This window comes from Schistocerca cancellata, chromosome 2 (assembly GCF_023864275.1).
Source record: "Schistocerca cancellata isolate TAMUIC-IGC-003103 chromosome 2, iqSchCanc2.1, whole genome shotgun sequence".
Classification (NCBI taxonomy): Eukaryota; Metazoa; Arthropoda; class Insecta; order Orthoptera; family Acrididae; genus Schistocerca; species Schistocerca cancellata.
This window is the reverse complement of record NC_064627.1, coordinates 890,581,094-890,725,272: the sequence shown is the minus strand read 5'-3', so window position 1 is coordinate 890,725,272 and position 144,179 is coordinate 890,581,094.

The window sequence follows — 144,179 nt, the reverse complement described above, 5'->3', positions numbered from 1 at the left end:
TTATAAATTATAGAGTGCAGCAATCAGTCGTCCTTTTTTAGGACTTTCCGAATGGAAGGTAACCTGATGATACAATGGCTTTCCATCGTTTAGGACACAACGGAGATGATGGCTCGTTGGCGGAGTTCAGCCCACATATAGAATACTGTTCTGAACTTTCTACCTGTGCTTCTCCTTGCCCTGGCAGTATTTGTCCTCTGAAAAGGCTTACAGTCGCTCTTAATGTCAGGATACTGGCCACCTCCCCCGCTCAGCTGGTCTCTGCTCAACTTACACAGAATAAATTAGCAACTACATTTAGATCTCCAGAAGAAGAATTTAATATAGAAAGGTCGTAATTAGCTATGGCAATTATTGACATCAAATGTAATCATACTCCAGTATGTAGTCTTATTCTAGGTTGGGGTTAATTTAGATTGCTTTGATTTCTTAATTTACTGATATTTAATTATGGTATGTAGCACTTTTGACAAAAAAAATGTTGTATAACACAAGTTCATGGTCTACACTGAGGTCACAAAAGTAATGGGATAGCGATTTGCAGATATGCAGATTGATAAGGGGATACATACGCGCCTCATAAAACGCCCATAAAGGACTACACGCAAAGACTGGACCTTGGGGGAAGGAGAACTTCATTCATCTTTTATTGCACACAAAGTTTTATTCATGTAAACAATTAATTTAAATAACAATTATAATGAAAATTTTGCCAACTGAGTGGTGACCAGACATCTAAACAGGCACAAGTTCGCCCTTGAGATAATAATTCTGATACAGGTACAATCAGCAAAAGCAACAAACTAGGATTAAATAGCAACTCTCTGAAAAGTTTGTCGTTACAGTGACTACTATTTACACATCAAACGGCAGCAGGCGATTTAAGCGGATGCAACTTTCACGGGATTATTGTATCACGAGTAGCGGTATAATTAATCGTTGCAGATCAAACGCCAGAAACCGATTCACGTTAATGCAAATTTTGTGGGCTTATAATACTGCGATTAAAATAAAATGCTTTCAATTTTAAGTACCCCGAAGACTAGACTGCAGAGGAAGTGAACAATGACAAAAATGACTAGCAAACAATAACTGACATGCTTGGGAAATGCATTTGTAACTGAATAAGTACAATAAGCAAATTTAGAGACGCAAGTCTTTCGTCCGAAACACAACTTACCTGCCGCCCGAAAAGGACAGGCAATAATTACAAGTTCAGAAATTCTTTTTAAGTTTGTGAACCTTCGACCAGTCAACGACACTTATCATATAAACATATCTGAGCTCCAGGCACCAACCAGGCACAGACACGAACGCCATACACAACAGGCAACGTAGACAACTGCCGCTCGACCACCATTTGTCGGTCGCAGGTTCGAATCCTGCCTTGGGCATGGATGTGTGCGATGTCCTTGGGTTAGTTAGGTTTACGTAGTTCTAAGTTCTAGGGGACTGATGACCTTCGATGTTAAGTCCCGTAGTGCTCAGAGCCATTTGCACCATTTTGAACCATTTGTCGGCCTGACCAAGTCTCAGGCCGACTTTGTCTCCCATTTAGTCCCTCAAACAGTACTAACTTCAAAACAGGCAGCTACTACAGAGTGTACCTGTAGTATAAACGTAACTTTAGAATCTACTAAATAAGGAAGACACGCACAATAAATCGGGCGTTCCAATACGATAACGAACACATTAGAGCCTAAGCTCCTTGAATGAATAATCCTATCCTCATAAACCCAAGGCAGTGCACTTAGACCAATATTAAATAAAACGACGTCAAATTAACACCAAAACACGTTAAACAAATTACCATTGCCTTCTAGCAGTAAACAAATCATACTCAAACCTCAGATATTTTAAAAAAGGAATTCAAATCACAGTAACGAAAGATTCCGTCAAGGAAAGGCATAAAATGATAAATTACCCATACAATAATTACACGTCCTAGATGGACTCCACAAAAAGATCTGTCAGAATAACTACACATTGATGCATTGGTCTGTTTAGTGATACACAGTGCTTTCTGAAACAGACTAAACACTAAGATTAAGAAATAATACGCAGGAAGCCCCAAGGTTTAAATGGTAAACCAAAATATCGATGCAATCAGGCACCAGCACGAATTACTGCAGTCAGAATAGCACAACAAATTTCGTTGTTTAGAGTTTCGTAATTGAGATCAACCAGTAATCTGTCTCAGGTTCATCACACTTGCAACACGGAGGGCAGAAAGTGTGTCCCTAACGAATGACGTAAATACAATGATATACCTTATTATGTCAGTTGAAGTTCGTATTCAACAGCACTGGAAAGGTAGGTCATGAGTCAGGAGCGCCAGCAACCTATAATAATGTAATGACCACCAAACTTGTTCGCTCCGCAGTTCATCCCAAAGCATGCCCAATACAGCCGGCGCCGATACGAATGGACAATTTCATAACGACAGTATTCGCCGCCCAGGTTGTCTCTCCTGTCTACTACTAAAAAACACTCTGCCCCTCACTCCGCACGTTCGCCCGGTCCATCGTCTCTCCCCATGCGAGACACCTCGTGATCGCATAATGAACGCCGAAAGTGTACGATCTCTGGAGGATAATCGGTAGCTCGAAGGCCGGCACGGCTTACAGATGGCAGTAGTATCGCGTACAAAAGGTTTAAAAGGACAGTGCATTGGCGCAGCTGTCAATTTTACTCAGGTGATTCACGTGAAAAGATTTACGACGATGGCAGCACGACGGGAATTAATAGACTTTTAACGCGGAATGATAGTTGCAGATAGACGCACTGGACATTCCGTTACGGAAATGGTTAGGAAACTCAATATTCCACGGTTCTCAGTGCCAAGATATGTCGAGAATACCAAATTTCAGGCATTAGCTTTCACCACGGACAACGGTATGGCCGACGGCCTTGTCTTAACGACCGAGAGCAAAGGCGTTTTCAGTGCTAACAAAAAATGGCTCTATGGGACTCAACTGCTGTGGTCAAAAGTCCCGTAGAACTTAGAACTACTTAAAGCTAACTAACCTAAGGACATCACACACATCCATGCCCGAGGCAGGATTCGAACCTGCGACCGTAGCGGTCGTGCGGTGCCTTTAACCGCTCGGCCACTCCGGCCGGCTCAGTGCTAACAGACAAGCCACACTGTGTGAAATAACCGCACTACGACGAACTTATCTGTTAGGGCATTGCTGCGAAATTTAGCATTAATGGGCTATGGCAGCAGACGATCGACGTGAGTGTCTTTACTAAGAGCACAACGCCCCCTGCAGCGGATTGTTTTGGGGAAGAGACCAAACAGCGAGGTCATCGGTCGCATCGGATTAGGGAAGGACGGGGAAGGAAGTCGGCCGTGCCCTTTCAAAGGAACCATCCCGGCATTTGCCTGGAGCGATTTAGGGAAATCACGGAAAACCTAAATCAGGATGGCCGGACGCGGGATTGAACCGTCGTCCTCCCGAATTCGAGTCCAGTGTGCTAACCACTGCGCTACCTCGCTCGGTACGTCCCCTGCAGCGCTTCTCCTAGGCTTCTGACCATATTGGCTGGACCCTAGACTACGGGAAACCTTGTCCTGGTCATACGAGTCCCGATTAGAATTGATAAGAGCTGCTGGCAGGGTTCGAGAGTGGCACAGACCCCACGAAGTAATTCCTGTGAAAAGATTTCCGAAGTGACTATGACTTCTGGACGGGAATTAACACAATTTGAACGCTGTATTGTAGTTGGAATCAGGCACACGGTACATTTCATTTCGGAAATCGTTAAGTAATTCCGTCTCCGAGATCCAAAGTGTCAAGACTGTTCTCAGAATACCAATTTCCGGCAACACTTCACGCCACGTACAAAGCTGTTCCCAACAGCCTCCACTTAACGACTGAGAGCAGCAGCGTTTGTGTAGAGTTGTCGGTGCTAACAGACAAGCAACAGTGCATGAAATAATCTCTGGAATCAATATGGGACGTACGACGAACTTATCCGTTAGGACGCTGCGGTGAAATCTGGTGTTAATGGGGTTCCAGAGCTAAAGACCTACTCGAGTGCCTTTGCTAGCAGCACGACATCGCCTGCAGCACTTTTGTTACGCTCGTGACCTACACCACTGGAAAACAGTGGTCTTGTCAGATGGGCCCCGATTTCAGTTGGCGATAGGGTTCGAGTGTGGCACAGACCCCAACAATGCACTCTGCAAGCTCGTGGTGGGTCCATAGTTTTGTGGACCGTGTTTACATGAACTGGACTGGGTCCTTTGGTTCAACTGAACCGATCATTAACTGAAAATGGTTATGTTCCGCTACCTGGAGACGATTTGCTGCCGTTCATGGACTTCATTTTCTCAAGCAACAATGGAATTCTTATGGTTGACAATGCATCATGTCACTGGGTCACAAGTGCTCTATATTGGTTTGAAGAAAATTCTGGACAAATTCGGGATTGCCGTTTGTGCACAAAATACTGCACTAGCAACAGTTTCACAATTATGGACGTCTATAGAAGCAGCATCTCTCTTTATATTTCTGCATGGGATTTGCAACGACTAGTTGTGTCCATGCGACGTCGAGCTGCTGCCCTACGCCGTGCAAAAGTGGGTCCGACACGATATTAGCAGGTATCTCATAACATTTGTCACCTCAGTGTCTATGTGTTTACTTCAAGGCTCAGTACAGAATCTGCTTGCTATCATTTCATCTTAACTATAGTGATGTCCAGATAGCCTGTCTCAATGTCGGTGAATCATTGCAAACTCCTTATGAACTATTCTAAACTTGATACTTCTGATTTATTCATGTATTAGCAATCAGCATGCCACGTGCTTCTTGTGCACTAACAGCATTTGTATTAACGTGTTTTATTTGATTTTGTGATGTCACAGATATAACTTTACATACAAACTCTTCTGCTCTTCAGTTTTCCTCCCCACTCATTTTTCTATTGAAACAAATTAGCGTGACTCTGCAGACAGTGCACGATTTCACACTGCGAAACGAACCATTTGCCTTCAGCATTTGGTAACATGAGTGCTACTTTCGTACTATGACTGTAGCGCCGACTAGTGGCAGACGCATGAACTGTGTTCCAGGTACCACATATACGTACTACTGGTGCGTGAGCATGAGTCAGGTGGAGCTATTACAAAGTTGCTTAGTTAGTTTGAATAAATAATTGTTCAGGTACTGACATACAGTGAGAGTAGTCTAAAAGCACGAGAAGAGGCGGGGAATGCTTCAAACGACCTAATAGAGAGCAATGTAGCAATGGTAGTTGCAGCTACAATTGGAAGTGTATAGTGTTTTGAAATGGACTTTCTGTGTTTTCTAGTTACAAGAGAAGATGGTTTAAATAACGCCCCCCCCCCCTTTGCTTTTTCCTCTCGTCCTTCCTTTCTTTCCTCTCATCTGTCTGGGTCCTCCCCCATCCCACATCTGCCTTAGGCTGTGGTGTGTTACCCGCGTGTCTACTCTACAGTGCAGTGTTTGAGTGTTCAGTGTTGTGCGTCCCATTTTTTAAGTGTTGCAAACAGAAACCTTACTGTCGCTAGGTGTGTTTTTTTCTCTTGCGAACAGAAACCAGACTGTCGCCGTGTTTTTTAAATTATGCCTGTTTACTTACTGTGTCTTCATTATCATCGTCAACCCAGTGTTTTTCAATTTTCACTTCCACAACTTTCCGCCATTTTACAGTTTTAAAAAAGTCACCGTATTATCGCCTGTTTTTTTATTGTTTGTTATCTTTTCCCCCCCACGCCCCGCCCTCTGGGGGGGGGGGGAGGAATCGAAATTCAATAAAGGAAAAAAAAATTAAAAAACGGTAGTTTTCCTATTAATTTTGATAACTTTGTTTGTGTTTAATAGAGTAATGGAAGAGGAGAGACAGAAATTTTAATCGGTATACTACCGATGTATTAGTGAGATTGTATAATGCGTGTTGTATAAGTTGTAAATATGGAATAAATGTTAACCGAGAATATAAGATATATGTTGCAAATGCCTTGTATTGTATTGTATTGTATGTTAACCGGGGACCTAGAAACGACGGAGAGCCTCCGTCCCCGCCGCAGTGGTCCACAACCCCACGACGACTACCGCAGTCCACTTCTCCCCTCCGCCGCCCCACACTGAATTCAGGGTTATTGTGCGGTTCGGCCCCCGGAGGACCCCCCCCCCCCCTCTCAGGGAACGTCTCACACCAGACGAATGTAACCCCTATGTTTGCGTGGTAGAGTAATGGTGGTGTACGCGTACGTGGAGAACTTGTTTGCGCAGCAATCGCCGACATAGTGTAAGTGAGGCAGAATAAGGGGAACCAGCCCGCATTCGCCGAGGCAGATGGAAAACCGCCTAAAAACCATCCACAGACTGGCTGCTTCACCGGACCTCGACCCAAAACCGCGGAGTCGTGTCGGGGACCGGCGCTCCTTCCCTCCCGGAAAGCCGTGCGTTAGATCGCACAGCCAACCGGGCAGGCCTTGCAAATGCCTTACTAAACTGTATATCCTGGATGTACTGGGTGGTTGTAATAAAAGTGCAGCTAGTCAGAGAGATCCAGTGTGGGCTATAATTATCGTATGGCAGTGAAACTTGGTACATATTCTAATGTGTTAATGCGGAAGGGATTTACGCTGGAAAAAAGTAGTTCCACTTCTCTCCGTCAGGTGCAAATCTGGCGCTGTACAGCATCTCATCAACGTCTCTGGTGCTCATACCGAATAGATTGTGTACGCCTTGGTTAATAATAAAATCAACATTACGCTTTTCTCATTCGTTTGACCTTTCCTGTCCACGTCCTGGTCCTAGTCCATTGCCGATATTTCTATACGTCTTTCTTGCATTCGCAGGGTGGCAAAACTGGAACTAATTGTTTCCTGCGTAAATCAGTTCCGCATTAACACTTTGTAATATCGACTAACTTTCGCTGCAGTTCACACTGTATCTCTGTGAGTAGCTACATTTTAACTATAACCACCCAATATATAAATATATATATAATGACAATATAATGACAATGTAATGTTCCATAACACATTGGGCTAAGTATCTTACTGTTTTCCTAGTGGTCTACAACTATCACATTCTGTATGAACTTACATAACAGACACAACATTTCATCCCCTTTATCTATAACCTGTGTTATATCACGTTATAGATTACATACTAAGGACTGGGCTGAATGCACTCAGTCACATGCAGATGCGGTGTACACGATGTTGTTGTGTGTCATACCCTCGTCGGCGTTCATTTGTTCCCGAGTGAGTTTAGAGCGGAATTTGAATTTTATTTGCTTTTCTCTCTCTTTTTCTGTCTTTCTGTGCGTGTGCGTGTGCGCGCACGCACTTGTGTGTGTGTGTGTGTGTTATTGTATGTATGTAAGATCCTTAAGCTGTCTTTGTTGCCTTTTCTGTAAAAATCCTTTAATGTTTTAAATAATGTGCTTTACAGAGTTTAATGTATTCATTTAAAATTTGTTAGCCTTCTGTATGTGGAAGTTTGTGGTATACGAGAAAATTTACAAAAAGAATCGGAATAACATTGCCATGGAAGGACCTTGTGTAGTACGTATTTCTGCCGCTAGGCGTGTTCAGTGGAACACATTCCCAGTTCAATGCCACCTATGTTGTCGACCTGGCTTGTTCTGTTCATCTGCAGTGATTGTTTCTGCTACCGCTGCTTCGCTCTTGTTTCGTATTTTATGATGGAAAGTTTAAGTGAAAAACGTGCAGCTGTGAAATTTTGTTTCCTACCCGGAAAAAATGCCGCTAAACTGTTCTAATGCTGAAAGCAGCTTACCAAAGTGACTCAATGTGAAAAACTCAAGTGCACGAGTGGTTTGCTCCGTTCTGGGTGTCCATCAATTGCCTGAATCGAGGAAAATATTGAAAAAATTCGAGAGCATGTGCTTACAAACCGTCGACAGACAACTGATCAACTGTCAGATTAGTGCATTGTCTTGGAGAAATGTTCGTCAAAGAAGATCAGATTTGTGGCAGACAGCAGACTGGTTCTTGCAGCACAGTAACGCACCTGCGCACACAGCCATCTCTGTTAGACAGATTTTGACTAATAATGTCATGGTTCCTCTGCCCCAAGTACCTTATTCGCCTGACCTGGCTCCGTGCGACTTTTTTTTATTTCCACGCTTGAAAAGGGGCGTGAAAGGACACCGATTTGACAACATTGAGAAAGTCAAGAAAAAAACGAGGGAGGAGCTGTCAGTCATTTCTGAAGATGACTACAAAAAGTGTTTCGAGCAGTGGGAACATGGTGGGACACATGTATTAGCTGTAATGGAAAGTATTTTGAAGATTATTTTGCAAACAGTTTCAAAATATATAGCTTTTAAGAAATAGTTCCTGTTTTTTTGGATACCCACGCATAGGCTGAGACTGGATTTAAGTCCGTTGCTATTGTAGTTGGGTGGTGTTTATGGGGTATTAAGTGGTCAGCAAATGTGCTATGGGTCCTGTAACCTTTTAAGATTCTGAGGTGTTCTGAGTATCTCGTTTTAAAGTTCCTGCGTGTTTGTCCTATGTATACTGATTGGCAAGTGTTGCATATGAGTTCATATATTCCTGATCTGTTGAATTTATCTGTGGGTGTCTTCTGTTTTCTGAGGTTTTCCTGTGTTGGCCGGCCGGGGTGGCCCAGCGGTTCTAGGCGCTACAATCTGGAACCACGCGACCGCTACGGTCGCAGGTTCGAATCCTGCCTCGGGCATGGATGTGTGTGATGTCCTTAGGTTATTTAGGTTTAACTAATTCTAAGTTCTAGGGGACTAATGACCTCAGAAGTTGAGTCCCATAGTGCTCATAGCCATTTGAACCATTTTTTTTTTTCCTGTGTTGTGCTGTCTGTCATGTGCTGTCTGCTCATATGGACGGATACTATCCAAAGTCAACATATAATAGTGATTACCTCTAACAAGTAAAATTTTTAAAATAAAAACGTAAAATGCCACATCTTGGCTCATCATGGTATAAAGCCATGTTGGTTGCGACAGGTTAACTGACGACTGGATTTGGGATATAACGAAAACTAGTGCTGAGAGCTACCGCCAGATAGCGTCTTGTTCTGCCTGACGTCGATTACATCTAATGTAATAGAGTCAGACTTTTGTTACCATTGGAATTAACAGAATAAATGTAACAACAAAGTAGTACACATCACGTAATCATAACGGCAAAGTTTGCACAAATTGTAAAAAAACGAAATAGCATGCTCAGAATTGTCATGGATGGCTAACTACTCCATCAGGTAAGAAATGGAGAATTGTTGAAGTATCGATGACATATTAAATACGTTAACACGTTCATACCATACAACATATGTACTAGAATTAGTTTTAGGGGAAAGCTTCACAGTCGACATTTGCGGACGTAAGAGGAAACTCTAAAACAAGCCCCCACTGAATGTAGGATAGCGATATTGATTACAATTCATCTGTACAATTTACTTACTACAAACACGTACCAATTTAAAACTACATATAAAATGCGTCTTTTATTTTTTTCATTTTTACATCAACGTGCCACGGCTGTATGAATACAATTTCGGGGAGCTCTGGCTGAGTGGACCCTTAGATCACTAGCTGCTCTTGGGATCGAAATGGAACTTTCGTACTGAAACATATTAACTCCCAGCGCAATTGGTGTACCGTCTGGGAGTACCCACTCCAACTCGTCCAACCGTAGGAAGGATGCTAGTCCGCCAGGTAATGGAATTGTGTTTAATATCTGCGCTCAAGGAATCATAAATCATAATGTGTTTTAAATGATCAAGAGGAAGGAGGGGACGTTTGAAAATGTATCCCCGTTCCGTATTCACGAAAGTTAGAAGGAACTGCTGATATCTTAATGTCGGTCCAGTGGTTGCGAAATTGTTTCTTATTGATCGAGGATAACAGGGAAACGCAACTGGAACTTCTTAGGAAGTCACGAAAATTGGGTGAGTATGACGTAATTGTCGAGTTGCATAACTCCCTTAAATCCAGCAAGGATGTGGTCAATGCCGTGCTAAAATGGACATCGACATCGCAGAACTTAACAAGAATATGCATCATAAGGGATAGTGGATATGAAACAAAGGAAGCGAAGGAACGATGTTTAAATTTGAGAGTACCGGTCCCTTCAATGCGACTTCCAATTCTCCAACGATGCCTGAACACATCATGGTACAGTTCCACCGATTTAGGATTGGGCCTTACTTATCCAACCACACGTGGTGCCACAAATACTAGCGTTTTGGTCATATAACGCTGAGCTGCGGAGGTGAAGTGTGGAAAGGCAGTCCATGAAGCTGGGACTGACTGTCCATCTCCAGCAGTCTGCATGAAATACTCCGGGAGCCACCCATTCTGAAGTCGAGACTGCACTGTTTTTGCTGAGGAATGCAAAATTCAGGAAATAAAACCGAGCAATCCGATCGCATACGCAGAAGCCAAAAAGGAATACAACCGACGACAGATCCTGTGGGAGAATGCAACTTGGTTTCCCAATTAATTGTTATTTTATTAATAGATTCTCAGCACGCTCGTCTGTACGCCATTCATGTAAGGACGCTGACGACCTTGTTGTTTGGCGCCCTTACCCACAAATCATCATTATCTTTAACAAAGATTGAATTGAGCTAATATCCATTATCTCACTTTAACTATAAGAAGTCGATGCTGTGGATCAGGATAATGTGTCGTCATGCAGTGTGCTCACCACTTGCTACATTACACGTTACGCCACACGTAATGGTCTTCCTTCTAGTTTCTCTAAAACGGAGGCAACTGTACTCATTTCTAAGGTAATAATTATTCTTAACTGCAGCAACTCTCCATGAAATACATGTGAAGCTACCTGAAAGGATAGACACAATATTTGCAAAACACGATGTTAAGTAAGAGAGTTGAGTAAATCGTCTGCTTTTTACCCGCTTCGTTAACAAACTGTATGTGTACTTTTTGCAGTATTTGGCCATGTTGGAAATCAATTATGTGGAATAACGGAGCGGTGAATGCTTAATGAATGTTTTACGGTGGTTGAGTCGGTGCCGCTGGCTTTCATTAATAGCACGTAATTCATTCACATAGCCTCATTTACCGCGCGCATCCCGCAAAGCCGAGCTTTTGTTTGTATGCGGAGCGATAACGTTCGTTCTTTCTTTATTTCATACAACAGAGAGAAGCTTTACCCCTGTGTGATAATACAAGATCACATTCACAGTCGCACGTACAAAACATCCAGCTTGAGATATTGTTCACATACTCAGCGCTAATAAACAATAACAAATACGACCACATATAGGTTGCTGATTGGTTGGAGTGACAATATATACAATATGTTTTTATATCCAAATGGACTCAGTGCTTTCCAAAATCACATGGCGTCAATGCCTGTGACCTTGTTGGAATTATATAATTTGTTATAGTTGTATGCGTGTGTGTTTTTGGAGCTTATGGGCGCTAAACCCCGGCGCCTTTACACACATTAAAAGAGGTAGGTTCGTTAGTAGTGGATTGCGGTGTGAGACTTGTTCGAAGTATTTTCGCTGGGGGGAATGCACTGGGGAAGCCAGTGGGCATTCTGGTGAGATTCTCTCCTGGAACTGCAGGTTATGTAGCAAGAGTAAGTTGATAGAGGAGCAGGAGCGTAAGATCTGTGCCCTTCAGGTGCAGTTGAAAAACGCGCAGGAGGAACTGGATAGGATGAGGAGGGAGAAGGGGGTTGGGGAATGGGAGCTGGTTGTTGGCAAGAGATCTGTTAGGAGAAGGAGATTTTCAGATAGTTTTACTATTGGCGTTTGCAGTAGATATGACCAACTGTCAGAGTTTAGTGGAGAGGAATCTCTGGTAGCTTAGATGTAGCAAGTATGCAGCAGACCTCAGCAGTTACGGTGGCTAGGACAGTTGCAAAGTCTAAGAGAAAGAAGAAGATTCTGCTGTTAGGTAGTTCTCATGGCAGAGGTGTAGGCCAGCAGTTGCAGGAAGTGTTGGGGAGTGAGTACCAGGTCACCAGCATTGTGAAGCTTAATGCAGGATTGGCTCAGGTGACTGTTAACATAGGGGGGTTATGTAGGGATTTTACTAAAGAGGATCAGGTAGTGATTGTGGGTGGGGCTGGTAATAGTATTGATAGGGATGGGGAGTATGACATAGATGGTGACCTGGAAAAGATAGCCACTCAGACTGGCAACACGAATGTGCATTTCGTGGAAATGTTTCAGCGTCACGATCGGCCTCATCTTAATACAGCCGTCAAGCGTAATAACATGAGACTTGGGGGTGCGCTGATGACAGAAGGCATGAGTCACATTTCAGCGGTGTCGGTGGAGTCTATCAGCAGGACGGATTTCACTAGACATGGCCTGCACCTCAGTAGGTATGGAAAGCGGAGGTTGCCAAAGCTTATAGGTGACAGCATAGGTGGGGGTGGTGGGATCACTCGTGGGAAAATTCCTGTACTAGTGGGTGTTAGAGCTGCACCTTTTTTAGATTGAAGTCCGCTGATAGGTAATTCTGCTTAAGGGAAGTCTCTCTAACAAAGAAACCACTTTCGACAAAGCTTAGGTATCCGAGTAATGAGGGAATTAGTATATTTCATCAAAATATACAAGGTATTAGAGATAAAGTTAGTGAACTGCTTATAGATGTTGACTCTGAAATTATTGGTATATCTGAACACTTCTTAAATAAGGAGATAATCCAGAGGCTTCCTTTACCAGGATACAGGTTGGCTGCCAGCTTTTCTAGGAGCTCTTTGCGGTGTGGGGGAGTAGTCATGTATGTGAAGAACGGTATCCCATTTGAGTCAATTGATGTTTCAAAGTACTGCACTGAAAAGGTGTTTGAATGTTGTGCAGGTGTGGTTAAATTTAGTGGAGTTAAACTTCTAACTGTTGTTATTTATAGATCCCCAGACTCCGATTTCACAACATTTTTGCTAAAGCTAGAGGAGGTTCTTGGTTCACTTTATAGAAAATACAAAAAGTTAGTTATATGTGGTGACTTCAATATTAATTGTATAAGTGATTGTCCAAGGAAAAGGATGCTTGCAGACCTCCTTCATTCATATAATCTTATGCAAACCGTATTCTTTCCAACGAGAGTGCAAGGGAACAGTAGAACAACCATAGACAACATTTTTGTTCATTCCTCATTACTAGAGGGGCATTCTGTTAGCAAAAAAGTGAATGGCCATTCAAATCATGATGCACAAGTTTTTTAACTCTAAAACATTTTTGTGCTGCAACACATGTTAAATATAGTTATCAACTTTTTAGGAAAGCTGATCCAGTTGCTGTAGAGACCTTTGTAAACCTTATCAAGGAACAAGTGTGGCAACATGTTTACAGTGCTCATACAGTAGACGATAAATATAATGCTTTGCTCAAGACTTTTCTCGTGCTCTTTGAAAGATGCTTTCCGTTAGAACGTTCAAAACAGGGTACTAGCACAAACAGGCAGCCTGGGTGGCTTACTGGAGGGATAAGAATATCCTGTAGAACAAAGTGGAAATTATATCAAAACGTTAGAAACGGTCAAAATCTAAATACAGCAGCCTATTACAAACAGTATTGTAAGGTGCTTAAAAAAGTTATTAGGAAGGCAAAAAGTATGTGGTATGCAGATAGAATAGTCAAGTCTCAGGATAAAATTAAAACCATATGGTCAGTCGTAAAGGAAGTGGCTGGTCTGCAGAGACAGGTCGAGGATATAAAATCAGTGCGTAGTGGGAATGTCAGTGTTACTGATAAGTCGCATGTATGTACAGTATTAAATAATCACTTTCTGAATATAGCAGGTGAACTAAATAGAAACCTAGTCCCAACAGGGAATCATATAGCGCTCTTAGAAAAAGTTTTCCGAGACTGTTACCTGAAATGCTCCTCCATGATACTGACAAGAGGGAGATTGAGTTAATAATTAAATCACTAAAGACCAAGAACTCTCATGGATATGACGGGGTATCTAGCAGAATACTGAAGTATTGTTCTATGTATGTTAGCCCAGTACTTAGCCATATATGTAACATTTCCTTTAGGAGTGGTCGGTTTCCTGGCCGATTAAAGTACTCGGTAGTGAAGCCACTTTATAAAAAGGGAGACAGGGATAATGTTGACAATTATAGCCCTATTTCTATGCCATCGGTGTTTGCTAAAGTTATCGAGAAGGTTGTATATGCAAGGTTACTGGAGCATTTAAATTCACATAATTTGCTGTCAAATGTACAGTTTGGTTTTAGAAATGGTTTGACAACTGAAAATGCTATATCCTCTTTTCTCTGTGAGGTTTTGGACAGATTAAATAAAAGGTTGCGAACGCTAGGTGCTTTCTTTGATTTAATGAAGGCTTTTGATTGTGTTGACCACAAAATATTACTGCAGAAGTTGGACCGTTATGGAGTAAGGGGAGTATCTTAAAATTTGTTCGCCTCTTACTTTAAGAACAGAAAGCAGAAGGTAATTCTCTGCAGTATTGAGAGTGGTAGTGATGTTCAGTCCCATTGGGGCACTGTTAAGTGGGGCGTTCGCCAAGGGTCAGTGCTGGGGCCACTGCTGTTTCTTATTTATATAAATGATATGCCTTCTAGTATTACAGGTGATTCAAAAATATTTCTGTTTGCTGATGACACCAGCTTGGTAGTGAAGTATCTTGTGTGTAATATTGAAACATTATCAAATAATGTAGTTCATGAAATAAGTTCGTGGCTTGTGGAAAATTATTTGATGCTGAATCACAGTAAGACTCAGTTTTTACAGTTTTTAACTCACAATTCAACAAGAACTGATATTTTGATCAGACAGAATGGGCATATTATAAGCGAGACGGAACAGTTCAAGTTCCTAGGTGCTCGGATAGATAGTAAGCTGTTGTGGAAAGCCCAAGTTCAGGATCTTTTTCAGAAACTAAATGCTGCTTTATTTACCATTAGAACAGTATCTGAAATAAGTGACAGTTCAACACGAAAAGTAGTCTACTTCCCATATTTTCTTACGCTTATGTCATATGGTATTATTTTTTGGGGTAATTCTTCTGATTCAAAAAGGGTATTTTTGGCTCAAAAACGGGCTGTTCGAGCTATATGTGGTGTAAGTTCGAGAACCTCTTGTCGACCCCTATTCAATAGTCTGGGAATTTTGACATTGCCCTCACAGTATGTATTTTCTTTAATGTCGTTTGTTGTTAGCAATATTAGCTTATTCCCAAGAGTTAGCAGCTTTCACTCAGTTAATACTAGGCAGAAATCAAATCTGCATGTGGAATGCATTTGCTTGACTCTTGTGCAGAAAGGAGTGCACTATTCTGCTGCATCCATTTTCAATAAGCTACCACAAGAACTCAAAAATCTTAGCAGCAGCCCAAACGCTTTTAAGTATAAACTGAAGAGTTTCCTCATGGCTCACTCCTTCTATTCTGTCGAGGAGCTCCTGAAGACCTGAAAAATTAAGCAAATTCCAGTATGACATTGTTGATTTTCTTTATTTAAATTTACGAATTGTCGCCTGAATACGTTTCTTGTATTTCAATTTATCTGTTTCTACAATCGTGTTATAATTTCATGTATTGACTCGTTCCATGACCATGGAGACTTCTCCTTAATTTGGTCCCATGGAACAATAAATAAATAAATAAAAAATAAGAATGGAGAAAATGACTAAAACAGTTGTTACGCATTAAAGAGGAGACGTATAAAATGACAAGCATTTATTAACTCCCACATCACTTGCGTTCACTCAGACAATCATTCAACTCGCATGCCTTAAGACAACAGACAAAGGATGAAATGTCCTATACATGGGATCAAAACAGAAGTAAAACCACAGAAGAGCTAAAAGAAAGTCACAGATAAATGTGACTGGTTGACAAGTTACAAAAACCGTGGGTGAGACAGTCAACTTGTTGACATATTAAGACCATCTCCGTAACATCTGCGGAAACAAGTTGGATAGATCCAAAAACCTTAAAACTCTGACCACATTCGTTTCTATGTCACTTAAAATATAAGGCCAATCTGACGCTGCCTCTGGAACGATAATAAAACAGTTTCTAGTAGAACGTGGCGCACAGTGACCTATACGCCACAAGTACCACACATTGGAGGGTCGTCGCGCTGGAGTGCCATGCGTCTTAAGGCTGTGGCCTATGCGAAGACGAGTACGGAGGACCTCGTCCGGTCGAAGTGGCTGGAGGAAGGCACGCCACGACCGTGTTGTGGACTTTACGAGATGGAGCTAATTGTCTGTCACTTCCAGCCACTCATCTTCCCATCGACGCATGACTGTATACCTCAACATCAGGTGATAGCATGAAAGGGGATGGCACATTGAACTAGCTGAGGATCGTTACACCTCTCCTTGGCTGCTACATCCGCCCTTTCGTTCCCCGCAATGTCTCCTTCCCCAGCCATAGTAGCCGGAGGAGGGCGTCCTGGATATCCTGAACTACTTTATCAGCTGGATGCAAGCGTAGCAGAGACTGAAGGGCACTGAGGGAGTTCAAACCGATGTGAAATTTAGCAGGCATAGCGCAGCTCATCTGCTCCAGAGCCCTCAAGATCGCACATAGTTCGGCATCGAATACAATGAACTCTAGAGGCAACCGAAACTTGAAGACATCGTCTGGAAAAACAACAAGGCCGCCGTCCGTGAAGATGGCTACGTAGTTATGGCGCCCATTTAAAATGCCAGAGAATATTACTGTGAAACAGAAGAAAACAGAAGTAGGAGTGCAGTGTCTTCTGTAGTGCACTAAATCTAAAATTACTCTGGGTCTCTGCAGCAACCAGGGTGACAGTCTGTTAAAACTCCCGGCTTTGAAGCTGTCCATGCCCCACGCCTAGGGATTGCAGCACACATTTTTTACACGCCCCAACCGCCTCGTTGCCTGTGGACAATTCGTAAGAAGACGTAGTTATTGTGGTCTACAACCTGAAGATTAGTTTGATGCAGTGTAGCCCATTTCATTTCTGTGTAACTGCTGCAACCTAAGTACAGTACATTCTTTCCGAAGTACCGTACTTACTGTTGATCTCCCTCAACATGTTTTACCCATTCACATTTTCCTCTATTACCAAACCATGTGTATTGTCTACGGATGCCTTCTTTCGTTCAAATATTTCCATTTATTACTTACAAAGTTCGATTAATTACCTCCTCATCAGTTGTCTCAGCTACCCATCTAATCTTTAACATTCTTCTGTACCACCACATATCAAGTGAGTCTGTTCTCTTCTAGTCTGAACTGTTTACTGTTCGCGTTTCGCCTATGCACAAGGATACTCTCCAGACAAATACGACCAAAAAATATATCTTCTACTACTACTACGTGATCAGGCCCAGTGGACCGCACATATCTATAAGTTTCCTCCTCCGCTGTATTCTGTCAATTGCTGCTATCCGCCATCCGTTCACATCTATTGACACTTGGTTTAAATCTTCATGGAGTCCATCCCTCCAACGCTTCTTTGGTCTCCCTGGCGGTCTCTTTCCTGTAGGTGTGAAATCCAGGAGCTTCCGAGGCCATCTGTGATCCTCCATCCGGCCACACGGCCGGCCCACTGCATTCGTTTGGCTCTGACAGTTCCCGCTTTGTTGGGCTGCTGGTATAGTTCCTCAAGCTCTTGGTTGTATCTGATCCTCCATTCCCCTGTATCTGCATCCAGAACCGGACCGAAGATCTTCCGAAGCACTTTTCTCTCAAAACCAAGGAGCTTATGGAAGTCCTGCTTCCGGATACTCCACGTCTCACAGCCATATAGAACAATAGGCTGGATCAGGGTTTTGTACAGTCGAATCTTGAACTGTCTGGAGAGATATTTGGACCGAAGCAGTTGTGCTAGGCTGTGGTAAGATCGGTTTCCTACTTGTATTCTGGCATTGATCTCTGCTTCGCATGACGATTTCTCAGTGAAAAGTGCCCCTAGGTATTTGAATTCTTGCCCTCTCTTGTAGGAATGGTCCCCAGCCTGCAGTGATTGTAGATGGCCAGTAGTCTGACAATGACCAAGCGTTGTAACGAGGTACTCTGTCTTCGCTTCGTTAATGTTTAGCCCAAATTCGCTGGCAGACTCCTTTAGTGCTTTGGTCATTTGCTCCAACTCCTCTTCCGACCAAGAGAGTAAACAGATGTCTGCATAGGCTAAGTATACCAGTCTCTTTCGTTCGGTTTCAATCCCTTCGTTGTTTTGGAAGGTCTCGCGTACGATCTCCTCGAGGGCAAAGTTGAACAGGATAGGGGACAACCCATCTCCTGGCCTGAGTCCTGTCACAATTTCAAACTCCTCAGTTATGTGATTTCCCATCTTCACCTTTGCACGTGTTTCGTTCATACAGATCTTTATCAGATTGATGAGTTTCTCTGCTATGCCGAACTCCCTTAAACAGTTGAGCAGGCTCTTGCGATGTATGCAGTCATAGGCCATATATCATGACAATTAAATTTATGTTCAACGTTTTCAAATTTCTCTTCACCAGGAACGCTTTCTTTGCAATTGCCCTCCTGTATTACATTTTGTCGCTGCTTAGACCATCGGCAGTTACTCGCTGCCGAAATAGCAAACGCTCCTATTACTTTAGTGTGTCATTTTCCAATCTAATACCCTGAGCACTGCCTAATTTAATTCGACTGCATTCGATTATCCTTGTTGACGTTTATCTTAGAATCTACTTGCAAGATTATGCATTCCGATAAACTCAGCTTCGAAGTCCTTTCCCATCAACGAGAGAACTGCAGTGTTTCCGACGATTAAAAAATTTTTGTTTATTCTGCCTGACGTTTATTTCTCTTTCCAGATTTGTCCAGTGTTCCGTTAACTGATTGCTCAAGGTACAGGTTGAATGACACAATATAATGAATTAAAAAAAGTAGAAGCAATAATCAGAGGACACATGAGAATATAAGTTACATTACTCATTTAATGCGCCAGAAAACTGAGGATTAACACTGTAATTTTGTCACATTATGACAACACTATTTAGATTTTCTAATTATGTCTGTACATCCAATTTTAACAGGTCCCTTTTCCTCCCTCTCATTACTTATTATATCGGTTAAACATGTTCAATCAGTTTTGCCCGCAGTAATGGTTACGTCGTGAAAGCGCTGAAACAGATATGCGTGAAAAGGCCGCGTGCAGGATCACAGTTTGCGGGGTCTTAGTGCTCGGTTCCTGTTTGAGCTATTAATGTTAGGTAAAAATTTCAGTATGACAAACAGTCAAAAATGCAAAATAGCTTTTTCTATTACTTCATCGTTACTAGTTTCGTGTTTTTGTTCATAACCCATTTCCAAATCTTCCATCCCATCAGAATAAATATTACTCCACATAGCAAAAAGTAATGACAGTCATTATCCAAAGGAGTATAATGCAAGTGATCACGAAACCGCATAGAAACAGAAACTGGCTAAAATAATTGACAAATGCCATGCTGGATGTCATGATGGAATGTATCATAAAAGATAACATCATATATCTTGACATACATTACATTACTTGATATAGGTACTAACACCAACAGTTAAAAAGCACAACCATGTCAACATGTCTTCATTGAAATGTCTTTGAAGCTGCCAGATAAGTTGAAAAGCTAGTTGCATTGTTTTACGTCCCCAGTTCTGCCCAGGACATATTCGCCTTTTTTGTGCTATAACAGGAGCATTTTTCATTTTGGTTTTTCTTGATAATCAACTATTCGCCGAAGATTCCCAGTTTGCTTCATTGTCCGCTACGTTATTCTTTCGTCAGTTCTCTGATTAATACTAAGGCTGTCACATAAAGTCACGTAGGAGGCTAGTGAACTTTCTAGTATATATGTGTAGATTCGTAGCTAAGCTGGTTAGGTCGCATAAAATGTTATACAGCAAGTGAAGAATGACTATTGATCGCAAAGCATGCATGACGCGTTTCAGAATTATTTCGATCTTCAGAAACCCAAGTGCGAAGCTAGCACAAAGAAAAAAGCGTTACCAGCTGTGTACATAGCACGTAGGAGATGACATACGACTGACACATGTTACGTTGAAAGTTATCCTGTAGTGCTGTTATATAAACTGATTGAGAATGTATGCAAAAAATAGTTTACTGACAACATTTATTTTCCCAAACCATAGACAGACATAAATTATGCTAAACAAGTTGTGCTTGAATACCGTAGACAAGTAACAGGTGGTTTAAGACCACAATGGGCAATGATCCTGGGTAGCAAAAATGAGTCAAGCACTCTGGCCCTAAACATGTGGATAACGCAATCTGAATTGATCTGACGCTGAGCAGACTTTGATTCTTCAAATGTACAGAAGTTTATATGGGTGCAGCTGAGAGCAAGTGGCGATTGAGATCTGTACGCCCTGACAAGAGCCGGAACAGCAGTACGTTACCCCGTTTGCTTCGTGTGGCGATGTAACTTGCAGCTGGCGAGATGTGTGCGGCAGAGGTGACACGTGAGGCGGCACCTGTAAATCGATCGCGGTCACGAAAGAAATGTAAAAATCTCACGGTCTAGCGATCAGGCAGACGTATCGCAATTTACTCACTACCAGAGCTCTGAAATCACGGCAGATTTCAGTGTGTGACATAACCGTTCGCTGGTCGTACTAAGGAACAATTTGACTCACTTATTCGACAGAGCACACAAGGATACCAAACGTCAAAACCAGTAAAAAAAAAAACGAATAAGTGTGCCCTCGGCAAACGAGTAATCTGAGATACTTTAAATCACACTGTCGGTACAGTAAGAACTTCGCCACAGGCTCCCCAGTCTAAACTACTCGCAAGTGAAGTCAGTCTCAGGACAGGTCCCAAGCACCAACCACACATGCCAGAGCATCGACCAGAAGTCTCTTCTTACCTGACCACAGTCCAGCACCCGACTGCTTCGCACCTCTCCAGCCAATCATATGGCTCTAGAGGCACTAAATCTCCCCTTCCATACGACAGCACAAACTCATGTCAAACCAGGGCAAGAATTACGAAACTTGCGTTCCTGGAAGAAAAGGAAACCGCCAATTACTGTCTTTTTTAACTTTTGTGGAGAGGGAAGATGTTTTTCTCAGAAGTTGCATCGCTTCCCATGGCAAGAAGCGAACAGATACAATCTTATAGATCTTTATCTAAATCACTTGTGCATTGGTGCTTGTTAGTCGTAGCTATGAGGTGCAATAAAGATTTTATCTCTAAACGTTTCTCAGACGCCGGGGTTTCTTGTACATCTGACGTGGCCAATGTAGGTGGGTAACAGGCGTATTTGCAGTATCAGCGAAAATTAAAACTTGTGAATTTGTTGTACATGTTGCTCTGTACACAATGCCCAGTTTATGAATCGACTGTGTAGACGCATCCCTCCAGTCGGTCGGCCCCAGCCCAGCCTTTGGGTGGCTTCAATGCAGGTATAGCAGCATTGTTCTGCTGGAGACCTGTCTCGAGGAGGGCTGCTCAGTCTGCCCTGTAAGGCTGTCAGCCTGTCTGGCAAGATTTACTGAGGGATGGTCTCGCCACCAATTGCTTTCAACTGCCAACATGCCGTTTCTATGAGCTAAGAACCATACAAATACATCATGCATTTAGTGCCCTACCAGGCTCCATCAACGTCTGCTCAGGCTGTTAACTTTCTAGAGTCTCGCTCAAGGTGCGTCAGGTTGTAATAAAATCCTTAATAATTTTCCATATACGAAAAATAGGTGAGAGAGTAAGTTGTCCTCTCTCAATGTACACAACTGGTAATGCTCTTTTCTTAGTACTACCTTTGCAGTTGGGTTTCTGAAGATGGAAATAAATTCGAAATGGATTATGCATACTGTGTAATCAATAAAATATTTTTCACTAGTGGTCTGAATTTTTATGGTATATAGCCAGCTGAAGTACATATCTACGTGTATCTACTCCGATTTTACTTTCCTGTTCTTTTTGTTAAAAATCTGGCATCCATCCAACATCGTATCCACAAGACATTTGTTTATCTATATCCTGAGAAAAGTTCTAACACCATTTTCTTTTCAAGTACACTCGTTTTCTTCTGTGGAGGCCTTCACATGTTCAGCATTTTGATGTGACTTATGAAAGTCTAGCTTATTATCAAAATATTCGCGAATTTAGAAAAATATAAAAGCTAATGTAAGTTAAGCTGTGAAGTAGTGGCTATAATCGTTGGGTGGAGATGTGCAGGTCTCCGCCCTGCTTCCCACCTGTTGATATTAATTGTCACATCATGCTTTCAGTGTGAAATTGTAGTTACTAACTGGGGACACAGCTCTCAAAACTGGTACTTGAGTCCATGTTGTAAATGAGAATATTGCGTTTAGGGTAATGTGGCCGATTATAATGTTTCAGTGGTAATAAGGACTATTTCAGCGATTAGGAGAGTTTTCAGTCCAGCAAAAAAGTTCAAGAGGTGCTTAAAACACATGAGCATTGGAAGGTATTATTACGTATTTGTAACTACCAAAGGTCAAATCAGACAAAAAGTAAGAACAAGGTGCAGTAAGAAGTAAACAGAATTAAGAAGACGATGATAACAAAATATGTTGTTAAGACAATCGAGTAACGCTCCTGAGTAGTAGGGCAAAGGAGGCTCTGAGATAATTTGGGAATCAAATTGATGTGCTGATAATTAAACTGATCAATTAAACCTCTCTTCCCCTTAACCTATTGTTCTTCTAAGTGGTTTATCGCCCCATGAGGGTTGGTTTATAACCCTTTCTAAGAAACCATCCACCCCACCCCTCCCTCTTCTCGACCCTCCCCTCTGGGACAAGGTGCATCTGTTCAATGCTGAGTCAATTTTCCCTCTTCTATAAAATCCCCCAGCCACCTACTCCCATCCTACACTTCCCTCCTCCCCACTCCCACCTGGAAATTGCCTGTAAAAAGACTCAGTCTGTGCTGGAGAAGAAGAATTTGATGACAATAAATTCAAATCAGGGTAAATAATATGTTACTCCATATTCTTGATTTAATCAGTTTGCAGTAAACATGGCTCCTCCCTATTGCGATACAGCTCAATTGTGATACTTCCAACCATATGATGTTACCTAACATCCTATTGGTGGATGCAAGTGCAGTTAGATTACTGGATCGAAATTAGCAATCATATACTGGGTGAAACATGCTCCAATCATAGTTCTTGGTCTCTTTGAAAATGGAACACCATGACATTTGCCACCCCACCACTGTGGAAGATGAGATTAAATGTCATCACCTTCAGACAGCTGTTTGGAAATGCTCCACAATGGCGAAAACCATTCCAGTTTCCAAATGTTGCAAATGTCTTCCACATTTTTGTCAATATGAAACGATGCCTCTGACTTTTATTTCAACCATTGTTTGTGTTGTCTGCGGAAATTATTTAACACCAGGAGTTACGCAGCTTTCTGTGAGAGCCAATAGATTGACATGTGTTAATGTCGATTTCGCACCTCACGCAGACCTCAAAGTCAGGATAGAAAAATACAATATTGTGTACACAAGTGTATTCATACACTGGTTCAATGTGTTGCAGCACGAAACAACATATCAAACAGCTTATGAAAAATAACACCAGAACCCTCTTGTGACTGATGGTCTGTGGGATATGGTCTTCCTCCTATACAGGCAACAAAACCTTAAACATGTCTGTGGAAGTGACTTTGATCACAGGCCACCAGATCCAATGGACCAATACATATATATTTAATGATATCACCACATATGGTCAATGTCAACATTTGTTTTCGATATATTGGAATTGTGACGAGGTAAAATCTTATTGTGTTCTCTACCAGGTGACATTAGAAAAGTTTTTATAGCCCACAGTTTTACTCTGTAAATGTTACAGAAATAACGAAGAGAAAGAGAGAGAAAGAGAGAGAGAGAGAGAGAGAGAGAGAGAGAGAGAGAGAGACACTGTGCCGTCAACAAAGACTCAGACACAAGTACACTGTCTTATTTCTAGCTTGGTAATCATAGAAATACGATAAAGGAGATTAGGTCATGTAAAGAGGGATATTTGTAGACAGTCATTTGATGTCAATGAATTGTAGGTGTTATGCTTCTGAATTTCTTTGTGCAGTTTGCATATACCCTGCATGGTTGTAAATTTCCTCCTGTAAGTTAGTGTCCTAATTTTCTCGTTGTGATAGCTCTCTCAATGGTGGATGGATGACTAGACAGCCTCCTAACGGTGGAAGAGTACTGCCAGAACGTGAAGGGATTTCGAGAGAATTAGCAGTAACCTGTGATGCGGTGGGGAAGGGGGGTGGGATCAACTCTTCCTGTTCTGGCAAAAGCCAACTATCATGCAAGAACATATGTAATGTAAATAAAGTTGTTTTAATTGTAATCATGCCCTTCACCCATTGACGAATTTGTGATAATGATGTGGCACGAGGGTTTTGCTACTGGGAAGCTATGGTAGGCCTCGTGAAATGACACCCAGCTGGTGTGATATACTATAATTCTTTCAGACGCTATACAAATATAAATGATATCTGCACTGCTTCTCTGAAAACTGTATGTGTTGGAGTGTAAAGTTACTGTATTCAGTGTAACTATATGTGCAAAGAAAACGATATGGGTATGACAATGTCCAGTTGTTGGGGAGCTACAGATTTGATGATGAAAATTGCAGGCTCGACCCATCGATAGCTCTAAGTGGTATGAAAGATTTTACATGGGAAAATATATCCAGTCTTAAGGACGGTATAGATTTATGTGGGAAATTGATATTTGAAGAGTCACAGTCGACATGAGGAGATATTTCTGATACTTCACTCAATGTTGAATGTCACCAGATTGGTGCTGCAGCTGTAGTATTTAATTGTGATTACAATGATAAATATGTGACTGATTTCTAAGACAACTCTGTTTGGCATCCAGGTTCCTGGCTGAGGTAGTCCATGGCCAGAACAAATGGACATTTCCAGCTTAAGGCACAAGCCACTGCTGAACTTCCCAAAGTGGACAGGTGAAGTATGAGAGTGTAGTTGACCTAACTATGTCGCCCTCTGGGTGGGTGAATACCAAACTAATACTCAGTATATGCTGGCCAACCTTCACTATCGCGTGCATCTCAAGTATTCTCTGACTTTTATTTGGAAATTTGAGAAGATTCAGTACGGTGAGTGTTCATGCTGGATGGTTATTCCCCCCATGTAAACTGGTTAGTTGACTGCTTGATGGTCACAGTAATAGTCTCTCCAGCCTCTGAACTTCTGGTACACAAGTGCTGGCATGGCCAATGCATGTGCTGGCGTCTCCTGATGGGCGTGCACACAATGACGTGATGTCCTGGTCGACATGACCACACTGCTCCATTAGTCGAAACATGGTGCGTGCTTCAGGATCTGGAGTGTGTGTTATTGGAGTTTTTTTGCCATATTGTCTAGTTACACTGTTTTGGTTGAGGAGGCTGCCTGCATTCCCAAATGTCAGTGCATAAGAGACCTCATATATATTTAGTGCTATGATATACTTGTGACAGAAATTTAATTATGAGATATTCGTAGTGTTTGCATGTGATTCTCAGAGCTTGAAAATATGTTTTGTCACGAAGAAGAATCACCACAAGGTGGTGGTGAGTTTTTAAGCGATTTATTTGACCCCTGTAAACACTTAAACAATTAATTTGGTAGGGTAGTGCAAATGGACTATTTCCTGCCCTTTTTTATATCACAATTGTGTGAGTTCACCCTTTGTCCCCTGAATTAGGCAACAGCAACACGATATTCTGAGGAGGGATGTTTGTTTGGGCACATTGGTTCACACACAAACAGGAAGTAGCTACTTGTGAGAAAGTGGGCACTGACTTCCGCTCCACAGATGTTGGGCACTCCAGGTATTGACACGTGAGGTGCCCTTTGGGTGAGTTAATAGCCCTCAGTACGTATTAGCTGGGCTTGTTATTGCGTGAGTTGTGGACAATGTGTGGAGGAGGGTGCTTGTGTTCTCAAATGTCTCTCCATAAAGGAGATGTTTTGAAATTTAATTACTTGACTGTCTGTACAGGTGGGAATGCACCAATCACTCTCTTTGTGGCGTGATCACCAGCCAGTAGTATCCACTGATGATGTTAGAGGCACTGGGATCGTTACCTAGTTGTCCATGGGCCTGGGCACAATGGTTCCAGACACCATGGGAAGCAGACACGTTGTGGTGATAGTTCCACTGAAAGCAGTAAATGGGTTATATTTCTAACACCATGTATCTGCTCACAGTTGTTAGCACGTTTGTGTTTTATAGAGTGTATTTGCGACGTGGGTGTATTATGATGCTTTTTCGTGATATTTGTGGAAAGCTTTTTTGTTTGTGATATATTATCCCCACTGCTACCCTGTAGTAAGCAGTAAGGACAGCAGGTCATCATGTTTGATGTTTGTGACAGCAGAAAGCTAGTGCTTCAGCAGAAAGCTAGTGCTTTCTATCACATCATACCTGTCAGCACAAATGCACGAAGTATTGCCATCATCTCACGCTTTGTTAGGGAATTAGACTTATGGTTTGTGCCCCACACTACCCACCCTGTGTGCGAGACTCTCTCCCGACCTGTCCATGCAGGAATATGTGGGCTAACCGGGGTATCTGCCTTTTTTTTTTGTCATCAGTCTACTGACTGGTTTGATGCGGCCCGCCACGAATTCCTTTCCTGTGCTAACCTCTTCATCTCAGAGTAGCACTTGCAACCTACGTCCTCAATTATTTGCTTGACGTATTCCAATCTCTGTCTTCCTCTACAGTTTTTGCCCTCTACAGCTCCCTCTAGTACCTTGGAAGTCATTCCCTCATGTCTTAGCAGATGTCCTATCATCCTGTCCCTTCTTCGTATCAGTGTTTTCCACATATTCCTTTCCTCTCCGATTCTGCGTAGAATCTCCTCATTCCTTACCTTATCAGTCCACCTAATTTTCAACATTCGTCTATAGCACCACATCTCAAATGCTTCGATTCTCTTCTGTTCCGGTTTTCCCACAGTGCATGTTTCACTACCATACAATGCTGTACTTCAGACGTACATCCTCAGAAATTTCTTCCTCAAATTAAGGCCGGTATTTGATATTAGTAGACTTCTCTTGGCCAGAAATACCTTTTTTGCCACAGCGAGTCTGCTTTTGATGTCCTCTTTGCTCCGTCCGTCATTGGTTATTTTACTGCCTAGGTAGCAGAATTCCTTAACTTCATTGACTTCGACTATCAATCCTGATGTTAAGTTTCTCGGTGTTCTCATTTCTACTACTTCTCATTACCTTCGTCTTTCTCCGATTGACTCTCAAACCATACTGTGTACTCATTAGACTGTTCATTCCGTTCAGCAGATCATTTAATTCTTCTTCACTTTCACTCAGGATAGCAATGTCATCAGCGAATCGTATCATTGATATCCTTTCTTTTATTTCCATCATTGCTTCCTCGATGTACAGATTGAAGAGTAGGGGCGAAAGGCTACAGCCTTGTCTTACACCCTTCTTAATACGAGCACTTCGTTCTTGATCGTCCACTCTTATGATTCCCTCTTGGTTGTTGTACATATTGTATATGACCGGTCTCTCCCTATAGCTTACCCCTCGAACAGCTTGCAATATGTTATATTGTCGAACGCTTTTTCCAGGTCGACAAATCCTATGAAAGTGTCTTGGTTTTTCTTTAGCCTTGCTTCCATTATTAGCCGTAACGTCAGAATTGCCTCTCTCGTCCCCTTACTCTTCCTAAAGCCAAACTGATCGTCACCTAGTGCATTCTCAATTTTCTTTTCCATTCTTCTGTATATTATTCTTGTAAGCAGCTTCGATGCATGAGCTGTTAAGCTGATTGTGCGATAATTCTCGCACTTGTCAGCTCTTGCCGTCTTCGGAATTGTGTGGATGATGCTTTTCCGAAAGTCAGATGCTATATCGCCAGACTCATATATTCTACACACCAACGTGAATAGTCGTTTTGTTGCCACTTCCCCCAATTATTTTAGAAATTCTGATGGAATGTTATCTATCCCTTCTGCCTTATTTGACCGTAAGTCCTCCAAAGCTCTTTTAAATTCCGATTCTAATACTGGATCCCCTATCTCTTCTAAATCGCCTCCTGTTTCTTCTTCTACCACATCAGACAAATCTTCATCCTCATAGAGGCTTTCAATGTATTCTTTCCACCTATCTGCTCTCTCCTCTGCATTTAACAGTGGAATTCCCATTGCACTCTTAATGTTACCACCGTTGCTTTTAATGTCACCAAAGGTTGTTTTGACTTTCCTGTATGCTGAGTCTGTCCTTCCGACAATCATATCTTTTTCGATGTCTTCACTTTTTTCCTGCAGCCATTTCGTCTTAGCTTCCCTGCACTTCCTATTTATTTCATTCCTCAGCGACTTGTATTTCTGTATTCCTGATTTTCCCGGAATATGTTTGTACTTCCTCCTTTCATCAATCAACTGAAGTATTTCTTCTGTTACCCATGGTTTCTTCGCAGCTACCTTCTTTGTACCTATGTTTTCCTTCCCAACTTCTGTGATGGCCCTTTTTAGAGATGTCCATTTCTCTTCAACTGTACTGCCTACTGCGCTATTCCTTATTGTTGTATCTATAGCGTTAAGAGAACTTCAAACGTATCTCGTCATTCCTTAGTACTTCCGTATCCCACTTCTTTGCGTATTGATTCTTCATGACTAATGTCTTGAACTTCAGCCTACACTTGATCACTACTATATTGTGATCTGAGTCTATATCTGCTCCTGGGTACGTCTTACAATCCAGTATCTGATTTCGGAGTCTCTGTCTGACCATGATGTAATCTAATTGAAATCTTCCCGTATCTCCCGGCCTTTTCCAAGTATACCTCCTCCTCTTGTGATTCTTGAACAGGGTATTCGCTATTACTAGCTGAAACTTGTTACAGAACTCAATTAGTCTTTCTCCTCTTTCATTCCTTGTCCCAAGCCCATGTTCTTCTGTAACCTTTTCTTCTACTGCTTCCCCTACAACTGCATTCCAATCGCCCATGACTATTATATTTTCATCCCCCTTTACATACTGCATTACCCTTTCAATATCCTCATATACTTTCTCTATCTGTTCAGCTTCAGCTTACGACGTTGACATGTATAACTGAACTATCGTTGTCGGTGTTGGTCTGCTGTCGATTCTGATTAGAACAACCTGGTCACTGAACTATTCACAGTAACACACCCTCTGCCCTACCTTCCTATTCATAACGAATCCTACACCTGTTATACCATTTTATACTGCTGTTGATATTACCCGATACTCATCTTACCAGAAATCCTTGTCTTCCTTCCACTTCACTTCACTGACCCCTACTATATCTAGATTGAGCCTTTGCATTTCCCTTTTCAGATTTTCTAGTTTCCCTACCACGTTCAAGCTTCTGACACTCCACGCCCCGACTCGTAAACCGTTATCCTTTCGTTGATTATTCAGTCTTTTTCTCATGGTAACCTCCCCCTTGGCAGTCCTCTCCCGGAGATCCGAATGGGGGACTATTCCGGAATCTTTTGCCAATGGAGATATCATCATGACACTTCTTCAAATACAGGCCACATGTCCTGTGGATACACGTTACGTGTCTTTAATGCAGTGGTTTCCATTGCCTTCTGCATCCTTATGTCGTTGCCTTTAGGGGCATATGAGACATTGGATATATGATAAATGTTTTCCTGCAATTTTCAATATTCCATACAGTCAACCAACTTGATGGGATATACAAGCGATCACTCAAAAATGCTTCAATATTTATGAGGAACCGAGGAGTTGTGTGGTTGATGAAATAAGTATTAACCTAATTGCACCAGTAACCACCAATACGATGTGAGATGACGTCATAAGAGTGGAGGTACTGCAGTTGAGCTATTTTCCACCTTGGAAGAGCCCTGTCACATCAAACGGATTAAATGAAGTATAACTGATATTGATTTGAATTTCGTGTCAGGAGATCCTTCCTCTCCAGTGCAGACAGAGTAATTTTCCTGCCAGTTTCTAGATGGGGAGGGGAGGAAGTAGGGGAGGGGTGGGGAGGGCTGGGGAATTTTCCAGGAGGGGGAAAGTGGCTCAGAACTGAATAAGTTCCCAAGGGGCTCTGGGAGGAGGGTGAGGGGGAGTGGTGGTGGTTTCTCAGAAGGACTGATTATTCCCAGTGGTCAGAAAACTACATAGGATAATGAGAGCAGTGGTTTAACTGATCAGTTTAATTAATTGTAATAATATTTTGATATCAAAAGCGTCCTAGACGTGCCATTGTCCTATACGAGGTCGTACCATTTATTTAATTTTATTGGATACGTCTGTCGCTGACAGATTTTTAAGGGCAACTCAAAACATGAACGGAAAATGTTGAAAAATACGATGATAATGAAATACACTACTACAAACTGATCGACTAAAACAGGTGTAAACAACAGAAGTCAATGTGCAGCCATGTGCATACCGGATGGAGCCATTCCAGATATGGAACAGGTCCTTCCAGATGCCATAAAGGGCACACGGTGCAACCAGCTGCAGGTGCTGGCTCACGTTGGTACCAATTATGTGTGTCTCTTTGGATCGGAGGGGGTTCTCTCTGGTTTCGAGCATCTATCAGAAGTGGTAAGATCTTGCTTGCAAGATGGAAGCAGAGGTCACCATTTGCAGCTTATTAGATAGGACCAATTGCGAACCTCTGGTACAGATCTGTGTGGAGGGTCTGAATTAGAGGCTCAGATGGTTCTACGATCATGTAGGCTGCAGATTCCTTGACTTGCGCCATAGGGTGGTGCTGTTTTGGGTTCCGCTAAAAAGGTCAGGAATCGACTACACACAGGTGGCGGCTATACTAGTAGCTGGGGCTGCGTGGCATTGATTGGGCGAAGTTTAGGTTAGAGGGTCTCGGGGAAACACAAAAATGGCTTCAGTCTCAAAGAGTGCAGTTTCAACATAGGAAGAACGTAGATCTAAGAACCATGGTTACGGTATAACAGTACTAGATTGCTGTAGCTCCAACTGCTAATAGAAAGCACTGGTGTTCAAATCGTTATAGGCACAGAAAGCTGGCTAAAGCTGGAGGTAAGTTTTATGTATGACGTAACGGTGTTCAGAAAGCATAGCTTAACACATTTGCCGGTAGACTATTTGTTTCTGTATTACGTCTTGTAGTCAAATTTAAGTAGATTATTCCTGTGAATCATTCTGTGCAACCGAAATAAAATAATAGTTGGATCCTTTCAGCGATGTTCCACCTCCGACAATAGAACTGCTGAAAGGCTCTCAGAAAAGTTGAGTCTTATTTTAAATACGTACCCAACTCATACAGTTATACACTCCTGGAAATGGAAAAAAGAACACATTGACACCGGTGTGTCAGACCCACCATACTTGCTCCGGACACTGCGAGAGGGCTGTACAAGCAATGATCACACGCACGGCACAGCGGACACACCAGGAACCGCGGTGTTAGCCGTCGAATGGCGCTAGCTGCGCCGCATTTGTGCACCGCCGCCGTCAGTGTCAGCCAGTTTGCCGTGGCATACGGAGCTCCATCGCATTCTTTAACACTGGTAGCATGCCGCGACAGCGTGGACGTGAACCGTATGTGCAGTTGACGGACTTTGAGCGAGGGCGTATAGTGGGCATGCGGGAGGCCGGATGGACGTACCGCCGAATTGCTCAACACGTGGGGCGTGAGGTCTCCACAGTACATCGATGTTGTCGCCAGTGGTCGGCGGAAGGTGCACGTGCCCGTCGACCTGGAACCGGACCGCAGCGACGCACGGATGCACGCCAAGACCGTAGGATCCTACGCAGTGCCGTAGGGGACCGCACCGCCACTTCCCAGCAAATTAGGGACACTGTTGCTCCTGGGGTATCGGCGAGGACCATTCGCAACCGTCTCCATGAAGCTGGGCTACGGTCCCGCACACCGTTAGGCCGTCTTCCGCTCACGCCCCAACATCGTGCAGCCCGCCTCCAGTGGTGTCGCGACAGGCGTGAATGGAGGGACGAATGGAGACGTGTCGTCTTCAGCGATGAGAGTCGCTTCTGCCGTGGTGCCAATGATGGTCGTATGCGTGTTTGGCGCCGTGCAGGTGAGCGCCACAATCAGGACTGCATACGACCGAGGCTCACAGGGCCAACACCCGGCATCATGGTGTGGGGAGCGATCTCCTACACTGGCCGTACACCACTGGTGATCGTCGAGGGGACACTGAATAGTGCACGGTACATCCAAACCGTCATCGAACCCATCGTTCTACCATTCCTAGACCGGCAAGGGAACTTGCTGTTCCAACAGGACAATGCACGTCCGCATGTATCCCGTGCCACCCAACGTGCTCTAGAAGGTGTAAGTCAACTACCCTGGCCAGCAAGCTCTCCGGATCTGTCCCCCATTGAGCATGTTTGGGACTGGATGAAGCGTCGTCTCACGCGGTCTGCACGTCCAGCACGAACGCTGGTCCAACTGAGGCGCCAGGTGGAAATGGCATGGCAAGCCGTTCCACAGGACTACATCCAGCATCTCTACGATCGTCTCCATGGGAGAATAGCAGCCTGCATTGCTGCGAAAGGTGGATATACACTGTACTAGTGCCGACATTGTGCATGCTCTGTTGCCTGTGTCTATGTGCCTGTGGTTCTGTCAGTGTGATCATGTGATGTATCTGACCCCAGGAATGTGTCAATAAAGTTTCCCCTTCCTGGGACAATGAATTCACGGTGTTCTTATTTCAATTTCCAGGAGTGTAGTTGGTGATGGCTTCAATTATCCTTCGATATGTCGGCGAAAATACATGTTTAAATCCGAATGTACGTAAGAAACATCATCCGAAATTGTGCTAAACGCATTATCTGAAAATTATTTCGAGCAATTAGTTCATGAGCCTCTTAGCAACAAATAATCCTGAGCTAATAACAAACATAAAAATGGATACAGGGATTAATGAACACAGGGTTTTCGTAGCAAGACAGAACATTGTAACTCCGAAATCCTCCAATAATAAACGAAAAAATTATCTATTCAAAAAAGCAGACGCCTTCCTGAGTGACAATCTCCACTTTCTCCAAATTAACAATGGTAATGTAGACGGCATGTGGCTTGAATTTAAAGAAATAGTATCGACAGCAGTCGAGAAATTTATACCAAATTACTTAAAAAAAGGATAGAGCTCATCACCCCTGGGACACAAAACATGCCAGATCGCTGTTGCAGAACCTACGAAAAAAGTGTGCCAAATTTAAACGAACGCAAAATATCCAAGATTGGCGCTCTTTTACAGAAACTCTGAGTTTAATGCGGACTTCAATGGGATAAGGTCATAATAGTTTCCACAACGAAACTTGGTTTCGAACCCTGGCATACAATCCAAAGAGGTTCTGGTCGGATGTAAAGTATGCCAGCTGCAAGACACAATCAATGCCTTCTCTCTGCGCGACAGCAATGGAAATATTACCGATGAAAGTGCTGCTAAAGCAGAGTTACTAAACACAGACTTCCGAAATTCCTTCACCAAAGAAGACGAAGTAAATATTCTAGAATTCGAGTCACGAACAGCTGCCAACATGAGAACTTAGAAGTAGGTATCCTCGGAGTAGTGAAACAACTTAAATCACTTAATAAAAGCAATTCTTCCGGTACAGACTGTATACCAATTAGATTTCTTTCAGAGTATGCTGATGCAATAGCTCCATACTTAAAAATCATGTACACTGTGTGATCAAAAGTATCCGAACACCCCTAGAAATATACGTCTTTCATGTTAGATGCATTGTGCTGCCACCTACTGCCAGGTACACCATGTTAGCGACCTCAGTATTCATTAGGCATCGTGAGAGCAGAATGAGATGCTCCGCGGAATTCACGGACTTCGAACATGGTCAGGTGATTGGGTGTCACTTGTTTCATACGTCTGTACGCAAGATTTCCGCCCTTCTAAACATTCCACTGTTTCCGATGTGATAGTGAAGAGGAAACGTGAAGGGACACATACAGCACAAAAGCGTACAGGCCGACCTCGTCTGTTGACTGACAGAGACCGCCGACAGTTGAAGAGGGTCGTAATGTGTAATAAGCAGACATCTATCCAGACCATCACAGAGGAATTCCAGACTGCATCAGGATCCACTACAAGTACTATGATAGTAAGGCGGGAGGTGAGAAAACTATGATTTCATGGTCGAGCGGCTGCTCATAAGCCATACATCACGCCAGTAAATGCCAAACGACGCCTCGCTTGGTGTAAGGAGCGTAAACATAGGACGAATGAACAGTGGAAAAACGTTTTGTGGAGTGACGAATCACGGTACACAATGTGGCGATCCAATGGCAGGATGTGGGTATGGTGAATGTCCGGTGAACGTAACCAATCTGCCAGCGTGTGTAGTGCGAAGAGTAAAATTCGGAGGCGGTGGTGTTATGGTGTGGTCGTGTTTTTCGTGAAGAGAGCTTGCACCCCTTGTTGAGTTGCGTGGCACTATCACAACACAGACCTAGAGTGATGTTTTAAGCACCTTCTTGCTTCCCACTGTTCGGGGATGGCGATTGCATCTTTCAAACGATCGAGCACCTGTTTATAATGCACGTCCTGTGGCTGAGTGGTTACACGACAATAACGTCCCTGTAATGGACTGGCCTGCACAGAGTCCTGACCTGAATCCTATAGAGCACCTTTGGGATTTTTGGAACGCCGACTTGGTGCCCGGCCTCACCGACCGACATCGATACCGGTTCTCAGTGTAGCACTCCGTGAATAATGGGCTGCCGTTCTCCAAGAAACCTTCCTGCACCTGACTGAACGTATGCCTGCGTGAGTGGAAGCTGTCATCAAGACTAAGGGTGGGCCAACACCATATTGAATTCCAGCATTACCGATGAAGGACTCCACGAACTTGTAAGACATTTTCAGCCAGTTGTCCGGATACTTTTGGTCACATAGCGTACAACCGCTAGCTCGACGAAATCTTCGTGCTTCAAAAATGGTTCAAATGTCTCTGAACACAATGGGACTTAACATCTGAGGTCATCAGACCCCTAGAACTTAGAACTACTTGAACCTGACTAACATAAGCACATCACACACAACCATGCTCGAGGTAGGATTCGAACCTGCTACCGTAGCAGTCGCGCGTTTCCGGACTGAAGCGCCTAGTACCGCTCGGCCACAGCGGCCTGCGAATGTTTCGTAGTCAACGAGTGAAAAGTTGCACAGGTCACGCCAATATTCAAGACAGGCAGTTCACTAAATTACAGGCCCATATCATTAACGTCAATATGCAGCAGGATTCTGGAACGTGTATTGTGTTCGAACATAATGAATTACCGCGAACACCTAGTTGACACGGATTTAGAAAACGTCGTTCATGCGAAACACAGCTAGTACTTTACTGCCATGAAGATGTGAATGCTATCGACAAGGGATATCAACTTTATTCTGTATTTCTTGAATTCCAGAAGCTTTTGACACCGCACCTCACAAGCGTCGTTTAATCTAAATGCGTACGTATGAATATCGTCTCAGTTACGCGACTGGGTTTGTGATTTCCTGTCCGTGAGGTCACAGTTGGTAGTAAAACAGAGGTGATTTCTGTTGTTCCTCAAGGTAGTGTTACTGGCCCTCTGCTGTTCCTAATCTCTGTTAACGATTTAAGAGAGGGACGTTGATGAAATTGACCAAAAATGTCAACTTTCGATTTATTTTTTATTTGTTAGTACAACTCATGGACAATAAGTTCCCAAAGTTTCAATGTCGAAATCGCATCCGAAGGGCCTGAAAATTAATTAAAAGTATGACGCGGCCTCCCTGCCATACCCACGTTTTGAAGCAGCACTTCAATACCAGCTCAGTCAACAACGATTCCTATCAACCAAACGTGTGCGGGATACATCTAGAAGGCCGTGATACGTACTCTTTGGTTTTGTAGATCATCTTCGGCCGATCCTGCACTTCTCAAAAAGGGTGATCATGGCAAAACCCAAAATCCAAATGAGTCTCTAAATTCACTCATATGGAAACGATGTCCTAAAAATGGTTCAAATGGCTCTGAGCACTATGGGACTTAACATCTGAGGTCATCAGCCCCCTAGAACTTAAAAATACTTAAACCTAACTAACCGAAGGACATCACACACATCCATGCCCGAGGCAGGATTCGAACCTGCGACCGTAGCGGTCACGCAGTTCCAGACTGAAGCGCCTAGAACCGCACGGCCACTAACGGCCGGCAATGTCCTAAAAACACATTTGCATCTGCTACAGTTGTCAGAATTGCAACTTCTGATGCAGTTATTGTATTTAATTATGGGAACGTCAGGAGGATGAAGGTATTAGAGAGAATAGGCTTCAAGATAGGAAATTTTACGCAAGACATCCTGAGGAAAATAGTTTTACAGCGCGTCTCTGCAGCTGAAAAGTCAGTTGAGGACCTGGTAAAGAAAAGAAGACAGACAACAAGAAATCGGAAGAGAAGCCTTGAAGGAAAGGACGATCCACAGTACTAATGTTGTGCCTTCTGCAGAAGTGACATAAGGAAAAAAAGTTAGGTTGAACTTATAATTGCGTTTCCTGTTTTTAAAAGTTTATATATCTTCTCCTCATATTCTATGAATGCTAGAATTATGAAATTTTGTACGTACCTAATAAACGTTGTCTCAAGAGCAAATTTTGAAATTCTGATTGCAGCTCAGATATGGAGCAAAGTGCTTCGAATTTTGCATGAATTTAAAATTGTACTTGTGGAATTATAATTAAAAAATTATGAAAATTCTCCTATTCGACCTATTCCAAAAACCTCTTGAGAGAAACTTACAACATATAAAGAGATGAAACAGAGAAATGTTTGTAGAAATCTCTTGAATATTTTCTGAGGAAAAGCAACATACATCATTTTTTGAAAACAAAACTTCAAATTTCATTAAAAATTGAATATATACAGTCAAAGGATTTTATATGTAAATGTGTCATTTTTATGTAAAGCGTGGTACAAAATTTCATTGCATTATCTCCAAAACTGTGGATTTGGTGCATTTTTGAAATAGTGTGTGTTTTTCATCAACGTCCCCCCTTAAGAGACAATGTGAGCAGCCTTCTTATGTTGTTTGCAGATGATGCCGTCCTTTATCGTCTAGTAAAGTCATCAAAACATCGAAACCAATTGCGAAGTCATTTAAATAAGATAGAGGCATGGTGCGAAAATTGGCCATTGACCCTAACTAATTAAAATTGTTAGGTCATCAACACAGGTGCTAAAAGAAACATGTTAAACCTCGGTTACATGTCAAATCAATCAAATATGAAGGCTGAAACTTCAACTAGATTTCGAAGAATTGCAATTAAAAACATCTTAAATTGGAAATAACACATTAAAAATGTTTGGGGAAGGCGAAACAAAGACTGTGTTTATTGGCAGAACACTTAGGAGATGTAACAGATCTACTAAACAGACTGACTACGCTACGCTTGTCCGTTCTCTTTTGGAGTACTGTTGTGCAGTGTGGGAGTCTTACCAGATAGGGTTATCGTAGTAGATAGAGAAAGTTCAAAGAAGGGCGCATGTCTTCTATTATCGAGAAATAGGGGAGAGAGAGTGCCACGGATATGATACAGGATTCGGGATGGACGTGATTAAAACGAGGCGTTTCTCGTTGCAGCGAAAATATTTTGTTGAGGCTGATCGGTGTAGGGTGAAACGATCACCATTACAAAACAAGGGAAGTTAGAGCTCGCACGGAAAGATATAGGTGTTCGTTTTCTCTGTGCGGAGTTCGAGAGTTATGAAGGTGCTCCGATGAACCTCTGCAAGGCACTTAAGTGTGACTTGCAGAGTATGCATGTAGATGTAGATGTAGATAATTCTTTCACATCTGAACTCAGCAACAGGGAATTCGTGGTGACCTTCGTCGACTTCAGGAAGGTATATCACCGAACTGGTAGAAACACCCTCTTTCAGATCCTTGAAGAGTTTGTTTTAGTTGAAAAGACAAAAGAGGTTATCCAGGAAATCATGACCAACTCCATCATCTAAGGGAAGCGCAGAGGAGAGATGTCTGATGCCTTTGAAATCAGGACAGGAGTGGTAAAATGATGACAGGAGTGTTACAGAGAGATGAACTACATCCTCTGTTCTTCAGCTGTGTTTCAGAAACGGTATTCGATAATGGCAGAAAGAAATGTACAATTCAGGGAGAGAAAATGGAATAAGGTCAGCTTATAAGCATGAGTCCTACAATCTACTGTTTAGCCTTTGCAGATGAAGTAGAGATCTCTTCAGACTCTATAGATACGGCAAGAAAACTGCTTAACCAACTGAAGACACACGCAGTGAAAACTGTACTTCAAATCTCCTTTTCACAAATATACAATCAACGCCAACAGAACTGGATGTCCGACTAGGAAAAATTAGGTAGGTAGAAAATCTTAAATATTTAAGGTTGAATAACAAGTTCACTGTTTTTGTTTATTTAAAACTAGTTTTCGATTTATTAGGCCATTTGCAGCGGGGTGGGGTCGGTAGTGCGTGTTGTTTTTAACGCTACCGTTCAGTCCGCCTACCTCTATAGGATTCTTGCCGATGTCCCTTCACTTTGTGGTAGCAGATACGTGCCAGGCAGTGTAAAGCAGCACTGATGAAACCACTACCTAATACCTACCACACAAGCCCGCGTAACGCTAGTTGATAGTCAGTTCCTGAAAGTTCGTGATTAAAAAACTACGCGTTCGGGATATTCAGTCTACTTGCAGAGAAGCGTTTAAAATTAGAATAATTCTGTTTTTTATTTATATTGAAACACATGAAATGGATGACGACTCCGTATTTAATATGGTGAAACGTTGTAATTGAAAGTTCACTGTCTGTATAACAAATATTCACTCGAAAAGCAGCCAGAATTTTAGCAAGTCCGACCCGACTAATTTTCACGTTCTACTAGTCACAGATCCACAAGTATTCGGAGTCAAACATTCAGTTGTTTCAGCGGTCTTCTTCGTAAGATGTGTTCGCGAAAATATTCCGTACAGAGCCCGAAACACGCCACGCGGATTTGTTACTACGACCAGAAAATTCACACGCTCATATCCCTCGAACTATTTAACTTAGAAACACCAAACTTTCAATAAAATGTTCGTAATTCCAGTCGCTTCAGTCACGATATGTTCGAACCGAAATTAGCTCACTATTTCCTCATCTTACAGAGTATTTTTAAGTAGCGATGTAACATCGTGTTATCCGTAGGCCGGCTAGCAAGTGACTCTCTGCCCACCCCTCTATTCGTGATGGAACAGCTTAATTCTGATTGGCTGTTGATCTAAATGTCCAATCAAAACGTTCCATCCTGATCATTCTCGCGGCAAATCTTGCCTTATCCAATCACTAATTTGATAGTAATTAATGTGAGCAAAACTTCAGTTTCTTGTATTACGTTTAATCAAAATAAGCAAAGTGCGAAATATTCTTCAGATTGATAAATCAACTCATTCCACCTCTAACTTCCAATATGGCTGCTTTTATACAAATGCACGCTCACACCGACATACGTCACCTGAATTGTGGTTGCAACATAACTTTCCCATGGTTTATTTGTAAATGGTTTTACGTAAAATGAAATATTAAATTTTAACGTATGTCCCACATACACTATCTCAGTCATTCTCACGCACTCACGCGAGAAAATATAGTAAAATAATAATTCTGACCATTTTTGCATTACGTAATGCAAAGTGACTAAAGTTTTAAAAGGAAAATTCTAATTGATTGATTTTTATGCACTGGCAACTTTGTAATAGCTTCAAATGATAATGAAAGTCAATCTGTTATTGTTCCTAACTTGGTTTTAAAAAAGAGGCGTAGGTTTTAGGAATTTTAGGTAGTTCCATTAATCTCCGGAACTATAATAAATAAAAATCTGAAATTTTGACAGCATCACTCCACTAATAACAAAAGTCTGTGTACCAAATTTGAACAAAATCGGATAATAACTAATATAGATAATTTAGATTCGTAGAGTGTATGAATATTCGTATCGACTGATTGTTACGCTATGGAGTTCTCACGGCAGGCAGCGTCAGCTGTGCTGCGAGCAGAGCTTAAAAAAGAAAAACGTAGCCATCCTGCAGCCACCATACTAGACGCCTGCGTGCCTTACTGCAACGAATGTTATCTCGCAACAACTTGCTACGTTACACATCTTCAGGACACAACTGACTAATGTCTGAAAGGGACATTAATTCTTAGGTAACCAAATACTACAAGCAAAGATGCAATCACTTGAACTTGTATATTGTTGTACATCAAACTTATTTCTTAACTTTAAAATTACGCTTTACGTAATGGACAATGTTAAGTGCAATAAATAATTAAACTACAGAATATTACAAGTTAATGGTTATAATATTAAATTTTGTGAGGTCTTGACATTGACTGAGAAACTGAGCAGTTTTTATACATGTAACTGTACAAGGCTCTATAGGTGGCAGAACAAGAAAAATCTGATGGAGACACTGAAGGGCAAAGAAAGAAATATTTGGAGAAAAATCCTGGGTAGCATTAAAGAGAACGTCGAGTACAGAAGGCGTCACAACTGTAAACGATGTAAGTGCGGGGAGAAGATAAGCGATACGATTCGGAAAAGGATTGCCTTTTGTGTCCACTTGACGCGAATGAGCCCAAGACTGCTATCTACTACATAGAAGGGTATCAACGCATTTTCAAGATAATGGAAATGCAGGTGTAATACGAACATAAACGTTGGACTATATACAAACAAGATGATCACCAAGTGACCTGTTGTATATCTGTAATCCTATGAAAATGAAGAGATTTAGTAGTTATCAAACCACTTCATTATTTGCGTGCTAAGCTATTTCTATTTTTTATTCATTTCGGCACGGTATCCTGTCTTCAGGCTCTGAAAAATATTTGTTTTGTCAACCACATTATTTGTGTGTGAGACAATCAACACTTTTATCGTAATTCTTAATATTCGTCCTGTCTTACGTTTCATGCATTCTGCTGTTGATATACTAAAGTGTTTGTTTGGCCAATATTATTATATGATCAACGTAGTTTAACCAGAATTCCGAGTAGGATTACTGATTTGCTTGTTTTTCGTCCTGATATGTAGAGAAATGATTGTATAAGCACGCACGAAGTACGTCGTCGGTCCTATTGGTGGCCCAACAAAAAGTGATGTCTTATGAGCCTGAAGAGCTACAGATTCATCCGTTTATGCTTTCATGTTTGCCTTTATCTGCTGCTGCTTTTCATAGAAAGGTCATCTTTTCTGAGCTCCTCTCTCAGTAAATCAGCAGCGCTTTCTGCACCCCGAACTGGTCGACAGAAAGTACAAAAACTTTTACAGTTCCTTTGTGAGCTCTGAATCTCTTTTTATTGTATCTCGTGGCAGCCAAAGAATCTTTATGTTAAAGGCTGCCATTTGAGAGGATTTCTGCCAGAAATGTTCCCCAGCAGGCATTATATCTAAAAATATGGTGTCTAGCTATTTCTAAAATGCGTTTCTTATAGCGGGATTTGTCTTTTCTTTCTCTAGATGTTATTGGCTGTTTATTTACGAATGCTAACATAGACATCTACAAAAAGGGTGACCATGATACAAGATAGAGGCTGACACAGAAAGCAATTACTGACAGGGAACAGCTGTTGAACTGGAAGGGAAAGAAGGGTAGGTGAGTTCTTCTTTACTGCAGGATTAGTCCCCTCACCTGTTCCTAGCTGTCTTGCTGTCTCTTCCGTTATCTTATGGGATCTCCTTTTCATCGTAGTTGGTATTTCAATACAAAGAAATTAAAATGCAAAATATGTTCTACATTATGACCATTGGCACTAACTAGCTACGTACACGGTTTTTTTCCTCTGATAGCCATGATCTTTGTCTGCCAGTGAAAAATTTTTAGGTTTTAGTCCTTGCGTATCTGGTCTTTGGAGTATGTTGGCCATAGGGATCATCCTTTCTGTCTTGTTAGGTACTCAGCAAACATCGCGATGTTTATACAGTTATATAGCCTTGTTTTATAGTGTAGTTTGATCTTGATTTTCACTGTCTTAGATGTCGTCAGTACTCATACAGATTTTAAAAAGTGTGGAATTGAAGCTACATCCTTGTTTCACGCCTCCAGTAATTTTTATAGTTCCTCTCTGCACCCGCGTTTATCACGATTTTTGTTTCTTGATACAGGCTTTCAATAACAGACATTAAGTTCTTGGGCTATCTCTGTCGTTCTAATTACACATACAATACGTCGGCTGACACGGTCGAAAGCTTTTCTGTAGTCTGTAAGACCAACATGGTTTACTGTAGGAAATCCTTTTCTTTCACAATTTGTCTTTTAAATACAGCGATATGATCACTATGAGATCTTCCATTGCAAAGCCCGTTCTGCTCCTTCGACAATAGTGAGTTAGCTATGTTTTCAAGAAGATTGTTGGTTATTGGTGCTTATAGTTTGTGACAGTTATTAAGAAGGCTTATCTCCTGATATTTTCCATAGTTAAAAACAAAACAAAAAATGTATTATTTTGCTTATTGTTCATCTGTGTGTTCGAGCTTTTCTGTCTCCAATAAAGGGGCGTCTAAGAACACTTCCTATCGGCCCAGTATATGCCCTCAACCATATAGTCTATAATGAGAGGATCACTGAAAACACTGACGATCAGCAGTGTTGAGATATGGGCTGACTTAAATGTTTTATCTAGTTTAATCGAGATTATGAACAAATATAATTAAACGACCTCATTTCGTTTTTCAGGCCAAGCAACACTGGCATACCGAAATGGATGGCTTTTGCATCAGCAATTTAACAAAAAACGAAATAACAGTTGTCTCCATCCAAATCAAAAAACACTGCTACGTGCTAATGAGAGAGACCTATGATTTGAATGAATAAAAACTGTAGATTTCTGTTCTTAGAACGACGTAGTCTTTGCCATAAATTCAAATGAAGTGTTTGGATTAAATAGATTATATACCTTTGTTCTTTAGATTCGTACCGGGGTGATCCTCAAAGATGTGGAAGTTAACAAAAATAAATACATAATATACAAGTCGTTTCAAAAATGATGGTCAATATTCGGGGACATGACAGTTCGAAACAAAAAAGTGAAGTAAACATGTGCTTTAAAACGCATACCTTAAGAGCGATGAGCAATTCTTGATCTTCGATACTGGGAAACAAATCTCTTGTACTGCAAGCTCTTTGTTTTCTGAAGTGGTAGTATGGTGCAAAACAAGAAAAAACTGTCCAGTAAATATGTGCTCTAAAATACATACCTTAAGAGCTATAAGCATTTGTTCATCTTCGCTACTTTGAAACATAACTCTTCTAATGAATATGTGGTCATAACTTTTAAGGTATCCACTTTATAGCACATGTTTACTGGAAATTTTTTCTTTGTTTTAGTCCGTACTACCACTACCCAAAATATGGGAAGCAAATGGCTTGCAGTAGAAGAGATTTGTTTCACAGTATCGAAGATCCAGAATTGCTCATCGCTCTTAAGGTATGCGTTTTAGATCCCATGTTTTCTTGACCTTTTTGTTTCGAATGATCATTTCTGTCATATGGCTGAATATTCACTATCACTTCTGAAACACCCTGTATATTTAGAAAAAGAGATAGCTAATATACCTTAGACCCTCGATGCTGTATTTTCGTTTAAGAGGTAAAACTGCCACACTACATGACAATGAGGAATACAGTGCGGTGCATTCGATAGTTCTTACACTGTTGTAGCAATGCACCAAACAGAGAATTCCATAACCCTGATATTCACCATCACTTCTGAAACGCCCTGTATATTTAGAAAAAGAGATAGCTAATGTACCTTAGATCCTCAAAGCTCTATTTTAGTTTAAGAGGTAAAGCTACATGCCAATGAGGAATACAGTACGGTGGATTCGAAAGTTCTTATACTGTTGTAGAAATGCACCAAACAGAGGATCAGTTTATAACACTTATTTACACTGACATTACTGCACTTAAGTTCTAAAATTTGAATTCATGTAACATATTTATTTGATGTTATTAATAGCAAAAGACGTATTAATAGTAAAAGAAATTCTGGAACAGAGTAAAAGAATTTGGCCAGCAGTGGGCATTGAAAACGGGCGTCCTTGAGCAATAGACACCTTCCTGGACCAAGTAAGTAACTTTGAATTTTCATAAAGGTTACTCCAATTAGTAGTACTGATACGTAGGTTTGAAAAAGGTGCACATTCAAACGACAAATTTCACTAACGAATAAATATATTTGGAGGCCGTTCCTCGAACGGGCCTCTGAAGGACCTTCTTCGGTTCACACCACAAACTTGCGTTACACAAGTTTCGCCTGAAAACACTTTAGCTTGGGCTGATAAGTCAGCCCAAAAAATAAAGCTGTGTGATATTACGGAACGAAATAAAGTGAAGTATCTAATGTATTTACTTTTCTATCTTGTACATCTAACAACATCCGCACAACAATAAAGTTTCGTTTAGGCACTTGAGAAATTCTGTAGTTTGCTTCTTCTGAATGAAATTGTTATGAAGTTGAAATCCAAAGAAGGAATTAAACACTGTCAACCCATCTTCTCGGCTTGTCGCCATATTTTAGACGTATACTGTGGGGGAAAACCTCTTGCAAGGCCTAAACTGGATTAGGGTATTTTTTTTAACGCTTCGACCATGAAAATTTCACTAACTGATGTTTCTAATACTATATTAAAACATCTACTTATTTCAGTGTATGTATCATCCATAAAAAAACACAATCGTGGTATCTGAAAGCGTTAGTGATGAAAGGTCCTTCTTACATACAAGGAAATGGAAATTTGGGGGACACCACGGGTAATCAGTGCCCAGTTTTATGATGAATAATAGAACCACTTCCTTTTGACAGCCTTCATTTCCCGTTAGAGAAAGATACGATTTGAACCATTTTTTGCCGTTACGTGTCGCATTATTACTATTATCGTTGTTGATTTACACTGTCATAAAGGACATATTACAATCAAACAGTCCGTAACAGACGACTGGTTACACAAATATGTTAGTAAACGAAGAGAAACCCTTTGCAATTAACTGTTTTGTTATTTTACCATACTAATTTATTTTTTAATTTTAAAGATTTTATGGTGGGCAATACTGCTCCTGGTATCGCGATGATTATATTCAGATTACTGAAGTTATTTGTAATAGATACTCTGGGATATTCCAAGACAACATCTAGTGATCTTGATAAAATCATGTTTTCAGCAACGGTTTGTAAAATTTTTTCTGACATTTTACACATCTGTTATCAATTTATAGTTTACTCTTAGTGCTATCTCCTCCTCTCCATCTCTGGCTCTTCCAATTGTGCCACCACTTAGTACCAGGGAATTTGAGGAGCGCAACGCTGGGTTTTAAATCGAGGATAGGTCGCGCTGACTGAGATTTAATACCGCAGTATCACCAGGCAAGCTGACAGAGCGTGCTTTCAAAGCCATTCGAGTGATGCAAGATCAAACAATAAATCATACGGATGATAGTGCTTCTAAAACCTCGTTCGGATTCTGGACCATCACAGCTCACGTTATCGGCCAATAAAACGGAGAGAGTTTCAGACGATGACCACTTAACCCCACCTGGCGTGTCCGGAGTCAATCGCTAACCTTTCGCAACAGCAATGAAACAACCATTTAAAATAATAAAAGGAAGCTCGCTTACGTGTTATGTCCTTTCGGTAACTATCTGACTTCACTCATTGTCACTTGACTTCCTGTCAGAATAGTGTCCTCCTCTCACAAGGAAGCCTATGCCTTTCTCGCAGCAATTCAGCGATGATGATGATACCAAACTCAAAAATGTCACTGACAGAATAAGGTATTAAGCCAACAACTATAAGTCGTGGACTGTACAGTAGTTTCACAAACACCGCTAACAGATGTATCCCATCTAGCAACAACACTTTAATGTGGAAACACTCACGCAGGAGCAGTATTCAATATCCTCAATTTCCCATCCGTGTCATCAGCTGCTCAGGAGAGTACGCTATCAATATATGATACTATGCAAAGTCTGAACGATTACCATCAAACGTTTCGGGCCAACAAACTAAGGACATTCACATATTAACGAGGTACCCTAAAGGTATACCACATCACTCATGCTGTAAACAATGGCGTGACAGAAGGGCTACCACAGCGACCTCTGCATAAAATGATCTCACATCTGAACGTCCAGCAGGACATAATAAGCGTCACCCGAATGCCAGCGGCCAGTGCTTCCAGTAAGTTCTGCACTGTTCAACACCCCAAAGCAAAATAACCAAAACCACGTTGGCTGGCCCAGCGAGGTATTAGCAAATACCCAACTTCAGAGAACCCAGAATAGAGCGAACTCAATTCCGCAAAGAGCTATCAAACCCTCATTGACTTGTCACAACTCGTAGTAATGGAACATAGTACCGGAACACTCCCAGTGGAGCAGACACAATTCCGCAACGAACTATCTAAACTAAATACTGTGGTAAACAGTCAGAGTCACAGCGACAGACCTCAGTGTGACGACTCAGAGATCGTAGTCCAGAACGCACATAAGTCAACAGAGTCTCTGAGCCTCTCCGTCAGCCAGAACATCCTGCTCTGCCAGACCCCTCTGCACTCTTTCCATCCTCAGTACAAGGGCCATTGCTCGTCGTTGCCGTCGCAGGCGTAGAGTGCTAAAAGCTAACAATATGGGAGTTCAAATTACCTTGGCAGACCGACGACAGGCACACAGTCTCTTATTTTAATCCATCAAACATCATCTTCATCTCGTTACGTGATGCGACTATATTTTTCTCGCAATATACTGGTTTTATGTGTGTATTACTGTCTTCAATATTTTGCAGTATGTCTTACTCTGAATCGCCAAAGAAACTAGTACAGGCATGCGTATTCAAATACAGAGACGTTGAAACGTCCCCTTAGAAAAAGTATACATGACTGTGTTTAAACTGACACACAATATTTTTTTAGCGCAACGCAGTCTGACTTTCAATAATCCCTACAAAAGAATGGCCCTGACTAACATTAACCTATACCTTTCACAAATCACTTACCTCACAAAAATCTTCGTTACTCGAACTACTGCAACACAGCGAGCGCCACTACTGCCAGCTAAATAAAAGATTCAAACTACTGAAGGCACTAACGGACTTTAAAAATGATGATCCCATACCAAATACGACATTCAAAGCTCTCATAGTATCACAATGGTTCCGAAAAAATATGAACAGTTCACAAAGTACAGACAAAATACAATTTCATAAGTGTGAAGTTATCCAACGGTGTAATTACGTAAACATCTGTCACTGATGTAGTAAATTGCGTAAACATGTGTCACTGATGTAGTAAAAAAAAATGTTTGTCTCTCAGTTAAATGATCAGATAGCTGTGTAATTTATGTGTTAGAGAAATATGGTACCAATGTGTAAAGTTGTATAAGCAAATACCATATTAGCTAGGGCTCCTTGCGGTTGCCAAACACATGGTACACAAAGTAAGCGTGTATCCCCCTGAGGATTAATGTAATTATATCCTCAGGTGTTACAGATTACAGCAATGGCATGAAATGTATCACAGAAAACTTTCTTTGTAATTCAAAAATCTTTAAAAATAAATGTTTTAAGTGCAAAATTAATTACTCAAATGCGTGTCCTGTAGCGCTAAATTGTGCGTCTTGTTGTAACATAATCTCTGTCATTACTTAAGGGTAAAAAATGTGCCAAGTGTCGTAATTATCGTCGTCCGTAAGCAAAGTTCTGTGGAAGTCAATGTACTTACCTCGTAATAAACAAAAGCGAAATGCTATGCGTATAGATATCGTAGTTATTACGTACAGTACCGTGATCAAGAAAGTACTCCACTGTAATGTATTGTTGTGCTACAAAAAAGACTGTCTTATTGTAGCTATACCACAAAGTTACTACTAAAACATGTTTTCCTTTCCAGTAGAATTCAGAAAAACTGTGCAGATATAAAGAAGATACAGCACAAAAGCAACAATGTAAATTGTGTCACACATTAGTTAGTAGAGTCGTGATATAATTGTGTAGCTGTCAAAGAAACCAAATGCTAAGTCATCTTTAATCCCACAGAAGGTACTTCAAATAAAGAATGTCTTTTCAAGTAAACCGAAATGTTGCATGAAAATCTCATTAGCAGTGCCGATATATGTTCTAAGTATGTGAGCCTTATAGTTATTACGTGATCGTGCAACTAACATGTAAGAATGTACAAATAACAACACTGTGTTGTCTGTTCACTATAACAATGCATTCGTAATTTCTGTTTAAATAATTTGTCTTGGTTCTTGACTGGATATTTAACTTCAAACATTGTTACATGTTAACAGATTATAAGTCTGACAAAGCACACTAGTAATGTAAAGTGAAAAATTTTATAGCAAAGACTAAGTAAAAAAAAAAAAAAAACAGATTATCTCTCAATAAACGGATTTGCATGTGAAGTGTGGTGCAATCCTTTACTCTTCATAGTACGCAGAGTTTCAACTTGAACGCAATTATCATGCGGTATATGTCGGTAAGGAAAGCTTAAATTTTCTCAACGTTAGCGTCTATGTTATTTTTCGCTGAGCCAGCCGGCGCACGTGGCTGCCTGCGGTGCGAGTCATTGTCTGTCTCTTTGTTGGCGCGTGTCGTTATTGGGATTAGGAGACCTAACTTCTACCAATTCACCTTGCCGAGAGGGCCCAGCCTTGTTTGAATCCCGCCAGTTCTGATGAAATTCAGATCTGTCATTATGATTATATCGTCTGTCGTCATGTCAGTAGTTCCTGTAGTTTCTTTCTTGTCGGTTAAGTATTGGATAATTTCTCCCTGAATTATCACTGCACGGTGGACCATTGCATCTGAAGTTATTCTGTCTCCCATGATAATAATTGTTTTGGTTCCCATATTGCCTGTTTCTATGTTTATCTCTGTCATATTCATTACTACGGAAATGCGATCTTTCTCTGTAACTATTACTCTGCCAGTGGTTGTCATATAGGTGATGTCTGTTTTGTTCATGATTTGCGTTGTAAGAATAGCCTTGTCGTGTCCAGTTATTATTTCTGTCGTCACGGAATTGTGACGCATGTGACCTGTAATTGTTGTGCTCCTGTTTTCGCGTTCTGCGATTGTCAGTGTCAATTTCCAATTCTTGTAACAGTCCCTGAAAGGCTTCAATGTCGTCTTTGCAACGTCCTGCCAAATAATATGTCGTAAATGTTCAGGCAACTTGATTAAGCAAATGCGGATGAGTTCTGAGGGGCTGTAAGGATTTGACAGGTACTGATTATTGTGCAACATGTCTTCAAAATATTTCACAAGACTGGAAAATTCAGATTGTTTGAAATGTTTCATCATTATGATGCTATGTTTTACTCGGTCTAGTGTAGCTTTTACTCGGTCTTGTGTGGCTTGAGACCAATATGCAGAGAGGAAGGCATGGTAAAATTCTCCTTCACTGTGGCAATCGTGAATGACCGATCGCATTCTTACAGCTGGTTCATTCTCTAAGTAGCCACACATAAATTCTAATCTGTGCTCTAATGACCAGTTGGGAGGAAAACAATGAGAGAATTGATGGAGCCACGCTTGTGGATGAATGTCGTTGCCAGAATTCTTAAATGTTTTGAATTTACGTGTAGTAAAGAACAGCTTATAGTCAAAATCATCGTGTCAGCGAGTCGCATATCGGTCATTGTTACGTCGTGTCGGCGGTTCCATCTCAAAATTCGGTGCACATTGCCAATTTCTTTCATAACATCCGAAATGCCCTGTGTTATTATTTTGCGGCTTTTCCGTATTTCTAAGTCCCTCTTCCCGTGTTGGAGCGCGAGTGTCCTCTGAAATTTGTAATTTTTGTATTACTTGTGCCAACTGACCTTGTACTTCCCGGATTTCTGTTTTGTGTTGCGTATTAATTTGATTCTGATTTTGTTTGAACTTCTTAATTTGTTCATACTCTTCTATGTCAGTGATGGCTAAAGGTCTTGTGTCATTCAGATCATCGTCTACCTTTGTAGATACGTTAGTGAACTGATCCGAAAGTTCGGCTACTTTCTCCGATAGTGTACTTATTTCCTCAGTGTGTTTTTCTGAACCAAGTTTCAGAGTGTCCATTTGTGTTGAAATCGTATCTACTGTGTCCTTTAAGTTTTCCTGAGTTTTTGCAAGTTGCGTAACCGAATCGGTAGATGCAACTGAGGCAATTTTAGCTTGCAAGGTCTCATGATTTTCATGAACAATAGTTTGCAGTTCTTTTATGGCAGCTTCGTGATTCTGTAATGTATTTTCATGCCGCGAAAAAGTAGGTTGGAAATGCTCACAAATTTCTGTTTTTACGTCATTACAGACTTTCTGACATTTCGATTCGATTTTATGTTACTCAGTAGTTAAATCTTCACGTGTTTGTTCAAGCGTGATGTGAAGATTTTGTTCCATTGTGTCTATCTTTTGAAGTTTTTGTCCAATTTGTTTCTGATTTTGTTCAAGTGTTGTGTTTAACGTTTGTAGCCTTTGTCCCATTTGTTGCATTAACTGTAATAACAATGCACTGGTGTCTGAAACATGTTACTCAGTGCTATTCGGTAGTGAATTTGCACCGGCAACATTCACATTTTGACAAGCAGAAAATGTGTCTTGACTTATTTGAGAAAACGGTGAGGACCCAAAACCTGAATCTACAGTATTTGTGAGATTGTGTCCTGTCATTTCGGATTCCTGAGGCGAACTGTTGCCGACCGATCGATCGATAATGCTTCCCTGTTCACTAATTGTTTCATTGTCTACGCCATTATTTGCGCCCGCTACATTTCCCTGTGCACAATCACCAAATTACCACTTTAAATGTCTGTTAATTCATTGCACAGTGGCGCTGATAAGCTACGCTCGTCGTCACTATTATTTCTCAGTTTACTTTGGAGACTAGTGTTACGTTTTTCACAAGCCATTATTGTCACAATATTTCACACGATAACAGAGAACAGCACAATTTGATGAGTAAAATAAGAAAACACATTAACATAGCACTGAAAATAATATCTAGTTCATTGCAAACGCAGCTGCGAAATACTTGGTGCAAATCTAGATGCATGCCACAACTGTTTTACTGTACAACAGTGAAAGACTGCAACTACAAAGGAGCTTCTCTCTACAATTACACGCTAGCAATAAACAAAAGCTACACTAATTACACAAACTACAAGCAAAAATGTCAGAAGATTTCAGTGAGGTATCCTCGGCTGAGGGTCGACGTATGAAACGTTCCCTTAGAAAAATTATACATGACTGTGTTTAAACTGACACACAATATTTTTTTAGCGCAAAGCAATCTGACTTTCAATAATCCCTACAAAAGTATAGCCCTGACTAACATTAACCTATACCTTTCACAAATCACTTACCTCACAAAAATGTTCGTTACTCGAACTACTGCAATACAGCGAGCGCCACTACTGCCAGCTAAATAAAAGATTCAAACTACTGAAGGCACTAAGTACTTATAGGCATAGTTAGCAAATGAAAGATTTTGATAGAGAACAAACAATGTATTTACCTTAATAGTGTTCAAAAGTCATAATATACATAGCAGTTCATGACATCCATTCTTACAAATGTACCGTTTCTGATGGACACACGTCCAGATCATCCACTCTCAAAAATCCGCCATCTCACTTCCCCACATCCACCACTGCTGGCGGCTCACCTCCAACTGCCTAACGCTATGCACTGTTAACAGCCAACTTCCCAACACTACAATAGCAAATTCCAACAATGCCACCCAGCCACAGAGTGCACACAGCACATCCAGTGATTTTCATACAGAGCGCTAAGTGGCGGTGGCGTTACCAATATAAGAACCTAAACAGCCTACTTACAACGTGTAAACAGGCAGAATACTGCGCTGTGGTCGGCAACACCTTTATAAGCGTCTGGCACAGTTGTTAGATCGGTTACTGCTGCTACAATGAAAAGTTATTAAAATTTAATGTATTAAGATTTAATTTATTAAGATTTAAGTAAGTTTGAACGTGGTGCTATAGTCGGCGCACGAGCGGTGGGACATCTACGAGGTAGCGATGAAATTGGGATTTTCCCGTACGACCATTTCACGACTGTACCGTGAATATCAGGTATCCGGTAAAACATCAGATCTCGAAATCGCTGTGACTGGAAAAAGATCCTGCAAGGACGGGATCAATGACGACTGGAGAGAATCGTTTAACGTGACAGAAGTGCAACCCGTCTGCAAACTGCTGCAGATTTCTATGCTGTGCCATCATCAAGTGTCAACGTGCGAACCATCCAACGAAACATCATCGATATGGGCTTTCGGAGCCAAAGGCCTTCTCGTCTACCATTGATGACTGCACGACACAAAGCTTTACGTCTCACCTGGGCAAGTCGCCAGTGACATTCGACTATTGATGACTGGAAACATGTTGCCAGGTCGAACGAGTCTCGTTTCCAATTGTAGCGATCGGTTGGACGTTTACGGGAAAGGAGACAACCTCATGAATCTATGGACCTGCTTATCAGCAGGGAACGGTTGAAGATGGTGGAGGCTCAGTAATGGTGCGACGAGTGTGCAGTTGGAGTGATGTGGGACCGCTGATACGTCTTGATACAACTCTGACAGGTGACACGTACATAAGCATCCTGTCTGATCATGTGCATCGATTCATGTCCATTACGCATTCCGACAGACTTTGTGAATTCCAACAGGACAATGCGACACCCCAAACGTCCATAATTGCTACAGAGTGTCTACAGTAACACTCTTCTGAGTTTAAACAATTCCGCTGGCCACCAAACTCCCTAGATGTGAACATTATTCAGCATATCTGGGATGCCTTGAATCCTGCTGTTCAGAAGAGGTCTCCACCCCTCGCATTCTTATGGATTTATGGGCAGCCCTGCAGGGTTTATGGTGTCGATTCCCTCCAGCACTACTTCAGACGTTAGTGGAGTCCATGCCTCGTCGTGTTGCGGCACTTCTGTGTGCTCAAGGGGCCTGACACGATATTAGGTGGGTGTGCCTGTTTCTTTGGCTCTTCAGTGCATAATGAGCTGTAGGATAAACACAAGAACTGTTTCTGACTGACATGTATAAATTCCTCTTTGTCTTACAAGATATCTTAATTCCTTGAGGAATCCGTGACTCTTTGGTAGAGGTTAGTATACAATGGTTATTTGCGACGGAAGTAAAGCTTTCAAATAAGGCAAAGACTTTTTAATAAGGTAGCTGTATTTGTAATTCAAGTTTACATCACTCCAGTTCATGTCTTCGAGGTACCTTCTAAAATAATTTATGGCTATAGCATTAACACAAGAACTGCTTCTGACTGATATGTGTAGTTTCCTCTGTGTCTTACAATATATCTTTATTGCTTGAGGTATCCGTGGCTCTTTGGTAGAGCTTGGTGTAATCTGGTTACACGTGGCCGAAAGAAATCTCTCAAATATGGTAAAGACTTTGTCAATGAACTAGTTGTATTTTTAATTCAAGTGTGCATCACTCCAGCTCATGTCTTAGAAGAGTCTTCTAAAATAGTCAATTTCTGGCTAATTCACTGCCCTCTTGAACCAAGATTTTGTATCCTGACCAGTACTGACAATTAAGAAACTGAAAGTCACGGTCTGAGAGGAGACTGACTTTGTATTTTTATACAGGTTTGTTCAGTAGCCATTATTGAAAGGTCCTTATTCCAAATTTTGACAAAGATACCAGGTTCTAGACACACAGACAAATATTTCTGCATGAAAAGGGGTTTACTCCAGAAATTGTAAATATGTTCTTGCGACTTTGTTACAGCGAAGTCATTTTTGAAATGGCTTTTAATGGTGACCATCTTCGTGTTGCGGGCTTTAAAAAAATTAATATTTGCCCTCAACTACGTACCCTCAGCCTCAGAGTTGAGATATTAAAAGTTTTGGCTGGTTTTGTTGTCTAGGGGCTGGGATACGTAGCTGCCGCATTAGAAGCCAAATACTGCTGAGTCTATAATATACAATGTGAATATACACATGAAACGAATGGTCGCAGGTTCCTATCACTCGGCAATTGCGAATTTTGAATGTAACATAAAAATTTATAAATGAGAGATTGCTACTAAACGGATTCTGCAGGTACTATTTTAACGACTTTAAATGATGAATACGATAGCAGAAGTACCTTTAAGAATGCTATTTGTGACTGTAAAACACTTATTGGTGTCGATGGTCTAGCAATTAAATAAAATATAAGTTGAATAATAGGGAAACAATAGATTCCTAACTACGTAATTAGTTATGAGCAACAACATAGCTCATGAGATATTCATTTCTAAACTCCAGATACCACAGAAACCTCACAAGTGCACAAGTCGGCACTACGAAATATTTCTCCCGCGACCACACGCAAACTGCTCAACACTCTCCAAGTATTTCCTGCGACCATCCTTTGCGGCTTCCTGTCTGTCCAGCACTGCTGTGTGTCCCGTGCGACCCGCTGCTCCTCCCCATCCCATACAGTCTCTCCATTGACTTCGGTAGTCGCCTACCGTAGTAAGGAGCGCTGTCATTGGCTAGAGCGCTCCCACCACGCCTCAAAGCCAACGCACACTCACAAACATATTGAAACACATACGAAATACTGGATTTACATTGAAATAACTTGAAATTAAATAAATATTCCTATAGCTGGACCATAAACACGCTCTAACACACATTACTAAATACATAAACAGATTAAATAAACATGTATCAAAGGAATAGAAACAAAAGAAGGCCAGTAGCCTAATGCCTCTGTGCTTTCTAAAACACAGTAAATATTTGACCAATTTCTTCATGAATAGTATCTATCGGATATAAACAAAGACTTAGACGAATAAATATATTCATAAGCATGCTGCTACCGTTTTTTCGTGTAACTGTGGAGTACTTATGGTCTGACGCGATTGGTAGTAATCGGCCACTTTGGCCTCCAATAACTCATGTACTATTGAAGTTATATGCCTGTAATTCATACCAGTTTAGGTTTACACTAATAGCTTTCTTTTAACGACACATCGGATGAACTGTTTAGATTTTGGAAATTCGTTGCTGGGTGTTACTTGTGTAATTTACAGTCAGATACTAAACTTTAAGCTAGTAAAGATGTTGAAAATCTGGTTACACCATCAGAATCGTCGTGCAAATAACGGCAATTTACATGTTTCTTTTTAAGGTATCATGATTCCTCTGGCTGTTATTAATTTCTACATGAACTGTGAAATGTGTACCATTATGGTTTTACAAAATCAGCCATCTTTGGCACTCCCAGCATACAAATCTCCTTCATGGACACAAAGCACAGTCCTCGACATAGTGTCAACATGGAATTCCCAGCCACGGAGTCAGCCTAGACCGTGCACTGGGGCTACCCCTCTTCTCCAGCTAATGTTCGACGCCACGTGGTTGCTGACAAGCCCCGGCTTGCCGAGCGGCCCGTGCGGCCACGCCAACTCCGAACTTCGAATATTTTCGGGGCGCCACAACTCGCCCATTACCTCACAGTGTATCGTCTCTCGAATACCTAATGCACTATGTGTTACATTTCGTTTTCACATTTCAAGTCGTATGTTGAACGATACTGCTAAAGTCTATGCATAACATGAAGAGTAATGAGTCTGTAATGCATATATACCATGAAGACACTGCAAAGAAAAGAGCAAATGAAGTTTTCTCCTTACGATTTGATTATGTAAAATAAAATGTAGCAGAAATTGTCAAAGAGCTATGCTTGTTTCCTGATAGTTGCGATAGACGAAATAAGAATCACTGTAAGATTCTAATATTTCCATCGTTGGTGAGCACTAAGCATTTTGGTAAAGTGGCACAGTGTTGTCCTATTTGTTAACATTCGTCTAACGTATGTAACAGGAAATAATCCATGGTGAAAAGGGTAAACGGAAGAGCTCGTAGAGTATACACGGCGAAAGAACATTGTGAATTCATTGCAAGTGCTTCCGAACACCCTAAGCTCATCATGAAGGTAACAGAACGTGAAGATAGGTACAAGTTTTCTAAGCGATGGCCAATGTACTGTACAAAATGCAAGGCGGCCTCTAGTCGAACGAATTAAAATATAGAGAAGTTCAAAAATGTTAGAAAGTCAGTGATGTGTCGACAAAAGAGCCGACACAGTGTTATTTTGAGGGGGCCGATATGCACGCTATAAGCTCACCCAGAATATCGTGAAGTCTAAACAGGACGCTCAATGAATGCTAATAAGAAAAGTACGTTGCTTTGGGAATACTTAACTTTAATCCATCCTTTTGGTATACATCGTTTATGGTGAATACAAGTAAGACTCTCTCCAGATATGGTTAACTGCGCCTTGCTAGGTCGTAGCTATGGACTTAGCTGAAGGCTATTCTAACTGTCTCTCGGCAAATGAGAGGAAGGCTTCGTACGTCTAGTCGCTAGCAATGTCGTCCGTACAACTGGGGCGAGTGCTAGTCCGTCTTTCTAGACCTGCCATGTGGTGGCGCTAGGTCTGCAAGTACTGACAGTGGCGACACGCGGGTCCGACATGTACTAATGGACCGCGGCCGATTTAAGCTACCACCTAGCAAGTGTGGTGTCTGGCGGTGACACCACAGTCAGGATCACCCATGTTTCTTTATGCATTTTGAACATAGTAGGTTACATAGCACAGAACTCATCCATCTCGAGTCGCAGGGCCCCGAACTGAATTTTGATACTCGTCATGATGGATTTTAAGTTATTAACTGGACTGCAGTCTCAGCCATGAGAAAAAGCTTAAGGAGCTGGATGCGTTTAGTGGGAGGCGCAACCAGAATGATCCCATATTATTGTCAGCAAGTAACGGGCTAATACTGGACTACGGTGCACGGCACGTCGGAAAGCGACCCAATTCTTAAGCGTTCTGTACATCCCCTACAGTAAATTCCAGCAGTCAATGAGATTTAGTCTTCTTTCGAAGCCTTGCTGTGAGCAGCACTGGATACCGATAAATGCTCTCCTCCAGAGCAGACACGAATGGGGAGTCATTTGTAACAACTATTCGGTCTGTAAATGAGAAACACCCTGACATAAGCGACTTTACCAAAGATAAAAGTGTTATGGGCCGGCATTTGGGAACGAGCGTATCGAAACCGGCTGTTAGTGTGCTACTGTCGTGAGCATCTGTGGAAAGTGATTGAACGATGGCGAAACCACGAGTCACATAAGGTACAGGACGTCCACGTCTAATCACAGAACTGAGGAGGTCGAACGCTAACACGCTTGATAAAGCACGATACGCAGCGATCCATGGCAGATCTGGGGACAGTAATTTCTTTGGAACACTTTTCTTGGAGAAAATCAGCGGCTCGCTAAAATGAAATAGTTATTTGTAGTGGTAACCGGTGTAGATCAGAATGTGACTACCTTCAGAGCATTTATACCGTGATGGTAGGCGGTGGTGGCGAACGGAGCTTGTGTTGTGGCTCTACGAACGGCAACAGCTCAAAGACACACAATTGCTTCAGTACCCCCACGACATCTGTTCCGTTCACAGCCATATCCTACAACCATGGTATAAATGGTCTCAGGATGGTTACATTATGACCGAAACATTACAAATAAATACTATGTTGTGGTCAATCGCAGTTTTTAATCCATTTCAAAGCTCTGACGACAGACTACAACGCAAGTGCTGGCACAAGTGTTTCGAAGCAGTCTGTTTAGTGTAAAATGGTGAACATGGTGTTCCGCAGCGGCCGACTCTTACTTGTTGTCTTGTTGACCCAATTACATAATCAGTTTATTGTACTGAGCAGAGGACCATCAACATTGACCGTCGATCTATGGATACGTGTCACCTGTCGTTTCTTGTTACACCAGGTCGAAGGTCGTTCCCCGATAAGCCGTCATCTGGGCGACTGACTGCTCGATATACGTACTGTGCCACTGCCAATGGCTGCCAGGGACACTATTGTGAACGCTGGGCATTCGCCTGAGATTTCATAGGACATGTGGTAGTAATCGAGGGAGCCATGAACATTATTGCAGACCACCTGCATGCCTTCTTGCTTAATGTCTTTCCTGATGGTGATAATCTACAGCCACATCTATATCTACATGGATGCTCTGCAAATCACACATAAGTGGCTAGCAGAGGGTTCATCGAACCACCTTCACAATAATTCTCTATTATTCCAATCTCGAACAGCTCGCGCAAGAAACGAACACCTATATTTTTCCGTGCGAGCTCTGATTTTCTTTATTTTACTACGATGATCGTTTCTCCCTATGAACGTCGGCTTTAGCAAAATATTTTCGCATTCGGAGGAGAAAGTTGTTGATTGAAATTTCGTGAGAAGATCTCGCCGCAACGATAAACGCCTTTAATTTAACGATGCCCACCCCAAATACTGTGTCATGTCCGTGACACTCTCTCCCCTGTTTCTCGATAATACAAAAAGTGCTGCCCTTCTTTGAACTTTCTCGATGTACCCCGTTAACCCTATCTGGTAAGTACCGTGCACTGCGTAGCAGCACTCCAAAAGAGGACTTACAAGCGTAGTGTAGGCAGTCTCTTTAGTAGAACTGTAACGTCTCCCAAGTGTTCTGACAATAAAACGCAGTCTTTGGTTCTCCTTCACCACAGCATTTTCTATGCGTTCTTTCAATTTAAGTTGTTAGTGATTGTAGTTGCGTTCTTTCAATTTAAGTTGTTAGTGATTGTAGTTGCTAGGTATTTAGTTGAATTTACGGCCTTTAGATTTGACTGATTTATCACATAAACCAGGTTTAACAGATTCCTTTTAGCACTCATGTGGATGACCTCACACTTTTCATTATTTAGGGTCAATTGCCCATTTTTGCACCACAAAGTTATGTTTTCTAAATCGTTTTGCAATTTATTTTGATCTTCTGATATTTTACACCATGATAATTCTCCGCGTCAAAAGGCCAGAATCCTACTGCATTACTTTAAGAAACTCATGTTGGTAGTGAACTCGTTTGGATATGTTGTACAGTGAATGTGCATGGGGCATTAGATCTATTCCTATAGACACTGGCTCGTACTTGAATAGCGTGACCTACGCGTAGACACCTCGTTCAACTATCTTGTTTACTAATGTCTAGTTGAAACCATGCCACGCAGATGCGCTGCATTTTTGCGTTCCAAAATTCGACTAACACGCTATTAAGCAGCTGACCATATGCTTTTGTTCGCCCGTGTATTTCCGAGTTCGTGCAGCGACAAGAGACATTACAGAGAAAATCGCTGATTGACGAACCTAGCGTGTAACTCCACGTTGCTCTCGTAATAAACTAAATCCCAGACATAGAAATTCTTTCCATCAATGGGCGTAATAGCAGCCTGGCTTCCAAAGGTAGGTGTTGGAGTGAGAATTCTGCAGCGTCGTGACCAGTCTCTGGGGAAACACGACTTGGTTGGCGTTAATAGACTGGTCTCGTGGAACAGGCGTGTCGTCGATAATTACATGCACAGCCACGCCGATTATATTGTCATGTATGTCGAGTGACTATCTGACGAGCATGGCTAATGCGTGTCACCTGAATTTATGGGAATTATGCTGGTTCTAGTTGTATTCAGCATTTATTAATACCTGGAAGATTATGCTTTGTTAGTAGCGGCCAGAAACAGCTGAAATAATTAAAATGGAACCAATCTCCAGGATCCAATGGAGTCCCATTAGATCCTTCCTACACTGATTCTATGGCTGAGTTAGCCCCTCTACTATGAACTACCGCTGATCACTCGAACAAAAAACCGTGCCCAGCAGTTGGAAGACAGCACAGGTCACATCCGTCAACAAACATAGTAGCAGAACCGATCCACAAAACTACCGTAACACCTTTGTAGAATCTTAGAACATATTCTAAACTGAAACGTAATGAGCTTTCTTGAACAGAATTAACTTCACTACCATGATTCTCGAAACATAGAACTTGAAACACAACTCGCACTGAAAGACGTGGATCAAGGTAACTAGTTAGAGGGAATATTTGTCGCTTACCAAGATGTACTTCACGTAATACCACATCTGCGATTATTATGAAAAGTACGATCGAAATGGGTATCAAGGAAACTTTATGACAGGACCGGGGATTTTTTGGTGTGGAGGACGCAGCAAGTTATCTTAGATGGAGAGTCATTGATTGAAGTAACTTTGGGTGCGCCCCAGGAAAGTGTGTTTGAACCATTGCTGTTCATGTCGTATATTAATGACGTTACGGATAAAATTAATAAAAAAATGTTCAAAAGTGTGTGTAATCTTATGGGACTTAACTGCTAAGGTCATCAGTCCCTAAGCTTACACAACTTAACCTAAATTATCCTAAGGACCGACACACACACACCCATACCCGAGGGAGGACTCGAACCTCCTCCGGGACCAGCCGCACAGTCCATGACTGCAGCGCCTAAGACCGCTCGGCTAATCCCCCGCGGCTAAAGTTAATAGTAACCTCGCACTTTTGGCAGACGTTGCAGTTATCTATAATGAAGTACTGTCCAAAAGAAGTTGCGACAACATTTAGTCACATATTTACACTGCGGATCGTTGATAGAAAACTAGAGGAATCCAGTAACTCTACAAAGGAGACTGTATACAAAACACTCATACGATCTACCATAAAATAGCGCTCAAGTATGTGGAACCCATATCACAAAGGACTAAGAGGCGATATTGAACGGATAGAAAGTAGAGCAGCATGAATGGTCACAGGCTTCTTGATCCATGGCAGAGTGTCACGAAAATGTTGAAACAACTGAACTAACAGACACGCAGAGATAGACGCAAACTGTATGATCAAACAATTCCTGGCTCTCAGGACGTTGTCCTTCAGTACATTCTACGATATTTCAACTGAGCACCAGCCAGCCATCCTCAGGCGCGGCATAGAAGAATGTGAGTATTCCAAACACGCATGAAAGCCAATATGACAGACGGACCCACTATCCGGCGGCAGCGCCCTCGCTGGTGCAATCGCGGAACTCAGCTGGATTGCTGCTCGCAGCTTTGCTTGCAGAAAATTGTGAAGATGATGAGTCTTCCCGCACTGTCCAACTGGTATCCGCTCTCTCGGCACATCAGATTTTCCGCCAGGCGTATTTCCGAGGATTCCTCAATAATGGCGTCCGAAAAAGATATTTCAGTGGTCAGAATCATCGTTTTATCATCATTCATTAAATGTCCAGTGGAAATACAGTGTTTGGCAATAACGGACTTGCTTGATTGCACGAGGCGAATACAGTGTTGATCTTCTCTCTCTCCCTCTCTCTTCTACTGAGTCTATCTGGTACGGGTCTCACACTGATGAGCAATATACAAGAATCCATTTTTTTCAATGGATTAAATTTAGTTTCTTAGGGATTCCCCAAAGAAACTCGGCCTAGCATCTGGTTTTCCTGAGTTAGATTTGTGTTATCGTTCCACTTTGAGTCGCTCGAGACGGCTATTCCTCGGTTATTGTATGGTTGTTACTGTTTCCAGTGTTTTATTGTCATCAAACAGTAATGGTTCTCTTCGGCCTCGTTATGAGTAATGAGTTACATTTGTTTTCTTTTCAGGGTCAACTGTTAGTCACTGGACCAACCACTGATGCTTTGCAGGTCTTCTCACATTTCGCGTTGAAGCGTTCATATAGACAACAGCGTCGTCTGCGAACTGTGTCACTGAACTCTCGACGTGTCCACCAGATGGATGTGAATAGCCGGCCGCTGTGGCCGAGCGGTTCTAGGTGTTTCAGTCCGCAATCGCGCTGCTGCTACGGTCGCAGGTTCGAATCCTGTCTCGGGCATGGATGTGTGTGATGTCCTTAGGTTGGTTAGGTTTAGGTAGTTCTAAGTCTAGGGGACTGCTGACCTCAGATGTTAAGTCCCACAGTGCTTAGAGCCATTTTTGGATATGGATATTGTAAAGAATAACGGCTCGTAATACTCTCTTGAAAAACTCCTGAAGCAATTTTGCATCTGTCGGTTTTTTCCCGTTGAAAATAACGAGTAGAGTTCTACTTGCTAGGATGTCAAGAATGCAGTCACAAATCTGGAACTATATTTGCTGCAACCGTATTGTATTGACCGAGAGACAGCACCAAACTGTATCGAAAGCCTTCCCAAAGTCAATGAACACTGATCAACCTGGACGTCGTGGTCTACGCCGCTCTGGATATCAGGACGAAGAGAGCGAGCTTTGTTTCTCCCCCATAGATCAATTTTTATGAAGGAGTTTCTCACTTTCCAGAAACGAAATAATTCGATAGCAGAAAACGTAACTGTACAAGAAATTTCTGTCAGTGATACACGTCTGTAATTAAGTGCATCTGTCTAGCGAATCTTCTTGGAAACGCGAATGACCAACGCTGTTTTCGTATCGCTTGTACCTTTCGTTGCTGTAAACTACTGCTATTGTTCTCTCCGTTACCGCGTGGTGCAACGAACAGTAATTGAAATATACACGATGCACTAACAACTGTTTGTTTGTTAATCATGAACTTAACTCAAAACAGTTTCTGAGCACCAACGTCTACAAAGTTTGATCACAATTGTAATGTCAATCCTCCACGATGTCTAGAAGATCATCACTATAGCGAAGACAATGAATGTCGTAGTGGCAATGAGCAGGGAGGTGTCGAAGAAGAGTAACGACACGGCCTCACGCCGCCATGGCTCGTGCTAAAAGCAAGGGCGCAATTCCACTGTCCGACGGGTAGCAGCAGCGCCAGGCGTTGTGTCCGAATCGGAGACTCCCGGGCGGCCGACGTTCGATATGCAGCCTCGAGCGTAACTGGAGTCGAGTGGCGGAGGGATATTGATGCAGCATCACGTGGATACGCATTGCGTTTAGTTGGTACCTATGATTACAGCGCTGTTTCCACATACCGGCGCGTCTCGAATTCCCTGTCGCTGTGGCAGCTGCGGGACGTTTTAAGGAAAACAGCCCGGTGATTTTTGTATTTACAAGCGATCTCCCGAAGTGAAGGAGGAGCCGTACCTGCCCCGTGAAACACGTGCGTAAATGTGGTGGACGGATATGCAGAGCCGCAATCCTGCATACACCACAGCTACACTGCACAACAAAATTAAAGAATCACTTTTTAGAAACCCTGTAATTGTCTCCCATTCCGATGCGTAAATTTTAAATATGGCTCATAGGTGCCTGTAATGGTGCTAAAGCGTAACAGCATGCGGGTCACTCTCGGGTTCAGCGACGCTTCAAACAATAAGGTGTAGACAAATGCGAAAAAAATGCCACAGCTCAGAAGTTCATGTGAGCTTTAAGGTGGGTTAACGATGTCACATTGGCACCAAATTTGACCACAATTCTGCCCAACTCGGACGTGTCGCACGATGGGAAGGTCGTAGGCGAAATCAACGTAAGGCTTGCCGACGAGGTTGCACAACCCTCAGGTGTCAGAGCAAACGGGACACTAAATACAGTAGGTCTCGAAGTTTTCGACCGGTACATGTTTAAATTGCATAATGAAAGTGCTTTGGCGGCACCGAGTGTGTTGCCGAATTGGGGTGTTTTAATCACGCCGTTTTAATCACGCACATCATAGTATAGCACCCCGGTGGTCACACCACAGGATGGCACTAAACAGAACCTCGAAAAAGCATAAAACGTTTTGTCAACATCGGACCACGTTCACATTTCGTCAAATGGTTTCGAGAAGAACATAGTTGTTGCATCTTTTATACGAGAGCAATAACTGCCGTGGCAATACACTCCAAAGATAGCGAAACACTTTCAGTAGGTTTGCACCGCGACGAAGTCTTTAGCGTAAGGTTGCAACGCACAGAGGGAGGTAGCAGTATCGAATTTTGTCAATAATATCATGTTGCTGCTCTCTGCACTACAAACCGTCGTTTCCGACTGCGTAGTGTCTGGGAATCAGCACCCCAAGTGAAAGTGTGGTTTTAATTGTCACCCATTATGGCAGCCCTGTGATACATTTTCATATCGCGGCGGTCTGTGTGAAAAGTTTCCGTTGGTCACCCACAAGAATACCGCATGATTTCAACTCTTGGTGTGGCGGTTCTGACCTTCAACGCACAGGCGGCAAAAGGGTGAAACGTGGACACGTCTACGGTGGCGTTGGACAGAATTGGTGCCAACGTGACATCTTTCATCTGCCTAACAGCTCACATGACATTCTGAGCTGTGGCCTTTGTTTCACATGTGTCGACATCTTGCTGTTTGTAGCGTCGCCAAGCCTCAGGGTGATGTTGCAAGGCGCCATCATTTTACACCATTACAGAAAAAGGTTATATTCATCTCTGAGCCAAATTTCAAACTTACATCGGAATGGTAAACGATTACGGGATTCTCAAAAATTGATGCTTCAATTTGTTGCGAAGGGTAGTAACTTATTTGCAATAAACTCTACAAAGTCTCACGGGTACTTCATCCAGTCCATATGACCTTCCAGTGTTGAGCTCTTTTCGTTTATTTTCTATTCCTCGATCACTTAGTATCTGCAGTTTCGGCGTTCGCGTAATGGCTGAAAGGAGGAATCGAATTACGCAACAATATGCTGAAACAATATCGAAAGATCGAAACAGTATTTCGGGCTTCTCTCTGTCATCTCCCGATTAGATACCAGTATGGTCACAGAGCGACTGAGCAGATGATGTAGATTCAGGCTTCTCGGAAGACCAAACGTAACGTAGGGATTCTGACTGAGTCGTCTAGCAGAATTTTGTAGAACTCTCGGGTGCCCATCCAAGTCACGTCCTAAACCGCAACGCATAGCTGCGACCTGCGGTCTAGGTCTTCACTCTGTCGCTGTCTGTTGCGAACCTCACTGCACGGGAAGTCCTTGGTTTTCCTTGTGTTAATGCAAGGTTCCACACCTGATTCAGTTTAGGTCACTATCTTTGCCAATTAGACCACTAACGGCCTATTCATTCTCAAAATCCCAGGTGGGGGAAACTTGCCTAGGTATCTTAATTTGTTCTAATCGACGGTACGGCCCATTCCTATAATGTGGTTGGCCACGGCTATTTGGTGATCTAGCATAATACAGTGTCGCGTGTGTGTTCGAGACATCTCTTTTTCCACCGTGCGTACAGCTTGGTCAACGTAAGCCTTGAGGAATTGGCGGGGTATTGGGTAGAAAACTGGCTTTGGACGGCCTTGATCATCCTTTACAGAACCGAGCAGTGTCAAGGTTTTCGGAGGTGGGTGAATTTAATATTTGACAATGTCACTCTCCAAGATTCTGCCGATAATTCTGGAGGTATTGCCGACTAACGAGATGCAAGGTAGTGATTTGTGCTCCTCAGTTTCTGCCTGCTGTTAACTGGGTATAACATATCGAAACACACGTTCTATCTGCCTGTTGCTTCTCATTTCTTCTGAACATTGACTTCAGCATCATTTCTAATGACCGCCCCATAGACGAGACCTTAAACTGTAATCACCCTTCCTTGACTTCAGGTGCTTCAATTCTGATAGATGCCTTGGCCGGAGATGGACCGTGCTCTCTCAACAAATGTGCATGGAACGGCTGCACAGTGGGTGTTTTGGTGACTACTAGAGGCGTGTAGACACAGATCAGCATATGTAGGTTTCCTGTATGCACCGCATACCAGCTTGTCATCCGGTTTGTGTTTCGTCAAGACGTCAGGAAACGAGAGAACGCCACACTATTCCACCTCCATGATAAATCGTATGCTGGAATTAAGCGAGTTCAGGTGATAAAGAAATTTAGCTAAATTTACCAAACGATGAACGTGACACGCACGTAGGAACAGATTGGTTTTACTTGGGCTTAATCCAGGTCCTTCTCCTCGGAATCTTCTATGAACAAATTAGTCGCAACCAACGATAGTGAAAAGGCGTCTGTTCATAATAATTTCCATCGAACAGAAAGTCAGTTGACGTGAGCAGAATCTCAAAGAGTCTCGTCAGGTTAGCCTCCAGTTTATAAAAGACATCATATTTACGCCAGTGACTGTTACACTTTCTTTATTTCACGATTGCAGTTTCGGCCTTAGGCCATTATCAAGTGCAGATTTTTGCGGCTTTAAGCCATGTCAACTTAAAATGAGCTGACACATTTATTTGTCGTTGTCATTACTATTAAATACATTCATGACGCTGTTACATATTGCGAGTACACATATCCATATGTCATAAAACAACATAATCTGTAGATACTCGTGTTCGTTAGGCTATCACTAGTCACTTACACACTAAACAGCAGCGGCAGATTACTGTTTACATACTACCAGTAGCATGCACTCGATAATGGCCTAAGGCCGAAATTGCAGTCGTGAAATAAAGAAAGTGTTACAGTCACTGGCGTAAATATGATGTCTTTTATAAAGTTCTACATGACTGTGAATCCCAGGTATAAAGAGGCTTCCAGTTTCTTGCTTATCAATTCCATGGATTCCATTAGTGATCCCTTGGTGAAGAGGGACACTACGTCAAAATCCACCAACAGCTCGCAGACACTGAGATGAAGTTCTTGTAGATGTTGTACAAAATGAATGGAATTGGTATGTGATGCTGTCATTTCCCAACATATAGCAGAATATTATGTAAGGTTTCTCCAATTGCACTCCTTTCACCAATTTTGGCTTCGTACATCTTTTGTTTATCTACCAGGCTTTGAAAGCCTTTGATGAAGCTCTCTTTGCTTTGATAGCAACCTTACTACCACAACGGGCCCTTCGCCCCTCTCGCAACCTTGACTGGTCTAAGAAGTGCCGTACATGATTTTTGGAAGTTACGTCTGTGTCCTCAATACTAAATGTACGAGCTGTAGTCTTATAGTTTTAATTATCATCCATCTCACAATGTCACACATCTATTTGAATGGTGCGCGACTTGGTGGAGAACTTGACTGTAGAAGTCAGCATTTTGGCTGTTCAAGAAAAGTTCCATTTCGAATATCAGCTCTTCATTATTCTGAAAACACCTGCCACGAAATTTTTCCTTCATCCAATGAAAGAGGAAAACGTCACTGGCTGCCAGGCCATGAAGACAGAGGAGATGAGATACAATTTGATATCCCACAGGAGCAGCAAGTGTGACTGCATGCTGTTCAGAATGAGCTGGACTGTTGCCGTCAAAAACACCCCTTTTGTTAGCTTCCAGCAACGTTTTTTCTTGGCACCTTTCTGTAACATCGTCAGGATAATTCAGAAGTACGTTCCTGTGAAGAGTTGAACCCTTACGAGCATAATTCGTTAGCGCCACACTACGACAGCCTCAGCAAGCACTTTGCAACATCTCGCCCGATAGTCGTTGGGTGTTCGCCTTTTCTGGCGAAGGTGAATATACAGGTTTACACTTGTTATTTTGATGTTTGAAATTTTTTCTAGGAGTCTTATAGACACACCAGCAATCGACCATGCTGATCAGGCGGCTAGAGAAGTCATAAGAATTAGGTGGCACAGATGCCTCGGTTCACTGGGCTTTCTGAATGTATGTGATTAGTCGCGAAGGCAAGCGAGCGGTGACTTGTGCTACGCTGAAATTGTAATGTAAAATATGTGAAATGTTGACAAGTAAACTATAAGAGTTTTCCACTTTTTCCACTATAGCCAAAGATTGTGATAGCTGATATGCCATCAGCGTGTTCTGCATTTCTCTCGAAATTCACGGGTATAGAGGGATGGTCTGTCACTTCGTTTTTCAGTCTTCCAAGATTTTTGACTACAATGGAAGAGTCAGCGATATCACACTATGTCATCTGATCGTGTACTGTTTACGTACTAACTCAGCATGGGTTGTTGCACTGTCCCTTCCCTACAAATTCCGAAAAGCTATTATTGCACGGTACTCCGTAATATCAATGCGCTCTGCAACTTTATTTTGGTTCCTCTAGCGGCGTGCCACGGTAATGTGGCGCAGGAATTTCAATGAGTAGAATGACTGCATTCATATAGGGCCTACCTGCAAACACCTAAAAAATTAACTACTTGCCTTTGTTTCTCGAGGTGGTAATCGAAACTTTATGATTACTCTTCTTACACGTTGAGCACTCATATATTGCACCGTTTGTTTGCATTCACTTTTCCTTGCAATACCGAAGGTCATTCGCACAATAACGGCCTCATGATCACCATTAACGTCTTCGATGAGTTCGTAATCACTAGGAGCCCAACACGCTGTCATAACGAGACAGTACTCTACATGTTAGATGCAATTTTCATACTATAATCGGAACAATCTTTAGCTAGTTTTAAGCGTATGGCTCCCATTTTACAGCTGGCTAATTGAAGTCGACTACTAGATTTATTGATTTTGAAAACGTCCACGGTCCTGAGTTGAAACCCCGTCACCGCTTAAATTTTGAATAAAAATCAACATTGAAATAATAATCTGCATAGTCGGCAGAAGACCTCCGGCATAAGAAGTCATCCTCATTCTGCCAACTGACCTGTCAAAGCGCGGGAGGGAGCGGACGGAGGTTCAGGGTAGTCTCTTGCCCGTGGGGTGGGAAACCGCCCCTAAAGACGGAATAATCAGCAATGATCAACGGCATGAGGATGCAGGACGCAATGGAAACTTCAGCATTAAAGACACCTAATGTGTATCAACAGGGCGTGTTACCGGTAGTTAAAAAGTGTCATGATGATCCCTCCAGTGGCTAAGTATTCCGGAATAGTCCCGCATTCGGATCTCCGGGAGGGAACTCCCAAGCTAGAGGTGACCATGAGAAAACTACTGGATAACCAACGGATGCATAACGTTCTACGAATAGGGGTGTGGAAGCTAGTAAATGCAAAGGGAAATGCAAAGGCTCAATCTAGACCTAATAGGGGGCAGCGGAGTGAAATGGAAAGAAGGCAAGGAAATCTGATCTGGTGACAATAGAATAAAATTAACAGAAGCAGAAAATGGTATAAACGGAGTAGGAGTCGTTATGAACACGAAGTAAGGGTAGAGACTGAGTTACCGTCAACAGTTCAGTGATGGGGTTGTTCTCATCATAACTGGTCGCAATCCAACACCGACAACGATAGTTCAGGTATACATTCTGAAGGGACAGAAAAACTATATGACGATACTTAACGGATAATTGAGTAAGTAGAGAGAGATGAAAATGTAATAGTCATGGAGGAGTGGAATGTAGTTGTTGGGGAAGGAGTAGAAGAAATGGTTACGGGAGAATAAAGACTGCCGGCCGCGGTGGTCTAGCGGTTCTAAGCGCTTCAGTCTGAAACCGCGCAACCGCTACGGTCGCAGGTTCGAATCCTGCCTCGGGCATGGGTGTGTGTGATGTCCTTAGGTTAGTTAGGTTTAAGTAGTTCTAAGTTCTAGGGGACTTATGACCTAAGATGTTGAGTCCCATAGTGCTCAGAGCCATTTGAATAAAGACTAATTGAATTCTGTAACAAATTTCAGCTAGTAATAGTGAATACTTTGTTCAATAATCACAAGAGGAGGAGGTATACTTGGAAAAGGCCAGATGAAACGGAAAGATTTCAGTTAGATTATATCATGTTCAGACAGAAATTTCGAAATCAGATACCCAGGAGCAGATGCAGACTCAGATCACAATGTAGTAGTGATGAAGAGTAGGCTGAGGTTTAAGAGAATAGTCAGGAAGAATCAGTACACAAAGAAGTGGGATACGGAAGTGCTAACGAATGACGAGATACGCTTAAAGTTCTCTAAGTCTATAGATACAGCAATAAGGAAAACTCAGTAGACAGTACAATTGAAAAGGAATGGACATCTCTAAAAAGGGCAATCACAGAAGTTGGAAAAGATACATAGGTACAAAGAAGGTAACTGCGAATAAACCATGGGTAACAGAAGAAATTCTTCAGCTGATCGATGAAAGAAGGAAGTACAGAAATGTTCAGGGAAATTCAGGAATACGGAAAACAAGCCGCAGAGGAATGAAAGAAACAAGAAGTGCAGGGAAACTCAGACGAAATGCCTGCATGAAAAATGTGAAGAAATCCAAAAAGAAACGATCGCTGGAAGATCTGACCAGTATACAGTAAAGTCAAAAAAGCCTTCGGTAAAATTAAAAGCAAGTGTGGTAACATTGTGACTGTAATGGAGGCTCCACTGTTAAATGCAGAGGAGAGAGAGCAGATAGGTAGGAAGAGTACATTGAAGGCCTCTATGAGGGGGAAGATTCGTCGGATGTGATAGAAGTAGAGACAGGAGTAGATTTAGGAGAGATTGGGGATCAAGTATTAGAATCAGAATTTAAAATAACTTTGGAAAACTTAAGATCAAATGAGATAGAAGGGATAGATAACATTCCATCAGAGTTTCTAATATAGTTGGGGAAGCGGCAACAAAACGGCTGTTCACGCTAGTGTGTAGCATGTGTGAGTCTGGTGACATAAAATATCACTTTCGTAAAAATATCATCCATACAATACCGAATACTGCAAGATCTGACAAGTGCGAGAATTATCGCACAATCAGCTTAATAGCTTATGCATCCAAGTTTCTGAGAAGAATAACGTAGAGAAGAATGGAAAAGAAAACGCAAACTGAGGATTTGTTAGATGACGATGATTTTGGTTTTAGAATATGTAGAGAGGCACCAGAGAGGCAATTCTGACGTTGGGTTGGTAATGGAAGCAAGACTAAAGAAAAATCGGACACGATCATAGGATCTATCGACACTGAAAAAGCGTTAGACAGCGTCAAATGATGCAATATATGCGAAATTCTGAGGAAAATCGGCTTAAGATCTTGTGAGAGACGAGCAACATAAAATACGTACAAGAAGCAAGACGGAACAATAAGAGTGGAAGACCTAAATCTATGTGCTCGGTTTAAGAAGGGTGTAAGATAGGAATGTAATCTGTCGGCCCTATAGTTCAATCTCTATATCGAAGAAGTAAAGATGCAAATAAAAAACGGTTGAGGAGTGGGGTTAGATGTCAAGGTGAAAAGATATTAGTGATACGATTCGCTGATGACATTGCGATCCTCAGTGAAAGTGAATAAGAGTTACAGGATCTATGGATGAAAAGTCTAATGTGTACAGATATGAACTGAGAGTAAATAGAAGAAAGACGGAAATAACGAGAAGTAGGAGGAATGACAACAGCAATAAATATAACATCGGGATTGGTGATCATAAAGTAGATGAAGTTAAGGAATTCTACTACGCAGACAGAAAATTAACCATGGACAGACGGAGAACGGAGCACATCAAAAGCAGAGTAACACTGGCAAGTCTACTAGTATCAAACATAGGCCTTAATTCGAGGAAGAAATTTCTGAGAATGTACTGTTGGAGCACAGAAATGTATGGCAGTGAGACACGTACTGAGGAGTAGAATCGAAGCATTTGGGATGTGGTGCTACAGATGAATGTTAAAAATCAGCGGGACTGATAAGGTAAGAAATGAGAAGGTTCTGCGGAGAATCGGAAAGGAATGTATGGGCAACATTTTATATCTTTTCCTCACAGCCCATGATGCCCTTCCATGCAGTTCTGTGGTCCACACGTTAATTCTCAGAAAATTCTTCCGCAAATCCGGTGTTTCAGCATTTTAATTTGTAATTTGTCAAGATGCTGGTCTTATTTTAGCTGTCGTACTTACCAGATGTGTCCAGATATGGTTCACCGATCCATTTTGCCTACCATTGTAGATATATTTGGACACGGACGTCTTTACTCATAGATGGTGTTCGATATCCCTATTGTTTATATGTCAGGGTGCTTTTAGTTGCGTACGGAAACGATGGGTAAAACAAGAAAATGTCTACATATTGATTGAATTATTAGTGAGGATGACCCTAAAGTCGATGTTTACTGACTAAGCCATATACCGTTTCCAAGTCATAACACTGAATACATTGACACCCATTGTTTGAGCTGCTGTTCAGTGACATTTACATTGTTTAATTGCTGAGGACAATGAATTCCAAGATCTACAACGACCCAATTATGATAAATTAATTTCATACTGTTATGAAGATCGTGATTAAAGAAATCAGTCGCCCCTGCTGCTTTTGACATAGTATTTCTCACGTGTCGGCAATAGAGAAACCTCATGTGCACCAGTCTTTGGTATTCAGTACTGTAAGTACGTAATACGTCATCATTTCTGTATGTTCAGTTACATTGTTTACTGCCTATATGCAGGCGTAAAAGGGTAAGCCAAATAGTTAGATTTAGATAATAGATTAGAAGAACATTTTTTAGGTGAAACATATACTACGTGGAATATGTGAATGGTTGAAACTGAGCATATTTAATTTAGTTAGAAACATGAATGTTTTGTTGCACGATACTTAATAAAGTATGTTCTACGAGACAGGATAGTCTGGTGGTATGATGACCTCCAGGACAATAGTTTTACTTCGGAGATATAATGCAGATGTTAAGGTAGATGTAAACAGTAGCACAGCGCTGACAGAGTAGAACCCGGTCTGTTACAACAGTATCCAATAGCTAAAACTTTGTGTCTTTACCAAAAGGTTACTGCGTCCCTCGAAACAAGTCTGTGGCATCGGAGAGCTCTTACTGAACGAAGTGGCGCAGTCAGCCGAACGCTGGACTCGCTATAGGGAGGACGATTGTTCAAATCTGTGTCCGGCCATCTACATCTAGGGTCTCCGTGATATCCCTAAATTGCTCCAGGCAAATGCTGGGGTGATTCGTTTGAATAGGAATGGTCAATTTCCTTCTCCATCCTTGAAATAATCCGAGCTTGAGCTCCGTCTCTAACGATATCCATATCGACGGGACGTTAAGCCGTAATCTCCTTTGCTTCGGAGAGCTTTTGAAAGAAGGGGCCCCCGAAACACTTACAGTCTTTCGGGATGAGGAGTAACTGTGACTTGAGGTACTGAAGTTTATCACGAAAATAATGAGGATTTACTATGGAAGATGACGTGTGTTTATTGACGTATTGTGAGGGTGAAATCTGTACTATCACGATGATTCATTGACTCATAGATTTTTTTCGCGGTCAGTTCTACTAAGAATGCTACAGTAGCAATGTTACTGACGGCTTTCTTTTGTAGATACTTTTTTCTCATTTTTTAGATAAGGCAACAGGGTAGTCTGCATGTACATTAGCTAAGTGAGTTTGTAGAGGTCAAGGAGTGTCTGCTTTTTGATTTCGATTGCATAATGTTGTTTGTGTAAGTTCATGCAGAGCTAAACATTACGTATGAGAATTATATCGAGTTTTCATGATTACTTTTTAGAGGTATGTGATGTATAAAATATGAGAAAGTGTGAAATGTAAATGTTAGTAAACATTATTAAGTGGGAAGTCTAAAGAGATTACGGCGATGGGACGCACTCCTGATTCTCATTCCCTTCACGCAATGCAGAACGACGCAACTGCCAGTGAAAGTTGACTTGAGAATATCACGAAACAAGGACCGAGAAATGTATGCTTGTGAGGTAGTGTACATGGTATAATACACAAAAGAGAAGAAGGGCTCATAAAAGTGAAAAGTTATAAAGGTATGCAAGAAATGTTTGAATTCATGCAGGATAATATAAAATATAAGAAAAGTGGTACGTGTTCTAGTGTCCCTATTGAAGCTAGACTCTCAAACAGCAATCCAGTGATCCGGATTTACCTACGGAGTAAAGAAACACCTGAGCTCCCAGTTGGTGCACATCGACAGAGCAGAAAGATACGTATATAGCTTCTTTTCTGTGTTTACTTCGCAGATTCTTACTTAAATTGCGTATGAGCTTCGTATAGGAGGTGTAATTTCGAGTTTTAGTTACTGTAATCGTAAATTCAGGCAGATTGTAGCGCAGTCGTTAGGCATTTGTACAGGTTAGTTCATACATTCTTTGCGTGTTTCCCTTGCGTTATCTAGGCAGGACTCGTGTTTCAGTAACTGTTGTTCAACATCGATTAGAATGGACAGGGACTGTGATTGCTGTGTTCGGATGAGGGCTGAGTTGGCATCCCTTCGCTCACAGCTGCAGGCGGCGCTGATTTCGGTGCGCAGCTTGAGGCTGTTGCCAATGGGCACCACTGTGGGGAGCCGGACTTGGGTATCACGGGGATGTCAACCTCGTCCCGTCTGTCCCCAGATCGGTCTGCCACTGTGGTTGCCCGGGTTGCTGCCCGCAGTGGGGCTGAGCCCTCGCCTGTGGTTGATTGGGAGGTCGTACCAAGACGTGGCAGGCAGCGAAAGACATCCCCGGAGGCTGATCAGAAAGCCTTCGCGGTGCGTCTGACAAACAGGTTCCAGGTACTGTCTCTGGCTGAGCCAGATGCAGCTGCCTGCCCTGTTTCAGAGGATGATTCTCAGCCTTCAAGGTCCGGGGAATCGCAGAGTGTTGGCTTATTGGTAGTTGGGAGCTACAATGTTAGGCGCGTAATGGGGCCCCTTAGGGATATGCCGGCTAAGGAGGGGAACAAATCCAGTGTGCACTCAGTATGCATTCCGGGTGGAGTCATTCCTGACGTGGAAGGCGTCCTTCCCGATGCCATGAAGAGCACAGGGTGCAGCCAGCTGCAGGTGGCGGCACACGTCGGCACTAATGACGTGTGTCGCTTTGGATCTGAGGAAATTCTCTTTGGATTCCAGCGGCTATCTGATTTGGTAAAGGCTGCCGGTCTTGCTTACGAGATGAAGGCAGAGCTCACCATCTGCAGCATCGTTGACAGAACCAACTGCGGACCTTTCGTGCAGAGCCGGGTGGAGGGTCTGAATCAGAGGCTCAGACGGTTTTGCGACCGTGTTGGCTGCAGATTCCTTGACTTGCGCCATAGGGTGGTGGGGTTTCGGGTTCCGCTGAATAGGTCTGGAGTTCACTACATTCAGCTGGCGGCTACACGGGTAGCGGACGCTGTGTGGCGTGGACTGGGCGGTTTTTTAGGTTAGAAGGCCTCGGGAAAGTAGGGGGTGGGCTGCATTCTCAAAGGGTGCATGGCAAATACAGGACGTGCTTGGATCAAGGAACAGTCGGACTTGTAGTTGTAAATTGTTATAGTTGTGCTGGGAAAGTCCCTGAGCTTCAAGCGCTAATAGAAAGCACAGAAGCTGAAATCGTTATAGGTACAGAAAGCTGGCTAAAGCCTGAAATAAGCTCTGCAGAAATTTTTACGAAGTCTCAGACGGTGTTCACGAAAGATAGATTAGGCAGAATTGGTGGTGGAGTGTTCGTGCCTGTCAGTAGTGGTTTATCTTGTAGTGAAGTCGAAGTAGATACTCCGTGCGAATTGGTATGGTTGGAGGTTATACTTAACAGCCAAACTAAGTTAATAATTGGCTCCTTCTACCGACCCCCAGACTCCGATGATATAGTTGCTGAACAGTTCAGAGAAAATTTGAGTCTCGTAACAAATAAATACCCCACTCATACGGTTATAGTTTGTGGGGACTTCAACCTTCCCTCGATATGTTGGCAAAAATACTTGTTCAAAACCGGTGGTAGGCAGAAAACATCTCCCGAGATTGTCCTAAATGCTTTCTCCGAAAATTATTTCGAGCAGTTAGTCCACGAACCCACGCGAATTGTAAATGGTTGCGAAAACACACTTCATCATGACTGGTACAGGGATTAGTGATCACAAGAGCGTTGTAGCTAGGCTCAATACTGTTTCTTCCAAATCCACCAGAAACAAACGCAAAATAATTTTATTTAAAAAAGCAGATAAAGTGCCAATAGAAGCCTTCCCAAGAGACAATCTCCATTCCTTCCGAACTGGCTATGCAAATGTAGACGAGATGTGGCTCAAATTCAAAGATATAGTAGCAACAGCAATTGAGAGATTCATACCTCATAAATTGGAAAGAGATGGAACTGATCCCCCATGGTATACAAAACAGGTCCGAACGCTGTTGCAGTGGCAACGGAAAAAGCATGCAAAGTTCAGTAGAACGCGAAATATACCTCATGAATTGGAAAGAGATGGAACTGATCCCCCATGGTATACAAAACAGGTCCGAACGCTGTTGCAGTGGCAACGGAAAAAGCATGCAAAGTTCAGTAGAACGCGAAATCCCCAAGAGTGGCTAAAATTTACAGACGCGTGAAATCTGGCAAGGACTTCAATGCAAGATGCCTTTAATAGGTTCCACAACGAAACATTGTCTCGAAATTTGGTAGAAAATCCGAAGAAATTCTGGTCGTATGTGACGTACACAAGCGGCAAGACGCAGTCAATACCTTCGCTACGCAGTGCCGATGGTACTGGTACCGACGACTGAGCCGCTAAAGCGAAGTTATTGAACGCAGTTTTCCGAAATTCCTTCACCAAGGAAGACGAATGGTATATTCCAGAATTTGAAACACGAACAGCTGCTAGCATGAGTTTCTTAGAAGTAGATACCTTGGGGGTTGCGAAGCAACTCAAATCGCTTCATACGGGCAAGTCTTCAGGTCCAGATTGTATACCGATTAGGTTCCTTTCAGATTACGCTGATACAATAGCTCCCTACTTAGCAATCATATACAATCTTCGATCACCGATAGATCTGTTCCTACAGATTGGAAAATTGCGCATGTCGCACCAGTGTTTAAGAAGGGTAGTAGGAGTAATCCATCGAACTACAGACTTATATCATTGATGCAGGTTTGCAGTAGGGTTTTGGAGCATATATTGTGTTCAAACATTATGAATCACCTCGATGGGAACGATCTTTTGATACGTAATCAGCATGGTTTCAGAAAACATCGTTCTTTTGCAACGCAGCTAGCTCTTTATTCGCACGAAGTAATGGCCGCTATCGACAGGGGATCTCAAGTTGATTCCGTATTTCTAGATTTCCGGAAAGCTTTTGACACCGTTCCTCACAAGCGACTTCTAATCAAGCTGCGGGCCTATGGGGTATCTTCTCAGTTGTGCGACTGGATTCGTGATTTCCTGTCAAGAAGGTCACAGTTCGTAGTAATAGACGGCAAATCATCGAGTAAAATTGAAGTGATATCAGGTGTTCCCCAGGGAAGCGTCCTGGAACCTCTGCTGTTCCTCATCTATATAAATGACCTGGGTGACAATCTGAGCAGTTCTCTTAGGTTGTTCCCAGATGATGCTGTAATTTACCGTCTAGTAAGGTCATCCGAAGATCAGTATCAGTTGCAAAGCGATTTAGAAAAGATTTCAGTATGATGTGGCAGGTGGCAGTTGAGGCTAAATAACGAAAAGTTTGAGGTGATCCACATGAGTTTCAAAAGAAATCCGTTGGAATTCGATTACTCGATAAATAGTACAGTTCTCAAGGCTGTCAATTCAACTAAGTACCTAAGTGTTAAAATTACGAACAACTTCAGTTGGAAAGACCACATAGATTATTTTGTGGGGAAGGCGAGCCAAAGGTTGCGTTTCATTGGCGGGACACTTAGAAGATGCAACAAGTCCACTAAAGAGACAGCTTACACTACACTCGTTCGTCCTCTGTTAGAATATTGCTGCGCGGTGTGGGGTCCTTACCAGGTGGGATTGACGGAGGACATCGAAAGGGTGCAAAAAAGGGCAGCTCGTTTTGTATTACCACGTAGTAGGGGAGAGAGTGTGGCAGATATGATACGCAAGTTGGGATGGAAGTCATTAAAGCAAAGACGTTTTTCGTCGCGGCGAGATCTATTTACGAAATTTCAGTCACCAATTTTCTCTTCCGAATGCGAAAATATTTTGTTGAGCTAAATCAGAGCTCTAACAGAAAGGTTTAGGTGTTCGTTTTTCCCGCGCGCTGTTCGGGAGTGGAATGGTAGAGAGGTAGTATGATTGCGGTTCGATGAACCCTCTGCCAAGCACTTAAATGTGAATTGCAGAGTAATCATGTAGGTGTAGATGTATATGTAGAAACTTAACGACATAAAATCCGCCACAGTCCAGAGGCGTAACCAGGCACCAGCCACAGACAGCAGCCACGGACGACGCCCCGTCCACACAGAAAACCTTTGGTGTTGAGCCACTTTCACGTCTATCTCCTTCCACGTGACAGTACCTGATCCTAGAAGACTGGCCCCGTTTGAACAGAAACACGCCAAACATCTAACTGTAACTAACGGAGCCAGCCTTTCATCATCGGCATAGCTGTGTCATGACAGACAGTCTGAGTCGAACGAAACCTTGCAGTCTCTTCCGTAACTGTGACATTTTCCACCGCTGTCATCAGGTCACGAACCACCGATCACTGCCTGACTGTCCAGCCCTCTCGGTAGCCACCTTCACCGCTCCGCTCGCTGACCTACCTGCCGCCACCTCTGATCTGAAGCATGAACGGACGACCACCCAGCTCCGACACATTCTGACGCAGTGTCGCAGCCTGCAGACCAGTATTTACTTGGACAGCACTGCCTGTTGTCACATCACTAAGTCACCGCCGGCTGCAGTGTAAGAAGCTTCTGCTGCCCTGCCACCGGCTGCCTACTTCGAGATGAGGTCCGTAATCGTCACTGCCGACTCAGCACCCAGAATGTCAACACGGTTCCTCTAGGACAGCATGTGTATGCTGTAGGCTGTTCAATTAGTCTACCCTGCGTGCTGTGCCGAGAGAAAACATCACGCGGCAACGCTAAAACCACGCCTGAGACGAGGGTGCACACATATAACTGTCCAAAAGAGATGGAATAGTAAATATTGGAATACACTATCCCACTTTGGCAGATGACTTTGTTATGTTTTCTGAAAGTATGACATCTGCTGTAGCACAAATTAATCTTTCAGATAAAATAGACAGGAAACCAGATTAAGAATTTCTGCAGAAAAAAATCATACCTTTTACAAACTTCAAAAATGTGCAGAATACATCGGGTAAATAATCCAAGAAAATGGTTTGCAAAAAGGTGCTACAGGGGAACGGAAACGTAAAATGATAAGTGCACATTATTACCAAAGACTTTTGCAACGAAAAATGTCGGTCTAAAATTGCAAAGGTAACGAATTACAATACTGTAGTGAAGACAGAATACCTATTTGCAAGCGAATGTCTATCTCTAAACCATAACTTAGATAAATTATAAATGCTAGAAAGGTGAATCTTTAGGATAACATTAGGCCCACGAAAGGTATGGAAGGTTGGAAATGATGGCATATCAGAAACAAAGGGACAAAGAAGAGTGGTATCATTTGGACATCTATCTCGAATATATGACAGTAGATTAACCTAAAAGATGTTAAGGTATTTGTTGGGTAAGAAATCGACGACAAGTTGGGTTAATAAAGTAAGAAAAGATTTAGAAACAAATTTATAAAAGCTGGAGAAACAACTGACAGAGAAGTGTTTCGGGAAAAAGTATTGATTATATTGAATATCGAAGCGTTCCAAGATAGGAGAGTGAAAAACCATTTGTCCGAAGTGGTCAGAAGACATGAAGAAAAAGCTTAGGAAGAGATGAAAGAGTACATTCTGACATACAACATGGCGGCTGTCATCTCCAAGTGGTGGTGACTGCACAATCTGCCCTTTACAATAGTGATAACCACTCACCAAAGGTCATCATTATTGGGATTTTCAGTGATACGCGACCACATTTAATGAGCTGAAAACAGAGACCATGTTTGACAAACATATTAAGAATATGCTTTTTCCTTTATCTGTATCTCCAATAGATCCGTTCCATGGAAGGTGTGCTGTGGTACCAGATCATATGATAACGTTGGATGCCAAACTATTCTGCACTCATCGCTGTTCTACTTGATTGAGGACGTCATCAACATGATTCATGCGACAAATGACTTTCCTTTGGCGCGAACTGCCTTCGAATAATGTATTTTCCTGAAACTTCCTGGCAGATTAAAACTGTGTGCCGGACCGAGACTCGAACTCGGGACCTTTGCCTTTCGCGGGCAAGTGCTCTACCATCTGAGCTACCCAAGCACGACTCACGCCCCGTCCTCACTGCTTTACCTCTGCCAATACCTCGTCTCCTACCTTCCAAACTTTACAGAAGCTCTCCTGCGAAGGAGAGCTTCTGTAAAGGCAGAAGTAAAGCTGTGAGGACAGGTCGTGAGTCGTGCTTGGGTAGCTCAGTTGGTAGAGCACTTGCCGACGAAAGGTAAAGGTCCCGAGTTCGAGTCTCGGTCCGGCACACAGTTTTACTCTGCCAGGTAGTTTCATATCAGAGCACACTGGAATGTATTTTCCTATTTCTTGTTCCTTTGTTCCTCATTGGAGCAGATTCGGCATGGCTGTTAACGGATTTATCACGATTAATTTTAAGTGGTGATACCCTTCCTGTCGCCACCCCATTACTCCTTGGGACGGAATATCGCTGCGTGGTGTGTTATTCGTGTGAAGGTGCGTCCATACTACTCGTGTGGCTCGTGTACTTGTGAGACTTGCGAGCCTTACAGGTAATGTGGACGGAGGTAGGCTCTGAGGGCTCGCCCGAGCATACGGCTTGTCTGGCTCCGGCCGTTGTCGGTACATCAGAGGGATGCGCGGCGAGCTGCGCGAGTGGCGAGGGCGGCAACAAGCATTTACCAGTTAGCTCGCTGCACTTGTACAGTTTGGTCTTGGTATTATTCTTTTTCTGTGTCGTGGACATCGGATTTTCTTTTAAAATGAAGTGGACCGACAATTTTGCTATTAAATTCATAAATAATTATGAACTGTGTCATGTGTTGTGGGATGCAACAGACTCCCGATATAAAATAAAATTAAAACAAGCGAAGCGTGGGATTCCATCGCGACAGAACTCCGCGTGGATGTGGCCAAATTAAAAGAAAAAAGTAATGACCAGCTTATTAGCCACTTACAGGAAAGTCCGCCAGAAGAAAAATGAGCACAGGAAGTCTGGCGCTGGGGTTGAGGAAGTGAACGCTCCAAAATGGTTCGCTTTGAAACCGTTTGAATTTATGCACTGCAAAAATCAGCCGCGAAAGACAATCAACATAGATGTAAGTAAAAAATATTTATTTTTGGAAATATATAGAAAACCTACTAACAAATCTAATAAGGTTTGATCCCTTTTTGGTTCTGTCTCCACAGATGCTTAAGTTATTGTCTTTCACAGCTTACAGTTCGGTCCCTGCTCATTTGTTATTTTTAATTTTTTTGATTTTATTCCCTTATATACTATTAATCATATATCTTATCTTAAGATATTTTTTCATACTTATTTAGCTTACTACCATTTCTATTAGGAATATACCTAGTAATTGCTTATAGTTTTCAAATTTAAAAATTAAAAAGGTCTAACTGTGATAAAATTATAGGGTATGGTAAAATGAGCTCTGTTTGTCACAGAGGGGAATGGAGGAAATGGACCAACAGGACTGGAATACATACCGGGCCATCGCTGGGTACTCAGCTAGTAATAAAAAAATTATAAATCATATTTATTTTTCTAACAGAATATATTTAAACACATTTACATTTATATGTATTTTATGTTATCTGAGGAAATGGTGCAGTCAGGCAGTCACTAGTACGAACGTAGCTAGTTACTGAAAAATATTCTTTAATAAGTTATTGGTAATCATCTTGGCATGGCAATCGTCCCTCTTCGGAAATGAAATAAGCAGCGAATTCATCTCTAATGTCTTGGGCAGTTTGCATTGAACGTCGTGGAATGTTCGCTAATCGTGTAAACGTTGTAGCAGGAGTGATCTCATTCCTCCAAGTTCCTGGCTTTAAATACCCGTTCTCCTCATGATCCACTGCTCCTACAGGGTATAAATTTGTCTGGAAGCAGAACTTTTTCGCAAGAACTTATGGAGGCGTATACAAGTCATCATAACACTTTGGGCCTTCTCAGGCTTCAGTAATATAGGCTTTCTTCGTATCCGTAATACGGAAGAAAGTATTACAAACCCATTTTCCACAATCCGCCATGCTCTTGAAAGTCTGTAATTAAAAATTTTTTCATTGACCTCCGAGGTTGTTGTCCACTACACCGCTTCATGATATGGTTGTTGAGGGGAAACGAGTCATCTGCGACAATAACATAGGGTACTTTTTTCTGTCTACCGAGGAGGATACGATCGTCCAGAAAGACTATAGTACCATTACTCAAATTCTTAAAAAAAAAATGTGTTTCGAATAACACCAGCGTCTGAAATTCTACCTTGGCAGCTGGCATCACTCGGGCATGGATGTGTGTGATCTCCTTAGGTTAGTTAGGTTTAAGTAGTTCTAAGTTATAGGGGACTGATGACCATAGAAGTTAAGTCCCATAGTGCTCAGAGCCATTTGAACCATTCGAACCAAGCTGGCATCAGCATACGAAAAACAATAGCCAGCATCCACTAGGCCAAAAAGAACAATACTAAAAAACGTCTTATAATTTAAAAAATCGCTTCCAGAATTAACTTGGCTTGGGACTGCGCAATGTTTGCCATCCATTGCACTGAGGCAATGAGAAAAGTTCCATTTTCTCTCACATTCCTCTGCTACAAACAACCACTCGGGTTGTGTCTGTGGCACCTGCAAAGAAGTAAATAGAAACTAATAACTCCTAATAATACAAATAAATATTAATAGCATTGACAATAATGGACATTCTAAAGATTATGAACATTAATAGTAATTAAAATCAATAATATTGCATAATAATATGTAGGTAATCGTTATAACGAATATTCTGCATTACACTTATCAACTTGACATTGTTCCCAGTTTTTTACTATTATTATCGGATATCCCCCTCATTCTACATCCAAATTACACCTGCGCCATATGCCTTCAGAGTAGACTGTGAGAAATGATTTATTCGACGCCCTTCCAGGATTTTCCCCTCCGCAGTGGACGCGTGTGCGGCGTATCACAAGAATCATAATATCCGGAGGCTGTTAAATGTAGCATATATCTGTAGAGTAAGAAAACAATTCCTCAAAAACTTCTCATTGTCGACGATGTTATGGCCGTTAGACTGAACAGAAATATCGAGTGATTTCGTTAATAATTCTGAATTGATTAATTTAAGTAAGGCATTGCATTTGATGCGGATTTGTAACAATTAAATTACTGAATTAACCTGCTACATTTGGAATATAGTCGTCTGATATCATTAGTGAATCATCGTAATGAATGTAGGAGATTTAGGGACAAAACTACTAGATCCAGTAATACTGGCTGCAGAGTTCCATTTGCATTTGAACAAGCCTGACGTTACACTAATGAATCCACCCCAGCTTAACAATTGTATGTGCTTCAGCAGTTGCAGACATCGCACAGCCAATTAAATATAGGTTGAGGACACAAATATGAACTGATGTGCAGCTTACACAGCAAATCACCTGTTATGCTGCTGTGAGTTATCCGAACTGGCCATTATTTGGGACTCATTTTCAAATTTCCAGCTGAAGGTCTTCTATTACGTCCTCTGTCAGTTCTCTATAATAGTGTCCAAAAGTAAAGCTAAATCAAAACTAGAGGGAGATTTCTGCTGTGTGCCGTCCAGGCTTCACAGTGAGGCTGATGGTCTTCTGTATGTTGAGGCTGAAGCGCTTTTGAGGACACAAACCCTTTTCTCGCATTTATATATGCGCAGATTGATTAATGAGCCTAAAAGAAAAAAAATACGTTTTGCATTTCTATAACGATGCTGTTAGTGGGTTTTAATGCCTGTGCAAGGTGCGTCTTACGATTTTTATGTATAATCATGAAATTTAAATTATCAGATTTTTAAAAATCAAGCGATACACATGAGACAAGATGACGATGCTAGGCTTTCTGAATGTATTCCCCCATCATTACATCCTTTTTCCTCCCAACGATGGATAAATTGACAGATACGTTGGTTGTGAAACTGTGCATTTTGGTTTGACTGGAAACGGTCCTAACTAAAAATAACCTTGTCTTCTGGAAACGCCTGTCACGCGATGGCTTTTATTTCTCCAGTGGATAGGGAAGAGGGTCACTGGATGCCATGTCAGGGTCAGGAGAATATGGGGGATGAGGCTAAATTTAAAAGCCAAAGAGGCGGAATTTGTAACTGTGTCATCTTCAGAATAACCTCGGGCGTTGTTGTGGATTAAATACACTAAAGAGCCAAAGAAACTGGTACAAATCCCTAATATCTTGTACGGCCCCCGCGAGCACGCAGAAGTGTTGCAACACGACATGGCAGGGACTCGACTAATTTCTGAAGTAGTGATGGAGGGAACTGATACTATGAATCCTGGAGGGCTGTCCGTAAATCCGTAAGAGTATGAGGAGGTGGTGATCTCTTCTGAACAGGACACTGCAAGGAATCCTACATATGCTCAATAATGTTCATTTCAGGGGAGTTTGAGCGTCCACGGAGTTTTTTAAACTCAGAAGAGTGTTCCTCGAGCCACTCTATAGCAATTCTAAAAGTGCGGGGTGTCGCATTTTCCTGCTGAAATTGGCCAAGGCAGCTGGAATGCACAGTGGACATGAATGGACACAGGTGATCAGACAGGATGCTTACGTACGTGCCACGTGTCAGAGTCTTATCTAGACTTAATGCTCCAGCTGCACATGCTCCACATCATTACAGAGTCTCCACCAGCTTGTGCAGTCCCCTGGTGACATGCAGGGTCCATCGATTCATGAGGTTGTCTCCATACCCATACACGTCCAATTTGAAAAGCGACTTGTCCGACCAGGCCGACCAGGCAACATGTTTCCAGTCATCAACAGTCCAATGACAGTGCTGACGGGCCCAGGCGAGGCGTAAAGCTTTGTGTCGTGCAGTCATCAAGGGTACACGAGTGGGCCTTCGGCTCCGGAAGCCCATATAGATGATGTTTCGTTCAATGGTTCGCAGCAGTTTCCGGAAGTGTTGCACCTGTGTCATGTTGAACGATTCTCTAGTCGTCGTTAGTACCGTTCTTGTAGGATATTTTTCGAGCCGCTGCGATGTCGGAGTTTTGATGTTTTGCCGGATTCCTGATATTCGCGGTATACTCGTGAAACGGTCGTACGGGAAAATCCCCACTTCACCGCCATCTCGGAGATGCTGTGGCCCATCGCTAATGCGCCGATTATAACATCACGTGCAAACTCACTTAAAGCTTGGTAACCTTCTATTGTAGAAACAGTAACCGATCTGACAACTGCGCTCCGGATGTTTGTCGTCTTATACTGACTTCGTCGACCGCAACGCCGTATTCTGCCTGTTACCTATCTCTTTATTTGAATAGCATGCCTATGCCAGTTTCTCTGGCGCTTCAGTGTACAACCCGCTAGACACTTTGCCGCTATGTGTCCTTTTGACAGCCTCTCCTAACTTCGTCAGGATATTTCTGTAGTATGGTCCTGTGACGGTTGCTACTTACGAGCGTAAACTATTGACACTCCATCTTGGCAGTCCCAAAACACTCTCAGCATCAGCTTGCCCAGTAAGGGTTGGATGCCCGTCATTTTCAGTAGTGGCGAATCCACATGTGCCTGTGCTTGCTTTTCTCCTTTGTCTCGGAGGCCATAACACAACACTCATCCACTGTGATTAAATCGCTAAAGAAGTAATCTAAATCTCTCCTACACAGCTGCAACATTTCTGCCGCTGACCTGATTCTGCGGGCGTTTTGAATAGGAATGAGCAGCGGGCGGTAGCTTCAGCCATTTACAGGCGGCCGTGCAATATGTTGGAAACTGATACATGAACGATTTTCAGTTTCTTCCATTATCACCTACCATGTGACATGCCGGTATTCGAGCAACAGGACCTCCACTTCTTTTGCGATTTGCACTTCCTAACAGAGAGATGGACTGCCGCTTTGTTCCATTTCGTTTTGGTTGCTCTAGTGGCGTGCTACGATTCTGTATTGCAGGGATTTCGGCGTACACCAGAACTATTGTCATGTACTATGTCAGAAATATAGCGTAGCACGCTGATTCCCTAGTTATGATCGGTAGCAGTATGGAGACTTTGTGCCTTAGTGATTTGCGTATGTTAGTTGCTATCTGTGGAGCATACCATTAGCCGGTGTTGACTACATTGTCACCTGCTATGTTGCTGAGCTGTGCCGTTCATTGTCTGTGTTTTGTTACGCTACTTTCATTGCGAATTTTTCGAAAAAAATGATGATGCCGTTGCTGGCCTACCGCGGGTTACCTTCTACTCAGATTCGGAAAAGAAAGGCATTTACCAGGAGCCCAAGGAAGCACAAACGCCGGTTTCTGCTGCCTGTACTACGTACTTGCAGTACATGGATCGGAGATCGTTGCTCATGCCTCCCATGTCTCCCGCATCATACCTATATGTTTTCCCAGCTTCCCGAAGCCCTGAGCGCCAGATACCAAGTTATAGTCCCAGTAGGTATTAAATGTTATTATCGAGCGCATATGTCCTGTTTCACGTCCCTTCAACCTCATGGCGAATAAAGTTAAGTACTTGGTGTCTTGAATGATTTTTGTCATTTCGCTGGACATTAACTAAATACATATGTATGTAAAATTTCTTTTGAAGTTGACCTCTCTGAAGTAGTGGATCCCATACTTGAAACATATTTGTGTGTAGGTCTGGTGACAGACACGAGACACGAGACACGGTAAGCTCTTTTGTGGTGTGTTTGCTCTTGGTTGGTCTTCTATCAGCCGACGACTTTGTTTCGGAATTGTAACGAACCGCTTGAGATAACACCTGGTAACACTGAGATTGCATCGTTTATCTGACCAGCTTGACGTTTTCTGATGAGTCTGCTTTAAAACGTAGGGTCCCAAAGGCGTCTGTGTCCGTTTTATATTATAAATTGTGCTACTTACGTGTATTGCTCCCAATGAAAGGACCAATACGACTTATACCATATAGATCAATTGCATTGACTATCGTAATCTTTGGGTTATGTGCCTATTCGAAGAGAGTATTCCTTTTCTATACAGGTGACACAATACCAATCGCTTGAAATCGGACTGGATTGGATTGATGGGGTTAAAGTTACCAGGTCATCAGTCCTTCTATCCTATTCGTGTCAAGCTGGGTAGACGCCTCAGGGAGAAAGGACACAGAAAATAAATCCTGATTGTAATCGAGAATAAAACAAAAATATATTAAAAAAACTAGAGACAGAACCCGGTAGTTGTGAAAGAAAAATAAGGAGGTGAAGATAGGGTGAACAGCTCCGCCCAGAAAGCAGTTAGAGGCCCCTAGGACATTTTATACAATGAGAGATGCACCCTTTGCATCTGACTGGTGTTTCCTCACTCTCCATTACCATACGAAAACTAGCAACATGTACAGTTTAACAGAAACTCAGGAAAGAAAACCATGTTGGCGAGACAGTAAATCAATGACAGATTCAATTTAAGAAGAAGACTCAACAATTGGGAAGTACAGGAACCAGGCCAGTCCACTGAGCAAGCAACCATGTCCCTCATGGGTCAAAGGAGGCGACAGAGCACCTCTCCAGTCCCTCAAGTGGTCAAATAATACCAATATTCCCACGCTCACAGGGAGGAGCAAAAACCACATTCTCGAGTAAAATGTAGAAGCAGATCAGCTTATTTGGTGTCACTTGCTTGCACCAGACGCAGCGTGTCGACAAGTTTAAGATTTCGATGGCGAAATTAGGGCAGCCCAGAAGTATTTGGGCCGCTGTCAGTTGGGTACCACAATGATTGAGGGGTGAATCCTCACGTCTAGGAGGAGGCCATGGGTCAACCAAATTTGGCCAATCCGAAGCCATCAGTGGATGGTAGATTGCTTGTGTGAAACACGAGGGGAAAACAGTCAAATGGTCATGGTCCTCTTTATTGCTCACAGTTTGATTAAAGAAACCAGCTCACACGAATGTGTGTTTCAAACTTCAAACAACAGATGGCAGAGACTCGAACAAAGGTCTGGTTCTGGTATCCCCATCTCCAAATTCAGCATCCTGCTAGCCAACACGTCCAACTGGTGAGCATGTTTTCTCCCTGGGATCTTAAAGTGACCTGTGGTCCAGATGAAGAAAAATAACTGTCAGCTTGACGGACCTCAGAAAGGCGTCCAGGATAATCACGACAAATGTTTATTGTGGACAGTACTGGTCGATAACCTGGATACTACTTGGGGAGTCAAAGCTAGTTAATAACGTCTCGGCAGTGCAAGAACGAATGTGTCTTAGGACTCTACCGATGGCCACCTATCCTGGAGTGAATACACTGCATCCATTCAGCAGTGGGCATAGTTCATCGCACCTTGGACGTGTATAGGCAAAACTGGTTGGTCTGTCAACTGTAGAGCCGTCACTTTTGACCACTTCCCAAAGCTGAAATGTGTGAAGGACAGCCACGAACAAGCAGCGAAAAACCAGGGGACAACAGAGTCTTTCGGTCCAAAGGATAGGTCGAGACATATCTGAGAACTGGGTACACACCTGTGGGACACATATGATTGCTCCCTGACAAGATGCGACAGTGAAGATATTTGCAATTCAGAACAGACACCGTAAGTGAACTGCAGTCGCGAGTCCAGTCCTGGATTGCTATTTTGGGAGGTAGATCTCCCTAACAGGAAATAGGACATGATATTTGAGATGCTCAGGAGAGCAGCGAATGCGAATCACTTAGCTGACAGGAGTTGTTGGTGCTTTATCTGTATTGGAGGCGAATAAGCTATTCAAAGGCACCTATTCGATCCAAAGGCACCTGTCGCAAGTTGGACTCCACAATGGCGTACCAAGACCAGCATCTGCAATGCTTAAGGTGATGCTGAACCGTATGTCAGACTCCCATAATCAAGACAGGATGGGATAAGAGCTTTGGGAAGAGTATTAAAGTGTGACCAGCACATTGCTTAAGCTGGCGAAGATGAGGAACCCAGCTGATAATTCTCAGGCATAATGCAGGAGAAACTGTTCAGCAACAGCATCTGGTCGGTGTAGACAGTAGCATTCAAGGAGACGCAAAGCACTTCTGTGGGGCAATGGCATCCTTAGATGAGTGAATCCTTTGTCCAAACGTGTGAAGGAGGGGTTCATACCATTTCCAGCATTCTTGTTCCTATCATTTTACTAGGTGGTGGACTCAGGCATGGAGCCACTTAATGTAATGAGATGCCCAATTTATGGATGTCATATGTAGCATTGAAGAGCCTATCTGTCATGTTAATGTCTTTGGCAATTTTTGAAGTTCACCAGCGTACTTTCCTGAAAATAGGGGATCACTATGTCTATTGCCATTAGAATGGCTGTGGTAGTGCTCCTCTGGAAGCGATACCTCCACGAGTTGGGCTACTAAGGGTAGCGACAGAGGCAAAGGTATTCCAGTCACCATTGTTGAGAACCCGTGTGGATGGAGGCCTAGGCTAGTGATGTAGAAGGAGGGACAGGTCACCACGGACTCTCTAGTGGATGGAGGGGAGAAGACCATAGCTGCATTTGGAATGATCAGTGCCTTAGTCTGACGAACGCAAAGCCTTACAACCAGCAACTTGTGCCTCCTACAACCACCTGCTGGTGACTAGTTGCAAGCCAGCAGAATCTAGGAAAGGGAGCACCCCAAGACGCCTGTTCCTGGTTAGAGACGCCAGAGAAGAGTATTGCCTCTCCCACTGGAGGCTGACGACTGACATCACTGCAGGGGGATAGGGGTGTAAGAACACCCTAAAGTGGATGTGGGGGAAACAGCAGCATGAGAGCCCCCAACCACTATGGAAGTGAATGTAGTTGAGCGGCCACAAGGTCTGACATAGAAGGTACAAAGGTCGAGGTTACCATCGCTAGAGAGGATGATGTCATTATAACTATAGGAAATGTCACTGTCGTACGTTTAGGATGCAAACAATCATATTTCTTCTTGGCTTCCTGAAACGTGCATTGGTAAAAAGTCTTGTATTCTTAGATTTTGTTTTCTTTGGGAGATGGTACAGTCCAGTGAACAGGGAGAACGGTGCTGCCTGTAGTGGACAAAGATGTGACATCAGATACAAAGAGCATTTGTGAGTAACTGTAATCCACAAATTTTCAGATTTAGCTGGCATTACAACAAAAGACATGTGCCCAAATATCTTGCATTTTAGGCACCACATGGGAGGCAGACATACAGTTTCACATTGCAGTGATACCCTGTCACTTTTACTTTTCCAGGCAACAAGTCGCCTTCAGAGGCCAAGATGAAGGTTCCAGTTTCGACCCTATTGTCCTTTGATCCCGACGGATACAAAAGACAAAGTGCAGACCCCATCTTTCTAAACTGGCGCATTGCGCTGTGACGTCTCGGTTTGCTGGCCTAACTACCTTTGGCACCGGTATCGATAGTCACCTCCCTTGTGACGTATCTTTGGTTTGCGCGGCGGGGCGGTGAGTTGTGAACGGCACGTGACGGAAGGAGGAGGGCTGGAGCAGCAGTGCATGGCGGCGGGGTTTGGTTGGGACGATTTGGGTTTAACAACGCATGTACCCAGCCGGATCGCCGAGCGACTTGTCCAATATTGGGCAGCCCCTAAAGAAGGTGACGAAGGTCGTACTCTGGAGCTCTGGTGACGGGGGCCTCCTTCTGTTACTTGAAAAGGAGTTAAAAGGATGATTGAAAGTGGGGAGAGCGAACCGTAACATACTGCCTATTGATATTCTGGCCCTATGGTTTTATTGTTTAAAGGATAACTGGCGCAACATTATTGTGTCTTGTTCAGTGAATAATATGAATTTGTTTGTTCTGCAGTGTGCGTTGGCTTGAAAGTGGCCAATAATTGTTAGTGCGTCTTCCTTGAAGTCACGTGATTCTGTTAACCCGCTTGTGTGCACCCGCTTGGAGTGCGATGTTATGAATTGAAGTGGTAACACCGGTGAGTGGCATTGTACCCGGTGACAATGTCATGGTACTGTATCAGGTACTGGGTATGCATTTGATATCTAATTGTGATTTAGTAAAGTGTATTTATTCTGACCTACGTTGATGTGTTTTAGTCATAACTGAATTACGTAGGGCTACTACTGGGTGAAATTTTCTGCTTTTCTTAAACTGACCTTAACTATTATTTCTTAAGACGTTTAAGCAGTACTTATTCATGCCTCAGGGGATTTAACTGCAACTGTTCTGTTTGTACCTGCACCCTGCCAGAGTTCCATGTACTCGCTTATCATTTTATCTACACACATGCGTATGTATTTATTGAGTACGACAAAATCCATTATAATTATCTCTGTCAATCTAAGGGAGTTTCCCTTGATCTAATTAAAAGCTTTATATATATTATATGTATTAGCAAATTTGAGTAGTTGTCGTGTTCCTTGGAGCTATGTCTGGGTTGAGCGACTGCCGCCAGTGTTGTAGGCTGTGGAGTTTATCTTGATTAACTCATGAACTTTTGTAAATTATGTTCAAGCTGTTGATCCTCTTACTGTTCATAAAAGAAGAGTGTTAAAATTCTCTACCAACTGTTCTTCATAAAATGGGATGTGCTCTGTATTTGGTAAATGTAGTTTCAAAAATGGTTCAAATGGCTCTGAGCACTATGGGACTCAACATCTTAGGTCATAAGTCCCCTAGAACTTAGAACTACTTAAACCTAACTAACCTAAGGACATCACACACACCCATGCCCGAGGCAGGATTCGAACCTGCGACCGTAGCAGTCCCGCGGTTCCGGACTGCAGCGCCAGAACCGCTAGACCACCGCGGCCGGCCTAAGTGTAGTTTCCCTTTACTGAACGATTCATATATTATTCTTACGGTTCATAAACTCAGATGCTATGTGTTTATTGAATATTTTTTCCTTTTGATTATATTGGTAAATTTCAGTAGTTCAAAAAATGGTTCAAGTGGCTCTGAGCACAATGGGAAATATTTCTGAGGTCTTCAATCCCCTAGAACATAGAACTACTTGAACCTAACTAACCTAAGGACATCACACACATCCATGCCCTAGGCTGGATTCGAACCTGCGACGGTAGCGGTCGCGCGGTTCCAGACTGTAGCGCCCAGAACCGCTCTGCCATCTCGGCCGGCTAAATTTCAGTAGTTCGTCACTTAATATGTCAATATAATTCTGATGGTTTTCATGTTGTTATTAATCTGGAATTTAACCGATCAGTATGTTTTTCTTAAATAAATGTTAATTTCGTGAAAACGGCGAACTGTCTGATGGGTCTCCCTTCCACGTGATGATGTTTGATTCTTCCCTATCCTGAACCTGTTACCTGAGTTTCACACATAACTTGTTGTTGGTCTGTAACAGAAAATCGCAGTTGAAGATGATAGTCTGTACCACATTAAGATGTTTAGGGGATTGATAGTTACAGATACATCTCACTGGTGACTAGCACCCATGACTAAACAGGGGATGCTATTTTAATCAGAACTGAACCACTTTTCATTTTCTAAATTCTTGCTACTTCTCCAGACTTGTCCTTTAACAAAGAATTAGAGCTCTGTGGTCATAAAGGAATCCTAGTCGGTCACAGAACAAACGTAGTGTCGTGGTATGTCTCTCCTTATCTCTTAATCTTACATTTTCCCGCGGCTTAGCCAGGGAAGGAAACGTTGTGGTGTTTGATCCACTTCATAAATGAGTCACCCGCCATAATGTTACTCGCTCTGAAACGGTACTCTGCCCATGGGCCCTACCCAGGCACAGGAATGGCAGCCTGGTTGATCAGTCGTTGCAGAGACTCGCTGTGCCCCAGTGGTGATGGGCATATACTCGTTGGCGTACACAGGGACCTTCCATTTCAGACAACGATACTGCGATCACATCTTGGTCAGAGAGCTGCCAGCATGTAGGTACTTGACTATCCCCATGCCACCCACAACAGAATAGGTACGGCGCTGGGTCTTGTACGTGTATTACTGTTGCCAGAAAGGAAGGGTTCACTACATTAAGCGACCTTTCCCACACGATCCACACATTCGTAAAAATTGGAAGAGGATGAGTATGTCTAACCCAAGGATGGGGACCATATAGCGAAGAATGAAAAATTGAAGAAAGGCGGCACAAGAAAGAGGAACGAGTGTCCAAGATCATAAACCAAACCCAAGCATGATTGGCGCCAAAAGACCATTCGATGGAAAGGCAGACGGGAAAAAAGAGTAGTAGAAGGAAAGGCTTGCAGCAGGGAAGTAGCACTGCAGGGGCAAAGACCCCATTGGCCAAGCACATACTCAGAGGAGGAATGTGAACCTCTGGGGAGTGAAATCTGGACTGTCAACTACTTCTTTCTTTTAGAAATCATTCCCAGCATTTAGCCACTGAATGATATCAGTGATAGTGTTTTATTGTAGCAGATACGCTTTCGCTGGTCACCTTAGTATTGGTGAAAGCGATTGCCAGATCAGTTAATATGAGATAAGATTCCAGAGGAAACGGGCAGAACACATTTAACACTGCGACGTTGGGTAATTTAGTGTATTTGTGTATTATTATCACTTTAATTTGACAAACTGACAGTAATTTACCATACTACTTGATTAATTAGCATATACAGTTACAGTGTAGTACGATGTTGTAAATTTCAACTGACACAAGAATTTATTCGTCTAGCATTCTGTAGCATCTGTGGAAACATGGATGTAGGTGACCCCATTACGGATGTTGTACACATTGATATCAGAGATCCATTTACAGTAATTTCACGTGAAGAAACTTCAAATGATTGGGAGGAGAAAATCTCCATTGGGTCCCAGATCGCGACAGTGCGTACCTATGTCGATAAGTGAACAATATCTTGCATACACTCCAACAGAAAAAAAGACGAGTTACATACAATGCATGTTTACAACAAACGACGTGCCCGTCGGCTGTAATATCTTTATGATGGGTACGAGCGATGTCGATCTAGAAACACAGGAAGCCAATCAGTATTTCAAGATATAAATAGAGCCCTGCACATTACAATACATACACGATTACTGCAGGGCGCTTTACCTCTTGCTGTAATCAGTGTGTTGTTCATAAAAATCGGTATCAAATTTTGTCTCTGTATTTATTCTGTCCTTATGTGTCCCAAGTATAAAAATTTGCGCTTATCATCTCCGATACTCAGTAGTCGGTAATGGCTACCACTTTTATAACAGAGTTTATGTGCTCCTTGTTCTCTGTTTCAGACCGAGGCCTCGCATGTCACTGAGTAACATGATCTTTTACCTTCTCGTTACACGTAGCTTTCTCTGCTACAACGACAAGCACTGTGCTAGCTGAAATACCTCTCACGAAGGCTTTCACTTAACGACCTCGACCAGCGGCTTTTGCATAGACTGATCAGTGATAATAGACAAGCAACACTGCGTTAAATAACCAAACAAATAAATGTGAGACGTACGACGAACGTATCCGTTAGGGGAGTGCGGCGAAATGTGGTGTTAAAGGGTTATGGAAGCAGACCACCGACAGGAGTGCCTTTACTATCAGCACTATATCGCCTGCAGCGCCTCTTCTGGGCTCGCGACCGAATCCGAAAACGACTGGAAAACTGTGGCCTGGTTAAATAAGCACTGATTTCAGACGGCAAGAACTGATGGTAGGGTTTGAGTGTGGTGTAGAGCCCACGAAGCCATATACCTAGATTAAAAAAGCTCTGTGCAAGCTGGTCGTGGCTCCACAACGGTGTGAGCTATGTTTACATGGAATGAACTGGATTATTTTGTCCATCTGTACAGATCAATGACTGGAAATGGTTACGATCGGCTACTTGGAGACCATTTTCAACCATTCGTGGACGTTATGTTCGCGAAAAAACAACGAAATTACACTACTGGCCATTAAAACTGCTACACCACGAAGGTGACGTGCTGCAGACACGAAATTTAACCGACAGGAAGAAGATGCTGTGATACGCAAATGATTAGTTTTTCAGAGTATTCACACAAGGTTATCGCCGGTAGCGACACCTACAACGTGCTGACACGAGGAAAGTTTCCAACAGATTTCTCATACACAAAGAGCAGCTGACCGACGTTGCCTGGTGAAACGTTGTTGTAATGCCTCGTGTAAGTAAGAGAAATATGTACCATCACGTTTCCGACTTTGATAAAGGTCGGATTGTAGTTTATCGCGATTGCGGTTTATCGTATCGCGACATTGCTGCTCACGTTGGTCGAGATCCAATGACTGTTAGCAGAATATGAAAACGGTGGGTTCAGGAGGGTAATACGGAACGCCGTGCTGGATCCCAACGGCCTCGAAACACTAGCAATCGAGATGACAGGCATCTTATTCGCATGGCTGTAACGGAACGTGCAGCCACGTCTCGATCCCTGAGTCAACAGATGGGGACGTTTGCAGGTTAATAGCCATCTGCACGAACAGTTCGACGACGTTTGCAGCAGCATGGACTATCAGCTCGGAGACCCTTGATGCTGCATCACAGACAGGAGCGCCTGCGATAGTGTACTCAACGACGAACCTGGGTGCACGAATGACAACACATTTTTTCGGATGAATTCAGGTTCTGTTTACAGCATCATGATGGTCGTATCCGTGTTTGGCGACATCGCGGTGAACGCACATTGGAAGCGTGTATTCGTCATCCCCATAGTGGCGTATCACCCGGCGTGATGGTAGGGGGTGCCAAAAATTACACGTTTCGGTCACCTCTTGTTCGCATTGACGGCACTATGAACAGTGGACGTTACATTTCAGATGTGTTACGACCCGTGGCTCTACCCTTCATTCGATCTCTGCGAAACCCAACATTTCCGTAGGTTAATGCACGACCGCATGTTGCAGGTCCTGTACGGGCCTTTCTGTATACAGAAAATGTTCGACTGCTGCCCTGGCCAGCACATTCTCTAGATCTATCGCCAACTGAAAACGTCTGGTCAATGGTGGACGAGGACACAATACGCCAGTCACTACTCTTGATGAACTGTGGTATCGTGATGAAGCTGCATGGGCAGCTGTACCTGTACACGCCATCCAAGGTCTGTTTGACTCAATGCCCAGGCGTATCAAGGTCATTATTACGGCCAGAGGTGGTTGTTATGGGTACCGATTTCTCAGGATCTATGCACCCAAACTGCGTGAAAATGTAATCACATGTCAGTTCTAGTATAATATATTTGTCCAATGAATATCCGTTTATCATCTGCATTTGTTCTTGGTGTTGCAATTCTAATGGTCAGTAGTGTAGATGAGGCAAACGCTTGGAGAGTGAATTATCGACATTCAGAACATATTATCTACAGACCATTTGTTTCATAAAAAACAAAAAACAAAAAAAGTGCCATTCAACACACACGTGGGAATCGGCTGATATCACAATGTCATCGAAGCGTAAAACGTGTTTACCAATGAGGCGACGTTCTCTAAAGAGGTAATATTCGAAGTGCAGTTTGCAGTATGTGTGCATAGATAATTCTGAATGATTTGTTCCGTAACTGATAATGCAGATGATGTTTCAACCTACGATGATGTTCGATCGTTCTCAGTCTGCAGCCGCTGTGCTGTGCACTCAAACGAAAACCAGACGGGATAAGGGCAACGCAATAAATAACTACGTTACGACCCTCAGAAGAGCCGGCTTAAAGTGAGGTTAAAAAAGTCTACGGCGTCGTCAATTGCAGACAGTCTTCGCTAGATGTGATCTTCCGTCCTAATGGCCACCATCTTTAAAACGACCCTATTGTTACACTCCCCTACTATCGACCGGAACGATTTCAATAAAATGAAATTGTTTCCCGTTACAGAAATGTATTTGAGTACCCTTATGGACAATATATATGTTTCTTCTTTGTCTGGTGTATTCGGACTGATCGTAAGAGCAGAAAAAACACACGTAAAGATAATGTTTAAAAACCTGAATCAACTTTCTCGGTCTCAGTTTCGCTAGGCTGTGCTTCAGACCAAAATGAGTGATGTACTAATTTTCGTCCTGTAAATTGTGAGGTCCAGCTTAGGTACGTAGTTTACAGTTTCAAAATAATATTACTATAATTCGTTTCACTAATAAAATGCCCATTCATCTCATAAGTTGCAACGTCGACATTAGCTTAATGCAAAACTTCTAATCGTAGTGAGGTGAAACTCAGCCATCAAGATGTGATTATCCAGTGACAACAGGTGACAATGTAAAACACTTCAAGTAGTTATTGGAGGAAAGACAAGATGAACGAAAAATTATCATCTGCTTCAAATAATTTGCGTGTTTGTGTATACAGAATATTTTAGTCACGATGCAAGTTTAATGCGGCGTATCCTACGGAGAACGACCTTTAGCTGTTCTCAAGTGACCTCAGCAGGAAGTCCATGTAACTGAAAACGACGCCGGGGTCCTGGAAGGGATGATGAGCAAAGAGATGACGCCATTCGACTGAATTGTTTCTTTCGTAAAATTCATAAGAAGAAAGCACCGTACGATTATCAGTCTGTAATCATCTTTTGCTGTAAATTATGCTGTATATTGGTGCACAACATACAAATCGTTGGACTAGATATTTGGAGAATGGAATCGTTTACAATTACGTTCTATGAACAATTCATTTCCAAAGTTTATACTCTGAACATACACTCCTGGAAACTGAAATAAGAACACCGTGAATTCATTGTCCCAGGAAGGGGAAACTTTATTGACACATTACTGGGGTCAGATACATCACATGATCACACTGACAGAACCACAGGCACATAGACACAGGCAACAGAGCATGCACAATGTCGGCACTAGTACAGTGTATATCCACCTTTCGCAGCAATGCAGGCTGCTATTCTCCCATGGAGACGATCGTAGAGATGCTGGATGTAGTCCTGTGGAACGGCTTGCCATGCCATTTCCACCTGGCGCCTCAGTTGGACCAGCGTTCGTGCTGGACGTGCAGACCGCGTGAGACGACGCTTCATCCAGTCCCAAACATGCTCAATGGGGGACAGATCCGGAGATCTTGCTGGCCAGGGTAGTTGACTTACACCTTCTAGAGCACGTTGGGTGGCACGGGATACATGCGGACGTGCATTGTCCTGTTGGAACAGCAAGTTCCCTTGCCGGTCTAGGAATGGTAGAACGATGGGTTCGATGACGGTTTGGATGTACCGTGCACTATTCAGTGTCCCCTCGACGATCACCAGTGGTGTACGGCCAGTGTAGGAGATCGCTCCCCACACCATGATGCCGGGTGTTGGCCCTGTGTGCCTCGGTCGTATGCAGTCCTGATTGTGGCGCTCACCTGCACGGCGCCAAACACGCATACGACCATCATTGGCACGAAGGCAGAAGCGACTCTCATCGCTGAAGACGACACGTCTCCATTCGTCCCTCCATTCACGCCTGTCGCGACACCACTGGAGGCGGGCTGCACGATGTTGGGGCGTGAGCGGAAGACGGCCTAACGGTGTGCGGGACCGTAGCCCAGCTTCATGGAGACGGTTGCGAATGGTCCTCGCCGATACCCCAGGAGCAACAGTGTCCCTAATTTGCTGGGAAGTGGCGGTGCGGTCCCCTACGGCACTGCGTAGGATCCTACGGTCTTGGCGTGCATCCGTGCGTCACTGCGGTCCGGTCCCAGGTCGACGGGCACGTGCACCTTCCGCCGACCACTGGCGACAACATCGATGTACTGTGGAGACCTCACGCCCCACGTGTTGAGCAATTCGGCGGTACGTCCACCCGGCCTCCCGCATGCCCCCTATACGCCCTCGCTCAAAGTCCTTCAACTGCACATACGGTTCACGTCCACGCTGTCGCGGCATGCTACCAGTGTTAAAGACTGCGATGGAGCTCCGTATGCCACGGCAAACTGGCTGACACTGACGGCGGCGGTGCACAAATGCTGCGCAGCTAGCGCCATTCGACGGCCAACACCGCGGTTCCTGGTGTGTCCGCTGTGCCGTGCGTGTGATCATTGCTTGTACAGCCCTCTCGCAGTGTCCGGAACAAGTATGGTGGGTCTGACACACCGGTGTCAATGTGTTCTTTTTTCCATTTCCAGGAGTGTATTACGTTACTCTATCACAATTTTCTATGTTCCTGGTGCTTAGCAAACATAATTGTTTTGTGGTGATTAATTTCAGTTTTACAATTTGAAACCACTTTTGTGTCAAGAATAATATTGCAGGCTGTGTATTCTAGTACAGAGGGAAGAGCAGACTAATCTTGTTTTTTTTTTTTTTTTTTTTTTTTTTTTTTGCAACAAATCTATTATGTCCGTCTCACACGAAGTAAGTTTCTCTGCAAGTTTATAACAATACTAATTATACATGTTAACCCACCTCCTAACATGATTAGTGGACCATAATGTGATACATAAAAATTGGGTTATAATGCAGCTTAGATATTACAGTTATGTTAGTGAGCTACAGTTTAAACTACTACAGTGTGTTAGTTTTCTACAACAATGGGCAGTTTAATTTAACCTACTTTTTAATTATCTAACGTAGAATGACTACTAAATGCAGCGTCAAAGGTGTGCCAGTAAAGTACAAACCTGCTTAGGATAGCCAGGCTCCACGAGCTAACCCCGAGGAGCATGCCCCTGGCACTAAGCTGGCCAAAGTTAGTATTCGCTGCAGTTCCCTAAATTAATGTCCTAAATCTAAGTCCTACAAAAACTAACTTAGCCTACGTCATATCCGGTGCTTTAGTCATAATCGGTGGTATTGAGCCCCCCCCCCCCCCCCCCCCCCCCCCGCCTAGTCCCGTACGTGGCGGTTTCCACTCTGATGGAAGTCGGCCATTCCACACACAGGCGGTATGGGAATGGGAGCTGGTCTCAGTCGGTTGGTCTATGGGTTGGTACCTATTCTTGGTCCCTCAGGTATTCTGTCAACACCTTCCGTGATACCTCATCTGCCAGAGCTTTCAAAGTGTGAAAAGTGTCTTCTTGTCTAAGTAGTTGGTATGTGTCATTGTTCGGAAGTCTGTCTCGGAGTGTTGTCGCGACATCATTGAAGAGAGGGCACTCGAAAACCACATGGTCGGGAGTTCCCTCTGCCGCGCCACAGTCACACTCGGGGGTTGTCCTTTTCCCAAACCGACATAAATATGTCGGATAGGGTCCATGACCAGTGAGAAAGTGAATAAGTCCTCGTGTGTGAATAAGTCCTCGTGTAGGTTCAAAATATTTCATACCCCACGCTCTTTTACGTCTGGTAAGAACTGGAAGGTTCTTCTCCCCATTTCTTCTTTTCTTTCTTTGCTAGATGACACGTATGGTTGCCGGCTCGCAGGCGGGGCTGACGGCTAACTCGCATGCAGAACCTCTTACATGGTATGATGCGGCGTGGTAGCTAATTGCTTATGTTGACTCCGTGAACGGCATGGCGCACAGCCGACAGAACTGCATTCAATCTCAAATGATTGTAAAGAAAGTATTCGGTAAGAAAAAATTTACCCTCGTACATCTTATAGCTTCATTCGTCAGCTCCATGGTGAACTGGCTATTTCGTTAATGGTCATATTTTCTGTGATATTTTAGGATTAAGTAAACTACTGCAAGAGTTTCGGGAAGTTTGCAGTGGAAAATAGAGGTTGTTATGAATTTGAGCTTGGTGAGTCTTAATTCATATGTTGCTGCATATGAAATGGAGGTAAAATATTGAATTTTTCCTTAAACGTTGCAGGCTTTCGCTATCTATCACCAGTCTTGAGAAAATGGATTGAATGTAAAGCGCTTCGTGTCGAGCGTTCGCGCCAGCGATGAAACCAGAATGAAAATTCAGCAGATTCCTTATAATTAATATTATATTCAGACATCGAAACAAGATTTTGGCAGTGTGCAGTGTGTAAAGAGGTGAGTATTTCAGCATGTGATCAATACGTGGCATTTGCATATCTACCGCGACATTCAAGTGACTACAGTTTTTCAGTGAAATGATATGATACGCACGCGCCATCGATAGTTGGTGAAACGAGAATTATTGTGGGTCTGGAACAATATATGTGACGAAGTTGCTGTTTATTTTTATGCTGAGAATGGTCGTTTTCATAAACTGCTGACATGGCTCTGCTGTTTTATGATTTTGCTGTTTAATAGTTTTGTCGCAATTACAACGGCATTAGAGCGCTGTGTTTTGATGAAAGAAGCAGGTATGAACATGGTAACAAGGGAACGTGTTTCTCAAAACCCACCGTATCTATGAAGAAAATTGATGGGAATAAGAAGCCTGGTGAAAACAAATCGATAAATGTTTAAATTTTAATGGAATACTATACCCAATTCGTGTTTCTTAATAAATTATGTGGACTGACACTGGCCAAAGAAGTTCATTTCTATATCTCATGATCTGAGAAATATGAAAACATATAAATCTGCAAAATCCAGTCAACTACCTATCAAGCTAAAACGGTTTACCAATTACTTTTACATATTGAAAGATGTTAATGGTGAAAAGGTACAATCCTTCATTCTGTACAGGGATAGAAAAGAAAAGCTGGCATGCTATGTGCTTTTAACTGTTATCATATTTTGTTTAAATTATTGAGATACAGAAATAAAATGCGCTGCCCAATTTCAGTCTAAATCATTCGTTATTAAAAATGCTCTGGGGTATAGGATCTTGCCTATATTTCAACAGAATTAGTGATTTATTTTCTGCCGATTTACCATCTTCTATTTCTTCGGAGTAACGTTATCAGTGACGAGGTTTGAGTAACTTGTAAGACTCCCTGTTGGCATATTAATTGGTTTCTTTCGCCAAAATACAACTGACCTTACAAACATTCATCTCACTAACATTCCAAGGTAGTTGAAATTGCGGCAGGATCATAAAACAACAAATAATGCTAAGACATGTCAATAGTTTGTGAAAATGCCCATTCTCGGTATGAAAAAGAAAACTGTATTCTCTTCACATTTGTTGTTCCAAGCACATAGTAATTCTCGTTCCACCAACTAAAATAAATAAACAAACAAATAAATAAAATAAAGAAATGGGCTTTGAAGACGCAACGATACCGACCGGTCGCCGTGTCATCCCCAGCCCTTAGGCGTCACCGGATGTGCTACAGAGAGCCATGTGGTCAGCACAGTGCTGCCCCGGCAGTTGTCAGTTTTCGTTAATTGGTCGGTGCGTCCCAATCAAGTAACTCCTCAACTGGCCTCACAAAGTCTGAGTGCACCTCGCTTGCCAACAGCACTCGGCAGACCGTGATGGTGACCCATCCAAGGGATAACCAAGCCGGACAGCGCTTAACTTCGTCACTCACAAAAAATCTGTAGTCGCTTGAATATCGTGATATATATGGAAATTTCACGTTTTAATCATATGGTGAAATAATCTCCGCTTTTTACTTTTTTTTATTTTTTTAGGAACCAGATTTTTAGGAACCAGATTAAAAACCTTAAGAATGGTAAAAGTCCAGGTGAGGACGGTATTCCTGCTGAACTTCTCAAGGCTGGAGACGAAATCCTCTGTTTCAAAATCCACAAGCTAATCGAACAAATTTGGGTAAAACACGAAATACCAGAGGAATGGAAGGTAGCTGTGATATGCCCCATATATAAAAAGAAAGACAAATCCGTATGTGACAACTACAGGGGCATAGCGCTACTCAACACCTGTTATAAGATCTTCTCCAACTGCCTAATTAGAACGAATAAAACCTATAGCAACAGACATAATTGGAGAATACCAAGGAGGTTTCCAGGCAAGGCGATCAACCACGGACCAGATTTTTGTCCTAAAACAGGTCTGTGAAAAAATGTACGAATACGGACGAGAGATACATCTCCTGTTTGTAGACTTCAAGAAGGCTTACGACAGTATACATAGACCTAGCCTGATTAGAACTATGACAGAGTTTGGTATACCAAAGAAGTTGGTCAAACTGGTAGAGGTATGCCTAAATGACACAAAACTTAAGGTTAAGGCAGGCAATCAAATGACAGAAAGCTTCCAAGTTGTAACAGGATTACGCCAAGGAGATGGGCTATCACCTGTCCTCTTCAACCTGGCAGTTGAGAAGGTAATGCGGGATTTTAACAAAGAAAACAACAAGGGCATTCAAAATGGCTCTGAGCACTATGGGACTCAACTGCTGTGGTCATAAGTCCCCTAGAACTTAGAACTACTTAAACCTAACTAACCTAAGGACAGCACACAACACCCAGCCATCACGAGGCAGAGAAAATCCCTGACCCCGCCGGGAATCGAACCCGGGAACCCGGGCGTGGGAAGCGAGAACGCTACCGCACGACCACGAAAGGGCATTCAAATTGGTAATGAACACATTACATATCTGGCCTATGCAGACGACATTGCGCTATTATCATGCACACAAGAAGATCTGAAGAGAAGTATCCAGACCTTGGAGTTATTGGCAGCTAGGATCGGTCTACAAATTAGCTCTGAAAAGACAGAGTATATGACCATAGGAAGAAAGATCCAGAACTCTCAAGATTTAATTGTGAACAACACCAGGTATAAACATGTGAAAGAGTTCAAATACCTTGGATCATTTTTTACAGAAGTAACATCAACTGAAGCAGAGATAAAAGCACGACTGCAGGCGGGAATCAGATACTATCACTCTCTAGACCCTATATTAAAATGTAGAAGTGTCTCGCAACAACTAAAGCTACGGTTGTATAAGACATTAATAATGCTTTTATGGTTCTCAAACTCGAAACAAGACCTTAAGCGACTGCTAACATTTGAAAGGAAAGTCCTCAGGAAAATACACTCCTGGAAATGGAAAAAAGAACACATTGACACCGGTGTGTGAGACCCACCATACTTGCTCCGGACATTGCGGGGGGGCTGTACAAGCAATGATCACACGCACGGCACAGCGGACACACCAGGAACCGCGGTGTTGGCCGTCGAATGGCGCTAGCTGCGCAGCATTTGTGCACCGCCGCCGTCAGTGTCAGCCAGTTTGCCGTGGCATACGGAGCTCCATCGCAGTCTTTAACACTGGTAGCATGCCGCGACAGCGTGGACGTGAACCGTATGTGCAGTTGACGGACTTTGAGCGAGGGCATATAGTGGGCATGCGGGAGGCCGGGTGGACGTACCGCCGAATTGCTCAACACGTGGGGCGTGAGGTCTCCACAGTACATCGATGTTGTCGCCAGTGGTCGGCGGAAGGTGCACGTGCCCGTCGACCTGGGACCGGACCGCAGCGACGCACGGATGCACGCCAAGACCGTAGGATCCTACGCAGTGCCGTAGGGGACCGCACCGCCACTTCCCAGCAAATTAGGGACACTGTTGCTCCTGGGGTATCGGCGAGGACCATTCGCAACCGTCTCCATGAAGCTGTGCTACGGTCCCGCACACCGTTAGGCCGTCTTCCGCTCACGCCCCAACATCGTGCAGCCCGCCTCCAGTGGTGTCGCGACAGGCGTGAATGGAGGGACGAATGGAGACGTGTCGTCTTCAGCGATGAGAGTCGCTTCTGCCTTGGTGCCAATGATGGTCGTATGCGTGTTTGGCGCCGTGCAGGTGAGCGCCACAATCAGGACTGCATACGACCGAGGCACACAGGGCTAACACCCGGCATCATGGTGTGGGGAGCGATCTCCTACACTGGCCGTACACCACTGGTGATCGTCGAGGGGATACTGAATAGTGCACGGTACATCCAAACCGTCATCGAACCCATAGTTCTACCATTCCTAGACCGGCAAGGGAACTTGCTGTTCCAACAGGACAATGCACGTCCGCATGTATCCCGTGCCACCCAACGTGTTCTAGAAGGTGTAAGTCAACTACCCTGGCCAGCAAGATCTCCGGATCTGTCCCCCATTCAGCATGTTTGGGACTGGATGAAGCGTCGTCTCACGCGGTCTGCACGTCCAGCACGAACGCTGGTCCAACTGAGGCGCCAGGTGGAAATGGCATGGCAAGCCGTTCCACAGGACTACATCCAGCATCTCTACGATCGTCTCCATGGGAGAATAGCAGCCTGCATTGCTGCGAAAGGTGGATATACACTGTACTAGTGCCGACATTGTGCATGCTCTGTTGCCTGTGTCTATGTGCCTGTGGTTCTGTCAGTGTGATCATGTGATGTATCTGACCCCAGGAATGTGTCAATAAAGTTTCCCCTTCCTGGGACAATGAATTCACGGTGTTCTTATTTCAATTTCCAGGAGTGTATTTGGACCAGTCAGAGATCAGACTACTGGAGAATGGAGAAGACGCCATAACACTGAATTAGAAGAGCTGTACAAGGAGCCTAAGATCTTGGGAGTGATAAGAAGCAAAAGACTGCAATTTGCTGGACATGTTGTTAGAATGGAGGCAACAAGATGGCCCAAAATCACAATGGACTGGATCCCGTCAGGCAGCAGACCAGTGGGAAGACCTAGAAAGAGGTGGATCGATGGATTGAGAGAAGACCTGTTGCAGCTGGGAGTCACGGAAAACTGGAGACAGATAGCAGAAGACAGAGACGGATGGAGAGCTCTAACTGTGGTGGCGCGCGGTCCTCTGGGCCTGATCGCGTGAAGAAGAAGATTTTTTTTAATTTTATTTTTTTACAATCGTGTTGACCAACTAGGATCAACTTAACAACTTCAGTTCCTCTTCTTCCTTTGTTGTTGTTTCCTATTTTTCCAGTATTCCCTCATTTTCACCCCATGTAGTCTCCTCCTTTCTTCTGTCCAAGTAGTTCCCGATTTTTTATTTCTTCTGCGTTGAAAGCCTTCAAAATTTAGTATTTTATTTTTAAAACGGTTTCTTTCTGCTACTTCTGATTCTTTGATGTTGTTTCTTTCTAGATCTTTTCTTACGTCTGTAATGCATGCTACTGCCGATTTTTTCTTCCAGAAATGTAGGAGTATTTCTTTTGTTAGTCTGTTTCCATCCATTCAGTAGAGGTGTCCGAAAAAGGTTAATCTTGCGCCTCTAGTTATTAGTCATCCAAAAGAGAACTTTCTGAGGCACTTCATTAAATTGTCCTTAATAACAGCCCCAGCCCGACAACAAGAGATGAAACTGGGCACACGCTGGTAGCATTCCACACGTAAACGTTCATTAGCATAGACAAGTATTATCGAAAAATAACTGAAATAAGTACCAAATTACAGGATAAAGAGTATCAATTAGAATAAGGTAGCGCGAACGGTTATAACAGCACTCGTCCGTTAATATGATACTTATTCGGCTTTCATTTCTAGTTCACAGTGTTCTAAACATGCCTAGAATTAGGAAAAGTAGAGTAAATGTGGAGCTACGTGTGAACTAGAGACGATGGAATGACTTGGGAAATGTTGGAACACTTCAAATATTTTTCTCCCTTTTCTTCAGATTAATAGTGGAGAAAAAGGAGTGAGGAAACATTGATGCATTTGTACTTATTACGAGAAGAATATCACTGCAACAAAAATGGCAAGATTTGGTTTCGTCATTTTACAAAGACTTTCTCCGATGTTGACGATTTGTCATGTTCAGGTATTTGATAAAATTTGAACACTCCAGTCGACGACGAGCAATGCCGTTAGAGTCGCGATTTGGCAAACAGGATGAACTGTTTCCAGCGGATAATTTTATGTATGCCCTTAACTTCACAGAGAAGAGGGCTATATTTATTTATATTAGTTAGTTACATGTTCCCTAGATCAGTTGAACGACGTTTTATCGAAATGATGTGGAACGAATCAGTTTACAAGGTATGAACACATGCTTAGTGTCAACATTATAAACGTACAATGTTTTTTAATCCTGCTTATCCAACTACACCTAAAAGCTTGTTTTCTCTTTTTTATTTCATTTTATTTTTATTTTTTTAGAATTGATTTTAAGTTAGATTTAAAACTTGCTTTGCTACTTGGCAGACGTTATATGCTGGGCAAATAACAAAAAAAATTTGTTGCTGCATACTGAACAGCTTTAATAATGGGCATTAAAGGTCAATTTTTTCTCTCGCTATAGATGTGGACATAATTATTCTTCTCCAATTGTGTTCTATAATTTGTGACGAATTGCATTAGCGAGTATGTGTAATTTGAAACTTCCTGGCAGATTAAAACTGTGTGCCGGACCGAGACTCGAAATGTAATTTGATTGTGTAGTTAAAATGCTTAATTCTCTGAAGAGGTACCTATATGACGACCATGGATGATCACCATATATTAAGTCGTAAATTTGTACAAAGCTGCAAGATTGAGATCAGGGAATTTGGTAAAACAGGTACTGTATTCCGGATATTCCCTATGTCCTGCTTCAAAGCAGCTGTGATTAGGTAAGTTTATAATTGCAACTGTTTCATTCTAAATTCAAGTTACAATTCCTAAAATGAATTTTCACCCTACAGCAGACAGCAGAACCTGCTCTGACTGTATTTCGGTTGTGAACCTTATAGCCATCTCCAAGGTGAGTGAAGATCATTACAGGTTCATTGCCTAGTGGAAAGTCTTCAGTACACTCACTCACTCTCTCTCTCTCTCTCACACACACACACACACACACACACACACACACACACACACACACAGAGAGAGAGAGAGAGAGAGAGAGAGAGAGAGAGAGAGAGAGAGAGAACATAAAAATAATAGTGAAATTCTACAACATAAAACATTGGCATTAATTATGTTAAGCACCAATACTACTGACACATATATCTGGCATTTCATTATCCAACCATATTATTTGTAGACTTCTTATGTGATTGTATTATATAGTGTAAAAAGTTCTGTGAAAGCTGTGTTTTGAAAAATCTGTAGAAGATGATGTATCCCGGCGGATATTAAACTTCGTATTTCGAACGTTGCCTTCACAAGACAGGGGAAGTACTAATGGTTTCGGCGGGTCGAGACATAGGGCGCAGCAAGAGAAAATAGTCATCGTTTAGTTAACGTCGAAGTCACTCAGCTTCAATCGGTTATAGTGGAACAAAGAAGTTGAAAAGCGTACAATGAATTTAATACGATGCGAATATTTGAAAAACACCGAATTGTCATGTTAAGCTGGGGCACGGCTTGCTTTGGATTATCAAAATGTGCTGCAATCTGATAATTGTAGCTGCATATCATTTTTCAACTATAATGCGTCATGATCATTCATCATTAACTTTTTCTCTTTTTTGCTTCTCATGTTGAAAAAGGCCAATACATGCGTTTCTTACAATATTACAACTGTGTCTGTAATAACTGAGAATTGAATTTTCCATGTGATCTATCTCTCTTCCATGTTATGTTTAACAATAACATACTTTGTGAGGAAGTACTGCAATGCTTCGTCTAATGTGTTAGTGGAACTGTAATGCTTAAACGTGACTAATTCTAAAGTCTCAAAACTCATCCCCGTAGCTTTCTTTATTGTTACGTTTATATTACGAGTGCCATGTGAATGACGGAACGTTAAAAGCTAATCCTCCTTCCTTATTTTGGTAATCAACAATTTGTGTAGAAAATCTTGTACTGGATAATCCTACTAACAGGTGCAATTGTAACTAAATTTTCTAATGAAGAAAGCTATTTGGTGCTGAGATGAAAAAAAAAGTAAGTTACTCCTTGTCTCGCCATCTTTGTCTTCAGAAGATCAGAAAAGTAGATCGACATAAAATATAGTTAATATGTTGGTTAAAGCATAAAATTTATCAATGGCATATTGTGACTGGCGATTGATTTTAAGCGCAACAGACTCACAAGAGAAAATTGGTCGTACTAGTCCCAGTATTAGATGCAAGTACTAATATTACATTTCTGAGAATAATCATTGCACAGATAAGCAGAGCAAGTATCACAGAGGATGTACTTCAGGAAAGGCTGCGTAACTCTTAAGTAATTCGTTTGGAATTTGGTATCCTAAATAGTGCCAATTTTTTTTTCCAGACCACTATTAATTTAAGTTTGTTTAATTAAAAACAACATCATTTAGAATTTGCTATACAGTGAGTCATATTGGGTGTCAAAGTGTTTCTCCAAAGAGGGTGTCCAGTTAGCATCGTAACTTAAGTGCTTATTCAACTGAGCGGTGCGTGACTTCGAACTATATAATTAACTCCGGCAACAGGAAATTCGTAACCGTTAGGTTAGAAATCCTGATTGAAGCTTAACCAGAAGCCACAATATAACAAGAAGCAGTAAGACGACATAAAAATAAGCAATAAAACTAAAAATAAAATCCAAGGACCTTTTAAGCTCAACACATTTATTTTCTGACACAATTCTTCCACGTAACAAAACGAAAGCTTGAAAGAGTACTGGAATTAAGTGCTCATGAAAACGGCATTCCTGTACGTCGAAGAATCTATGAAGCTTGTAATCATTTCCGAAAATTGTATCCCGGTATAACGTGTCTACTTATTTATTATTTTCCAAATGCTTTGTGGAACTGGTACAGAGCTCTGTTGGATTTCCTGTTATTTCCACGCATCTGGCAGAGCTAGAATCAGACGCTTAAACTGGAATGTTTCTGCCTCACAGAAAATATTATTCCTGGAACGTCTCTTAACTGTATTCGCGGAAGAGGCGGGGGGAAACGGCTGCACCTCAGCGCTTGTAAGTTAATTAGGGAAGTTAGCGCCGGTCCCCTGGTGTGATGGGCGTCCGTGTAACAACGTTAGTCGTAAGCGGCGCCAGAGCGGCGAAGATAAAGCGCGACCAGGCGGTACAGACGAGACGCCGTGCTCCCCGTGGCTTTTGTCTGCTGTCCGTACTACCAGCCTGCCGCTGCCCACTTATTCACTTTCGTACAGCCAACAGCCGTGCCTGCAAATTCCACCTTCATCTCCCTAAACTTGATTCACGCCTTTCTTTCCACTGATTTAACACTGTTTCGTCTCTTGCGAGGGCCAATTAGAAAATAATTCTCTATGTGCACTCCTGGTCACTTAAGTAACACCATGAAAGCCGTAAAGTGATGTTAGTTGTTTCTCAGACCGTGTTAAGCTACGTGAAAGAGTGCGTGCCGAAATTTGACAGTGATGGCCTCATGCCCAATTAAGACTGTGGTTAAAGCTCTGCGATATCACTGCAAGCGCTGATAGATAATCCACGACTGACATTGGAATATGGAATCGGTACGATCAGGAGGGCCATACTCAACGTCATGCAGGATCTCAACGGTCCCAAGCGACTAGCGCTCGAGAGGGCAGTCATATAGTTCACTCAAATATGCAAGGTGGAACAGCCTCGATTCGGGAAACGGGCTTGTTTGCAACACGTCAGAAGTCCCCAAAGACAGTGTGACGACGTCAGGGACACGAAGTGTCAGCACGGCTGCCATTGTTGGGACTTTCCTTGGCTTAGCATGAAGAGAGTCAAGGAGACAATGGTGCACAAATGACAGCACTGAACGGAGCAGTAGCACAATGTCGTCCTTTCGGACAAGCCCGAGCTCCGCCGGCATAACAATGGATGTAAACATGTGTGGAGGCTCGAAGGAGAATGAATGTTACAGATCACTGATATCATACAAGAGCAATTGGCGTTATGGTACGCGATGCAATTGGGTACACAACACTACTCTTCCTGCTTAGGATAGCCGGTAAATTTGACAGAAACTGCAGCATGTTGGTATGGGGAATTCACTGATTGCTTTTAGCTTATCCACTTCTGGCGTAATGCCTTCTGGCGTTATGACATTTCCTAAAAATTTGATTTGTCGCCACCCAAACTCAGATTTGCTCAAATAAAAGGTAAATCCAGCTTCATCGAATCTATCTAGTATGTCTCCTATAATTTCGATATCGTCTTCCGTCACGCCACCGCCAGGTCATCGACGTAGACCATACTCAACCTTAGCAAATCTTCGCCTATTACTCGATCAAGATTCCATACAAATGCAGCAATGGACACCTTTAGTCTGAAAGAAAAAAAAAAAAACCAGAGAAAAACATTTAGAAAAGCACATGTGATGCGTCTTTGTTTCATAATAAAAAGTCGTCGGTCCCTCTTTTGAAACAAGCTGCCGCATACATTTTTATTAATAATCAACATTGGCGGCAGAAGACTTCCTACAGAAGTTGTCACTCTCATTCTGCCAACGGCCTTGTCAAGCTTGAATGTGATACGGAAGCTAGAAAATCTGTGAAATGGAGAGAAAACTAGAATTTCTGATCAGTTGAGTATAGGGTAATACCAAAAGCAGCAGAAATTGATATAACGGGATGATGAGGATAACACAAACACCCAGTCATCTCGAGGCAGGTGAAAATCCCTGACCCCGCCGGGAATCGAACCCGAGACCCTGTGCGCGGGAAGCGAGAGCGCGACCGCGAGAACACGAACAGCGGATGGTTTAATGAGAGTCTGTGAAGCACTGGTTAGTCGCAAACTGTACTCAGGGGGTTACAATGTTTTCCTTACATACCTTAGGTGTGCAGTCTATATAACCCCTTTTTTGGACGATTCAGTATTCAACATCTGTCGACTACGCGGATGCATGTGTGACGCCCGCCCCTGCCCCCCTCCCCCCGCTAAAGCCTGGACGGTTGTAAGTTTTGTATATGGAGATTTTGGATGTCAAGACTTCAATTCTTTATATATTTTATTCCACATGACGGTTATTTCCACTCTTCTAACTGGAGACCTTTGTCGTTTTATGTAGACCTCCTCCTCGAGGAGCTTTCTGACAAACCTAAGGGAGAAGAAGATGTACTCTTGAGTGTCGTATGAAAATGGAAATGAAGTCCCATGCTTCTTTACAGAGCGTAGGGGAACGATGCGGGAGACCCGCACCGCCTTACTATGCAAGGTCCTAATGGAGGTGGTTTGCCGTTGCCTTCCTCCGACCGTAATGGGGATGAATGATGATGATGGAGACAACACAACGACACCCAGTCATCTCGAGGCAGGAAAAAATCCCTGACCCCGCCGGGAATCGAACCCGGGACCCCGTGCTCGGGAAGCGAGAACGCTACCGCGAGACCACGAGGACGCACTGAGTGTCATATACCAGGGATGCATTATTTTAACATATTTTAACCTATCTTAACCTTAGTTATACAACCTTTGTGGAGTCGCATTTTAATGTAGGTACAAGACCGTCTGCTTCTAACAAGGGAACCTCCCCATCGCACCCCCCTCAGATTTAGTTATAAGTTGGCACAGTGGATAGGCCTTGAAAAACTGAACCCAGATCAATCGAGAAAATAGGAAGAGGTTGTGTGGAACTATGAAAAAAATAAGCAAAATATACAAACATCAAGGGAAGTGTGAGATCAGGTGGGCCGTGGTCCTGTGGTTTGCGTGAGAAGCTGCGGAACGAGAAGTCCTTGGTTCAAGTCTTCCCTCGACTGAGATGTTTAATTTTTATTTTCGGACAATTATTATCTGTCCGTCCGTCCGTCGGATGCGAGGTAACTGCGCCGTATGGGGACGCTACACCTAAACAAACATCGAAACACACTTTTTTGGGAGTGATTATCACATCCACAAGAAAACCTAAATCGGGAAAGGTAGGAGAATCTTTTTACCCATTCGCCAAGTGCACAATTTAGGTGGGCCGACAACATATTCCTGTCATGTGACGCACATGCCGTTACCAGTGTCGTATAGAATATATCAGACGTGTTTTCCTGTGGAGGAGTCGGTTTACCTATGACCTTGCGATCAAATGTTTTCGGTTCCCATTGGAGAGGCACTTCATTTCGTCTACCAATCGCACGGTTTTGCGGTGCGGTCGCAAAACACAGACACTAAACTTATTACAGTGAACAGAGACGTCAATGAACGAACAGACAGATCATAACTATGCGAAAATAAAGAAAGTAAACTTTTCACTTGAGGAAAGACTTGAACCAAGGAGCTCTGGTTCCACAGCTGCTCACGCTAACCACGGGACCACGGCGCTCGTGAGCGCAGATTATTCTTGGTGTGGCCTATCTTGCGCATGGACTACTCAGTTTGTATATTTTGCTTATTTTTTCATAGTTCCACACAACTTCTTCCTGTTTTCTCTTTTGATCTGTGTTCAGTTTTTCAAGGCCTATCACTGTGCCAACTTATAACTAAATCTGAGGGGGGTGCGATGGGGAGGTTCCCTTGTAAGAATTTCTGTTGAATCTGTTCAGCTTTGACTATTTTAACCATGTGGACAGGTGTTATAACTCTTTTAAAAATTTTACTAATGCACCTGAAGATAGGACATAGACTATGTGATCAAAAGTATCCGGACACCTGGCTGAAAATGACTTACAAGTCCGTGGCGCCCATCATCAGTAATGATGGAATTGAATATGGTGTTGGACCATCCTTAGCCTTGATGACAGCTTCCATTCTCGCAGGCATACGTTCAGATATGTGCCGAAAGGTTTCTTGGGGAATGGCAGCCCATTCTTCACGGAGTGCTGCACTGAGGAGAGGTAGTGACTTCGGTCGGTGAGGCCTGGCACGAAGTCGGCGTTCCGAAACATCGCAAAGGTGTTCTATAGGATTCAGGTACGGAATCTGTGCAGGCCAGTCCATTACAGGGATGATATTGTCGTGTAACCACTTTGCCGCAGGACGTGAATTATGAACGGGTGCTCGATGGTGTTGAAAGATACAATCGTCATCCCCGAATTGCTCTTCAACAGTGGAAAGCAGGAAGGTGCTTGAAATGTCAGTGTAGGCCTGTGCCACCCAAAACAACAAGGGGTGCAAGCCCCCTCCATGAAAAACACGACCACACCATAACACCACCATCTCCGAATTTTACTGTTGGAGCTACACACCCTGGCAGATCACGTTCACCGGGAATTCGCCATATCCACACCCTGCCATCGGATCACCACGTTGTCTAGAGTGATTCGTCACTCCACACAACTTTTATCCACTGTTCGATAGTCCATACACCAAGCGAGGCGTCGTTTGGCATTTGCCGGCGTGATGTGTGGCTTATGAGCAGCCACTCGACCATGAAATCCAAGTTTTCTCACCCCCCCCCCCCCCCCCGCCTATCTGTCATAGTACATGCAGTGGATCCTGATGCAGTTTTGAATTCCCATGTGATGGTCTGGATAGATATTTGCCTATTACACACTACGACCCTCTTCAACAGTCGGTGGTCTCTGTCAGTCAACAGACGAGTTCGGCCTGTACGCTTTTGTGCTGTACGTGTCCCTTCACGTTTCCACTTCACTATCACATCGGAAACAGTGGACCTAGAAATTTTTGGGAGACGTATGACACAAGTGACACTCAGTGCCCTGACCACGTTCGAAATCCGTGAGTTCCGCGGAGCGCCCCATTCTGCTCTCTGACGATGTCTAATGACTACTGAGATCGCTGATATGGAGTACCCAGCAGTAGGTGGCAGCACAATGCACCTAATATGAAGAACGTATGTTTCTGGGGGTGTCCGGAAACTTTTGATCATATAGTGTATGTCTTGAAAACAGGTAGCGCATTTAGCAATAAATAATTTTACAGCTGTGGCGGATTTTTCATTGACTACAAATAAAGAGTATTTTACTGGCTTTGTGATCTTATGATTATGTTGATATCCACACTCATTTTCATTTCTCTTTCGATAGCTGGTCGTTTTGCTTGCCGTAGACGACGCTGTTTATCAAAGAACGCTTTATGAAGTTGGCTCTTTATTTTGGTATGTGGTCCTTGATAGCTCCTGGTTTCTTAGAGAAAGTATTTTCGTATCTCCTTAACACCTTCTTCAATCAATGATGCAGTGTTTGGTCCCGACCTGTTTTTCTTATTTTCCTATCAGTTTCTTCTTGGCAATTTTCTTCCTTTTCCCTCTCAACACCACGTTAACTATGTTGTTCTTCTCCTTGTATCAATTGCTCTTCCACTGTCGACAGCCTACTGATCCTTGCGTTCAACCTTTCACAGCCTCTAATTGACATTTATTTGCATTATATTACAAGGTGAAAAATGAAATGATAGTATGGCATTGTTTGCCGGGAGGCCCCAACCGGAGAAGTTTGGCCGCCGAGTGCAAGTCTTATTTCAATCGACGCCACATGGGCGGTTTGATGAGGATGAAATGATGATGACAACACAGCACCCAGTCCACGAGTGGAGAAAATCTCCAACCCGGCCTGGAATCGAACACGGGTCCGCTTGTATCGGAGGCGAGCACGTTACCACGCAGCTAATCAGGCGGACATTATAAGGTGCTCTCCTCCTTTCACAATTCGTACTCCTCCTTTTGCGAAATCTAATTCCATTTTCTGCTCTTCCATCCAGTTTGGGATGATTATAAATACTACCGTTAAACGGTGTACCACTAATGCTACTACTACATACTTCTTTTCATTGATTAAGGTGTCCAATGACACCTGGCACATCACAGCTTTGCTACTCCCACCAACCACTCCACTGACGTTAAATCTGCTTGTTGACAAACTAGGTATGTTGGACCCTTTTCTCAGTAGGTTGTCATAAAATTTCTTGGGGATCACGCAGTCCATGCTTTGTGAATCCTATAAAACCTCTACTTTTATGTCTGCTGTTCTTACATCCATAATGGGTGACATATGCTCTCGTCCTACACACTCCCTTTCCTCTATTAATATATATTACTCGTCTCCCAACGCTACAGTTTTGATGATGGATGTTTGCATCTTTGTTTTGGAAAATTCCATTGTTGAGAGGGCATCTGGCGATCTGTTTTGCACTTGTGGCTACCTCCCGTCTTCCGTATGTACACCTGCCACCTTCGCGAATAATGTTGCAAGATCGCTGAATGGCACAGCATCAGAAACCCTTATCTTTGATGCGCATGGATCAGCTTCTCCTTCTGAATCACTCATAATGTTTTCGTAAACTATAATAACTTCCTCAGCTGATCGGGGTGTGTTAACACTAACAGCCTTGCCATTTATTTCAACCATTGTATTGTCAGTTTCTTGCTTATTATCTGCAAATGGATCTGTGCCACTACCCCTACTACCGACTAATCTTTGAGTTTTCTTTTTCTGATCGTCTTTCATTTCTACAGTTTGTCTTTCGTCCTTTGAATGGCACGTTTTGACCCTAAGTACAAGTATTGATTCCAGGACGGGGCCAAGCAGAAACTAATTTATTATATGAATGTGTACTGTCAGTTCTTTTGGACATGTCCCAAGGAACAGGCACCACACAGAATCCGCAGCTGTGGTACATATTACGTAAATTGATGATGCAGGGGGGGGGGGGGGGGGGGGAAGAAAGGAAAGAAAAGGGAAGGAACTGTTGACGTCAGCTGCATGAGGACTTAACGCGGAATCAGCTTCGACGAGTAAAAATGTGTGCGGGATTGGGATTTGAACCAGGGATCTTCTACTTACTAAACGGTTGCGTTAACCACTGCGGCACCCGAGCGCAATGTCTACTGCAATTGCGTGGGCTACCTCGGCCCGCCTCTCTGACCCACATCCCTACCTAGCGCCACCTATCCACAACCCTTGTCAATGTCCTCCATACTCGCTGCATTGAGATTCCTGCAGGAGGTCTAACGTATTGTGCATCAGCTCTGATGTTCGAAACACCGGGTCCGCATCCCGGCGCGGCGCACATTTTTCACTCGTCGCCTCTGATTTTACAGGTCCCGATGCAGCTGATATCAATATTTTCTTCCCATTCCTTCAAACTAATTTATGTTTCTTATTTCCCCATCATCTCTCTGCAGTTTTCATGGCACTGTGTCCGTATTTGTTCCTATGCTCTCCATGTGACGAATTGTCTCTCATTGTGTATAAAACGTGCCCACTGCCAACCCTCCTCCCCCCCCCCCCCCCCCAGTACTCGCGGAACTCTTCGTAACTTGTTTCATCTTTCTGCTATTTGGGCGGGCTAAACCCTGCTCCAGAGCAGAGTTGCTGTATCCTTCGAAACCCTCCCTAGCGTAGCCGCCTCTGCCGTCCCGCCGTCTGTCACTCCACCCTTCGCGCGGGCTGTTAGTGTCGTGTCTCTGGGGCGTTGCCTTTTCGCCTCTGTGTCCGCGACTTCGAAACTTTGGGCCTCCATTACCTTATTGCTATCACGGCCTTCACGCTGTGCTCTTTATTCTACGTGTTGTAAACTCAGTTTTGCTTGCACTTCTTTCTCGATCATAACACCGTAAAATGTATCTCCGTATCGCGCCTGCACAGTGTTCATTACCTATCATATTATGTTTTTTCTCTCACTGGTATGTCGAGATATCTGTTTTATTCCAGTAACTTTTCCTACTGTCTGTCTATGTTCGTATTGTTAGTTCATCCTTGACCTTTTCTTGGATTTCATGTGACCAATATTTCCCTAGCAAACCTTTTTCAAACTCTTCGTACATCCTTGGGTCTGAATTATGCAATTTGTCCTTTTACTCAGTTCACTGCCATACCAATGTTTTTAGTGCCCATTTCTCGGATATAGTTCTTTCACGCAACCCAAAAATGCCATTGTGTAGAGGCTTCCACCGACCCGCCAGGTTAGGCGAGAGCGCTAATGTGCTGCTTCCTGGACTCGGGTAGGCGCGCCGGCCGCGGATCGAATCCACCCGCCGGATTAACGACGAGGGCCGACGCGCCGGCCAGCCTAGATGTGGTTTTTAGGCGGTTTCCCACATCCCTCTAGGTGAATACCAGGCTGGTCCCCACGTCCTTGAAACACATCCGCACTTGTCCATGATTTACACTAGATGCAGACAGATGGGATACTCTGATTCTGTCTCGGGGGGTACGGGGTGGCAACAGGAAGGGCATCCAGTCACCCCTTCACTTTAACATGCCAAATCAGATCTAACCACGCCAACCCCGCGCACAATGCGGGACAAAGGCGCAAGCGATAGAATAGTATAGTCTTCCTCTCAGTCGAAATCTTTTGCAAACGTTATCGAATGTGTTGTGTATAGGAATCCTGCAACAAGACAAGTACAAATACTTTGAACTGAGAATTCTTGTAGTCCTTTCTACATGATCATCCACAAGTGTAACTACATAGATGTGTCGCAAGCAAAGGGCGACATGAAAAATAATCAGTCTTCTTCAGAATAGACGAACAAGTAACATTTCTGGTCCTAGCGACCGCTTCTAACAAAAGTCTGTCATCTTAACTGCAGTGTCTGCTGATCTCTAACCGTGCTACATAGGGATTGCTGATGAAGAGGCTGCGATGCGTCGGCTAACGAAGTGGCTAATGTTGAAGCTGCTATCGATATGGGCCGCCATCAGTCGAGCGCAGCGTTTATGTCGTCTTCACCTAGGGGCCGCTGCTGTCGCGTTGTTGTCCTGGAGGGAGGGCGGTCGGCGTGCGATTGGCTGACCTCTTCTCGTAGCCTTTTCTTCTCTGTCGTTCTCGACTGACGTGCCGGTGCTGACTTTACACCGTAACAGAAAGCTTGTACTTCTTCCAAACCAGTTAATACTATCTTATTTGCTGCTGCATTGAAGTTTAGAATGTCCTTCCGTGAAACATCTATTACGATGTTACGCAAATTATTACCAGCAGTTGTAATGTTAGTAATTGTTGTTAATTTTCTCTTGTCCTTGGTGATTTCTGCTTCATCTCTTTCACTATTCTCGGTTACCCCGTTTTAGTACATCTTTTGCCTCGTCCTGTAAAGAGATTAGCTGTGTACTCAGCTGTGTTTTATTCTCAGAGAAACCCTTCGCAACTTCTTCAACCTGCAGGATTCTTAATTTTTGCACCCGACTCAATTCATTCCATTGTTCGATCCGCTCATTCTACTTAGTGATGAATTCTGTTTGCTGGGCTTTTACTTGTCTCATTTAAGCCGCATTTTCTTCTTTTTATCAAGATGTCTAGTATTTCTTCTACCTTTTTCTCCATTTTTGTTGCGTTTTCATCTATTTTATTCATTAAGGAGCGTCTACATCTCTAAACCCCCATGGCCTCCTATTCTTGTCTGTTTAGGTTTTTGTTTCTTCACATTTCCTTTATTTTGCGAATCTCCTTGCCGCAGACGTGAAATTGGTCTACATAGTACTACTGTCTTTCACGTACTCTGTCTCATCCATTCATACGATTCTGTTGCACTAATTTCTGACATTCCTGCGAATTCTGTGTCTATATCTACCTTTCTCTGAGTCACGACTATTTTGATTCCCAGCATATGTAACTTAAAAATACTTTTGCTATCCGTCTCGGTATTCTCCCCTATGACTTCTTCTACTTCGCGTTTCTTTAAAATGGTCCTCACTTTTTGACATAGCGAATTATTTTATTTACAGCATACTTCTATACAAAATGCCTTTAGCAGCAATGCCACATACACCTTTGTACATTAGAAAATTTTTTTTACTGCACTTACACGTTTTATTGCTTGAGAACGTAGCCTGCTGCTTTGCTGTCATTGAGGTGTTGTCATTTGACGTCTGGTACCACTGTAATGCGTCTTCTTTCCTGCTTGTTACAATACTTCTGCTGCACTTGTTAATAATCGCCACTGTCACGTGTGCGGTATGTACGCTACTACTGCCTTCCATAGTTCAGTAGATTTCCTTTCCGCGCTTATTAAATCTGAAAATTGTGTCTTGTCACTCTTGCCACTTGTAAGCCGTCCGACAGTAGCTTTTATACACTGAAGCGACAAAGAAACTGGTATAGTCATGCGTATTCAAATACAGTGACATGTAAACAGGCAGAATAAAGGTGCTGCGGTCGGCAACGCCTATATTAGACAAGAAGTGTCTGGCGCAGTTGTTAGACCAGTTACTGCTCCTGCAATGGCAGCTTACCAAGATTTAAGAGAGTTTGAATGTAGTGCTATAGTCGGTGCACAAGCGATGGGACACAGCATCTCCGAGGAAGCGCTGAAGTAGGGGTTTTCCCATACAACCATTCACGAATGTACCGTGAATATCAGGTATCCGGTAAAACATCAGATCTTCGACATCGAAAAAGATCCTACAAGAACGGGACAAAAGACGACTCAAGAGAATCGTTCAACGTGACACAGGCGCAACGCTTCCGGAAATTGCTGCTAATCATTCAACGAAACATCATCCATATGGGTTTTCGGAGCCGAAGGCCCACTCGTATACCCTTGATGGCTGCACGACACAAAGCTTTACTCCTCACCTGGAACCGTCAGCACTGTCACTGGACTGTTGATGATTGGAAACATATTGCCTGGTCGGAGGAGTCTCGTTTCAAATTGTATCGAGCGGATGGAGGTGTAAGGGTATGGAAAGAACCTCATGAATCTATGAATCCTGCGTGTCAACAGTGGACTGTTCATGCTGGTGGAGGCTCTGTAATGGCGTGGGGCGTGTGTAGTTGTAGTGTATGGGACCCTTGATAAGTCTACATACGGCTCTGACAGGTGACACGTATGTAAGCGTAATGTCTGATCACCTGCATCCATTCATGTCCATAGTGCATTCTGACGGACTTGGGAAATTCCAGAAGGATAATGCGACACCCCACAAGTCCAGAATTGCTACAGAGTTACTCGAGGAACTCTCTTCTGAGTTTAAACACTTTCGCTGGCCACCAGACTCCCAGACATGAACATTTTGATCTGGGATGCTTTGCAACCTGCTGTTCAGAAGAGATCTCCCCTCCCCACCCCCACCCCCTCGTTCTCTTACGTGTTTATGGACAACCCTGGCCGGGCGAAGTGGCCGAGCGGTTAAAGGCGCTACAGTCTGGAACCGCACGACCGCTACGGTCGCAGGTTCGAATCCTGCCTCGGGCATGGATGTGTGTGATGTCCTTAGGTTAGTTAGGTTTAAGTAGTTCTAAGTTCTAGGGGACTTATGACCACAGCAGTTGAGTCCCATAGTGCTCAGAGCCATTTTTTTGACAACCCTGCAGGATTCGTGGTGTCGACTCTCTCCAGAACTATTCAGACATTAGTCGTGTCTATGCCACGTCCTGTAGCTGCACTTCTGCGTGCTCGCGTGGCTCTACACGATATTAGGCAGGTGTACCAGTTTCTTTGGCTCTTCAGTGTATATTCGACCGTGACCCTAATTATGATATTGGAGTGCCTGTGTTATCATGAATTACGATGCAATGTTCTTTTGCATATGCATGCTTGCGACTATAACCGTCATGAAATACATGAAATGTGTTTGCACTTGCGAGTAAGGACAACCATCAGCTGCGTAATGGAATGAAGACAAGGAAGATTTGAGCCGGAACGGTCATTCTTCTCAACCGTACTGGCTATCCGAGTAGGACTCACAGCCAGACCAAAACTTCCATATGTGGTCGTTTGTGCGTCACAACCTGCACTCGCAAACATTATGTAATTTCCATCCATGGGGAGGATATTTTAACTGAAACTCACTGTCAGATATTGGCTGATAAATACGTTATTGCAGTCCCTATCTTGTTAGGAGGTATGATGCATGTTCCCTTCTGACATGCATGCATGTCGGTAAGTACAATGCCTCGTACTTCCTACCGTCACTGGCTCCAGCTAGCAAAGCCTGCAGAGCTAGGCTTGGCAGAGGCAGGGCGGCCCCATTCAGGCATGGATAGGTGTATTTACAGTGGCTGAGAGATCTTGAGAGCGCGCAAACCTGGGCAACAGTCAAACACCCTCTTCATCGAGGTACGCCAGGACAGCACAGGCAATAGGAGATTTTGCATTACCTTGCTGAAAATTAACATTACATAGACTTCGATAATTGATCAAAGCCACTGACCTTCCCAGGTCGGCAATGATCTTTGTATCGTCGGTTCGTAGACGAGCAAACGCTAAACTATGAGGTATTGGATGGATTACTGAAGAAAAAATATTTCAAGCTTTAAGAAAACTATCGCCAGCTAGTACTTTTCGTGCTCTTTGGAAGGTATTTAATTGTGTAGATCATGTTACACTTCTACAAAAATTCAAGTTTTATGGAAATGTTGGCTTTAAGCACTCTAGTTTTATGGTACTTAACAAACAGAATTCAAAAATTGTGCTGAGTAATTGAAACAGTGTTGGAAACGTAGAAAATTTGAGTGACAGGGGAGAAGTCACAAAGTGAGTCCCACAGTATCCAATTTTGAGTCTACTACAATTGCTTGCATATAAGAATGACTTTCCAATTAGAATAGTAGAATAGGTACATACTGCGAATGATAAATAGTCTTTTGGGTGGTTTTATGCGGCCCGCCACGGACTACGGAGCTTTTCATTACAGATTTGCTCTTGCAACCCACGTCATCGATTATTCGTTGGATGTATCCTAATCTCTGTCTTTCTCTACAGTTTTTACCCACTGTGGCTCCATATAGTATCGTGGAAGTTATTTCCTGATGTCTTAGCAGAGGTCGTATCATCCTGTCCCTTCTTCTTGGCATTGTTTTCCATAATTCCTTTCCTCGCAAATTCTACGGAAACCTCCTCACTCCTTACCTTATCAGTTCACCTGATTTTCAACAGTCTTCTGTAGCACCGAATCTCAAACGCTTCTATTCTCTTCTGTTCCGGCTTTTTCACACTCATTGCCTCCTTGATATACAAAGCTGTGCTCCAAACGTACATTCATCGAAATTCCTTACTCAAGTTAAGAACTATATTTACTTCTCTTGGCCAGGAAGGCCATTTTTGCAAGTGCTAATTTACTTCGTATGTCCTTGCTCCGTCCATAAAAATAAGTCACGTTAGAGAGGAAACAATACAAGAGATTCTGATGTTTTTCAAAGAATTGTTAAATCGTTATCTGGAAATGGGCTATCGCTAAACTCTGTGGAACAAATAGAGTGATAACAGCAACTGATGCAGCACGGGAACAAGAACCATTAAATACAGTAGGCCCGTCCACCCTTCTGGGTGCACACACTGATGAAAACCTGAACTGGAAGAAACATATTAACGAGCTTCTAAAAGGTAAGTTGAGCTACTTTTGCTGTTCATGTACTTGCTAGTCATGGAAACAAACGAGTTAACCTCCTGACATATTTTGCATTTTTACACTCCACATGGAGTCAGTAAATAAGATGAAATGCTCTAAATTTTTGGTGTACATATTGATGTAAACGTGAACTGGAAGAAACATATTACTGACCTCAAACAACTAAGTTGCACTTGTTTTGATCTTCTTAAAAGTGCTAGTCTTGGAAACAAACGAATCAGCCTTTTATTATAGTTTGCATATTTCCCGTCAGTAATATCTTATGGAATAATTTTCTGGTATATATGATCACTTAGAAAGTAAGTATTGATTGCGCGAAAGCGAGAAATGAGAATCGAACGTCGTGTGCACCCACAACCATCATATTGGTACCTCTTCATAAAGTTAGGAATTTTAATTGAACTTTCACAATGCATATATTCGCTATTCAAATTCTTCATTAAGAATTCATCACAATTTGAGAACAGTGATGTCCACATCTACAACACTACCGAGTAATGAAGCTGTGAGCGGTGTGAAATGTGTTAATGATGCTGCAACAATTCTTTTTTTTTTACCGTTTTCCCAACATAAAATGCCATAAATTATTTGACAGATAGCGAAGCAAGTTTCAAACGTCACCTAAAATCATTTCTACTGGACACGTCCTTCTATTCGAAGGACGATTAAAAATATCATATTAACTGAATCTTCCGTCGGTTCTTGGTAGAATAACATTATAATAGGCCTAAATGGAAAGCGCTTATAGAACAAAAGCAAACCAGCGATTTAAAATACATAGAAAACGAAGTATTTTTACGAATACAAACTAGCGATTTAAAGTATATAAAAAAAGGATTTGTACTAGCATATTCGTCATAAAGTGCTGCTTATAAAGACTAGCCGACTAACGGACTTGCTGTATATAAAAGTAAAGTTTGTAAGAAATATTAAGTAAGGTTCTACGATAGAAAGTAACGCAGAATGGGCAAAAGACTTGACTTTACGTAATTAATTTCAAAATCGCATTCAACGGCCGCAGATGTTACTGATATAATATCAGAAGTAGTGAGTTACGCTAATAACATCACCGATCTAAACACAGACAAAGAAATAATTTTCATTGAAAAGAATAGAGGCATACTTACTATTAACTCAAGTAGAATATTTTTAAACGACGTGTGTTCTTCAACATGGTGTATTACGGAGAATTGTTGACAATTAACGGCGTGACAGTCCCAAAGCGCACAGACATGTTAATCTCATATGACTTCAGTGGATTATCGTGAAGGTTTCACTCGTAGTATCTGAAGTGGGATAATTTGTGATATGCGAGATATAGAGGCTTTAATAACGATTAGATATTGCCGTGAACTTTGATTGTTAGAAAATATTAGTAAGTTGCTAATGCGTTCGATTATTTAGAACAATTTGAAATTGAGTAATAAGTGTGCTTCGAGAGTGTCACGTCTATTACGAATTACATAACCTATTAACACAAAAAGAACAAACTCGCTTAAAATGGAAGATAAAGTGCCCGAAAAAATTTGTACACCCTTCTTCAGTTCTCCAATTCAATTAAGATTTATTGCTGTAACAGTTTATATAGAATACATGGAGTAATTAGATTTAGAGATTAATAACACAAGCAGTTCTGAGGTACCAATTATCGACCCACGCTGAAACACCCATATTGGTATGTAGTACAGCCTCCACGGGAGGCAATGCTGGCGCTATGGCATCCAGTAGATCATACAGGTGACGAATACTGTCCTGGGATATACAGTACTATGCCACGCCTGCTCGACCTGTTCACGTAGTTCTGTAAGAGTCTTTAGTTGTCGAGTAACAGGAGTCACTTGTCGTCCCTTCATATCCCACACGTGCTAGATTGGAGACAAGTCCGGAGATTGTGCTGGCCAGAAAAGTTGCTGCACGTCTTACAGAGCACGGTGAGTTTCACAGGCAGTGTGTGCGCAAGCATTATCCTCTTAGAACAACACTTCACATTCCTGTTGTAAGAATGGCAAAAGCACGCGTCTAACAACAATCCTCACGTACCGACCGCTTGCTACCTTCCCCTTCAGAAACATCAAAGGTGAACGAGAGTTGTACCTTATCGCACGCCAGACCATAATGCGTGGGTTGGGGCCAGTATGTCTTGGACGGATGCGCTCTATGAGGCAACGCTGACCATGTCTACGTCGTACGCGCCAGTCGAGCCTTACAGTACAACGATCCTGGAGGACGTCTGTCTGCGTGGATGTCCAGAACCTCGTCTACACTATGTGATCAAAAGTATACAGACACCCCCAGAAACATATGTTTTTAGTATTAGGTGCATTGTGCTGCCACCTACTACACCAAAGCTCGATCCTATGATTACACTGAGCTATTCTTTTAAAACAGAGCCGTGCAAAGCCCAAGTACCTAAGGTGCGAGCAATATTCAAACAAAGTCGCAGCTGGTTTGCTCGTATGGGATGCTGTCTGGAAGAGCAACTCGGCGGCAGTAATCTTTAGGTACCATCGCACAGGTCAGGCAGGCACGTTACAGTACCTCTTCTAGGAGCCAGAACTTTTAACTGTACCTTCGCAGTACATATATCCCGTGATGAAATTCGTTGTAAATAATCCGTCACAATTTGAAAGGAACCGAGATATTCATAGCTACGACACTAAGGGAAATAGATATTTAGTGTTGACGTTTATCATCCATTGCCAAAGCTGTCAGTGGCTCAGAAAGAAGTTCATTATGCAGTGACAAAAATTTTTGATCACTTGTCGAATAATAGAAAATGTCTGACAGGTAACAAACCATGTTTTAAATGTAGTTTAAAATGATTTTTCCCGATCACCTTCTTCGATTAAATTCACGATTTTCCACTTAAAAGCTAGTAGCCAGTAGAAAACAAACAAGCAAAAATTGTTCATGAACAGAACTAACAACATTAATCATGAAACATAATACCAATCATGTATACTTATCCTCTAATCTGACTAGTTACACATCGTTTCAGTAGACACTGAAGCGCCAAAGAAACTGGTATAGGCAAGCGCATTGAAATACAGAGATATGTAAACAGGCCCAATATGACGCAGCTGTCGGCAACGCCTATTTAAGACAGCTAGCGTCTGGTAGTTTTTAGATCGGTTACTGATTCTACAGTGGCAGGTTATCAAGATTTAAGTGACTTTGAACGTTGTGTTATAGTCGGCTCACGAGCGATGAGACACAGCATCTTCGAGGTAGCGATGAAGTATGGAGCCGGCCGGGGTGGCCGAGCGGTTCTAGGCGCTACAGTCTGGAACCGCGCGACCGCTACGGTTCGAATCCTGCCTCGGGCACGGATGTGTGTGATGTCCTTAGGTTAGTTAGGTTTAAGTAGTTCTAAGTTCTAGGGGACTGATGACCTCAGCAGTTAAGTCCCATAATGCTCAGAGCCATTTGAACCATTTTTTTGAAGTAGGGATTTTCCTGTACGACCATTTCACAAGTGTATCGTGAATATCAGGAACGCGGTAAAACATCAAATCTTCTACATCGCTGCGGCCGTAAAAATATGCTATAAGAACGGGACGAACAACGACTGAAGCGAATCATTCAACGTGACAGAAGTGCAACCCTTCCGCAAATTGCTGCAGATTTCATTGCCGGGCCATCAACAAGTGTCAGCGTGCGAATCATTCAACGAAACATCATCGGTATGGGCTTTTGGAGCCGAAGGCGCACTCGTATAACCTTGATGACTGCCCGACACAAAGCTTTACGCCCGGCCTGGGCCCGTTAACACTGACATTGGACTATTGATGACTGGAAACAAGTTGCCTGGATGGACATTTATGGGAATGGAAACAACTTCATGAATCCATAAAGCCTGCATGTCAGCAGGGGACTGTTCAAGCTTGTGGAGGCTCTCTGATGGTGTGGAGTTATAACACTAGTCTGTTGTGACACAAACGAATGTTACCCACTGGGTGGATTTGAGTAATTTGATCGCACGTGTGACTAATGGATAAAGGTATCGGACTGTAAATTTAAATATATTGGAATTAACATTTAAAACTAAACAGGGTTTTACTTTGTGGTTGATGGAAGTAGTAAAAGTCATGTACGAATGAAACACTAAACTGTCGCCAGCCCAATTAGGCACATGAATCTGGAAATATATGTTTAAGAAAATTGAATGTTAGTTATTGAAGTTAATTTCATTAATACTTCCCTTTGCATAGCACACAGGATACAAGCGGACACAGGAGACTCTAAGCCGGTGCCAGCGGTTACCAATAATGCACAAACTAGGAATCATAGAAAGCAAAAATTGTATCAAACTTTTACTAACAACAGTTGCACTCAAGATAATTACTTGAACCAGTACTAAAATGTTAATGCAAGGAGTGCAGGACTAAACATTGAGCTGAGGAGCCTCTGTCTTAAATGGCAAGTAAAAACCACAAATAAATATAAGTGGTAGCAAAATTACACTGTTCATATCCCTCTGCTCTGCTTTGTTTTCCTTAGCAGCAAAAATGTTCCAATTATCTTTCTAATATAAGAAGAATTTGGTGGGGACCCATAAACTGGTATAGTATCACTCATCAAACTCTATGATTATTTCTGTAGCAAAATTTAATTTAAACGAAGTCACTTCTTAACTTCACTTGGGATAGTTTATATTTTACTTTTTAAGTCAAATTATTCAACACTGATCTCAATTAACTTCAAAAAATTATTCATGGTAGTAATCAAGGCTAAATTATGTTTCAAATGAGTTTAACTTATTTGCCTTTTCCATCACCTGTGAAGCAGGTATTTTAGACAGTAATATACACACAATCTGGCACAGTACTTTTGCAAAACGATACTTTGCAATAATCTGAGAGTACTTTAGCAAAATTCTAAGTAAATTGACGTTTGTTGATCCTTGCACATTTGACAAACATAAATAAATCACTAGTTCATTTGAAATAGGATACTCAGATTTATAAACACTTAGGAGGGGGTCCTGCATAGGTTGATGATCAGGATAGAAGATACGGTCCCAACCACAGATTTATAGCATTTGGATTATTATTAAAATTACTCACACAAATTAACTGGTCCATGCTCTGATACATATCTCTATGCATGAAGTTGGTGGAGCAGTGGCGAAGTTGTGGTGGCAAGCGACGTGGTGGCTAACTGTACTCACGGCTCTTGAATGCTCTATAAAATTTGTTGTTGGCGACGGTTATTCAACTTATTAGAGCCATTCCTTATTGCCGAGAGTACCAAGCAACAACCAAATCTTCTTCCGAGGCAAAACTCCATGCAAAGCTGCCTCCAATAGCCTCCCTTTTCACCATCGATGTGTACCGTGCAACGGCTAGCCACTGACTGCGTACCGTTCACATCAAGAAACCGCATAGTTCGACCGCCAAAACCACCTTTTACATCGCGCCATGCCACTTCCGTTGTGGAGGGACTTCACTGCATCTTTTACATTTTACAATATAAGTGCCCTAAGCATGAACCAGCCTCCAATACACATTGTTTATCTTATACAATTACACATATATTAAAATTTCATTATTTTAAACATTCATTTTTATTTTTCCATATCTACATTACAAAATTTAAATTTCCTGTCACAAATAAATGATCTTAACCAACAAATGGCTCAAATGGCTCTGAGCACTATGAGACTTAACTTTTGAGGTCATCAGTCACCTAGAACTTAGAACTACTTAAACCTAACTAACCTAAGGACATCACATACATCCATGCCCGAACTAACAAATAATAAACGCTTCATAATTACAGATACAAAGTTACATAATATAAACCTAGTTCTAATCGATATAAGTGTTACGGGGTGTGTGCAGTTAGAGTGATACGTGATCTCTGATACCTCTAGATACGACTCTGACAAGACACACGACGTAAGAGTCCTATCTGATCACCTGCATCCATTTATGTCCATAGTGCGTTGCGACGGACTTGCGAAATTCCAGCAGGACAATGCGACTCCCCACACGTCCAGAATTGCTACAGAGTGGCTCGAGAAACACTCTTCTGAGTTTAAACACTTCCGCTGGCCACCAAACACCCCAGACATGAACATTATTGAGCATATCTGGGATGCCTTGCAACTTGCTGTTCAGAAGACATCTCCACCCTCTCGAACTCTTACGCATTTATGGACAGCCCTGCTGGATTCATGGGGTCAGTTCCCTCCAGCAATACTTCAGATATTAGTCGAGTCCATGCCACGTCGTGCGGTAGCACTTCTGCGTGTTACGCGGGGCCCTACACGCTATTAGGTAGGCGTACCGTTTCTTTGGCTCTTCAGTGTAAGAATAGTTTAAATGATGTACAGAACATGTTACTAACTATCGCACATGATTTATTACAATTTCAAGCCCATATCTTAAGAGAAGGGCAAAGTCTCAGTTATGAATGGAAACTTCGGTACTGACACAATTCCCAGGGATACCTCAGATTAGGAAGTACCGGGTGATCAAAAAGTCAGTATAAATTTAAAAACTTAACAAGCCACGGAATAATGTAGATAGAGAGGTAAAAAGTGACACACATGCTTGGAATGACATGGGGTTTTATTAGAACAAAAAAAAAGTATTGATAGACGCGTGAAAGATCTTTTGCGTACTTCGTTTGGTGGTGATCCTGTGCTCAGCCGCCACTTTCGTCATGCTTGACCTCCCAGGTCCGCATACCTCAGTCCGTGCGATTATTGGCTTTGGGTTACCTGAAGTCGCAAGTGTATCGTGGTCGACCGACATCTCTAGGGATGCTGAAAGACAACATCCGACACCAATGCCTCACCATAACTCCGGACATGCTTTACAGTGCTGTTCACAATATTATTCCTCGACTACAGCTATTGTTTTGGAATGACAATAGACATATTGAGCATTTCCTGTAAAGAACATCATCTTTGCTTTGTCTTACTTTGTTATACTAATTATTGCTATTCTGATCAGATGAAGCGCCATCTGTCGGGCATTTTTGAACGTTTGTATTTTTTGGGTTCTAACCGACTTTTTGATCACCCGGTATATTCATTTCTCATAGATGTTTAACAGTTGTGGAACATTACTGGGTTCTCTAGTCTACGGTAACGTTACAACTTTATGAATGAACTCAACTGGAAACATATAGCTAAAAGTGAAGGTTTCTTATGATATGATCAGTGCTTCCTAGTAACAACCTAGTATGTTCGTTACGTCTCTCGGTGTAAACGGCATCGCTGCGCTCCCGTCTCGCATGTCACACAACACTGAGGCCAGGGGAATCGATGCGTAGCTGAAACCGGACGCTGCCGCAGCTTGGGCTGGAAGCCGAGAGTGCTTGGGACGTAAGAGGTCCCAGCGGATCGGTTACGGCGTCGCGTCGGTCTGCGGGCTGCCACGCTGCGGCTCGTGCCCTGCTGTCCGGCTATCCGCTGCGCAAGTGATTTAGTGTCGGCCGATTACAGCGCAGCGCACCTGACACCGTCCAGCGAGTCCCCTGCGCTCCCCGTGTGTGAGAACAGCTTGCGGCCCACTACACTTCGGTCCGCCGCTCGTGGTCTCGCGGTAGCGTTCTCGCTTCCCGAGCATGGGGTCCCGGGTTCGATTCCCGGCGGGGTCAGGGATTTTCACCTGCCTCGAGATGACTGGGTGTTTGTGTTGTCATCATCATTTCATCATCATCCAGGAAAGTGGCGAAATTGGACTGAGCAAAGATTGGGTAATTGTACGGGCGCTGATAACCACGCAGTTGAGCGCCCCACAAACCAAACATCATCATCATCATCACTACACTTCGAACTGATATAACATCTGACAGAAAGCTAGACCTGAAGCGTGTTTTTTTAATCATTTTCGTACCATCAAGGTTTACAGATCACAAACAGCAGCACGAAGGTTTGTCATATACTAGTAATTTGACTTTCTCCATCCTTTGTCTTTCTCTGTATCATTTCTTTGAGATGATGATACGGTGTCTAGTGAAGCGTTGGCTGTAAGATTCAAGAGTTTTCCGTAAACATTTCTGTAATTTATGACTTGTTTTTCTTTACAATGACACAGTGATGATTTCATTAGTGGGAGCAAACTACTTGTTTGCTTTCAGTTTGTTTGCAACATTTGTAAGTGCTGTGGATGCGACTAATGATTTAGGGAACTGTCCACCACCGCACTTTCACTTGTAGGTATTGATTTCAGCAGCTTAATTCCGTATCGAATACTCATTTTCCTGATACTTGTTAGTGAAACCAGATTGGTAGGTACTCAGAGAGCGCACAGGATAAGGCTATGATTGTGTACGGAGCCGTAAACAGTTACTGTGAGTTGCAAAATCAAACACACAACTTTATTTTCCTAAGAACCACTCATGTAGGCATTGCTTTCAAAGATCACAACTAAACAATAAGGCTGGTACTTGTTAGTGAAACCAGGTTGGTAGGTACTCAGAGAGCGCACAGGATAAGGCTATGATTGTGTACGGAGCCGTAAACAGTTACTGTGAGTTGCAAAATCAAACACACAACTTTATTTTCCTAAGAACCACTCATGTACACATTGCTTTCAAAGATCACAACTAAACAATAAGGCTGAAGGCCTAGTTAAAGAACTTGAGATGCTTTGTGGGCTGAAGGCCAGGCTTAGAAATAAAAACCAATTAAAAATAGAAGGTAAATTTTTTTTCCTTTAAAAAGGAAAACAAGGAATTTCTTTTTAAACTTACAACAGAACGGCCGAGAGCCTAATTCAAGAAATATTAACTTATTGCACGGCTGAAGGCCACAAACAAATTTGAAACAACAGCTGAAGGCTTGAACAACAAGTCAGACAAACAATTTAAAATAAACCCCTTGCTTCTTATAAAAAAATTTCCTTTAAACAATACACATGGCTGTAGGCCTTATTTAAAGAGGTTCATGTAAATCCTGAGATGAAGGCCACACTCAACACATCGAACAACTAACAGCTTAGGGCCTGGATTACAAACAATTTCAGATAGAAACAATTTTAAGGAAAAATTTTTTTCTTTTTTAAAATAGAATCAATCTTCAAAATTTTAATTTAACAAAGCCGAAGGCCTTTATGAAAAATTTAAAAGAACTGAATTAATACACGGCTGAAGGCCTCGCACAATACTTCAAACTAAAATAAAAATCAGAATCTAAAACTAACAGAACAAGTGGTGCTCAGAAGTGCTGCAAGGGTCAGCCTGAGAAGGTAGCTCAAACATAAGTTGAGGTGAGACAGGCAGCCAAGAGTTGAAGTTAAATAATCGGATGGCAACCCAAACTTGGGATGGCCGAAGGGCCGACCAACAATTTAACCAATTCCCTTCCGTCCGACCTACGGCACAACGATGGAAAATATCGGCCGAGGACGAGGATACGAACAGCACCGTGTCTTCAGAAATTGGCGTTTAAAAACACCCAAGGGAACAATAACCACTCTAAGCAAATATGAACCAAACAACGTTAAAGGCTGTCGAACTACACGCCGTGCCGTACAGCATCAACACGACGAGGAAAGCCACACTGCCGGAACGCTACGCTATCGACCAGGGCAGGTAACTGGGGTGTTAACGGCCACAGGGCAGAAAATACCGCTGGTGCACTTCAATGGTAAGTAACTGTCAATTTCATAATTAATCACAATATAGGAAGACGGCTGCAAGATTTCGATGACTCCAACACATCATACGTTGCTGCTAGCCCAAATGGCCCGTGGGGCAACAACCTGCAAAGGAAAGAAGAGATGTCACAGTAGTTGCGGTTTCATGACAGGTTAACTGATCACACAACTTCAGCGTCCAGGTTCGGTGGCCAACGAACTTTGTCGCTCTCGCAGGTAGCGCCTCACGATCCGACAGCAGTCCCAGCCTGGCCTTGCGCTGCAGATAGTTCCTCGCTGCTCCGTCCCAAACGACTGACTACCACACGCACCACCACCACCCGGAAATACCAGCGGTCACACCAAAGATAGGACGACAGTACTAGTATCAATAAGCGCTACTGATGCCACTCAAGGAGGCGAGCCAACAACTTCGTTACGCCAGTAAGTAAGGTAGAAACAAGACGCCACTCAATGAGACAAAATGTCAAAGAACAAACAGCATGAACATGAGCCGCACATGGCTCAGTTGGTTATTCTCCCCATCTTTCTAATATTATGGATTTTATTTTTCGTAATCGAAACTGGAGTCTCGACTCGAAAAGGAGCAATTACTTAAACTATTCACACAGAATACTGGTGTTGTACATGTGATTCACTCTTCATACGTTGGTTGGCAGCTTTCTTCACTACGTTAAACATGCAGTTCTGACTGCGATAGTGTGATTCTAGTACTTGTAAAATATGTTGGTGAAGTTGTCACAGGATCTTGTAGATATGGATCTGATGAATGTTGTAGTGTGATGTAGTACCAGTAAAGCAGAACAAGTGGTCAGAGGAAAAGTTTCCCCACAGGTGTAATCTTGAGGTGTCCGTTGACACAGGGACAGAGCTTTCTTCTCTCTTACTTATGGCATACGCTACTTTCGCCACTTGAAAGTATTGCATCGTAACGAAACATTTGCTCTCCGTAGTTGTACGAATATTGCAAAACAAAAATATCACTTTGTGCTTTATTCAAAGGACTCTGTTTTTGCATCTAAAATCCGAACGGTGCACGTACAAATGTTGCCATTAGCTGACTGTTAATATTAGACCAATTAAAATCTCTTGCAAGAGAAAGTAATCAAATTGCAAATTTGCCTGGGCGACAGCTCCACTTCAAACCTTGTTTAATTAAACTGTACAATAAGACAAATGTTCGAAAGGCTACACAAATGACCAGTGGTCGGAGCTAAACCGAAAACATTTCACCTCATGTTTGTTATCCGAACAGGAACTGCGCACTGTCCCCCCTCTCCTTCCCCCAGCCGTGATTGTGACCGCGATCTTTTCATACATGTTTGTTGCAGCGCTTCCACGCTGTAACAAGTAAACTGAGGGGGAAAAAACTGAAAGGTAAGAAGGGGATTTCGGATTTAGAAAATTAAAAGGGTAACCTTGATGTGAAGAAGAGTGACTGTCATGGAGAGGGCGATGTTATGTTTCAGAGAGTGGAAGACACTGCCTCTGCTTTCGACAGAATGCAGCTCACGATACGCGGTGGCTGTCACGTGAATTAGCACGTCGCAAGTGCAGTGCGATACGCTGGGTTAGCCGCCCTGGCGTGACACTGTGTGCCTGACAGCTGCCCCATCCCTTCCTCCCCTCCCCCACTAGCGCCGGGGTTCGGGCCGCGCGGCGCAGCAGTGCACGTTCCGGACGATTTCTCAGCAGCGCCTGGCCTCTCGCCGACCCATCCCTCCGGCAATCAGCGCCCGCTGCCTGCTGACAAAGCCCAGCGCTCCGTCACCGCCAGCCGCCCAGCAGCCGCCGCTGCCTCCCTGCGGTTCAACAGCTGACGCCTCGGTACCTGCTGACAGTTTATCGTTTCAATGAAAGAACAGGTGTTTGCTCGCAGGTATTTTATTTGCGTGCAACGATCAACGCATTACAGACACCGACGTCTGCTGCTATCTAGATATGGTGGACAGTCAGTTATACAAAATCCTGCTCTTCGGCGAAAAGCTTTAAAAATGTAAACAAAGACGAAACAAATTAGCTTTTATTGATTATGTCTCACAGCCTTGAAAAATCTTAGAAATCACATTTTGTAAAACGTGAAGCTGCTACATAAGTTATTTTTAATTGTGCGATTGATTTCGGTCAGAGACCATTCTGCAGTACTTTTTTAAAACATAAAACAAATGTCAAAACACAATATTTATAAATACGGGCTTTTAACAGCAGCTGAACGGAATGAACAGTGTCTTGAAAGGAGGATCTGCGATGAACATCAACAAAAGCACAATGTGGATAATGGAATGTAGCTGAATTAAATCAGGTGCTGCTGAGGGAATTACACTCATGCTCATAAATTAAAGATCATCGCAGAATGTGGTGCCACACAACGTGGCACTACACAAAACTGGCGCTAACAGCATAGGCACATAGGGAACACAAACGACACAGATCTGTAAGTCCACGGTATTGTTGATAAGTTGAGAAAACCGTCCCGAAACACATGTGCTACAAAACGCCACTGTTTTCTGTGCATGTACCTCGACATCAATATGGGACATGATCACCATGCAACCTACACAGGCCGCACAATGGGTTGACATACTCTGGATAAGGTGGTCGAGCAGCTGCTGGGATATAGCCTCCCACTCTTGCACCAGTGCCTGTCGGAGCTTCTGAAGTGTCCTAGTAGGGGTTTGAAGACGTGCAGCGATACGTCGACCGAGAGCATCCCAGACATACTCGATGGGATTTACGTCTGGAGAACAGGCAACTGGCTCCATTCGCCTAATACCTTCTGTTTCGAGGTACTCCTCCACGATGGCAGCTCGTGGGGCCGTGCGTTATCATCCATCAGGGGGAAGATGGGACCGACTGCACCCCCCTGGTGCTAAATGACGTCCCGATACACCTGACCTGTTACAGTTCCTCTGTCAAAGACATGCAGGGGTGTACATGTACCAATCATAATCCCACCCCACACCCTCAAACCACGACCTGCATACAGGCCCCTTTCAAGGACATTAAGGGGTTGGTATCTGGTTCCTGGTTCACGCCAGATGAAAACCCGGCGAGAATCACTGTTCAGACTATACCTTGACTCGTCCGTGAACATAACCAGAGACCACTGTTCCAACGACCGTGTACTGTGTTCTTGACACCAGGCTTTACGGGCTCTCCTGTGACCAGGGGTCAGTGGAATGCACCTTGCAGGTCTCCGGGCGAATAAACCATGTATTTTGAGTCGTCTGTAGACTGTGTCTAGAGACAACTGTTCCAGTGGCTGCGGTAGGGTCCCGAGCAAGGCTACCTGCAGTATTCCGTGGCTCACTTTCAGTGAGAGTCAATGGATCGAAACGTGTTAATGTCAGTTTAGGCCGGCCGGGGTGGGCGAGTGGTTCTAGGCGCTACAGTCTGGAACCGCGCGATCGCTACGGTCACAGGTTCGAATCCTGCCTCGGGCATGGATGTGTGTGATGTCCTTAGGTTACTTAGGTTTACGTAGTTCTATGTTCTAGGGAACTGATGACCTTAGAAGTTAAGTCCCATAATGCTCAGAGCCATTTGAACCATTTTGTTAATTATATTGACTTAGGAAGTCCAATAATAACAGCTTCTGTTAAATGAGCTCACCAAACAGAAAACAGGAGGGCTTTCTTTATTAACGGCTTCCTTTAAGTAAAATTACATAATAGAAAACAGACAGCCCGTCTTTAATAACAGCTTCAGTTAAATAAAATTACGAAATAGAAAAATGGCAAGCGGGGCTTCAATAATAACAGCTTCAGTTAACTAAAATTACCAAATAGAATACAGGCAGCTCTTCAATAATAACAGCTTCAGTTAAGTGAAATTATCAAATGAAAAATAAGCAGGCAGTCTTTAATAACAGCTTCAGTTAAGTAATACTACCAAACAGAGAACAGTTAGGCCTTCAAGAGTGACTGTTTCAGTTAAGTAACCACCAAAAGTCTGAATTGCCTCCTCACAAGGGGTGAACAGAAGGCTTTATACGCAAGGAGCACAAGACTACTCAAGGAAGGCCAAGAAAGGTTACAACGGGAGGACTGGCCTTCCACGGCCATTTTCGTTGGGTACAGACCGGCAAAACAAATATATACCCATTAAGGTTAATGATGTGAAAGCAACAATAACTAGCCAAACCGTATACCCACGTGACTGCAAGCTACCGTCCCCACGACGGCGAAACGCCCGAAAGAAAAGTACGCTGCCAAACCAAATTACATAGCTGGCTGCCCAGGCTACGCACAAAGACGGCATTCGAAGTCAGCCATAGATTCAAATCAGCCCACAGCGAGCACTCGCCGGTCTCCGTACCCAAGACACTTGCTAAAGAGCTCGCCTTACTTACCGGGCGGACCTCTCACACCGCGCTCCTCGCTCCGTTACCACTCTCCAACTCGCCACGCCATCACACACCAGAGGAGTACACGTTCCGCTTTTAGCCCGCCCATGCTTGCCCGGTGGCCAGGCGGGCAGGCCGCAGCGCGTTGTCAACAGAACGGGCAGGCTGCTTCACTCCCAGCCAAGCCAAGCAGAACCCAACCCGGGCAGGCTGCGGGAAACTTGCTTGCCTGCCCATATTACTGCTGAGCTGCGCTACGCAGCCGTTTAGTCTGCGCGCGTCATTGTCGTATTATGAACGTTAATTAAAAGTTTTTATTTTACCTGGCCACCAAAAGACAAACCCTAACATTATACATTAGGTCAAAAAATAACCGGTTTTATTTGTACATTCTTCCTTCACGCGTATATTTCGGGCTTATTGTCTATATAAATAAAAATGAATTTCCAAATGTGTTGATAAGCGTAAAACTAAAGAACGGCTGGACCAATTCGGCTAATTTTTTTTACTGTGTTCGTAATTCTCAGGACAAGGTTTTTATGAAATTAAATTTTTGGAAAATCGACCGAAAAAATTGGAAAATTTGAGAAAAACTGAAAGTGAGTTTTCATTGTGTCCGTGTGTTTGTATTGCAGACAATCTTGATGAAATTTTGCACACTATACCTAGAAACCAAGAGGAAGGTCACAGTCTACATAAAATTTCGTAGGGTGCATGGCAGAGGTTACTCTACCTAACGGAATTCGACAAATTGTACGTTTTTATTCCGATCTTGATGAAATTTGGCACACTTCATATTCAAAGCAGGATGAAAGGCGCTGTCTGCTTAAACTTATGAATGGTGCATGGCGGAGGGTACTTTACTTATACACTTCTACACCAACCTACAGTTTTATTCCGGTCTTGAAGAAATTTCGCACACTTGACCATCAAGAGGAACATCACTGTCTACATAATATTTCGGGCAGTGCATGGAATAGAGTACCTTGCAAAAGATTTTTACATCAATTGTGGGTTACCATGAATGTTGGCTCATGTGTGTGTGTGTGTGTGTGTGTGTGTGTGTGTGTGTGTGTGTGTGTATGTGTGTGTAAGGTTTGAACTTTCCTAGCTACTGTCTCTCGGGAAGGCATAATATTTTTAATATCAACTGAGCCATAGTTTTTACCTATGTCGATCAGTGTCTGCCCTAAATTAAGAAATCCTTCTCCCTCTATACTGCTAAATGGTCTCAGGTCCTTAGCACACTTTTCGACGCACTTTTCGGCCACTAAATCTTCGTCCTCTTTCAAGATATTTACGGAGAGAGGGAACTGCTTGTCAAGTTTGCACACATGTCGTAACATACTCGAGGTTCCCGAATAAGTACTTAAGAGCTTTTTACAAAGTTTGCATTGAGACACACCTACCGATTTATTTGAAGCGGCCTCATAAACACACGAAAACGTTTCCCATGCGGCACTTGTGTTCTGTTTCGTTACCAGAATGTATTCACCAGTTGTCAATTTTGTTTCTATCTCACTAAAGTTCGACCAATTCACTGTGCTGCCTCCACCGTTGCGATAAATGAACTGCGAGCTAACTACTTGGCTACTCTAGTCACGGTAGCTTGACAGCGCAACCTGTTGTCAGCCGCAGCAAGCTGAGCGGGTCCCGTGAAGCTTGGCAGGCCTGTGGGAACCCAGGTAGCCCGGGCTTGCGGGAGCCCAAGTCGGCCGCATTACCCACTATGCCTCAGTACACGCGCACTCTTGTGTTTACGTCACGGCAGCCTGACCTGCATGAATAGTTGCAGAGGAGCTAGGGGCAAGTAGGCTGCAAGGGGAATTTGTACACCTCTATCACACACTCCGTTGCCGATCAACAACCTCGAGCAAAGACCTTAGACGCCTCAAACTAGAGGGACATCACACGACAGATTGTGCTAGTAGCGCCAGGAATTTTAAAGGTGACGCCTGCAACAAGAAACGTCGCCACGGCTCAACTGGAAACAGGAAGAAAAGCCTTTATGAAGAAGAGAAATTTGTTAGTTAACATCGAGTATAGACTTAAGTGTGAGGAAGTCTTTTCTGAAAGTATTTGTACAGAGTGAAACCATGTATGGAAATGAAACATGGTTGATAAACAGTTTAGACAAGAAGAGAGTAGAAGCTTTTGAAATTGGTGCTACATAAGAATGCTGAAGATTAGAAGGGTCGATCACGTAACTAATGAGAAGGTACTGAACAGAACTGGGGAAAACAGAAATTTGTGGCACAACCTGATTAGAAGAAGGGATCGGTTGGTAGGATACATTCTGAGACATCAAGGGATCAACAGATCATTCTGTACGGTTAAAAGTCGTAGACGGAGCACAAGAGATGAAATACAGTAACTTGATTCAGAAAGATGTAGATTACAGTAGTTACTTGGAGATGAAGAGGCTTGCAGAGGATAGACTAGCATAGAGAGCTGTATCAAATCGTTTTCGGACTGAGGACCACACCAATAATATTTTGTTATGCATAACGAAATAAAGCCTAATAAAATTCATAACCAAATTAAAACATGCAAAACAATTGTGATTAAAAGGTGAATCATTAACAATGTTTTAAAAATCTATAAAATGATTAATTTTGTTGGCGTTTACATAATACATTTACACTGTTCATTTTCTTGCTTGCCCGAATTTAAAATAAGTCTAAATGGTACAAACCAAAATATGTACAGTATTTAGGACCCAAGTTCTTCTAAAAAAGAACAGTGTAGTTTTACTAAATCTGAAGGTTCAGTACTGGGTAAAAGTAGTTGGGAAAGGGAAAATGTGTACTGTGGGTAAAAAATTGTATACGAGTATCTTGGGTAGTAGCTATGGACATAAAGGTTGACGTTCAGGTGAATAATGAAGAAGACAGCTGCTGAGGAGGAGTCTGTTGGTTGGGCAGAGCTGTGGTCTCAAGCGGAAAAGGATTACGAGAGATGGAAGAGGGCGAGGGGAGTCCTGCTGTGGAGTAGGATAAGTGGGGAGCAGCTATAGTCAGCAGGATGGGTAAATATCGGGCAGAATTTTATTGTCTTCCAGTGAGGGTCAGTTGAAGTTTTTTGGGATAAGGTTTGGACTGTAGGTGTAGAAATGAAGAGATGTGTTTGTAAACATGTGGCAACATATCAGGATTTGTGATCAGAGAGCAAACAGTGGCGTTGTTGAAATCTGGTTTGCTGATAGTATGGGATGAAAGAAAGTGTTCAATGTCGGTGGGGAGAGGTTGGAATTTGATGAGATCGTATATTTACGCGAGGGAAAGTAAGCAAGACGGTGCATGACGTTTTTGGTTTTTGTAGGGACTGACAGAACTTGAATAGAGTAGATATCAATGCACATTTGCATAACAGAGGACGGTTCGGACAAGATTTTGTATGTGTGGAGGATAGTGTTGGGGGACATTCGAAAGTTTGACCAGTTAGGTATTTTACTCTATTGTGGGCCTGTTGTCGGACGGGTAGTAGGTGAAGATTAAGTGTCAGTCGCTGGTCGATGGTTTGTCCAAGATTATTTAGTTTACTGGGTAGGACAGATGTAACCGTGAGGTCGAAGTCATGGAGACGGAACCAGCGGACGGTTCCTTCTGTAATTATTGGCTGGGTGTTGGAGGAACTGATCTTGAGGACCCATTGATTGCGTCAGGAGCTAATCTGGTTGAGGTGGATTTTGAGGAGTCGTTAGGGTTTCTGGGGTATCCGCAAGAGTGCTAGGAAACAGATGTCATCAGGGAACTGAAAGATTCGGACTGTTTGAAATGGTCTGCACATACTGACAGTGCAGAAGAGACAGAAGAAAACAGGGCGAGAGGACAGAGCTAGGTGACACGCCTGCAGTTACACTCATTCATAATTGCATTTAACATGGACTGCGTACTTTAAATGTGAAAGACAATGGGTGTGTCCGAAAATACACTCCTGGAAATGGAAAAAAGAACACATTGACACCGGTGTGTCAGACCCACCATACTTGCTCCGGACACTGCGAGAGGGCTGTACAAGCAATGATCACACGCACGGCACAGCGGACACACCAGGAACCGCGGTGTTGGCCGTCGAATGGCGCTAGCTGCGCAGAATTTGTGCACCGCCGCCGTCAGTGTCAGCCAGTTTGCCGTGGCATACGGAGCTCCATCGCAGTCTTTAACACTGGTAGCATGCCGCGACAGCTTGGACGTGAACCGTATGTGCAGTTGACGGACTTTGAGCGAGGGCGTATAGTGGGCATGCGGGAGGCCGGGTGGACGTACCGCCGAATTGCTCAACACGTGGGGCGTGAGGTCTCCACAGTACATCGATGTTGTCGCCAGTGGTCGGCGGAAGGTGCACGTGCCCGTCGACCTGGGACCGGACCGCAGCGACGCACGGATGCACGCCAAGACCGTAGGATCCTACGCAGTGCCGTAGGGGACCGCACCGCCACTTCCCAGCAAATTAGGGACACTGTTGCTCCTGGGGTATCGGCGAGGACCATTCGCAACCGTCTCCATGAAGCTGGGCTACGGTCCCGCATACCGTTAGGCCGTCTTCCGCTCACGCCCCAACATCGTGCAGCCCGCCTCCAGTGGTGTCGCGACAGGCGTGAATGGAGGGACGAATGGAGACGTGTCGTCTTCAGCGATGAGAGTCGCTTCTGCCTTGGTGCCAATGATGGTCGTATGCGTGTTTGGCGCCGTGCAGGTGAGCGCCACAATCAGGACTGCATACGACCGAGGCACACAGGGCCAACACCTGGCATCATGGTGTGGGGCGATCTCCTACACTGGCCGTACACCACTGGTGATCGTCGAGGGGACACTGAATAGTGCACGGTACATCCAAACCGTCATCGAACCCATCGTTCTACCATTCCTAGACCGGCAAGGGAACTTGCTGTTCCAACAGGACAATGCACGTCCGCATGTATCCCGTGCCACCCAACGTGCTCTAGAAGGTGTAAGCCAACTACCCTGGCCAGCAAGATCTCCGGAATCTGTCCCCCATTGAGCATGTTTGGGACTGGATGAAGCGTCGTCTCACGCGGTCTGCACGTCCAGCACGAACGCTGGTCCAACTGAGGCGCCAGGTGGAAATGGCATGGCAAGCCGTTCCACAGGACTACATCCAGCATCTCTACGATTGTCTCCATGTGAGAATAGCAGCCTGCATTGCTGCGAAAGGTGGATATACACTGTACTAGTGCCGACATTGTGTATGCTCTGTTGCCTGTGTCTATGTGCCTGTGGTTCTGTCAGTGTGATCATGTGATGTATCTGACCCCAGGAATGTGTCAATAAAGTTTCCCCTTCCTGGGACAATGAATTCACGGTGTTCTTATTTCAATTTCCAGAAGTGTATTCCCTAACACAAGAAAAAACAAAACAAAAAATAATAATAATAAAGCAAAAAGAGATAAATCGACGAACCACGAAGAAATAATCCAACTGGGACGAAAATCGGCTGATGTGATGTACATGCACAACAAACAATTGATGACACATTCAGGATAATTGGATTATTCATTCAAGAGAAACAGCTTCACAAATTGGGTAAGTCAATGACACGCTGATCCATCTCTGGCCCTTATGTAAGCAGTTATTTGGATTGGCATTGATTGACAGAGTTGTTGGATGTCCTTTCGAGGGATATCGTGCCAAATTATGTTCAGTTTGCGCGTTAGATAGTCAAAATCCCGAGATAGTTGAGGGCCCTGCCCATAACGCTCCAAACATTCTCAAATGGGAAGAGATCCGGAGACCTTGCTGGCCTGGATAGAGCTTGACAAGCAGGGAGACAGACATCATAAACTTTCGTCGTGTGTTGGCGGGCATTATCTTGCTGAAATGTAAGCCCATGGTGGCTTACCTTGAAGGGAATAAAACGAGGCACAGAATATTATCGGCGGACTACTGCTTTAAGGACGCCGTATATGACAATCAGACGTGTCCTGGTATGAAAATAAATGGTAACCCAAACTATGACGCAGGGTTGTCGGGCCGCACGGCACGACATCTCTCAGTAATAGATCCAACCACTCCGTCAATCAATGTCAGTCAGAATAATCGCTCGCACTGGGCCCCTGTTGGGCTAACCTGTTATTGACTTGTTCAAATGGTGGAGCTCGTTCTCTTGAACGAGTCATCCAGTTTTTCTGGAACTGTAATTCACTTGTTTGTCTGTACATGTACATCTACCGATTTCCGTCACATTCAGGTTATTCGTTTGTAGTGCTTCTTGTTTTTGTCTTAGAATGTTTATTCATTAAGAATCAACATCTGATTTCATGTCTCTTGTGAATGAGTGCTACCCCGTGACGTTGCCTAAGTATCTAACGCAAGCCAACGCTCGTGCATCTCGACGTATCGATAGACCCACGACATCTTTAGTACACCATTCATGCATGAAGAACGTTTTGGTAAGTTCCTGCGCAGGAACTGCGATAAGCCATCGCAAGGCCAGTTACACTAAGGTGTTCCAGTGTTCAGTAATAGCTGTCAATGTGGCGTGGTACATCAAATTATAATGACAGGATTCAGTGCTACAATTTAGCGTGCAGGTAGTTTAAAATCGTCATAATTCTAATCACGACTGCGCTATCAGTAATTTCGCCAATACTTGATTGAACTTGCCTAGCATTCTTTCTGTTATTTTATTGTTTGACTCATGTGTCGTCTGGAAACAGTAAATGTGTAGCCAATTACATGTCAGTAAGGACACTGTTATCGATATATTACCTGAAATTTTATGTCTATAATTGTGTTCGATTCATGTTTGTCCGTTTTGTGTTAATATATAAATGTTCGATAGTGACCACAAAGTTGCAACTAGTCAATATCAAGTTAAAGTATTCCATAAAGTTACAGCCTCAGCACAAACATACCTTCATTTAATAATAAAACGAAACAAAAATGGCGATCAGTCATCTTAAGAACGCTATTTCTTTAGAATAAACAGCGCCGTCACCTGTTTCGAGCCGCTGGATTCATTACCACATAGATGTTCACCGTTTAAAATTACATATAGCTTATGCTCTATATGTGTAGTTGGTTGTTTTTCGTTGCGGCGTAAGTTGTTTCGGGTGATGGTAACCCACACCAAAAACGAATATCAGAAAAGGGACTACTGTCTTGTAGTTGAACCTAAAACTTTTTGGCCAGTAACAGGAAAGTAGTCCTTTTTCCACGTCGTTTTCAACGCTGTTGTTTATTTGCATATGTTACTTCTTTTTATGATGATTTCTCTGTGATCGTTGTTTGTTTACATGCATGACCTTTCAAGAACTGATATAAAGAATTTTTTACAGTGATTCATATCTGAACTAGCAACTGGTAACAGCTGAAGGCATTCCTATTTTTCATGCGCTTTATGTGCTTGTATTGTTACAAGAAGGAAAAAGTCCAACAGCACAGGCTTATGTATTAGGCGTAACAAAGGTGAATGAGTAGGAAGGGGTACATTGTCGCTGACGTATCTGTTATTTATGTTTCACATTTTCTTACCAAGTTTTATAAGCAAATAAAATCATAGAAACTCTATCTCATTTTGTATTATTCTTCCAGTTCACGTCCCTATGTTATTCTGCTTTCACTACTGATAGGCTACACTGTAGCCTATCAATCATTCCCGACTTCGGAATTTTCATCCCGCTTCAAATATTTTGGTCATTTGTAGATTTCTCCATGTTCTTCAGTCAGCAATGTAAATGTGCAACCTAATAATATAGAGAATGATTATTTTTTAGAGACAGTTTGTAGGAAAATAATGTGACATGCGATTATTTACTAGCTCGCACACTTCGGTTGTTTAGTTATCGGGTCCCTACAACTTGTTTCTGATATCTCAAATCATTTTAGTTAAAGCATTCCTTTTAATTTCATATTGCTAAACTTTATCGTTCACATCCCGTTATAACGTGATCCAGTCTGGCACTAGGGCAGTGGCTATTTGAAGAAATTGCAGGTAATCTGTGAGCTACTCTTTTTGTATT